Source organism: Cyprinodon tularosa, unplaced genomic scaffold (genome assembly GCF_016077235.1).
Source record: "Cyprinodon tularosa strain WSP-4 unplaced genomic scaffold, ASM1607723v1 ctg455, whole genome shotgun sequence".
Taxonomy (NCBI): domain Eukaryota; kingdom Metazoa; phylum Chordata; class Actinopteri; order Cyprinodontiformes; family Cyprinodontidae; genus Cyprinodon; species Cyprinodon tularosa.
Genome location: NW_024039180.1, coordinates 345169 through 489347, shown reverse-complemented (window position 1 = coordinate 489347; position 144179 = coordinate 345169). Strand labels below are relative to the sequence as shown.

At 41.0% G+C, this 144179-nt stretch overlaps 2 protein-coding genes across 2 annotated transcripts; one reads left to right on the top strand and one right to left on the bottom strand.

Annotated features, from left to right (window-relative positions):
• Positions 1 to 49368: 49368 nt before the first annotated feature.
• rims4 (regulating synaptic membrane exocytosis 4) lies at positions 49369 to 112679 on the top strand. The gene is made up of 6 exons (XM_038300745.1): positions 49369 to 50525; positions 82515 to 82659; positions 99570 to 99682; positions 103229 to 103330; positions 104794 to 104933; positions 111761 to 112679. The coding sequence occupies exons 1-6, from the start codon at positions 50429 to 50431 to the stop codon at positions 111977 to 111979; spliced, it is 816 nt and encodes a 271-aa protein (XP_038156673.1). The 5' UTR covers positions 49369 to 50428; the 3' UTR covers positions 111980 to 112679.
• A 15830-nt stretch (positions 112680 to 128509) lies between these two features.
• On the bottom strand, positions 128510 to 140997 carry abraa (actin binding Rho activating protein a). The gene is made up of 2 exons (XM_038300743.1): positions 140190 to 140997; positions 128510 to 129059 (listed from the first exon to the last, which is right to left on the bottom strand). Exons 1-2 carry the CDS (start codon positions 140814 to 140816, stop codon positions 128622 to 128624), a joined length of 1065 nt encoding a protein of 354 aa, XP_038156671.1. The 5' UTR covers positions 140817 to 140997; the 3' UTR covers positions 128510 to 128621.
• Positions 140998 to 144179: the final 3182 nt, after the last annotated feature.

Below are 144179 nucleotides of genomic sequence, written 5' to 3'. Positions count from 1 at the left end.
CCGGGCCAACTAATATCTAACAGAATAAACATTATAAATAAGTAAAAGTAAAAATGTATCTCTGCAGAGTTTGCAAGATCAGGGATTAGTTTCATTTAGAAATCAGACTTTACACAAATAAGATGAAAAGTTAAACATAATTTCAGTCTCCAATACGAAACGCAGATTGTCACACATGTTCTTAATACATTTCAAACAGTAGAATACTGAATAAAAACAGGCTTTACAACTGGAAAAGCACCTTAAGAATCGAATTCAGGAATATTATGTAAATGTGAGATTATGTGATCCAAGTGCATAAACTGTCCAATAAATCCTAGATCTAGATGTCTTTACAAATGTTGCTATAAAGCACAGAAAGTCAGAATGTAGATTGTCTTTACAAATAATGCAGGATGGCACTCAACTTGCTTCCAGAGGAAAAAGGATTTTTGCTTATATTCTCATTATTACTATGCTGCTATAATCTTTAGTACTTCTTACTACCCCTGTGCACGAAAACCCTGGTTAACAAAATTGGAACAGAAGGCTAAGATAATAAGAGAAAATATTTTCAGTGTGTACATTTTTAGGGCAAAGAACACCAAATTGCCCCCAGATGATGCCTCCACCCCTTGACAAAATGGCTGAGTCTCGGTACGCTATGGAGCCTGAGAAAAACACCTGAGAGCTGAGAGTGGTTTGACTATATTATTTCTTGTTTTTTCTTTCATAATCTAATTCCCATGTAAGAGGAACCTGTTTAAGGGTCGCATTGTAAATTGAAATTATTATTTTACTCATGTTTTTTTTTCTTACCTTGTGTCATTAACATATAATGGGGGATTGATGCATTTCGAGGGAAAGGACCCAGGAACTCTGTGATGAGAAGGACCTTACAGAGGAATAGAAAAGGTGATGAAGTTTGACTGTATTCACCTCACACTTAGCTGTGTTAACAAGTATTTAAATTACAAGATTCCTGTAATAATTGTGGAGCATTTTTAAGCTGTAACACCGATTGCACAGTAGGATTGGACTGCCATTTTCTTTGAGTAAAGTTTTCTCCTGTTTTTGTTATCTTAGGAAGGTAAGATGATTGTAATTTATTTCATGTTTGTTTAAACAGGTAAGATGATTCCTACAAAAGATAGACTATTTTATTTGTTGTTTTGGCCTGAGGTCCAATCTGAAGTCCTACAATCGTGTTACATGATTTATTTTATTATTATCAGAAAGGTTAATTCTCTGAGATTTAAATTTTACAGATTATTGGAGGATATTTGGAAATATTAATAATGGCAGATAAGAGAGAAGATACACCAAGAGACAATGGGACATTACTGCAACAATCAAAAGTTCTCTTATTTTAATTTGAACATTAATTACAGAAAATGGACTCATGAAAAACAGGATGTGTTACATCTCTAGATTTCATTTCAAGATACTGGTCAGTTTTTCTTTCCTCTCAGGATCACATCTGATAGTGAGATTTAAGGACACTGGGACAAGGACTGCCCTCACTCTGGATCCGCATCAGCCATGGACACATGAACGATATGTGAGGCCCAGGGGACCAGGACAACCAAGGAGCAGACTGACTGAACTCAAATATTAAGGGAGGTACATCAAAGAGTAATGAAAGGACAAGAGGACCAGCGAACTCTAGCTACACGTCGAAAGAATGCAACACCAGTTAGCGACCAGCAGATGGATGACCGAGAGGACCAGATGTGATGAAAGCATCACAGGGGGAATGGGATCCCTCTCCAATTGAATTAGATAAGTCAAGCACTACGTACTACAATAGGATTGGAATAATATGAATATTATTATTTTCTATGATTAGTTGATATTTGCTGATAAGAACACTAATTGTGGTTTTTCTGTCTTACTCATTTTGAGGGGATGGATTTTAAAGACCGGTGACCCCAGGCATAAGACTGCAAACCTTCGACTTCTGCCTGCAAAATACTAAAGGCGGGAACCGTTGATCCTGTGTTCATGCCTTTAAAAGCCAAGGACAGAGCCCTGAAGTGAAATAACTATATTTTTGATTTTTTCAACAGGAAAGAAGACAACAAAATTATCGATTATTCTTGTATTCTGCAAATATAAACCTGATGATTGTAACATGCCATTGCTTTGCATTATAACCTGTATTACTGTTTTATTATTTCACATTGTAAACCATCCATAGCAGGCTGTTTAGAGGAGTACTGACTGACTGACTTCTGACTGACTTTTATTATTAATTATGATATTTAGTAATGGTTAGTTAATGGTTTCATTTAAAGGTTTGTATCCCCCAACTTCCATCCATATCAGGCTGTGTCCGTAACGTTAATATTTCTTTTTTTTCACTTAAACTTCACACACATGTAAGTGCACTTAGTCGCGTAGTATTCACATCACCATGTAACATCACAAAGTATTTCATCTGCAATGAACTACATGGGGGAATGTAGTAGCAGTTTTATTGTCTTATATCAGAAATCAGAATCAGAATATATCCTACAACGTGGCCCTATACTTACTTAGCAACAAAACAGTACATCTTGAAGTTCAAGTATGAGTCTTAGCAATAATAAAGTCTCTAATGCAGGACTACATAAGGTCAGAAACAGGACTACATAATGCAGTACAACTGCTTCCTTGTTTGGCAAGCCAGCCAGGCTTGCCAAACAAGGAAGCAGTTGTACTGCATTATGTAGTCCTGTTTCTGACCTTATGCCCACTTAGCAACACAGAGCAAGCAGGTTGGAAGTCATGCACCAATCTTGGCAATAACAACATGTTTACGAACTAGAAGTCACAAGTCTTTGCAAAACAGGGTCTTTAAGGCCCACGCGCATGCAATCGGGTCACAGGACAAGAACTTCCAGAAGGTTCTTCAGAGCGTCCAGTCGTGCGCGTGCATCCACACAGTGCGTTGTGGAGCCTATAAAAGGCCGCCCTCAATGGATTGAAGGTGGGGGAAAACTACAGATGTGAGGACATAGCGCTGAATGTATGAAGTGTTTAAGACAGCTGTATGAATTTGGTTTTGTAAATAAATGTTTCCCCCCTCCGGAGACAATCGAGTGAATCGTCAGCCTTCTTTCTGTCATAAGAGAATTCTACCAATGAGCTTCCACAATGCAACTCGTCAACAAATGGTCAGCATACTGGTCGCAGATATGATAGAATCTCATGGGTATAACTCTTTTGATGATCAAGAAAAGCCATGTTCATTGAACAGAGGAGTGATACTTTTTTTGTTTTCAAAAGGAGGATCCCACCCATAAGTGTTCGGACTAACTATGCCCTGGGGATTGCAACACCTTTTACATACCTTCAGCAGGGTTCGATGTTAACCATTGCCGATCGCAAGTAGTTTATATTGTCGGGAGAGTACAAATTTAATTGCATTTGCCCGCCGGGCAAGTTCAATGATTGCAAAAAAAATTATTTATCACTCAAAATTACTTTAAAATCACCGACATTCACTGAAAACGACCCACAAGCGTTGCCGGCGCAATTTTTGTTGTTTTATACACATTCTCGCGTGATTTTAAAAAGCCGCGAGATTTGAAAAGGCTGCGAGATTTTCCGCCAGATGGCGTGATTTTGATGGCGCACAGTGTAAATATGGCTATCATAAGGCAGTCTTCTGTAAAGTGATGCAGGTCATACATTAAAAAGTTTTCATTAAATTTTTTTCTCTCAGACATTGGAGAGGTGCATTTAAATGTTATAGAGCTAAACATGTTAAATTGGTGACCTGTTATGTTATTATTATTGCCTTGTAGCTGCTTTTATTTTGTCAGGGAAACTAATCTTGAGTCAGTTAAAAGTCAGGGAATTTTGAAATTATGTCAGACTGTGGAAACCCTGAATAAAATAACTATGTATAATGATTCTCTAGAAAAGTCACATTATATTATTTGTATTATCTTGTATAAACATACCGTGACTCTAAAATAAAAGTTATTCATTTGTGACATTGACTTCTGTCTTGTGATTTATCTTAAGTTCAATTCAATTCAATTCAGTTTATTTTTTTTTTAAGTTCTTTTTAGATTTTAACATAACAATTTATATTTTTCCAAGCAGTTTAACCAGTTTAAAGCAAAGTTTAGTTTGAAAAGAATGTGCAGGAAGGAATGAAAAGCATGTTAACACGGTAATGTAGGCTTGAGTTCATCATCTGATGCATGCATATACACACCAGGAACCTGGAAACTTAAAAAATACTGAATTACAACAATCTGGATGTCTTCCCTCGATTCCTTCATACACCTGGTTTTTTTTTAATGAATTTTCCACTTTCTTTTTAAATATTACAAAAGTATAAAGCTGACAAATAGCTTCTCCATTACTAAAATGAAACATTCTTTTTTTAGGTTTGTGACATCATATTGGACCATGTAAAAGCCAGATTTTCCCTTCACATAAGCCTCAGAAGGGCAAGATTTATGTAAAAAAAATAAACCTGTTCATGAAAATATGTTTTGTTTTTATAATGTTTTCGGTTGTTGGCATTCATATAAATATAATGGTGTGATAACTTAGTATACGTTTGGCTGGTTTTTGGTATACGTCCATTTTGAATGTACAGCCCCCCCTGGAGAAAACTCCACCAGCCGCCACTGGTCGAGACACTACCGTTAAAAAAATGAACATCCAGGTCTCCCATCTTTCTGGCCATGATATACACACCTTCTAGGATCATCACCATCACTTCATCATAGGATGGGCCCAAATAGAAATGATAAACACAGACATGGATGTATGTAGAGCTGTCTTGTTTTTCCTTTACAGTGCCTATTTCAAGTTTTCAGTTTTCAAGTTCATGTTTGCTGACAGCTATTTGATGAAGATAAGTTTTGCCTTCATCAGTTGTGGAGTAGAGATATAGAGTTAAGTTCACAAGACTGTCATGATTGGTTCTGAGAGGCCCAATATGCAGAACACCACGGGAAACAGAGAAAAGGTTTAAATGAGTTTATTGACAAAGCACATGGAAATGAGTCTGGTACTGGTTCACGTCTGGAGGACAGGTTCACAGGAGATTGTAGGGGAGACAGTTCAGTTAGCCACGTAGCAGATGAATGTGGAATTGTTATCTTCTGAGATCTACCTTGAAGAGTCCGGGTTTGGCTTTGAGAGAGGCACTGTTGGGTCCAGAGACTGTTTGAATCAGCAGAGTTCAATGTCAGCTTCAGCGTCTTGCATCTAGCGTTTGGACAGACCTTGGTTTTCCAGCTCTTAGTCCAGAGCAGCATGGGAATCCAAAGGAAGGTCTTCAGGTTTGGCTCAGAGGGCAGGCTCGGCAGGTTAAGCTCATCCTGAGCCTACAAGACAAAAACAGGTTTCCTGTAAGCAGAGACAAAAAGGGAATTAGTATCCAACTAATAAAGCAACAAGGATTTCACAGAGGTAGTGAGGCTCAGGTGCTAACCAAACTGGATAAACACTGCGGCGTAGATGCGAGGTCTGAGGGCTGCTTATATAGTGGAGGATCCTCCTGATGATGAGATGGGCTTCAGGTGTGTCGAAGGCTCAGCTCAGGAGGATCCACAGCGAACTCTGCTGGAGACAGGTGGAACTTCTCCAGATCCCAACAAAGACGGCCAATTCAATTCAGTTTGGTTCAGGTAGATGTTTAAAGATGCAGAAAATAACAATCTGATTGTACAATTTATTTATGACGCTTTATAATAACAAATAAGTGCTATAAAATACACTCACCGGTCACTTTATTAGGTACACCTGTCCAACTGCTCGTTAACACTTAATTTCTAAGCAGCCAATCACATGGCGGCAACTCAGTGCATTTAGACATGTAGACATGGTCAAGACAATCTCCAGCAGTTCAAACCGAGCATCAGTATGGGGAAGAAAGGTGATTTGAGTGACTTTGAACGTGGCATGATTGTTGGTGCCAGAAGGGCTGGTCTGAGTATTTCAGAAACTGCTCATCTACTGGGATTTTCACGCACAACCATCTCTAGGGTTTACAGAGAATGGTCCGAAAAAGAAAAAACATCCAGTGAGCGGCAGTTCTGTGGGCGGAAATGCCTTGTTGATGCCAGAGGTCAGAGGAGAATGGCCAGACTGGTTTGAGCTGATAGAAGGGCAACAGTGACTCAAATAACCACCCGTTACAACCAAGGTGGGCAGAAGAGCATCTCTGAACGCACAGTACGTCGAACTTTGAGGCAGATGGGCTACAGCAGCAGAAGACCACACCGGGTGCCACTCCTTTCAGCTAAGAACAGGAAACTGAGGCTACAATTTGCACAAGCTCATCGAAATTGGACAATAGAAGATTGGAAAAACGTTGCCTGGTCTGATGAGTCTCGATTTCTGCTGCGACATTCGGATGGTAGGGTCAGAATTTGGCGTCTACAACATGAAAGCATGGATCCATCCTGCCTTGTATCAACGGTTCAGGCTGGTGGTGGTGGTGTCATGGTGTGGGGAATATTTTCTTGGCACTCTTTGGGCCCCTTGGTACCAATTGAGCATCGTTGCAACGCCACAGCCTACCTGAGTATTGTTGCTGACCATGTCCATCCCTTTATGACCACAATGTACCCAACTTCTGATGGCTACTTTCAGCAGGATAATGCGCCATGTCATAAAGCTGGAATCATCTCAGACTGGTTTCACATCTTTGGGATGTGGTGGAACGGCAGATTCGCATCATGGATGTGCAGCCGACAAATCCGCGGCAACTGTGTGATGCCATCATGTCAATATGGACCAAACTCCCTGAGGAATGCTTCCAGCACCTTGTTGAATGCCACCAAGAATTGAGGCAGTTCTGAAGGCAAAAGGGGGTCTAACCCGTTACTAGCATGGGGTACCTAATAAAGTGGCCGGTGAGTGTATTTGCTTGTGTGCTTGCATTAATTATCTGTGCCCATGCTTTTTAAAAATAAATAATTGCCAGAATTTTTTTTTGCTTGTGTGCTTTGCTCACTCGCATTTTATTTGGTGCCCTATTGTGCCCCTGTATAGTATAGGGTCAGCTGACACCCCTGATAGAATAGGCTACCAGTTTTTAGTGGTGGAATCTGGAAATGGAGGCACAATGAAGAAATCTACACTGAAACAAATTCAGCTTTGGAAAGACAACAGGTCAGGGGAGGAAAAAGAGGATTGAGTTCATTTCGCCAGTAAATATATCGTTCATGGCTAGGAATAAGATGCTCATCGTCCTAATAATGTAGCCTAGACCTAATCAGACAGCCTATGTGCAACATTATTTCAGAGGTTAGTTAGTTGTGTTGGTCGTGGTGCATTATGAAGAATAACGATTTCTGTTTCGGCTATTAGGATGTTTTTTTGTCAGATAGATAATAATAAATTCTTAATATTTTCATTTACTGGGGGGATAATAATGAACACAGTCAGATAAACTGTCGCGTTCCTAAAATGTAGGTTTTTGCAAAAGAAGAACTGAAATACACAGTAATGGAAACAATTTCTGCAGAAAGGAGAGACAGTTGAACCCCAGACTCAAACACACTGTCTCCCACTGGACCTCCTCTGCAGAGCATTTTATTAACAGAACATGACGCATGGTTACAAATAGAGTATAGTTCTAGGGGCGTCTCTAGGTTTAAGAGACAAGGGTGGCTCAGCCCCTAGAAGATAAAGCGCACGCGCAGCGCGCACCGAATTTTTTCAGTGCACCTGCTAAGGCGTTGTCTAAGACAAGGGTGTAACTTTGTGTTGAAAGTTGGTGGGGACGGCTCATAAGGAAAGGGAGGTCCCTGCGCGACGCCTTTTTTTTTTGTTGGAAAGGATAAAGCCAAAAAAATGCGAATAACATTTATCAATTTAATGCTTACAGTTGAAAACATAACTGTTACAATATTCACTTATATATTTTGTGCAAAAAATATCACATAAATCTAACAGACAGTACAAATCAAAGAAATCAAATAAATATATCAATTTTGTAGAACATTTATTGACAGTCAATTTTGGGTCACTTTTTAAAATGTATTTACTTTTAAACCAGGACTCGGACAAGATCTTATGGGACCTTAAGCAGAATATGATTAAGCAACTCCGTCTTTCTGTCAAGAACATCCACCAGCAGGGTATCCAGGGGGGATTTACCATTAGGCAATACTAGGCAGTTGCCTAGGGCCCCAAGTTCTGGGGGCCCCATAAAACTCTGTTTCCATGTATGGTTAATACAGCTAATCCTTATTTGTGCACATTAATTATGTTTTTGATAAAAATCCTTTGGCTAAAATGCCATCAGAACGCTGATAAATAGAGAGGAAAAAGGGACAAGAAGAGAGGGACAAAACCTAGAACAGATAATGGATGTCTATTCTATTAACATTTCTCTATCTGTAGATTGGGTCTGTTTTATGGGTTTACTTCTCAGGGGGCCCCCTGCCTGTCTTTGCCTAGGACCCCAAATTTCCTAAATCCGCCCCTGAGGGTATCAATACTGATTTGATAGAATCTGGGAGAGCGGACTATGTTCAACCATCCATTTTCTTTAACCTTATCCCTCAGTGGGATCAGGAGGTGCTGGTGCATATCTCCAGCCACGTTCTGGGTGAGAGGTGGGATCACCCTGGACAGGTCACCAGTCTGTCGCAGTATGTTCAACCAGCTTAAAAGTAATCGGTAATCAGATTTATTATTTGCACTTTTACTAAGTGAACTTTCTAACTCCCTTAAATCTGAAATTCCAATGCCAAAATTGTTTAAATCTTTTATCTTTAGACCCCCTGCAGAGTGACGTCACACCTGCAAGATCCTATCCTTACCTTCCTGCTAGATTGCAAAAAGCAGCTTGCTCATGAGTTGTCAACATAACACGCTAAATCTTAAATGTACGTGTACATGTAAAAGAAAAAGGGGCGCAGTGCTTGCTACTGAATGGCAACACTATCAAAGTCAGGAAAAAGTTTTAAGTAAAGCCGGGATTAAAACAGTAGCAACAAGAAGCTTCAAATAAAAGGTGTTCTTTATGTTCAACCTAAACACCAACTCCGATAGACCATCAGTAGAGCAGGTGTTTAAATTAATCAATCACTGCTGCGAAAGCTTATAGCAGTGAAAGCTAATATACCACAGCCATCACTTAATAAACGCAAAATAAACAACCCTCTAAAAACGGAAAACTGTAATGGACTGAAAGTCCTGTTTTTTATGTGGGAAATTATTTGCGTGTGTTTTAGTATAATTCTGATATATTGGCGCTGTTGTCTGTTTCTATGGCAACGATACTGAATGTAGTGTAGCTTAGAGACCTGCATGGGTCGAGTTTTACCAACCCGCACCCGCCCGAACCCGTTAGGATGACGACCGAACCCGACCCGTCACCCGCGGATATCTTCAATTCAAATGTTATGGGGAGAGGTTGGAGGGGGGTGATGGGGAGAAAGCGAGAGGCAACAGATTCTTTTTTCTGAGTTTTTTTGTCGGGGTTTGTGGACGGTGAGCAGCGGGGAGAACTGTTTTTTTATTTTCTTTCTGAGGAGCGGCATGAATGGGGTTTTAATCAGATATACACAGCACCGAAAGCAAAATACGTGTACAAAATATTGGTGGGGACATGTCCACACCAGTCCTTAAGGAAGTTACGCCTATGATTGTTCAGATTAACTTGTCTTCTTTATTGCTTTTATTCGGTGCTTTACTGCATTTGTTTTGGGAAAATATGAGGAAAAAATAAATACAGAAAAAAATATATATTTTTTTAAATCGCAAAATAATTATAGGGTGGCTAATGCCAAAGAAAGGGTGACTGAAGCCACCCTTAAATAGGTCTAACGACGCTTATGGTTCTGACAGAACAATTGATCAGTTCATGAAGACAGAATGCTCCATCAGAATGACAAGGCAGGATGGTCTCCTGGCTGGATCATGAGACAGAAGTGGAGCATCCCCTCGCACAAATGTTTCATAAACATACATTAATTTTATAATCATCATTGAATAAACCTAACATAAACACAAATCAAAAGAAATTTTTTTTCATAATAAAAAAATCTCCATCATAGCAAGCGGTACTTCACACACGGCTATGCAGAGAGAGGGCTGCTGCAGACGGGCGGCGGTTAGCCTCGGAGGTCCGCTGGTTGCAGCGGTCCTCTCAACTTTGGAATTTTTTTTAAAGCTACAGTGTGTAATTTTCAGCGACATCTAGCGGTCAGACTGCAGACTGCAGCAACATGAACGTCTCCCCCCCCACCGCTTCTCCCCCCCAACAGTACGGCGAGCGTTACGGGACAAAATGTCTTCCACGACGTCCACATCACCTACCTTCTCAAGTGATGAGGTTTGTTTACATAGATAATTTTACAGATAGTATTTCATTAGTCTGTGTAGGGTATAGATTTCATGTAGACTTAAGATAATAAATATACCCGTTATTTTTTCTATGTCGTTGTGACGTTTTGGTGAGCTGCTTTGCATGGTGATATAAACAGACGAAGTAATTGTAGTCATTAGTTTAACAGCGAGATTGTGTTCGCTGGAAGAATATATATTCCCCGTTTACAGAGTCCAAGTCTTGTTTGTGGCACGGGGGTTACAAGGCAAGGAAGAGGGAAAGGAAGAGGGCAGAGAGGCCGGGGTGAGCGTGCAGCTAGGGCCAGGCGAGAGAGGGGAGCCAGCGGGGTGAGAGCAGAGGAGGAAAGGCTTGAAGATCTCCAAAGGAGCTGGAGAGAAGTAACCGAGGTATATATCCAGAAAATTATTTTACAGAAAATTACTGAATCATTACCTGTGAAACGTCAGGGACGTTGCTGAATAAGTATACTGGAGAGTAACAGCATCATCACGCAGCATGTTATTGTTTTAGACAGGTCTGAGCATCCTGTACTCCAAAAACTGCAGTGATATTAGACAATTGTGTGTATAGGATTAATTACCTGTCCAAGAGAAAACTGGCAACTTGAGCGTCACTTTGAAAACCTTTTTCCTCCATCAGTGACTTCCATCGTGTAAATGCCGTGCCAATGTTGATCCGTGTTTTTTGTCGTTTCTTGTCACTCTTGCGTTTATTCTCGTCGTGTTTCCGCTTCTTAGATGACGGGGGTTCGGTGTCCGCCGCTTTTCGTTGTGATACAGAGTAGGCATGATCCTCCATTCGTCTGATGTTTGGCCACACAGTGCCAAACAGTTTGCAAAGTCACTCACGCCTGCCGCCTTGTTTACCTTTCTTGTTACCGAGGCGCAGTATACCTGCTTCTTCTTCTTCTTTGGTTTCAGGCAGACTAAACGCTTCTCAGGCATAATACTGCCATCTACTGTTCAGTACCGTCTCAGTTCATCTCTCTCAACTTGCCGTAGTTATTTTCGAGCGTCATGGGAGATCTCGCAATCGCTAGTTTGTTGCCTCTGCGCTGCCGTAGCGCAAAGATGTCAGCCTCCATGGCTGCGAGACCCGCTCCTATGTAATTATAAATAACGAATTCTAAGGCAACGCAAATGTTATGGTTAAAAGGCTGAGCTCATAGGTGATGATAAATAACATAGTTATGTATAATATATTACATTTCTGAATTTATATGCCTGTAATTATTACACACTGTAGCTTTAAATTACACATTAAATCAGTAAATATACTGACGCGTATAAGTATAATGTTCTCGCCTCAAATTATCTAAAAACACTTTTATTTGACAACAGGAACAGAAAAGAGAACTTTTGGAGCTCCGTTTGAAGCTGCTGCTGCCGCAGTGCATGCTAGGATCGCTGTAAATCTCAGGAATGGACAAGTCTGCTCTGATGCATGCTGGGTAAAGAGAGAGGGACGAGAACAAAGTCCAGGGACTTTGTCCATTCTCAGTCTTGTGTTCTTGTGAATTGGAACAGTATTAGGGCTGAAGCTGATAGCGTTTCACAAGCACAGGAGCACATGAGAAGGCACAAGTAAAGAGATTGAGAAACGGCACTTTTGTACATTATTATTTAATGATCTGCCTACCTTTTTTCGTGAAACGGACCCCTGGAGAGAAATATCAGCTGTGCTGCTGCCATCAACACCTTTGTTTATAGATGTTGGAGATCAGTCTGTTTTTCAGAGTAGTCCTGTTTCTCTGACTGTGACTAACTGGATGTGCTCTCTTCATCCTCTGACATGGGAGCTGCCTCGGAGCGCGTGTTTTTCTATCTCTGCTTCTGTCTCCTTGAACCTCAGTCGGCCTCAGCAGATGGCCGCTCACATTGAGCCTGGTTCTGCTGGAGGTCTATTCCTGTTAAAAGGGAGTTTTTCAACTCCACTGTCACTACAAGCATGCTTAGTGTGAGGGATTGCTTTCTAGTCAATGAGTCGATACAATCAACTGGTTTTCCTTAGATAGAAAACTTTGAATCAATTTGACTGGATGATCTGGTGAACTGGAAAGTGCCTTGAGATGACGTGTTGTGAATGTGTGCTATGATAATAAACTGCATTGAACTGAATTGAACCTAAACTCAATTCAAGCCTTATTCTTAATCATAGCTGTTGGTAAAATAAGAAGAGATGATCAGCTACATGCCCTACCTTTGGTACAGCACTCCCCATTTTAATAGACTATGAACAGGTGATTCAAAAATCAGTTCTAATCAGTAATGTTCAAGGGAACAGGTGTGTGGATAAAGGATAAAATCCTTATAAATCCTTTATAAATAAAGATACACCATCTCTAAATGTTTGATTTATCTTTGTTATACATTATGCATTGTATATTCTTTACATATACAGCCATGTGATAGTAACTGGTTTGTGTTTGCACATTAGACTTCAGACATATCAGGTTTTGATGTATTTTAACTGAACTCTCTTTCAATGTTTTGCCAAATTCAGAGTTAGATCAACAATGTTCTTAATTGAGCTGAAGTCGGAAGCATATTAATCTTCTGGATGGTTGCATCCAAAGTCAGTTGATCATGTATGAAGCAGATACATGGTAGAGTACAGTCTCAATTAGAACAAACCAAGGAGTTTTAAAGGTTACTCATTTTAGATGTGGCATATGGCCAAAATCTAATTATAAACTGTAAGATGGATGCAGTGTTTGCTCTGCTAAACTTCTAATAAAACAAATATACTTTTCATGGGAACTTTCAATTCATCAACCAAAACCATCATGGAGGGTAATATTCCAAAATTCAGCAACCTATGACCAACAATTAATCATTTATTTAACTAAAACATTAACTGGATTAATTAATTATTTATCAATCCTAGCATTAATAAATTAATATACCACATTTGATGTATTTATTATTACCTACAATAATTTTTTCATGTAAAAAGGTTTTCATGTTTCCGTGCTTAAGTTCATCATTAATTTATTTTCTGTCCATTAACCAGTTGCTTTTTCATGACTTTATATTATAAAGAAATAATTTGCAGCTGTTATCATTCAGGTTCATCTAAAAAAAAACAACAAAGATGCTGGAAATCACAGAATGTTATACAGGTTCTTTATATTTGTCTCTGAATCAGGCTCGGACTGGGAAAGATTTTTGGCCCTGACATTTTTCCATCTACACAGACCCCAGTGTTGGGCAAGCTACTTGTCCAGTGTAGTGAGCTAAGCTATCAGTTACTCAACAATAAATTAAGCTTCACTACACAAAAGCTACCACCTAAAGAATTATAGCAAGCTAAGTTACACTAATGTGTTAAAAGTAGCTTAACTACATCAGAAGCTACTTAACGTTGTACCAACCTAATATCAATTCAAAATGAGTCTGATACAATGGTTAAAATATTTATTAAAGATCAGCCAATGACATATCAGTGTAAAAATTGCTTTATGATCAGCATATTAAAATAAAAAGTGAAGTAATTACTAGTAGACAAACTAGTAAACAATCTGCTGTTATTAGAACCAAATGAAAGGTACTGTGTAGTGTTCTACATATCGAGACATGGCTATGAGTTTGCATTCAATGGACATCTCTAGGGAAAACAAAACCCTACAAAAGGCATCTTATTTCTTTAGGGTCTCCCTTAGAGAAAACTTCTTCAGACCTCAATTAAACAGTCGATTCAAGTAACAAATGAAGCTGTTTACAAAAAAGGTGAAAAAATAAAGAAGGTAATTAAGTTATATATATATTTATGTCTCACCATATACTTTAATTTTTACCTACATATTTATTCATTGTATTTTTGGGGGCAATTAATTGAATGCTTATTTATTTATTTATTGAGCATTTATTTTTTTATGTATTTATTTTTTATATACGGTAGAGCTGTTCCTCCATAAATAAAATATCTTATCTGTGCAAAGCCTAAAAACAGATTTATGTAAACATCCTGTCAGGTAAACTAGGCCATGAAAATACAATATTGAAGTTTCACTACTGCTCTCTAATTAGAGTATCTTAGTGGCACATATGGGAGAATTATCCTGCCATAATGCAAGAGCACATAATTTCAATTTGAGAAAAGAATTTCATCTTCTTGCACTCAAAACTTATAATGCTAACAATCCAAACATGCGCTCTCTCTCAAATCTTTTCTCTTCTCTCTCAAATCTTTGTTTCTTCTCTCAGATTTAATGCTTCTTGCACAGATATTCTCCTCTCGCTTGCCTCCTTCTCGTCGCGCACAAACCGCGTTCTTTTCGAGTCTCAGATACGCTCGCAAACCCGTAGGCTCTGCTTGCGGATTTGTTTTGCTCTCTCGGACTGCAGTTGGATCGTCGCCTAGCAACCATTCCAGCCAATAGAACGACAGCCTCGGAAAGGGTGCGCTTGTTTAACCCTACGGAGTGTGCCTGTGCTACTACGCCACTTATAGGAGCATCAGCTGAAACTGCTATTTACAGTAGTTTTGTGGCTGATTGTTGTTTCAAAATAGAAAACCTGGTTTCATTTCTTAGTTATGCCCTGGATTTTGTAGCGTTTGTGGACGCTACGTCGCTTCTTGATCAAAACAATAACGTCGCTACAGGAAAGTTACTTGATAAATAAAGCAGCGACGCTACGGCCAAGCTACTGGAAAATGTAGTTAAACTAATAGCTTCGCTACATGTAGCGGCGCTACTGCCCATCACTGACAGACCCACATCCCACTACCCCAACCCCCCCACCCCCAAAAAAACAAAATAGAAGCACAGTGAAATGTATGCGTCTCAAATGTGAAACAAAATACCAATACACATTGTAGATTAAACGATCTATCTTCAAGCATCACACAACAACCATCACCAAGACTTCTATAATGCAGTTTTACTGGCTTTGGTTATTAACATGGACGTGACATTGACTGCTACTGCGTGACGTCCAGCAGAGTTGCCAGATGTCACTGACTAATGTTTTCAAGCCCAAAAAATGTTGATGAACCGCCTGGATATATGAAATGTTGCCCAAATTGAACCAAAGTCTATTGATCTCTTAGGCCAATCTAAAGAAAAATATTTTTACCCCGAGACGGCCATCCTAAAATTGTCATGATGGGTTTAAGGTGCCTAACCCACATGCAGAAATCACTCAAGAGGCAGAGAAAAAGTTCAAAGGTTTATTAACAAGAAGCACAATATATATCATGAACTGGTCCTTGGTAGGTTGACTGTGCGAGAGCGGGCAGGCAGATTTCATGCAGAAATAACCCTCCAGGGTTGCCCTGAGAACAGACAGGCGGACTCCAGAAAGAGTATTCACTCCAGGTTTTCGGATTGTCAGGCAGGAATATCTGAGAGACAGAAAAAAGACTGGATCAGACAGGTTCACAAAATCTTGGTTCAGAAAAGCAGGCTGGTTCAGGCTTTGCTAACCATTACTGGCAAACACTCTGGCACTGGAGTGTCCGTCTCCGCCTCCTTAAGAAGGAGCCTCCTGATGAGCAGATTGAAGACAGGTGTTGCAGTCAGCTCCTGCCCTCAGGAGATCTCGTGTGCCCTCTGGTGGAGAAAGTGGACAAAACCTCCAGATCCCAACAAAAATGACAGACTGGGAAACATTCCAACCTGGCAACAATGCACGTAAGACGGGAAACGTTAGCCTTTAGATGCAAAACCCCATCATGCACCGCAACATATTTTTGCAAAATATTCAAATATAAATTCACCAAATATAAGAGGAACATTGTAGTTTGGTTTAAAGAAAGCATTTTAGTTTTATTATAATTTAGTCTGTTGCAAGAATTTTAGTTTGAAGAAATAGAAAATTACACCATATGCCAACCGTCACAACGATCTTCATTAGGGGAGTGGCGGTCTAGTGGTTATGGCATAGGACTTTGAATCCTCAGGTTGTGGGAGTGATCCCCCACTCCCACAGACTGTCACTCTGGGTCCCTGAGCAAGACTTAATCCCACATTGCTCCCCGGGTGCTGCACAATGGCAGCCCACTGCTCCCCAAGGGGATGGGTTAAATGCAGAGAAGTAATTTCCCTCTGCACGGATCACTTAGGTAGTTAACGTTGAATTACTTCTTGATCTCCTTGAGTTGTTTACTGTCACATGTAGGTTCTTCGGGCCGGAGAGAAAGTGTTGGGGCCGGTATGATTTTAGGAGGGCCAGACCTCGCACGATGAAATGAGGACCAGCCGGTATCACAGATTACCAGCCAGAGTCTGCCCTGAACCATCAACAGTCCGCCATGGTCTCTGCGAAGGATCAGAACTTTCTGAAACTTATCATTTGCTCCCAGTCAGAAAGAACCTAAATTAAAAGTGACAGCTTTAACTCCTCCAGGCCAGGGGGTGGCACACTTTTCCACAGCCACTTTCCAAGTTCACTAATGCCAATGCTAACCATTGGTTAGTGGGTAGTTTAACACAGTGCGTTTCACATGCCTTGTTTTCACTATGGACTTATGATTAGGGCATCGTTAGTCAGTTAACGTCATTTCTGTTCGTATTGATTCAGAGATAGTAGAGATTTTTTTTTTGTCATCTAGAGCCTCCTAGACTTTCTAAATTTGAGGTTATGCCTGGCGACCCCATAGCATTTCCTTTCACTGTCTCACTATGGGTTTTACAATAAAAGCGGCTGGTCAGGGTCTGTGCTGGAGGTCAGGGAGGATGACTACCAATGAAAACGGCTTTTTTAATGCCACCTTCAATACCTCTCCATAAGATCATTACTTTCACCCTTTGTCAACATTATTTCCTCTATTTTCTGGTCCCACTGACAAAAGCTGACGTTCTTCAAACTACGTCGCAACTAGTCCCTGATTGGCTTATTTTTCTTCTTCAGCGGTCTCCATGTGGTGTTGCTGTTTATCACCTCAGTTATTTGTACCTCTGCTTCTTTTTCTATCTCTGCTTCTGTCTCCTTGAACCCCAGTGGGCCTCAGCAGATGGCCGCTCACACTGAGCCTGGTTCTGCTGGAGGTTTCTTCCTGTTCAAAGGGAGTTTTTCCTCTCCACTGTTGCTACAAGCATGCTTAGTGTGAGGGATTGGCTTTGAGTCAATAAGTTGATGCAATTAACTAGTTTTTCCTTAGATGACAAAAACTTTGAATACAATACAACAAGCAAAAAGATAAATTACCAGCCTAAATACAGGACAAAGAGCTAATGGGTGTTAGGTAAACTCTGTTGTCAAACGTTTATCCCACTCATTTTTTCTGCTCTGCAGGAATCTGTGTGCTGCTGTTCCTTTTTGGTCTCCTTAGACATTTCGCTGTTTTATATTTCCTTGGTCAAGACAGACATTCATTCAGGTCCAAGAAAAAAACAACAACACACCTTTGGTAATTCTGGAGTTAAAGCTACAGTGTGTAATTTTCAGCGACATCTAACGTCCAGACTGCAGACCGCAGCAACATGAACGTCTCCCCCCCACCGCTTCTCCCCCCCCAACAGTACGGCGAGCGTTACGGGACAAAATGTCTTCCACGACGTCCGCATCACCTACCTTCTCAAGTGATGAGGTTTGTTTACATAGATAATTTTACAGATAGTATTTCATTAGTCTGTGCGTTCAGTACCGTCTCAGTTCATCTCTCTCAACTTGCCGTAGTTACTTTCGAGCATAATGGGCGATCTCGCAATCGCTAGTTTGTTGGCTCTGCGCTGCCGTAGCGCAAAGATGTCTGCCTCCATGGCTGCGAGACCCGCTCCTATGTAATTATAAATAACGAATTCTAAGGCAACGCAAATATTAAGGTTAAGAGGCTGAGCTCATAGATGATGATAAATAACATAGTTATGTATAATATATTACATTTCTGACTGTATATCCCTGTAATTATTACACACTGTAGCTTTAAAGGGGAGCTCAGGTCACAGGAGCTTTTAGAGCTCTACCATCTCAAGTTTCATAGGATAGTTTTTATTAGCTCAGATTAAGCTAATACTGGGATAGAACACCTCTGATGTCATCAGTCTAAGCACAGGCTCCCCTCAGGGCTGTGTCCTGAGCCCCCTGCTGTTCACCCTGATGACACATGACTGCGTCCACAGGTTCACAACCAGTCACATGGTGAAGTTTGCAGACGACACCACGGTGGTGGGCCTCATCAGAGACGACAACGACCTGGACTACAGAGAGGAGGTGGAGCAGCTGGTGGAGCAGAGATAACAGCCTGATCCTGAAGGTGGAGAAGACCAAGGAGATCATGGTGGACTTCCTACCATCCTAACCACGCTCCACTGGTCATGAACAGCTTAGATGTAGAGGTGGTCAGCAGCACCAAATTCCTGGGGGTGCACATCACAGACACCCTCACCTGGACTGGAAACACCCCCTCACTGGTCAAAAGGGCACAAAAGCGCATGTACTTCCTGTGGAGAATGAGGAGAGCCCATCTGCCCCCCCATCCTCCCCACCGTCTACAGAAGCACCATAGAGAGCGTTCTGAGCAGCTGTCTCACTGTGTGGTGTGGAGGCTGCAGCGCCTCAGACTGGAAGAAGGTGAGAACAGCAGAGAGGATCATGGGGGCTCCTCTTCCCTCCATAATAGACATTTCATCCCAGTCCTGCATGTCCTACGCCCCTGACATCATCAATGATGTCACCCCACCATAGACTGTTCTCCCTGCTGCCCTCTAGGAAGAGGCTCCGAAGCATCCGATGCAGGTCCAGCAGATTCCAGAACAGCTTCTTCCCCACCGCCATTAGACTGCTGAACTTAGAATCAAACTTGGGAAAAAAGCGCTGAATGTTGAAAAAACATGTAACTGAGGTTACATGCTGCTGCTTGCATCTACTTTCTGATTGTGATTGTCTTTCCATTTATTTTAAGGGGCACATTTGTTTGTTTAAAAAGTGAATTAACTATACTTCCTGACTAGACAAAACTTTCTGTTTTTGTCGCTACAGCTGGGAATGTTTCAGACCCCCTCTAGCAACAAATCTAGTGACTTCTTCTTGTTGTTGGAGATTTTGTTGCAGCACATGAAATCATCAAAGAATCTGAAGAGTTGATGACAACATGTCCCTCAGAGTTTCTCTCAGCAGTTAGATCATTTACGCTTGCCCTCAAGGTTCATGGCAGGAACTGAAGATCCGTCCATTTCTGGCCTCTGAAGTTGTGGTTGCTCTTGATTTGGGAACCTCAGTATTTTTACCTTTAGCAGATGATTCTTTTGGTGTCTTCAAACTATGAAGATGCTCGGAAAAATAAAAACATCATAAAGGGAGTATAAATCTTCTCTGACCAGGGAAGTCCTGCAACAGTCTGGTTTCTCAAAGGAAAACCCCATCCTGGCCATGCCCATGTTTCCATGCCGATGTTTCATGTGATGTGAAGAGACAATGGAAGACGACAAAAAAGAAAGAGAACAGAGTTGATAAATGGAGGAGAGACAAAAGGAAGCGAGAGACAACAGATAATCTGAAATCAGCAAAAATGGAAACAAAAAGAAGTATTTGCGTTTAACCTCAGACAAGAAGCTTAGAGAAGAGGAGGTAAAGGAACAAAGAAAGAGAGAATACCTAATCCTCAATGACTAATCAATGTCACCTTTACATCTGCATGCCCCCCCTCCCCCCCAAACCCCATCACATGTTGGAGCACAGCCAATCTCCCCCTGTTGTTTAACAATCCGTCAGACACAAACACAGAAAGACGACACAATTTATGGCTTCTCTGCATCTCCTTGTTTCCTTTCTGCTTTGTTCCTTTTTCTCTGAATCTTATGGTTACATAAAACTCCATAAGAGTTTATAAGATTTCTATAAGATTCCGGATATTTTTCATGGATTGAAGTATCTTTTTCTCTCTTATTTTACAACTAAAATGTGTTAACCATGCCTGATAAGTCAGATAATGTCTCAATGAGCTGCTTCTGGTGCTATGTACAGCTGTGATGTTAGGGTCAATTAATTAGAACATTACTGAACAGCTCGTTTACTTCATTAACCCAATTTGCTCATATAAATGAATCACGCACAGACTGGTGTTTTGATGGCTTGGAAAGTAAGTGATGTTTATTTATACAGCACCTTCCACAGAAACCAGAGTGTTTCAGAAGCAAAAGAACAGACAGCCTGTCTAAATAAGGTGCTCTTTGGTTATTATTTTAAAACAGTCAGTAGATACTGTGAAGCTTACACTGGCTTCAGCAAGTTTTAAAATATATTAAGAGGCTTGACTATGGCTTCTCAATGGTGGTGAGGTTGCTTAAGGGCCCAAATGCAGAGATGAGGGAGGCAGAGATTAGTTCTTGTAAGTTTAATAATGAAAACCTGAGGCAAACATCCAAAAACACAAATTTAACTATAATTGCAGAGAAACAGTGTACAGTGTAAAAAAAACCCTTACAAAATATTTTATTGTACACACCAATCATTTACAAATTCAAAAGAACATAAATGGGAAAAAGAAGAACAAAAAAAAAATTGGATTATATTACTAACTGTAGTTCTGCACTCCACCAGTAGGTGGTGACATGTTTAGATGAAGCTTCGTGAACCGTGGGGATCTTTGAAGCAGTTTGGCCAAGCTGTTCAATGCAGATATCCCAAGTTCCATCAACTAATCTCAGGAAGATGCGTACCGAACGCATCTTAGAGCGGAGGGAGCTCTCCTGCTGTGGGCCTGCCATGCTAAGCTGCTAAATTCTAGAAACAACTCAACCCGTTCCAAAATGGAGATCAGCAGAGGCTGCAGATCTGGCAGAAACTTAGGGAAATGTTTTTTTATCTAAATTATATGTTTTTTTATATATATATATATAATTTTTATTAGTCAAGCTTAACAGGTTAAACTGGATGGTATGCCATGCTAACAAGTTTGGAGTCATTGTTTATAAAACTAAAACAAGGCTTTTTTATTTCACCAAGGGTCGAAAATCTAATAAAATGTTGACATCCAAGTGTTTCCTCATATAAAATTCACATTCAATTACCAGATTGTTACCAAAGAGTCCTTTATGATAAATCGCCGATGTCTGCTAGACACTACCTTAATTAAAAAAGGTTATGAATCGATTAACTAAAAGTTATTGATTTCATTTGATGAAAAATTATTTTACCAGATGTTTTATTCACCTCTTGGATTTACATTGTGGAATGGTTTAAACAAATTCCAGCTGCTCCAAATTAGTTAAAAGCTAATTGGATCACATTCAAAATCCAGATAGGCTTTCATTCTGAAGCATAAAATCCATGCTGAACTATGATATCATTGCATTATTTAATGGATTATGACTTTGCACATAGTGTCTTGGTTAAGTTGAGTTTCACTAGTTTTAACCAAGAGTTATTAAGTGAAATATGCTTGACTTGGAGCTGATCTTTGTTAATAAACTCTTAAAAATTGAACAGACGTTCTGGTGAATTTATTCCATATACAGTATGTGCAGAATGATCTGTTTGAACATGAATACGCTTGATTTGTCGAACACACAGCCAGTTGGGCATGTGTTCACAGAACAATATATGACAGTCCCAATATTATCTGATTCAAATGAATTTATTAGTTTATTTCTATAGCGCTAATTCACAACGCGTGTCTTCTCACGGCACTTTATGGAGGCAATTCAACCAGATCATACAGTCAAACCAGCTGATCATTGCTTCGACTAACTGACTCGAAGGCAATCCCTCACACTAAGCATGCTTATAGGGACAGTGGAGAGGAAAAACTCCCTTTTAAGAGGAAGAAACCTCCAGCAGAACCAGGCAGTGTGAGTGACCATCTGCTGAGGCTGACTGGAGTTTAAAGAGACAGAAGCAGACATACAAAAAGAAGCAGAGATAGAAAGGAAATTGTCAACCAGCTCCACAGGCGACCCCGTCCAGGAAACACTCAGCCAGGCAGACGAGCTCCAAGCCAGCTCCCACATCAGAGTGTTGGGATCTGGAGGTCTGTCCACTTTCTCCACCAGAGGGCGTACTAGATCTCCTGGAGCCGGAGCTGATTGCTACCACCTGTCGCTCATCTGCTCATCAGGGGATCTGTACAGGTGCTGGTCATAAAATTAGAATATCATGAAAAAGTAGATTGATTTCAGTAATTCCATTTAAAAAGTGAAACTTGTATATTATATTCATACATTACATACAAACTCATATATTTCAGATGTTTATTTTGTTTAATTTTGATGATTACAAATGACAACAAATGAAAATCTCAAATTCATCATATCAGAAAATTAGAATATTACTGAAGACCAATAAAAACAAAGGATTTATAGAAATGTTGGCCAACTGAAAAGTATGAACATGAAAAGTATGAGCATGTACAGCACTCAGTATTTAGTTGGGCCTCCTTTGGCCTGTATTACTGCAGCAATGCGGCGTGGCATGGAGTCGATCAGTCTGTGGCACTGCTCAGGTGTTATGATAGCCCAGGTTGCTCTAATAGTGGCTTTTAGCTCTTCTGAATTGTTGGGTCTGGTGTATTGCATCTTCTTCTTCACAATACCCCATAGATTTTCTATGGGGTTAAGGTCAGGAGAGTTTGCTGGCCAATTAAGAACAGGGATACCATGGTCCTTCAACCAGGTACTGGTAGCTTTGGCACTGTGTGCAGGTGCCAAGTCCTGTTGGAAAATGAAATCTGCATCTCCAAAAAGTTGGTCAGCTGCAGGAAGCATGAAGTGCTCTAAAACTTCCTGGTATGTGGCTGCCGTTGACCCTGGACCTCAGAAAACACAATGGACCAACACCAGCAGATGACATGGCACCCCAAACCATCACTGACTGTGGAAACTTTACACTAGACTTCAAGCAACGTGGATGAAGTGCCTCTCTTCTTTTCCTCCAGACTCTGGGACCTTGATTTCCAAAGGAAATGCAAAATTTACTTTCATCAGAGAACATGACTTTGGACCACTCACCAGCAGTCCAGTCCTGTTTCTCTTTAGCCCAGGCAAGACGCTTCTGACGCTGTCTGTGGTTCAAGAGTGGCTTGACACAAGGAATGCGACAGCAGAAACCCGTGTCTTTCATACGTCTGTGTGTGGTGGTTCTTGAAGCACTCACTCCAGCTGCAGTCCACTCTTTGTGAATCTCCCCCACATTTTTGAATGGGTTTTGTTTCACAATCCTCTCCAGGGTGCGGTTATCTCTCTTGCTTGTACACTTTTTTCGACCACATCTTTTCCTTCCCTTCGCCTCTCTATTAATGTGCTTGGACACTGAGCTCTGTGAACAGCCAGCCTCTTTAGCGATGACCTTTTGTGTCTTGCCCTCCTTGTGCAAGGTGTCGATGGTCGTCTTTTGGACAACTGTCAAGTCAGCAGTCTTCCCCATGATTGTGTAGCCTATAGAACTAGACTGAAAGACCATTTAAAGGCTTTTGCAGGTGATTTGAGTTAATTAGCTGATTAGAGTGTGGTACCAGGGGCCATCAATTTTGAACCTTTTCACAATATTCTAATTTTCTGATATGATGAATTTGAGATTTTCATTTGTTGTCATTTGTAATCATCAAAATTAAACAAAATAAACATCTGAAATATATGAGTTTGTATGTAATGTATGAATATAATATACAAGTTTCACTTTTTAAATGGAATTACTGAAATCAATCTACTTTTTCATGATATTCTAATTTTATGACCAGCACCTGTACTTAAGGAGGCAGAGGACGTCCAGTGTCAGAGTGTCTGCCAGTTACGGCTAGCAAGCCTGAGCCAACCTGCCTGTCTGAATCTCTGACACCCTTGAAACCTGAACCTGATCTGTTTTCTCCTCTCTGCTTCCTAGGTTGAACCTGCCTGAAAACCTGAAAACCCTGGAGAGTTTCTCTGTTGGAAATCTGCCTGTCTGATCTCCAGAGATGGGAAGTAACAAAGTACAAATACTTTGTTACTGTACTCAAGTAGATTTTTCTGATATTTTTACTTTACTTTACTATTTATTTTTATGGCGACTTTTTACTTCTACTCCTTACATTTTACACAAATATCTGTACTTTCTACTCCTTACATTTTAAAAAATTGGCTCGTTACTTTAGTTTTGAATCATTTCAATGGAGTTACCGTTATTATTTTTCACGTCATCAATACCAACTTCAATCTAATTGGATGGGAATCTACGTTGCATTTGACGCACCACTACAAGATGAATCGACAGATTCGGCGGTATTCATTCGCGGCAAATCATTGCAGCTTGGTGGCGGTGGCGTTAGCATAGTAGCATGGACGACGAGATGATTGAAAATGAACACAACGGAGATCTAGTCCTATTGGCAGACATCCATTTAAAATGTAGGCAACGGCATGAAAAAAGTGGTTTCTACTTTTACTTTTATACTTTAAGTAAATTTACAAGCCTGTACTTTACTTTTACTTGAGTAAAGAAGTTTAATCAGTACTTCCACTTTTACCAGAGTATTTTTTAACACAAGTATATGTACTTTTACTCAAGTACGGAAAGTGAGTACTTTTGCCATCTCTGCTGATCTCTGAAGAACCCTGGAGAATCTTTCCTGCCAAAGACCTGCCTGCCTGCTATCTGAAGAATCTAGAAGGGAAACTCAAACCAGTAATCTGCAAACACTCAAACCAAGCTCTGCCTCAGCAAGCCCTCAGCCTGCCGACAGCCTCTGGACCCTCAAGGTCGCCCCCCTCAGCCGCTAAGCTCAAACTCCAGAAAAGGTACAGTCCTGCTCAATCACATCCTGCCTATTATCTGGACATCTGCTAACATCTCTGTCCCCCTCTGCAGTAAACCCGCTCGTGACCAGTCCCGGCTCTGATTAACCCCCTGGATCTGTTTATTCTCTTTACAGAAACATCTTAATAAACCGTTGAACTTTTCTCCTGTTTCTGTGTGTTCTGCATGTGGGTTAGGAACCTTAAGCCAAACAAGACACAGAGGATGAAGAGAGCACGTCCCGCCAGTCACAGCCAGAGAAACAGGACTACACTGGAAAAACAGTCCGATCTCTAATATCTATAAACAAAGGTGTTAATGGCAGCAGCACAGCTGATATTTCTCTCCATAATGGAATCACAGCTAAACAGGAAGAAACTCTAAGAGTCTGTGATTTTTCTCCATAGATATGACTGTAATGATTTGTTTATTACTTGACTAAAATGCAGTGATAATCAGAAATCTGCTAGAATATTTTGTGCAAAACTTACAAAAAAAAGGCCTTCCACAAGAAACAGATAAAGCAGGTGGAGCAGGTGAAACAGAAATGGAAGCTCAGAGATGGGAATCATGAAGCCAACAGGATGAACCTACGATATATGTCTGTCCCCCCCCAGATTAAACATACTGAAATAAACAAACAAAACTAACTTCAAACTCACTGACAGAATAAATATTAGCCTTAGATGGAAAACTTGGAACCCATCTGACTGATTTGACTAAATTGTCTCTGTAAAATAAAACTGGATTTAATTGAAAGCAACTGACATCTTCCTTTCATAAAACTTCATAAAATCTGATCTCAGTCATATTTGTAATATTTGTAAATTAACTCAGGAAAGGGTTCCAGTCATCGGATAGAGATCTTCCTGTCATCTTGGTCTTTATTGTCTGCCCAGATCTATTTGCTTTTACTGAGCTGGCAAAGCCACAGGCGCACTGAGCACCAGGGCTACTTGGTGATCCTTCACGGCACGGTTATGTAACATCTTTATCTGCAATCTCTCGCTCTGTCTGCACATGACCACACAAACACAGCCACACAGACAGAGGAGCATCCTGCTGCACAGGGCTGTCTCTTTGCACTCCCCCATCTACTATAAACACATATTAAGACACTCATGCATGATTATATGCTGACCGGAGATGCTGCTGGCTTCTGTCTGTTCTGGATGGACCCCAGAGGCACAGCATGACTGATAAGCTTAGGTCGCCATCAGAGTTTTGCGTGACATAAGCGTTATCTGAAAAGCCTTGGCAATCATTTAAAAGCATTAAATCCTTTTCAGACAGATATGGAAATAACTGATTTCCAATCCTGTGCTTGATCTAAGCCATCTCAAAGCACCTCCTGGCTCACCTTTATGAGTTCTGTTTTCACTGTAACCCTTCTTTGAGGTCACCTGTGCAGAATATTATAAGGTTTACGGGGTTATTAGAGAAGCAAAACAGGAAAAAAATGACTCTCATGAACGGGACCAAAAAGGAGATGAGGTAATAATGACGAAAGCACATATGGTCCCTTTTCTGGTCTAATTATTTCAATTTTAACAACAACACAGAAAATAAATTGTTTAAATGGAGAAATCTATGAGCTTTCCCGTGAAAATATTCCACTGCTTCATATGTTACACACATACTTCAGGGGATTATCCTGTGCGGAATGTGCTTTTATTTTATTTTATTTTATTTTATTACTTTTATTTATTTTAGTTATTTTATCTTTTTGTGCAGCACTTTGGAAACCTTGTGTTTATTTAAACCGTGCTATATAAATAAAGTGGATTGGATTGGATTGGGATTTAGTTTCATCATCGTTGTCATCGTTCTAAATGGACATAGGTGTGTATGCAGTCAGATCATATTCTACTGTTTCTTTGCTCTTAAGATGCAAATAACATGACTGGGGCGTTTTATCTACTTGTAGAGATGCGTTCAGGAGCGACTAAGCGGCCGGCGAAGGACGAATTTCAAGTAGAGAGAGACTGATACATCGACAGACCGATACTTGGGCTACGTTCAATGATTTGCCGCGAATGAATACCGCCGAATCTGTCGATTCATCTTGTAGTGGTGCGTCAAATGCAACGTAGATTCCCATCCAATTAGATTGAATTTGGTATTGATGACGTGAAAAATAATAACGGTAACTCCATTGAAATGATTCAAAACTAAAGTAACGAGCCAATTTTTTAAAATGTAAGGAGTAGAAAGTACAGATATTTGTGTAAAAATGTAAGGAGTAGAAGTAAAAAGTCGCCATAAAAATAAGTAGTAAAGTAAAGTAAAAATATCAGAAAAATCTACTTGAGTACAGTAACGAAGTATTTGTACTTCGTTACTTCCCATCTCTGCATATGGGCCAAAAAATCAGAGTTGGGTCACTTCAGGCTACGGTGTGAACGTAGCCTTTGGCCAATATTAGTGTTTTTGTTCTTTCTGGCCATATGTGCATGATTACTTTCTTTGTGTTAAGGTCGTAGCGAAGCGGCTGTTCCAACCGTTTCCAAATTCTATTGAGTGGTGCACAACTTTCAGAGATGGGAAGTAATGAAGTACAAATACTTCGTTACTGTACTCAAGTAGATTTTTCTGATATTTTTACTTTACTTTACTACTTATTTTTATGGCGACTTTTTACTTCTACTCCTAAATTTTTACACAAATATCTGTACTTTCTACTCCTTACATTTTAAAAAATTGGCTCGTTACTTTAGTTTTGAATAATTTCAATGGAGTTACCGTTATTATTTTTCACGTCATCAATACCAAATTCAATCTAATTGGATGGGAATCTACGTTGCATTTGACGCACCACTACAAGATGGATCGACAGATTCGGCGGTATTCATTAACGGGAAATCATTGCAGCTTGGTGGCGGTGGCGTTAGCATAGTAGCATGGACGACGAGATGATTGAAAATGAACACAACGGAGATCTAGTCCTATTGGCAGACATCCATTTAAAATGTAGGCAACGGCATGAAAAAAGTGGTTTCTACTTTTACTTTTATACTTTAAGTAAATTTACAAGCCTGTACTTTGTTACTTTTACTTGAGTGAAGAAGTTTAATCAGTACTTCCACTTTTACCAGAGTAGTTTTTAACACAAGTATCTTTACTTTTACTCAAGTATGGAAAGTGAGTACTTTTGCCATCTCTGACAACTTTACATGAGTGAATGAAGTTTATGTGATTAGTCGTTTATCAAGGGGGCAGGATTGTTGTGGTAGAAGGTTCACAAGCAAATTTTGTTGCGGCCAGTTTGTTGAAAGCATCTTGCTAACCAGTTAGCATCTTAGTGCTAGTAGGTTCCCAATGGGAAATTCCATTGAGACCAAGTAGCACTAAATTGGTGACTTAGAAACGACGCTGTCAAGGAACGCTATGGACAGCAGAAACATGCAAGAGGAGGAGAGTTTAGTGTCGGAGGTCGTGGATGAGTCTCCTCCGTCATCCATTTTTTATTTAGAGGAGGAAAGCGGGGACGAAGATGTTGTGGAAGAGGACGCCAGGGCGGCAGAAGCTTGGTTTGGTGTAGAAGGCTTCCAGCCGTACATGTTTGAGCCCTTGCCTCGCAACGCTGCCAGTTCTGTTAGCTCTACGCCTGCTGAAGACACAGACGTCCATCCCCGTGAACACTGGGACGCAACTCAATGGGAAAGGAAATTATTCTGATTTCTTATTTCAACCGTTGCGTATATTAGCTGTAACATATGAATCAAGATGCTATGACGAAAACATTTGATTGACAGATGACCGTTAATTGATGATTGGCCAAATTTAGTTGTTCAGGCTGACATAGAACTAACTGGCCTGCAGAAGATAACGAAAAAAACAAACAAATTTTAAGACAGGATTTTTTTTAAATAGAAATTTTCTACATTTTAGGGACAATATAGTCTGATAAAGAGTACATTTATATGCATGTTTAAGCCAGAATGATTTAACATTTAAATATGACTTCCCTATGACTTTAATGATGGTATTTTACAGATATTCTAACTTTTCTCGAAACAAACTGGTTGTAGAAAGAAAAATTCAAGCATAAATGTACTTTATGCTGCTTTGAAAGTTCCAGTTCTAATACAGAGGGAAGGATTATGATGGAATGACACACATCCAGTTGCATAATCTCTGATTTACATGGATGTATGTATGAAAGCAGAGATGGAAGGATTTTAAAATTAATCAGACAAAATTGTTTCTCTATTTTTAGTCTATCTGCTGTTTCCTTATTTTGTTCTTTTTTCAACTTGATCTGCACAAAAAAGCCTCCTCAGTCTGTTTCTTAATTTCCTTCCCTTTTCATCCTGTCTCCCAATCCTCTACGGGTGATCCTGTCATCTCACATTACTGTCAGCTGATCCTGACGTGCAGGCTGGGACTTGCAGTTGCCTTGGCAACATGTGGGTTTGGCTGAAGCTGGCACCCAAACATAGGCTGGATGTGACCTTTATATCACATATTTATCACAGCGTTAAGGTCAGGGTTAGCTCTGTTTTAGCTAGCTCATTGTGTCTGACATGTTAGGACAACAAAATGTTGACATTCGCTGTCGGTTTTTTTGCATGCCAACATCTAAAATGAGGGCTTTACATGATATTCCAATGTAGAGGTGCGTCACAGAGCAAAGCGATGCAAAGGACGCGTTTCTATCAATGTAAACAGTGTGAATCCAGATCTAGCCTCCACAGGCCTTTTACTCTTATCTCCAGCTGCTCTAGTCTGTACTCCAGAGGTGCTCCTCTCTTTACATCTATTATAATATCTGTTATAATGTTTCCATTTTCACATGAAGTTTTGCTGTTATCTTCTCCATTTTATACACATTCTTCACCCTTTCTTGCCATTGTTGAAGGGTTGGTGGCAGAGGTTTAAGCCATAACAGAGTTATCCTTTTCCATGCTACTAATTGCAGAATCTGTAGTAATTGGGCTTCCCTTTTCCCAATATTTTCTTTTGGGATCAAACCTAATATATAGTACAGCGGGTTCAGTGGTAAAGCAAACTTAAGTGTTCTTTTAATTTCTGTCTGGATCCCTTGCCAAAATGGAATCAGTACTGGACAGTCCCAAAAAATGTGAGTGTGATCCCCAATCTGATTACAGTTCCTCCAGCATAAATTTGAGACATTTCTGTCATATTTTGAGATACTAAAAGGAGTTTTTTTTTTAAAAATCTCATTCTTAATTTCCGCAGGCAGACTTTTAAGACAGATCTTCACTACTTCTCACTCCCCGTTGGTCACGTGACTCCGCCTCCCCGCACATCTTTGCTCTTCCCGCCCGCTTTACTGGAAAACGTTTTTACAATATAAATACTTTGTTCTTGGAGAATAAATAACCAATGTACAGCTGTGTTTACACTATTTGATATGTGAAAATAGCAGCAACATGAGTGATGTGCAAAAAGCGAGCCGCATGTTATTTAACTGACTAAGCCAGAAACTGTGCAAAATCAGCATGTATATAACAACATATTGAGGTTGTTGGGATCAGTGGTGGTTATAAAGTCTTACAGCTGCTGGCAGGAAGGATCTGTGATAACGCTCCCTGATGCATTTAAGGTGCAGCAGTCTGTCACTGAAGGAGCTCTCCATTTCAGCACCAGCTTCATTCCATCTCCAACAGAGATGTTCATTTACATAGGATCCTTTTGTTTCCCACCTCCTGCACTGAGTCCATCCAATCACAGAGCTGGCCTTCCTGATCAGCTTATCCAGCCGCTTTCTTTCAGCTACAGATAAGCCACTGCTTCAACAGACAGCGCCATAAAAGATGGCTGATGCCACAGCAGAGTCATAGAAGATCTTTAGGAGCGCCCCCTGCACTCAGAAAGACCTCAGTCTCATCAGCAGGAAGACTCTGCTCTGACCTTTCTTATACAGAGCCTCAGTGTTGTGAGTCCAGTCCAGTTTGTTATTCAGATGAACACCCATGTCCTTATATCTCCACTATCTCAATCTCCCTTCCCTGGATGTTCACTGGTGTCAGGGGGGTTGATCTGCTTCTGCAAATGTCCAACTTGGTTCTCCCTGCATTAAACAGGAGGTGGGACAGCTGGCACTAGATCACATAGTTCTGGGTCCACTGTCTGTACTCTGAGTCGTCCCCACCTGAGATGAGGCCAACTATGGCAGAATCGTCAGAGAAATTTTGGAGGTGGCAGCGTGGGTAGTTGATGGAGAAGTCTGCAATGTAGATGGTGAAGAGGAACGGTGCCAGCACTGTTCCCTGTGGGACCCCCATCCTGCAAACCAACATATCTGAGAGACAGCCCTGTGCCATCACATACTATGGGCAGTGAGATAGTCCAAAATTCACTTGGACATGTGCTCGTCCACTCCAAACAGCTCCAGTTTGTTCCTTAGGCGTCCTGGCTGGCTGGTGTTGTAAGCTCTGGAGAAATCAAAGGCCTAGGTGAGTCAAAACTTGGTGCAGGAGGAAGATGATGGCATCATCAGCCCCAATCCCAGAACGGTAGACAAACTGTAGTGGATCCAATGACGTCTTAACCAGGGTGCGTAGATGGTGTAAGATATACTGTTTGAGGGACTTCATCAGATGTGAAGTCAGCAGTACCGGCCTGTAGCTGCTGAGGTCCTTTGGATGTTTTGACTTTGGCACCGGTGCCACACAAGAGGTCTTCCACAGCTGTGTTACTTCTATCACCCTCAGGCTTAAGTTGAACATGTAGCACATGATGCCACACAGTTCATTTGCACATCATCTCAGAAGCCTGGAGCTGATGGCATCTTGCACCTTGATCTGTCAGCTCAGCTCATTCCTCACCTGTGTTGTTGAAGTGACAAGGTGGAGGTGGGCTGTGTGATGGAATTATTTGGAGTAGGAGGGATGGATGATGGTTGGGAGCTGAGAGGTGTGAAGTAATAGTAGTCGTTGAAGAAGGTGAACAGCAGGGGGATTCTATTAACATATAGGGTGAATGTTGGAATGGTGGAAGACAGGGAGACATGGTTGGAGTCCCCAGTGATCAGAAAAAGAGCCTGTGGGTGCTGTGTTTGGAGTAGCGTTGCATTAATGCCATTTTTGGCCATGATACCAATACCAGATACATGGCTGTGCAGTATTGGCTGATACCGAACCATACCGATACCATCTGTTTGAAATTGATGTGTGTATGTATATATGAAGAACTGCATACTTCTTGGATGTCAAGCTGCTGCCTACCTTTGTTAAGCAGGAAAAAGTAAATAGACTAATACAAAGTGAATCCAGTAGAACCTTTTGTCATACTTTTTGTTATCTACCTGGAATGGGTAGGGCTGGGTACCGAACATCGGTTCTTTTATGGTACTGACCGAAATGCTTCGGTTCTACAGAGTATCAAAACATGCCTTGTCTTTCGGTACCAAGTTTCGGTGATTGGCTGTAACACTTAACGTGATTGCGTCATCCAGGAAAAATACACAGGTGGTCCCGCCTACAGCCAGGGTTCATGTGTATCTGTTGTGAACTGGTTGCGAGTGTCAGGGAACCCCTTTAAAATGCCCCCCAGGTCAAAAGTGTGGCTTCACTTTATTAAGACTGATGCCAATAGTGCACGGAAACAATTTAAGAGCAGAAAGTTGCTCGGTGTTTGACTGCAAGAAGAGCGGACCGCAGCCGGCGTGACCATCCTCCTCTCAGCAGCCCGTGGGCGGAGCAAAGCCAGAGCGGAGTGAATAATGCTGCTTTCACACTGGACGCAGCAGGAGCAGCAAAATCATGTCTGCTGCTTCCTTTTTGCTGCTTGTACCAGCTTCTGACGCGCCACTGAAGCAGCTTTGCTGCTCTGGCTGCGCGGTCGAAAAGTGTGTCTGCGTTGGGCGGAGCTACTCTATCCTTTATTTGCCTTGCAGCTATATTTGCTGTGATCAGTGGGAATAAAGTAGTTTTATTATGTTTTTAAGTGGGAAAATCCACCTGACTGACTCAGTGCAGTCAGTTCATCCTGCCTTCCAATATTATTTCTGTCGGAGCCACTCAGACCCCGGCGGTGCGCTGTCAGTAGGATCCCATTCAACGGGCTTGTTTGTCTCCTGAGAAAGCAGACATGTTAATTTTTATAAAGGAAAACTGCTAAGTAAAAAGGTCCTCACAATGTAACAGTGAATATTAGACATAATTTTAAATGGAAAAATCAGACCTTAAAATAAAACTCAAGATTTGTACTTTTTTATGTTGTGTAATTTTCTTTTTCTTCAAATTGATATTATAAAACTGGTATCGAAAAAAGTATCGTTCAGGAACCGGTATCGAAGTGAAGGTATCGGTATTGGTACCGGCACCGAAAATTTTTGAACAATACCCCGCCCTAGGAATGGGTGACAATAGTTGCATAAACTTTTGGCTCTCAAAATGGTATCAGTGCCCTATTTCTTGGTACTCGATGATTCCGATACCACCATTTTAGTGCTGGATCGGGGCCCCACCTGATATTGGTATCGGTGCAGCACTAGTTTGGAGTCTGCTGGTGGTAGTGTGCAGGATATCGCGGACTGTTGCTGCATTAGCAGAGGGGGGGACATACACAGCTGTCACAATAACGTGTGTAAATTACAGAGGTCGATAATTTGGCCTCATGCTTACTGCTAGCAGCTCAATGTCCTTGCAGCAGAGTGTCTATTTAATAGCTAGGCGTCAGAGTTACACTATCTATTGTTCACAAACAAATCAAGACCTAGCCCTCTTTTCTTACCACTCTCCCTGGTTCTTTCGGCCCAAAGTAGAACTTTTGTCCCTTAAAGTTAGAAGCTAGCCTCTCTGTAGCGTTTTCCATGGTGCCTTAGAGCCGCCTTGTTAGAGAGAGATCTGAAATTGCCCATGATGATGGACGGGATGGTTGGTCTGTACCTCCTTCCCCTGTAGTATCGTCCGACTCCCGCCCGACTGCAACGTCTCTTCCTCCTCAGCTCGCTGGGGACATGGGCTTGGCAAATAAAAGAATGAAAAAGAAAAACAGAGCTTTCCAGAAAGACGTGAGCTCCATTATTAGATTGGATGAGCTTTATTGATCTCACAGCGGAGAAATTGACTGGTTAAATATCGGCATAGTAATTTAAGAAGATGCAAACAAGGAGGAAAAAGGTGCATTAAGAATAAACAATATATATACAGTATGTTAGGAACAGTATGAGAAAGATACGAAGTCACACCAAAAACGAAAATAATAAAAACATAGATTAAAGTAGGAAAACCTCAGTAAAATAAAGGGAGCTGCTGAAACTGGCTGCCTGCTCCCCACTGGCGCCAGTAGTAAATTATGCACCTGAAAGAGGTAAGAAGGTCAGACTGGGAGTGTCATCACTGGCACCCTTCAGAGGTGTAAGCTCTCCCCATTGCTCTTCCTCTTCATCACCAACTGTCGATCATCAGCACTGTCCAGAGCGGTACTGAGTTGCTCAATCAGATGGCTCTTACTAACAACAAAATCTATTTTTAACTAAGAAAGGCAAGTACAGACTGAGAAAAAGCTTAGAAATGTCAATGGAAACTAAAGTGGATGGATGGATGAAATTGGCTGTTAAACAACCATGATCTCCAATAATTACAGGGAGAGGGCCAGATGAAATGAGCTAGGTATATATATATATATATATATATATATATATATATATATATATATATATATATATATATATATATATATATATATATATATATATATATATATATATATATATTTATATATATATATATATATGAGAAAGATGCAGAAAGGAAGACAATGTCCGACAGAGAGACAGATGAATGAAAAAGGGCAGAAACAAGGAGAGAGAAAGGGGGACATAGAGACACAGAGGAAGAGACAGGACATTACATGAAAAGGCAAAGACAGAAGATGAGGCAGGTGTATAAAAGGTCAACGCTCCTGTGATAAGGCGTGCTTGAACAGCCTGCTCACAGCGAGCAGTCGAGTGCCTGTTGACACAATACTACTGCACTTCATTGGCCACGGCTCAGACAGAGCAGCACACAAAGACTGAGTCGTTCAAAGGGAAAGATCATTCTGAATAAAACCAATTTTTAAAAATCAGGAAATGTGTGAAATGTCTGTTCAAACTAAAACTAGAATAAAGAAGCGTATAGGTTGGGATAGCAGCGATGACAAGATGGTTTATAAACATAACAAAATGGTTATGTGATAAATTATGCAAGATGTCTCAGTCATAGAACATTGTGCATCAACAGCTTAGACTAAACCCAAAATAAATTCAAATGATCAGACAAAGAGGGATTACAAATGAACATTTCAGTTTGAACTTCATCAGAAGATGTCAGGATCCGGGGCTTTGCCCACCAGAGGGCGCCGTGGATCCAAGCCTGGGGAGCTTGGACTCATCATGACAGAACGATCCAGCCAACAGACTAGCCCAGCAGAATCTTTCTACGCGCTCCTGGAGAGCCCGCTCTGTGCCGTCTGGAGACTCCGGATGTGGAGCCACAATCGGTGGTTCTCTCCATTCCTGAGGTGGAGCCACAGTCGGTGGATCCCTCTGTTCGGGATACGGAGCCTCAGTCGGCGGCTTCCTCTGCTCTGGATGTGGAGCCGTAGTGGGCGGACCTGTTGCTGAGCAGCGGGAGCGGAGACGGCGTCCTTCCCGGGGCTTCTAGCTGAAGCGGAGACAGAGTTTCTCCCGGTGCTTCCTGCTGAAGCGGAGGTGATGCCCTCCTCCAAGGCCCCTGCAGCTTCTGAGACTCTGCTGTGCTGCCGGTTTCATGGCCGGCCACCTGAGACTCTTCCTGACACCCCTGGTTCGCCCTTCGCCCTCCATGGGCGAGCTGTTTTTTTGTTTTTGTTTTCTTTGGGGCGTCTGGAATCCGCCCTTGAGGGGGGGTACTGTCAGGATCCAGGGCTTTGCCCACCAGAGGGCGCCGTGGATCCAAGCCTGGGGAGCTTGGACTCAGCTTGATCAGCTGTTTTCTATCTGCTGATTAAGGAAGCTCCCTATATAAGCTGAGCGTGAACTTCCCTCTGTGCTGGATCGTGTGTCTTACCTGTGCCACCATGCCTGTCTGAGCCTTGAACCTGCAGCTTCTTCTGGTTTCCAATAAATATTGAACTTTTAATCCTCCCTCTGTGTCTGTGAGTCTGCATTTGAGCTAGTAAACCATCGCATCATGACAGAAGAATTACCATTTTAATTTCAGTTTGGTGACAACTGGATGAATTTTCCACATGCAGACATGGAAAACTTTGAAGCCACCCAAGGAAAATGTGTAAAAGCATTGAAATAAATCAGAACTTTAAGACCAGGTTAGTGACTCACACATTCATCATCATCATCCGTCAGATAGACGAGGTCACTATTCCGGGTTCGCCTCCTGCAGAGGTTCCTACCTTAGACACCTACGATGTTCTCTGAAGTTCTGTCTTAAGTAAACATTTCGTTAAACCTAAGATTCCTTTAGTTCTGAGGCTGGCATAAGGTTAGGTTATGGTTAGGTATGGTCTGGCAGGGCCGGCCTTGCTGATAATTGAAACAGCTACTGGGGGTGCCTTCTGCTAGCCTGACGTAGTCCTACTCAATTCTAGTCAGAATGAGTCTGATGCTGCTCCATAGAGCTGTGATTATGGGGCGTGTTTTGAACGAACCAGGAAAAAAAATGCCTCTGCACTCAATTGGACAGACCTACAACCAATAAGAGCAACGGAGTGCGTGACGGATGTTAAGCGACGCATAGCATAGCAAAAATCAAAGCGTGCAGTTGCACGCCTAGAATAAGAAGATGAGACTTGATCACGTTTCTCTGTTCCTCTTTTAAAATAAAGAACACAAACTCTCAGTCATCAGAACCTTACAACACCGGGCAGAACATGTCCCCACTAAAACAGATGGGAAGCAAAAAGAACAGAAACACATCAAAGATGCTCTCCGAAACTGTGGATATCCAAACTGGGCTTTTATCAAATCAGCAAGGAAATCCAAAAGACACGCAACAGAAGACAGCGATGGGAAAATTAAACGCAAAAACATCACAATCCCTTATGTTGCTGGAGTGTCTGAAAAGCTCAAGAGGATTTTCTCCAAACACAAGATCCCAGTACATTTCAAGCCAAACCAAACCCTTAAACAGAGGCTAGTGCATCCGAAAGATAAAACCCCCAGACCAAATATGAGCGGAGTGGTATATGCTGTTCAGTGCAGCGAGGAATGCTCTGATCTTTATATTGGAGAAACCAAACAACCTCTCCACAGACGCATGGCCCAACACAAAAGAGCGGCCACCTCTGGACAAGACTCCGCAGTACACCTACACCTTGTGGACAAAGGACATTCTTTTGAGGACCAGAATGTCCATATTCTGGATAAAGAAAATAGGTGGTTTGAGAGGGGCGTGAAGGAAGCCATCTATGTTAAGAGAGAAAAACCCAACTTTAAACAGAGGTGGTGGACTGAGATTCCAGCTTCCAAAAACATACAATTCAATCATAGACATGATCCCTTCCAGATATCACCAAACCCCCCACCCCATCACAGAGGAACGAGGGACTTACCCGCTCCAGCCGGTGAACAACACCTCCTTAACGACCAACCCTTAACAATCATAGACAGGTTTCAGGTATTACAGGAGACAATCCCCCCCCCTTAATGGCAATCCCCCCTTTAACGACCGACCCCTAGAATCATAGACAGTTTCAGATATTACAGGCTAACGATGGAACTAACTTCCCATTCTTCGGTTTCTATTGCATGTTTCCAAGCGATACAAGGCGTTGTCTATATAAGACTCAAACTCACTGCAGATCCAGACATTTGAATTGAGAAAGCTTCCTGGAGAGGTGGCGAAACGTCTTCAAATCTTGAAAACCAAGTCCAGTGGATATTTTTTGAATTTTTACGGAATCTTTTAAAATTAATTTGCTGTCGATATCTTCTAGAACAGACCTAATAGCAGAATCTACTCACCTCAACTCTCCTTCGGCAGCCATTGTTGTTGTCACCAAAGCGCGCTTTGGTCACGTGGTTGATTACGTTACTGTTGATCATCTGTCCATCATCGTATAAAGCCCGCCCTGACAATTTCATTGGATCGCCGGAGGGTGGGCGATCATACTCGCGCTACTATGGAGCAGAGCCAGACCGAACTTGCCAACCTCAAACCTTGTGGGCGGGACTAAGTTCGGAATGGCACCCAGGCTAGCCTTCTGCTGGAAAGGGGGCAAAATTGTAGAATGAAAAAAAAAAGTCCATCTATCCATTCTCAGCTGGAGATAGGCACCAGCATCCCTCGCGACCCCGTTTGGGATGGGGGATGGGATTGGACATCTCCAGCTATCTACAGGAAAGAGGCGGGGTACACCCTGGACAGGTCACCAGTCCATCACAGTCCAACACGGAGCCAAACAGGACAAACAACCATTCATGCACACACTCACACCTAAGGAGAATTTACCGAAGCCAATTAACCTAAAAGTCATGTTTTTGGACTATGGGAGGAAGCCAGAGTACCCGGAGAGAACCCACGCATGCTCAGGGAGAACATGCAAACTCCTACCCACTGCTCCACAGAGCAGCCCCATATATACTATATATCTATTTTAAAACTATTTTGCCTTTGCTGCTAGGAAGTCCAAATAAGTTAAAATTTAAACAACACAGGGAATGGTGTTTAAGATTATCTTTTTGTCTAAACAGCCATCAATCTTTCCTAACTGGACCCAAAAATAAAGGCCCTGAGGTCAGATCTTAGTGCTCCTCTATTGTTGAAAATGACTCTGGTTGCACATTGTAGTATAATGTGAACAATGTTGACCAAAATAGAAAGCGGGAATGTATCTACAATGACTCTTGTTTTGATTGAGTAATCACAACATAGAGCTGACATTGCGCAGCTCTATGTTTTAGATTTTGCACACATTGTATTTGCACACAATATTAAGTTGTAGGTTACTGTGATATCCTAATTTTATCCCTCATACTTATATTTATTCCACAGGTTTTGCCTTTAAAAAAGAGTTTGCATGAATATTTAAAAGAAAATTTTAATAATAATGCAATGACTGTGGAGTTGTTATTTAGGAAGAGTGCAAATTCATCGTTTCACTATTATATCTGGTAATTGTGAAGTTCGGGTTAGGTTTATTTTCAGGGTTTTTGGCATAGAAAACTTTGAAAACAACAGGAAATCGATACATGTCAACACATGGTCCTAGCTACATATAGGAAGATGAGTGTGTATGATTACTTGTGAAAAAATACATGAGTCACCACATTTCCTCTGTGCTCTTGTGAGGAGTTGCTCGTTTGTCTCAGTCAGTGCAGTATGTGTTTATTTGTCAGGGTGTTTGTGTGTGCATGAGTCGCCTATGGCTTCTATCTATGGAAGCAGAGAGATGAATGGAGCCCTGTGAAGCAATGTTGATTACACCAGCTCTTTCCTTCCTGCTTTGTCTTTCTGCTGCACAGAAATAAGGGAAACAAGAACACAGACAAAATCCTGCAGTTAGAGAGAGCCAAGATGGAGAAATGAAGAAAGGAATAAATTCCTTTAAATATGTAATGAAATGGGACGGATGAACCCAGTATTCAGGCGAGACAGACAGTGGGAAATTTCAAAATGTTTAATGACAAAAGAAAGAAACAAAACAGAAATGGAATGCAGGGCTGTGGATCTGCAGAGCTGCTGTGGCTGTGGGGGAAGGCGGAGCATCGCCCATCACTGGCACTCTGGATGGGAAGAAACAAAGTTAAGTGACCACAATAATCTGACAGAAGATGATTGTCCGTGTGAGTCACTTACCTGGTATAATAGTTCAGTTCATAGTCCAACCAGGGGTTCCGACCTGAACAGGAACAGACATATCCAGAGTTCCAGGTATCCACAGAGCGTTCAGGCATGTTCAGAGTTCCATGAGTCCAACAACAAGCTCAGACAGACACCCTCAGATGGAGAAAGGTGGGCCAAGTGGTTGAGAGGAGACAGAGACAAGACATGGTACAAGGAGAACTGCAGAACTTTAAACTGGCTCCAACTTAGAACCAGATATTCGGGACTTTAAACTGACTCCCGCACGCCGAGCCAAACAAGACCAGAACAGGCTCAGCAGAGAAGAGCCAGGACATGATCAGAAGACATGAGACAAACACCAAAAACCTTTCGACACAATGGTCTCCAAAAGCCATTACATGAACCACAGACATAACTTAAACCAACAAAATAGAATAATGATCTGACCCCAATAGCTGGGCTTAAGCGTATATAAAGCAGAAGGAGTAGGTGGATGAGATGGATGATAATTAGAGAGTGGGAAGGGTACAGCAGGTGAATTTAGTGAGAAATTAGATCAGCTACCAGAGCTGCGATCATGACAAATTTAGGAGATTTGGTAAACAGACGTAGACGATAAACATTTTTAACAGTAGTCTGCAGATTAAACTGTTAATAAGATAGAACCAGGCTTTCAATAAAATTTGCCCTTAAAGTCCTCTGAACAGATGCAGTGCATATGTAAAAGGTTTGTTGCCTATCTTTATGATAATTAATGCAGGTGGTTGACAGAGTGTCAGGCTCAGAACAGAAGGATCCAGTATTAGAGGCGGACAGACAGATTTTGCAAAGCATTTATAGCATCTGCGTTTAAAGTGGGAACCTCTGCGGGTGGGGTCAGCAGGTTAGTGACCATCTCTTTCTGGCAGGTGTGTAAAAATTAGTAAATAGATCAGACACCAGTGCCAAGATCATGACACAAAGCTGTTTTTTGTGTTTTTAGAGTCTTTGAGTTTGTAATCAGTTAAAACGTTTTAATGATAAAACTGTTTTGTTCTCTCCGCTCTCTCATGTTGCCACAGTACCTGTGACTTACAAAATAAGCTCATGTGCGAGGTATTCAACATGCTGGTTGAATACCTCGCACAGCGGATGTCTTAAACAAAGTGAGAACTAAAAATTTGAAAAAAAAAAACAGAGACACTACAAGCATAAACAAACTAATGTTTGTTTATCATTTCTTAACCTAATGAAGGTCCCTAATTTGGTTATCTTTAACATGACCTCATGACAATCCCATAAAGCTGTACAATATTCCCAGAGTGTCATTAGAGAACGTTACATCAGAGATCACATAGATCCCAAATGGTGCTCCCCAAGGCTCCATCTTAGGGCCCCTTCTTTTCACAATTGTCTTTCTACTCCCGAATCAGATCTTAATAAACATCAACATCAGTTAAAATAGTGATACAGACAACATCCAGCTGTACATATCCACTTCAGCAGTTGACTCATTCCAGCTCTGGATAAATGCAGAAAAAAAAACATCATCCCATGGATGAACAAAATGTTCTTTAACTGAATCAACCTAAACTGAAGTCATAGTTTTTGGACAAAAGGAAGAGTGGCCACAGAATATGTGTGAATATAAGTTTGGTGTTATAATGGACTCAAACCTTAACTTTTAGCGGCTCATAAACACAGGAACTAAGTCTGTCTTCTATCAGCTGAAGAACATTTCCAGGATTAAAGAACTAATGTCTCACCAGGACCTCACAAATCTGTCTAAAAAAGTGGATAAGAAAGCTGCAGCTGATCCAGAATGCTGCTACTTGCTTCCTCACTAGGACTAAGATAGTGACGAACATCAGCTCAAAGAATAGACTTTAGAATCTGGGCTACATGACTAAACTTCCCTTGCCTCTAAAATGTGTGTATCTCTTCTGTATTTAATAATAAAAGTGTAAGTTAAAAATCTGCCTACATTTTTATTAGGATCCCCAGTAGCTGCCAGATTGATGATAACCTCCCTAGGGTCCTCAAAATAAAAATCAAATTAAGCTACAAAAGTAAATTAACACTGCTAGTTCACTAAACACCTGCTGATCCAAGAAAAGAGGATTGTATAAAGTCAATGACTGGATGAAAGCAACTGGTTTTCTTGAAAAAACAGCGAACCTTTGATCTGACTTTGTGATGTGGTTGATCTGGATATATAAAGTGACCTGAGATGACATGAGTTCTAAAACTTACCTTATGAATCAATTTAAATAAATAAATAAACTTTTCTGTAGATGTTGTGCTTGACCTAGTTCTCTCCTTCAGCGGCTCAGTCTAGTATCTCTAGACTGAGCTGTTTATTTGTGGTATTTCATCTGAGTAGAGGATGTTCTTATGGATGAGTTGGAAGTATTTCTACTTTGTATTTCTGTGTTTTCTAGTTGGTTTTGAGTTGCTGCTGCTTAGCTGGCTGAGGGAGGCCTGCATTACTTGGTGGCTGTGTACTGCATTGTTTCAACACTTAGACTTAATGTTTCTCGGTTTGGTTAACAGCATATCTCTGAGCTAACATCCCCCATCTGGTAATCATCAGGTCTTCTTCTGGTCTTTATCAGGTCTTCATAAGGTCTCCATCAGGTCTTCATCAGTTCTCCATCAGGTCTTCTTCTGGTCTCCATCAGGTCTTCGACAGTTCTCTATTAGATCTTCATCAATTCTTAACCAGGTCTCTGTCAGGTCTTCATTAGTTCTCAATAGAGTCTTCAGCAGATCTCCATAAGTTCTCCATAAGGTCTCTATCAAGTCTATATCAGGTCTCCATCAGGTCTATATTAGTTCTCAATAAAGTCTATATCAGGTCTGCATCAGGTCTATATTAGTTCTAAATAAGGTCTATATCTGGTCTCCATCAATTCTCTATCAAGTCTTGACCAGGTCTCCATCAGGTTTTCATTAGGCCTTCAGCAAGTCTTCATCAGTTCTCTATCAGATGTCTATACCAGGTCTCCATCACGTGCATATCAGTTCTCAATTGGGTTTATATCTGGTCTGCATCAGTTATCTATCAGCTCTTCATCAGGCTTTCAGCAGGTCTCCATCAGGTCTCTATCAGGCCTTTATCTGGTCTCTATCAGGTCTCTATCAGGTCTCCATCAGGTCTCTATCAGGCCTTTATCTGGTCTCTATCAGGTCTCTATCAGGTCTCTATCAGGTCTCCATCAGGTCTCTATCAGGTCTCTATCAGGCCTTTATCTGGTCTCTATCAGGTCTCCATCAGGTCTCTATCAGGCCTTTATCTGGTCTCTATCAGGTCTCTATCAGGTCTCTATCAGGCCTTTATCTGGTCTCTATCAGGTCTCTATCAGGTCTCTATCAGGTCTCTATCAGGTCTCCATCAGGTCTCTATCAGGCCTTTATCTGGTCTCTATCAGGTCTCTATCAGGTCTCTATCAGGTCTCCATCAGGTCTCTATCAGGTCTCTATCAGGCCTTTATCTGGTCTCTATCAGGTCTCTATCAGGTCTCTATCAGGCCTTTATCTGGTCTCTATCAGGTCTCTATCAGGTCTCCATCAGGTCTGTATCAGGTCTCTATCAGGCCTTTATCTGGTCTCTATCAGGTCTCTATCAGGTCTCTATCAGGTCTCTATCAGGTCTCCATCAGGTCTCTATCAGGTCTCTATCAGGCCTTTATCTGGTCTCTATCAGGTCTCTATCAGGTCTCCATCAGGTCTCCATCAGTTCTCTATCAGGTCTCTATCAGGTCTCCATCAGGTCTCCATCAGGTCTCCATCAGTTCTCTATCAGGTCTCTATCAGGTCTCCATCAGTTCTCTATCAGGTCTCTATCAGGCCTTTATCTGTTCTCTATCAGGTCTCCATCAGGTCTCCATCAGTTCTCTATCAGGTCTCTATCAGGTCTCCATCAGGTCTCTATGAAGTCTATACCAGGTCTCCATCACGTGCATATCAGTTCTCAATTGGGTTTATATCTGGTCTGCATCAGTTCTCTATCAGCTCTTCATCAGGCTTTCAGCAGGTCTCCATCAGGTCTCTATCAGGCCTTTATCTGGTCTCTATCAGGTCCCTATCAGGTCTGTATCAGGCCTTTATCCGGTCTCTATCAGGTCTCTATCACGTCTCTATCAGGTCTCCATCAAGTCTCTATCAGGTCTCTATCAGGTCTCCATCAGGTCTCTATCAGGCCTCTATCAGGTCTCCATCAGGTCTCTATCAGGTCTCTATCAGCTCTCTATCAGGTCTCTATCAGGTCTCTATCAGGTCTCCATCAGGTCTCTATCAGGTCTCTATCAGGCCTTTATCTGGTCTCTATCAGGTCTCTATCAGGTCTCTATCAGGTCTCCATCAGGTCTCTATCAGGTATCTATCAGGTCTCTATCAGGCCTTTATCTGGTCTCTATCAGGTCTCTATCAGGCCTTTATCTGGTCTCTATCAGGTCTCTATCAGGTCTCCATCAGTTCTCTATCAGGTCTCTATCAGGTCTCCATCAGGTCTCCATCAGTTCTCTATTAGGTCTCTATCAGGTCTCCATCAGTTCTCTATCAGGTCTCTATCAGGCCTTTATCTGGTCTCTATCAGGTCTCTATCAGGTCTCCATCAGTTCTCTATCAGGTCTCTATCAGGTCTCTATCAGGTCTCTATCAGATCTCTATCAGGTCTCTATCAGGCCTTTATCTGGTCTCTATCAGGTCTCTATCAGGTCTCTATCAGGTCTCCATCAGGCCTTTATCTGGTCTCTATCAGGTCTCTATCAGGTCTCCATCAGTTCTCTATCAGGTCTCTATCAGGTCTCCATCAGGTCTCCATCAGTTCTCTATCAGGTCTCTATCAGGTCTCCATCAGTTCTCTATCAGGTCTCTCTCAGGCCTTTATCTGGTCTCTATCAGGCCTTTATCTGGTCTCTATCAGGTCTCTATCAGGTCTCCATCAGGTCTCCATCAGTTCTCTATCAGGTCTCTATCAGGTCTCCATCAGGTCTCTATGAAGTCTATACCAGGTCTCCATCACGTGCATATCAGTTCTCAATTGGGTTTATATCTGGTCTGCATCAGTTCTCTATCAGCTCTTCATCAGGCTTTCAGCAGGTCTCCATCAGGTCTCTATCAGGCCTTTATCTGGTCTCTATCAGGTCTCTATCAGGCCTTTATCTGGTCTCTATCAGGTCTCTATCAGGCCTTTATCTGGTCTCTATCAGGTCTCTATCAGGTCTCTATCAGGTCTCCATCAGGCCTTTATCTGGTCTCTATCAGGTCTCTATCAGGTCTCCATCAGTTCTCTATCAGGTCTCTATCAGGTCTCCATCAGGTCTCCATCAGTTCTCTATCAGGTCTCTATCAGGTCTCCATCAGTTCTCTATCAGGTCTCTCTCAGGCCTTTATCTGGTCTCTATCAGGCCTTTATCTGGTCTCTATCAGGTCTCTATCAGGTCTCCATCAGGTCTCCATCAGTTCTCTATCAGGTCTCTATCAGGTCTCCATCAGGTCTCTATGAAGTCTATACCAGGTCTCCATCACGTGCATATCAGTTCTCAATTGGGTTTATATCTGGTCTGCATCAGTTCTCTATCAGCTCTTCATCAGGCTTTCAGCAGGTCTCCATCAGGTCTCTATCAGGCCTTTATCTGGTCTCTATCAGGTCTCTATCAGGCCTTTATCTGGTCTCTATCAGGTCTCTATCAGGTCTCCATCAGGTCTCTATCAGGTCTCTATCAGGCCTTTATCTGGTCTCTATCAGGTCTCTATCAGGTCTCTATCAGGTCTCCATCAGGTCTCTATCAGGTCTCTATCAGGCCTTTATCTGGTCTCTATCAGGTCTCTATCAGGTCTCTATCAGGCCTTTATCTGGTCTCTATCAGGTCTCTATCAGGTCTCCATCAGGTCTCTATCAGGTCTCTATCAGGTCTCTATCAGGCCTTTATCTGGTCTCTATCAGGTCTCTATCAGGTCTCTATCAGGTCTCCATCAGGTCTCTATCAGGTCTCTATCAGGCCTTTATCTGGTCTCTATCAGGTCTCTATCAGGTCTCTATCAGGCCTTTATCTGGTCTCTATCAGGTCTCTATCAGGTCTCTATCAGGTCTCCATCAGGTCTCTATCAGGTCTCTATCAGGCCTTTATCTGGTCTCTATCAGGTCTCTATCAGGTCTCTATCAGGTCTCCATCAGGTCTCTATCAGGTCTCTATCAGGTCTCCATCAGTTCTCTATCAGGTCTCTATCAGGCCTTTATCTGGTCTCTATCAGGTCTCCATCAGTTCTCTATCTGGTCTCTATCAGGCCTTTATCAGGTCTCTATCAGGTCTCTATCAGGCCTTTATCTGGTCTCTATCAGGTCTCCATCAGTTCTCTATCAGGTCTCTATCAGGCCTTTATCTGGTCTCTATCAGGCCTTTATCTGGTCTCTATCAGGTCTCCATCAGTTCTCTATCAGGTCTCTCTCAGGCCTTTATCAGGTCTCTATCAGGTCTCTATCAGGTCTTCATCAGGTCTCCATCAGTTCTCTAGCAAGTCTTCAGCAGGTCTCTATCAGTTCTCTGTCAGGTATTCACCAGTTCTTTATCTTGTCTTCATCAGTTCTCTATAAGGTCTTCCTCGGGTCTCTATCAGGTCTTCAGTAGATCTTCAGCTGGTCTTAATCAGGTCTCCATCAGGCCTTAGACAACGCAGCTCCTTTGAAAATGAAAACCGTTAAAAATAGAAAGCTTGCTCCTTGGTTTAATGCAGAGCTGCGTACTTTGAAGCAAAATGCTAGGAAACTGGAGAGAAAATATCGCTCCACAGGCCTGCGAGAGTCCTTCCTAGTCTGGAAAAATGGTTTACTGCTGTATAAGAGGACCCTTTGTAAAGCAAGAGCAGCATACTTCTCCTCATTAATAGAGGAGAATAAGAATAATCCTAGATTTCTTTTTAATACAGTTGCCAAACTCACCCAGAGCCATAGCTCTGTTGAACCGTCCATTCCACCTGCTCTTAGCAGCAATGACTTTATGGGATTCTTTATAAATAAGATTGATCTTATTAAAAATAAGATCATAAGCACTCCTCTATCCGCGATTGTACCTGAGGTAGTCATGGAATCTGAACTGGGTTTAGACTGCTTTGATCCAGTTGAACTCTCTGAATTAGCAAAATTATTGTCTTCATCTAAGCCTTCAACTTGTATGTTAGATCCAGTTCCAACCAGGTTATTTAAGGAGGTATTCCCTTTGATCTCCTCCTCCATTTTAGATGTGATTAATCTATCTCTGTTACAGGGATATGTACCTAAAGCTTTTAAGGTTGCTGTAATTAAACCTCTGCTTAAGAAACCGTCTCTTGACCCAGATGACTTGGTCAATTATAGACCTATATCCAATCTTCCTTTCTTATCCAAAATTCTTGAGAAAGTAGTTGCCAAACAAGTTTGCGATCACTTCCACCATAATGAACTTTTTGAAGAGTTTCAGTCTGGCTTTAGAGCTCATCATAGCACTGAAACAGCTCTGGTGAAAGTCACTAATGATATTCTCATGGCCTCAGATAATGGACTTGTATCTGTGCTCGTCCTGTTGGATCTTAGTGCTGCATTTGATACAGTTGACCATAATATTCTTTTAGAAAGACTTGAATATTTTGTTGGAATTAAAGGAACAGCACTAGACTGGTTTAAATCTTATCTATCTGATCGAATTCAGTTTGTTCATGTTAATGATAGATCTTCAACACGCTCAAAGGTTACCTGTGGAGTACCACAGGGATCAGTGCTAGGACCAATTCTCTTTACTTTATACATGCTCCCAATTGGTAGAATTATTAGACAGCATGGGATTAATTTCCACTGTTATGCTGATGATACCCAGCTATATCTGTCTATAAATCCAGATGAAGCTAACCCATTACATAGATTACAGGCATGTCTTGAAGACATAAAAACCTGGATGACTCTTAACTTTCTGCTTCTGAATGCAGACAAAACAGAAGTTATAGTCTTTGGACCAGAGTCTCTGAAAAAGAAACTGATTAGCCAGTCACTTCATTTGGATGGGATTAAACTGATTTCAGATAATAAAGTAAAAAATCTTGGTGTTGTTTTTGATCAGGACCTGTCATTTAAATCCCACATCAAAGAGGTTTCTAGAATTTCCTTCTTTCATCTGAGGAACATTGCAAAAATTAGAAATATCCTGTCCAGGGGTGATGCTGAGAAACTAGTCCATGCATTTGTTACTTCAAGGCTGGACTATTGTAATTCTTTACTATCAGGAAGTCCACAAACTGTAGTTAAAAGCCTTCAGCTGATCCAAAATGCTGCAGCCAGAGTTCTAATGAAAATTAAAAAGAGAGATCATATCTCGCCTATCCTGGCTTCTCTTCATTGGCTTCCTGTTAAATGAAGAATAGAATTTAAAATCCTCCTTCTCACATATAAAGCCTTAAATGGCCAAGCTCCATCTTATATCAGAGATCTGATTGTTCCTTATGTTCCTAACAGAGCACTTCGCTCTCAATCTGCAGGTTTACTAGTGGTTCCTAGAATTTCTAAAAGTAGAATGGGAGGCAGATCTTTTAGTTATCAGGCTCCTCTCCTGTGGAACCAACTACCAGTTTTAGTCCGTGAGGCAGACACCCTGTCTACTTTTAAGGCTAGGCTTAAAACTTTCCTTTTTGATAAAGCTTATAGTTAGAGTGGCTCAGGTTATCCTGAGCTATCTCTATAGTTATGCTGCTATAGGCTTAGACTTTTGGAGGACATAGGGACCCCCATTTCATCATTCTGCTTCATTCTCTCTCTGTTCTCCTATTCTGCAGAATCTGTTAGTTCAATCTCTAACCTTCTGCTCTCTCTGCTTTTCCTCAGAGTAGCTTTGCCTCGTCTGTTCCTGTTTGGCTGTGACATCATCCTGGAAAGAAACATCAGCTGTGCTGCTTCTATCAACACCCTTGTTTATAGATGTTGGAGATCGGCCTGTTTTCCAGTGTGGTCCTGTTTCTCTGACCGTGACTGAGTGGATGTGCTTTCTTCGTCCTCTGGCATGGGAGCTGCCTTGGAGCTCGTCTGCCTGGCTGTGTGTTTCCTGGACGGGGCCGCCTTTTACAGCTGCTTTTTGTATCTCTGCTTCTGTCTCCTTGAACCCCAGTCGGCCTCGGCAGATGGCCGCTCACACTGAGCCTGGTTCTGCTGGAGGTTTCTTCCTGTTAAAAGGGAGTTTTTCCTCTCCACTGTCGCTACAAGCATGCTTAGTGTGGGGGATTGTATTTGAGTCAATGAGTCAATGCAATCAACTGGTTTTCCTTAGATAGAAAACTTTGTATCAATTTGATCTGGTTGAACTGTAAAGTGCCTTGAGATGACATGTGTTGTGAATTTGGCGCTATATAAATAAACTGAATTGAATTGAATTGAATTGAATTGAATTGTTCTTCACCCTCCCTCAGCTCTGGCTCCACAGACGGTATTTATTGTCATTGGTGGTTTTAGTTTTTTTTTATTATCTTTGCTTGAATGATGTGTTTGATCAGAGATGAAAAGAGGCACTGTGGGGGTGTTGGGGTGGGGGCACTCTGAACATGTATCGCCCATCACTGCCTTGACTGCCTCCTAGCCACACCTATATTCCCTCATCCACATTTTGATTGGTGCAGCTGCCGGCAGCAGTCTGCTAACTCTCTCCTCTGCTCAACCCCCACCCCCCACCCCCCTCATTCTCTGTCTATGCTGCTCACCAGTGAATTAGTCCGCTCAGACTCTCGCCTCTTCATCTCGTTCTCCTCCTCTATGTCCTTCTCTCCTTTGGAGCAGACGGAGAAGCATCGACACAGAAACAGAGCCACAGAGGAGCAAAGGAGAAGCCAGAAAACATAGCCTGCTGGGAGCACCACCAGCTTCTGAACATTTACAACGACAACAGATAAACCTACGCGTGAAACAGATGCAAAGCCAGACGGAAGCAACAGATTGCCCCTTAGGTACAACTGTTGCTGCAATTGATGGTGACCCAACGGATCTGAGACGAAGCTGCAATATCTGGATTTGAAGAGACAATTTCTCTGAATGAAAGGAAAGCAGTGGCTCTGCTCAGAGCAGAAGGAACTAACAATGCAAGGTGACAACAGGAGAGATTTTTGATTCATCTGGAAAAGCGACACAGTGAACATCACCTTTACCACAGTCTCCATCACCTCTTCATCCTTTTTCAGACACCAAAGACCACAAGTCGTTTATTTGCACTAAATATATGGAGGATGTGAGTTCAGAGGTATGTTGTGAACCAAAAACGTAAACATCAAGTCCAGGTGTTGTTAAGATGCAGGCAGGAGTCAGCAAGTGATGCCAGTAAATCCACCAGGGAGACCACTTGTGAAGACCAGACCCCAGAGGGTGAAAGATGCATGCAAGTATCTCACTGCAAGCAAAGGCTGGCACAGGTTCTTCTCAAGCAAACACGGCATGAACGTGAAGGAAGTGAGCATCCATTTCTTGCGCCTCTACTTTCCCTTGGATGCTTTTTGCACCTGTGTAGCACACTTCTCTAAAGTCTTCTCACAATTTCCTCTTCCTGAACTCCTGCTTAAAGTGCTATAACTGAATCCGTGCGAAGGTTCTGGTGGGTGTCGGGGTTATTGTCCAGACTCTTGTTTTCGGGGTGAAGTGAATCTGCCGTGGGGGCAGCAGACAGCCGTCCAAGACGCCGCGAGCCGTACTCCGCGTGAAGAATGCCCAGCCGCGCTTGGCCAAGCCGGCCGACCCGGGCCCGACGCCGGGCCTCTACATGGAGAGATCCCAGAGCCGCATCAGCCTCTCAGCGTCCTTTGAGGCCCTGGCCATCTACTTCCCCTGCATGAACTCCTTTGATGAAGACGATGGCGGTGAGTGGAGAAGAGCGCACAGTGAGGTGCTACTTGGTGGCATGAAGGGTAGATCCATTCAGAAAAGGTGGACAAGAGTTCGGCTTACTTTATCTGTGTTCTCAAGTCACATGACTTTAATTGGAGGTTTGATGCTAATATGCAGACATCAATCCAAAAGCTTTAAGGAGTTTGCATGCAACTGCTGCAGGAATTTAACTATTTAGTTAATAAATGCTCTGATCTGATCCTGATTTTATCATTTAAACCACTGCAGCATTTCTGCATCAGGCACACAACACAGTCATACGTCCAACTCTACAGATATACTAAAAGCTTCACATTGATTAAATAGAAATGATAGAATCCAAATATAAAAAAAAAACACAAATAATAATCTTCCTTAGTAACATTAATTTTAAGATATTTAGAAGAAGTTTTGAACTTAAAAAGCAGATGAAAAACCTGTTGATGCTGGATTTTACGGGGATGTAATGTGTTTAGATACGGGCTGGATATTATTACTCCTGATTTCCTGTCAGACTAATCTTGTCTGGAAAACTGCTGCAGTAGATAATCTTTTCAGTGCACTCTGATTGTAAAATATTAAAACATGTTTTATTTAGTGATACAATACACGGATCTTTGAAGTAAAGTTTAAGGTTATTCCGTATTCACATAACATTTCTGTCCAGACTACAGTCCTACCATAAATGCTTCAATATCAGCGAATTGTTTCATTAAAATCACAACTTTGATTGTATTTTATTGGAGTTTCCTTTTTAATCTAGAATCTAAATTGAAGTGGAAGAAAAATTAAGAAAACTTTTCAATGTATTTTTTCCTCCCAAATGGAAAATCTTGAAAATGAGATGTGAAATTTTCTTCAGATTTCCTAAGCTGTTGAAACAACTTCCGCTGCAGCTGCAAATGATCTGGTTCTTAGTAAGATAACAAGAATTAGATTTAGAGTAAAATTTTCTTATTTTAGGCCTCCAACCATAAATGATGTAGGACTTTGCCCTGCAACAGAAGGGTTGTCAGTTCAAGCCCCTGCTCTGGCTCTTAGTGTTGTTGTTTCCTTGAGCAACATGCTTCCCCTACATTTCCTGCATTGTCTGCTGATGGTGGTCAGTGTACGGCAGCCTTGCTTCTGTCGGTGAGCTCCAGGGCAGCTTTGGCTATAATGTAATTTGCCTCCATCAGTGTATGCTTCAATGACTGAATGTAGTGTAAAGCTGACTTGAAAAACTTTTTATTATTTCATTTAAGAAAGTCTTGTCACGGGAAGTTTTTTTCTTCATAGACAGACTTATTTTCGGGGACATTTACTTTTAGATTTGGTGTTTTTTTAGCTTGTTATCTGAGACCTATTTGAAGGTGGAGTCCAAATTATTGTTGACGTGAAAGCCCAGGTATTTGAAACTCTCCACAGTTTCTATGTCCTTTTCCTGGATGTTCACAGGGGAGTTAGGTGAGGGCTTTCTCCTGAAGGCGATTACCATCTCCTTGTTATTTCTGGTGTTAAGACACAAGCAGGCTCGGACTGGTAATCTGTGATACCGGGCATGTCCTAATTTCAGAGTGCAAGGGCCGGCCCGCCTTAAAATTATACCGCCCCAACACTTGATCTCCGTCCAAAGCACCTACCCGTGACAGTACAGTAAATAACTCAAGGAGCTCCATGAGTGGGCCGGTGATGGACACAAGAGAAAATGCACCTAAAAAAAAATTCAGCTTGCAATGAAGGTCAACTAAGCTAATCTGAGTTGCTCTTTAATCATTAGTTCTTTCAGGAATAAGAACCGTCATCCTTGCTCTACCTTTTTGCTCCCTTTAAGCAGAAGATGTCCTAAAACAACAAACACAAACCCGATGACTAAAGGAGGTCAACTTTCTGTAGAGATCTGAGGAAAACAAAAAGCTGCATCCAGTCACTACGGAGCATGCATATTATTTTACTGGTGATTTTCTCTGGTTCGGCTGCTCAGTGGGGCAATGGGTAGCACAGCTGCCTTGCAGCAAGAAGGATCCGGGTGCGGTTCGCGGCCTGGGGTCTTTCTGCATGGAGTTTGCATGTTCTCCCTGAGCATGCGTGGGTCCTCTCCGGTCACTGCAGCTTCCTCCCATAGCCCAAAAACATGACTGCTGGACAGCTGGAGATATGCACCAGCACCCCTTGTGACCCCAGCCATGATAAGCATGATGGAAAAAAGATGGATGAATGGATTTTCTCTTGTTATCGTTATATTCTGAGTTTTCCAGATAGTTTATCATGTTTTATTTTAAAGTTATTGTCTGTTTTCTTGCTGTGTTCCTTTATGGCAACTGAGGCGCATTGCTGCGGCTGATGTTCTCAATAGGGAGACTTATAAAGGTACCCCTCTGTCTCTGTGCTGTCCTCTGTCCAGGATATCTCTGCTGTCAGGAGCAGCATCAATCGGGAAGGGAAGAGTGAGGAAGCTAATTGGTTTTTGCTTTTCTTCTTCATGTGTTTATTGCTGGCAGCTAACAGCATCTGTTATTCCGGCAGATCATTAAACATGATCTTAATTGATTATGATAGGAGTCATGTTAAGGACTTTGTCCTAAAAGTTTTACTTGGAGAGTGATATTACCATGTCGGGAGAAGCATACCTTCCTCCATGCAGGTGACGCTCCATACAGATCTGACAGAAGAGCATGAGATAATCAGAGCGAAGCGGCAGGCCGTGGTTTGTGGCTGTCAGACTAATTAAATGCTAATATGGTGGCTGATTGTGGCTGACTGCAGCTAAATAGAGGCCTGATTGCAGGTTAATTCTCACTCTCCGCCTCTCTAAGTGTCTGTTTGTCAGACTTCAGCTCTCTCCAAGTCTTCTGTCCTCTCTGGTTTGAAAACTCGTTATGCAGGTTAATTCTGTCCTTCCTTCACAAATTGGCTTTAATTGTTTTACCACTTGTTTTCGCTCCACTCCCATTGCTCTCCGTGGTGCCGTTCACGCTTGCCTTAACACCCATCTGGTGTAATATTCAGAAAAAAACCAGACCAGAAGAAAGGCTTTAATGCATCAGACATGACATGAGATGAAGCACCTCTGCTGCCTCCCAGGGAAGCCTGGCAGCTCACAGCTCCATCTGAGCTAAATCTACCAGAAAGAAGCCTTAACCATGAATAAATGATCAAGCACTGCTTTGGAAACTACAAGTTTTAAACTCCCTTCTCTGAATGACCTAAGTAAGTTATTGTTAGGGTTTCTGTCTATTTCATTGTGAAATGTTTTGTATGACCTTCATATAGTGTAGACCTAAACCACACATTAGACCTTCACAGGAAAATGTCCTTTCAACATGCAACACTGAGAGTGGGGCAGGATTTAAATCACAGACATTATAGCCACATGTGATTTATTCCTGAACACATTAGAGCGTCTAACACATCAGTATCCAACCAAACTGTGCCATAAACGTTGCGAGCCTAGTGTTAATTAACTAATGTACAAAAAACATTGAAACCAAAGCAGGTTTTCCAAACTAAAGATATTACATGAGATCAATGGCATAAGACCGGACAGATGGACCCAGTATTCAAGGAGAGTCAGACAAGGGGAAGTTACAAACATTTAATGACAGAAAATAATAAAACAGAACGGGACGTAAGGCCGCAGAGGAAAAGCGGACCGCAGCGTCTGCAGGTGGGGGGTAGGGAACCGCCTAATCAGTGACACTCTCAAGGTAACACTCTCAAGAAGGTAAGATCCAGCCGATGGACTGCCAAACGGGCTGCGGCTCAAAGCCATCCAAAGTGTCCCTAATGCAGCAACCCCAGTGAGGAGGCAGGAGACCGATCCAGGTCAGAGAAACAGTCTAGAACCGGACAGTTCCAAGACCTGGGAGTCCTTAGCCCGAACAGGGGTTCCGATCCGAACAAGAACAGACAGAACCAGGGTTCCAGGAATCCACAGTGCCTTCAGGCAGGTTCAGAGATCTATGAGTCCAGCAGCGAGCTCAGACAGACATGCTCAGAGGAAGACAGGGAGGCTCAGTGGTAGAGAGGAACAAAGACAAGACATGGTACCAGGCTAAATGCAAAACTTTAAACTTGTCTCCCCTCAGCCAAAACCCTGAGGGCTCAGTGGAGAGGAGCCAGGCCGTGATCAGGAGACAGGAGTCAAACATTAAAACCTCTAAATCCACTGGCCACTGGAACATGAACCAGGGACTAAACTAAAACTCATAACAAGCATGAATAAAGGACATGACAACATAACACAAACAACCTAATACACAAATAAACTAAGAATTACAAGAGCAATGATCTGACCCTGATAGCTGGGCTGGGCTGTATATATAGCAGAGGGAGCAGCTGATAAAGATTAATGATAATTAGAAAATGAGGAGGGAACAACAGGTGAATTAATTGAGTAATCAGATCAGCTACCGGGGCTGCGATCAAGACAATCAGAAAAATTATCTCTGGAAGTTTGGAGGTTAAAATATGAGAGTTAACGTTATGTAAATCTTTAAGTACAAATCATAAAGTTATGAGTACGACTTAGAAATAAAAAAAAAAAACGTACCTGCACCTCCCCACAAAGCTGTTATACTCCTTACCTGTTGGTGGCAGTAATGCACCTAATGGTTGTTAAGAAAAGGAAAACAATCATCAAACTTATAGGCTATGTGCTTATTTCCGTCTTCTTCTCAATCAATGGTCGGTGAACAATTTTCATGTGGAAATTTCAAACAATGGGAAGCATAGAGCTATAAACTTGTGATTTGCACTTTTATTGTATTGTAACAAAGTTGTAACATTTTTAACTTCTAAACTGTATGAATGGACTGAAAAAAATAAAATAAAAAATAGGTTGAAATCCTGAAATGTATTTAGGGTAAATAAGTTATTCATATTTGTGAGCTTGCAGCCTTTTTTGATTCAGAGAACGCCTGTTCATAGAAGCCAGAAGTGGTTTGTATGGAGTCCCCATAGTGACAGACAGATAAATCGCTTTATAAGACCTTCTTAATTCAGGTCTCAGATCTTTGAACTGATTTTAAGGTGCCATTCTCCTCACTGTTCAGGCTGGTTTATGCTCAGACACCAGGTCGTCTGCGTGTGCCGCAGTTAACTCAGATATGCCCCCCACCCCCCACCCTTCAGTGTGAGCGGCCATCAGCTGAGGAGGACTGGGGTTCAAGGAAACAGAAGCAGAAATACAAAAAGCAACTGCAAAAAGTGTGTCCAGGAAACACATAGCCAGACAGATGAGCTTCGAGCCAGCTGCCCATGTGAGAGGAGAAAGAGAGCACATTTAGTTAGTCACAGTCAGAGAAACAGGACTACACTGAAAAAACAGGCCGATTTCCAACATCTATAAACAAAGGTGTTGATGTCAGCAGCACAGCTGATATTTCTCTCCAGGATGGAGTCACAGCCAAACAGGAACAGACCAGATGAAGCTACTATGAGAAAAAGCAGAGAGAGCAGAACGTTAGAGATTGAACTAACAGATTCTGCAGAGTGGGAGAATAGAGATAGAATGAAGCAGAATGATGAAATAGGGGTCCCTATGGTCTCCTGTGTATGATCCAGGCTCTTTCAAGGTTCCAGCATTGAATATCTGGACCCTCAGTGGTCTGCCAGCAGTGAACACGTGGCTGTGTCCTTGTTCTAAAAGCAGGAAGAGAGGGTCTAACAGAAAGCAGCACATTGAAGTAGTAGAAGAGGGAAACGAGCCTCTGCCTCTGGGTTGGATGGATGTGTGATTGTTCTCACTTTCTGATCCCTGGATTAAAGCCTCGTGTGGAGGGGCCCCTAAATTCCTTGTCCAGGGAGACGTCCAGACGTGGAGGAAAGAATATGCTATCAATCTGCTCTCATGATGCGTTTGGAAAGCAGAGAAAACCAAAAGGGATGAAGCATGAAAAAACCCAATAGACTACATTTATATTTACTTTACTTCTAAAGAGCAGAGATCAGACCAGCAGAAATCCCTTAAAGGAATAGTACACCCAAAACATGATTAGGCTTCCGTAGCGTCGTGAGCGCGCATGCGCGCGCTTTCAGGAAATCCTATACACTACTGTTTATGCTCTAAAAACATTCTAAATGACTTCGTTTCGAGTAAATTCTGGATGCTACCCACTCAGGACACTTGGAATACATTGGACGAGCAGTATGGAGGAATATTGACACGTTTTTTGTGGACTTTTATGGACCTTTCTGCCTCGGGCGCCATAGACCTCCATTATTTGAATGTCAGCAGACAGCAAGAAGCCTCCCAGATCTCCAGATGCATTTGAGATATCAAAAAAGTACTCCAGAGTGTTGTTCAGCACGGGGGTGAGTAGAAAATGAAGGCTAATCATGTTTTGGGTGTACTATTCCTTTAAGTGGTGAAATAAAAGCAAATAAGAATAACTGTAGAATATTAATGCAAACCTCTCTGATGATCAGTCTCACACGCTGCCTTCTGGATGTGCTATCTGCCACCTCAGGTGTTTGATTTCTTTGTCACAGAGTGACTGTTGAGATGAATCACCTGCATGAAGCCGTAAATACAAGACATGACAAATTAAATGCTCACTCAGCCGGTCAACGACCCCACTGGTTCCGGTCTCCAGCTCCATATCAGCATTCAGCTCCTGCTCATGTGAGGGACAGACGCCCCTGGAAGAGTAGGTGCTATCTTGGCTGTCTGGTGTCCTCCAGACTTTCTCATGTTCTGCTTCTCATTGTCAGTTTTCACACTTCCCTGTGAGTCTACGCTTGTTGCACTCAGCTGTGTTTTTGTGCATGAAAAGGGAGCAAAAAAGAGTGAGAAGCATGTTAATTTAACAGAGTGGAGTGTGCATGCCTTTTATTTCCCTCTGTCTCCTTCCTCAGTAGATCAAACATTTCAGCTCTGTGCATCTTCCCCTGTTTTTGGAGAAAAAACAAATATCTTTTCTGAAATCTGTATTGAGTTGATAGCTGCAACCTTAACTCCTTCAGGACAGTAGGGGGCAGGCTCACAGCGAGGCTCGTGGGAATTATCATGAGCTTATAAACAAGAACAACCCTGAGGTTGGGGGTTCGAACCCACTCCCACAGACTGCCACTCTGGGTCCCTGAGTAAAAAGACCCTTAATCCCACACTGCTCCCAGAGGCACCCCCTGATGGCAGCCCACTGCTCCCCAAGGAGTTGAATACAGAGAGTTCATTTTGTTCTGCTGTACTTGTCACAGTGTTACGACAATACAATGCTAAAAAATAAATTATAGATGATTTTGTAAATTGTCTTTATTTTAAAAAATACAGAAAGTTTATCCAAATTGTAGGACTAGATTAAGTTACATTTTTTTTATTGTAGTTATCATTGCTTTATGATTCTGCATATCCAATACTCCTTCAGCTCCCTCTTCACCTCCTGCTGCTAATGGCTGCTTCCTCTGTGCTGCTCTCCTCACAAATTCTCTCTGTGACCTCAGAGGGTTGATCCATCTCTGAATGACTCATGTGACCCATTGTTACATTCATGATTTTTTGCACAGTTTCTATTTGGGCTGGGCGATATAGAAAAAAAGCTTATTGATAAAAAAAAATGCATATTGATCGATATCGATAATTATTGAAAAGATTTCAAACCATATTTTATGTGCAGCCCTGCCTGGACATTTTATGATATTGCTAAATGATTTAATTTTAATAAAGAACACAAACACAGACTTCGAATTAAATCTTTATTTAAAACAATTTAACAGAATTGTTTTGAAGAAAAATAACTTAAGAGACCTGGGTTATGTTATTAAATACTGACAAAGAATAAACTAAAGTGACCAGAAAAGTGACCAAAATAAATATAACAAATAAATAAATGGACGCCCCCCCCCCCCCCCCCCCCTTTAACCTGAGTTATTACTTTGAAGTTTCTGGCCCCTCAGCATTTTTCTCTCAATCGTTAGAACTACGTGGGAAACTGCCCAGAACTGAATATATATATATATATATATACATATATATATATATATATATATTTTGTTTTTTTTTTTCCCGAAATTCCCGAAGATTCCTCGGAGGACGACGCAGATGCGCGCCGGGGCCTACACAGCTCGTACTCCTGTGGGTGTGAGCGGCCGAGATGATAAAAAAAAAGTTGGTTGTGTTATCAGACTTGGTTTCCACTGGTTCCCGACACATTTTATAGATGACTGTGGTTTGTTTTTTGTCCGACTTGCCATGACCGAAATACTGCCAAACTGGCGAACTACAAAAACCTTTCTTTGAAACAATTTCCTCCGCCTCTCCTTGCTGCGACATCTTCATGTTGTGGTTTGTGAGGGCGGTGCTTTGTGACGGCGTCTCTGGGTCCGCGATTGTGATTGGTTGGGAGGAAGTAGTGACTAGCATAAACCTACATGCTAGGCTACAATGAGAAGGAAGGAAAACTGCGTTTCTTTTTTATCGAACTTTTATCGACCCGCTTTTTTTCTATTGCACCACACGTCTATCGACCGATATATATCGTTAATGAATTATCGCCCAGCCCTAGTTTCTATCTTAGTCAGTTCAATAACATGCTGTTTTTCTTTTGCGCATCCCTGATGTTGCTGCTATTTTCAAATATCCATTGTTGTAAAAAAAAAAATGTCCACAGATGTATATCAGTTTTTTTTATTCTCCAGGAGCATTATTGTGTTATTTTTATACACTTTTCTATATATTTTTTTTGCTATAATCTTTTTTGCTGCTGTAACACCAGAATTTCCCCATAGTGGGACAATAAAGGGTTTTTCTATTCCATTCTAATTTTCCTCTATGTAACGTGATTCAAAGAGTTTCACTTGATTTGTTTTATTTCTGATAGTTAAAAATGTCTCTTCTGTTATTTTCAGTGACTATAATTTCTGGTGATTTTACTTATCGTATCTTTTTCCCCCACTGTTCTCACTTAAGGAAAGGAAGAAAAGCAGAAAAATATAAATAGAAAGCCACTGTAAGACTTCTACACACTGGGCTTCTATGAACGTGGTCATTGATGTATAGCAGCAGATAATGAGACAGAAATGTATATGAAGTTCCTGTATGTAGCGGAAAAGATGGCAGACTAAGAGGAAACAGATAAGCCTTCTGTGAGCTTTGGGGCAGAAGACATGACCCAGAAAAGTCAGGATTAAAAAATTGGACTGCTTGGAAAGGAGGTCTATTCTATAGGGAGGAGGAGGAGGAGGAGGAGAGAGTGATTTGTTGCACTGTGCAGCTATGGCTGCCAGGAGCCTCGGCCGCTAATTGGAGTTTAATCCAGAAATTGCAGCTCTCATTGTTTCCTACCATGAACTGCAGAAGCTGAAGAACGGTCAAGTATGATGGTTGACCGGATGGTGGAGGACCCATGGTGGTGGCACAGTGAGAAGAAGAAAGAGAAGAATAGAGATGAATGACAGTGAAAAGTTAAAAAACAAGTTCTGGAGACCTCATGGTGGTGGCCCCATGGCGGAGGCCCAATAATGGTGGCATCATGGTGGAGGAACCATGGTGGAGGCTCATAAGTGTGACCACATGGTGAAGGCCCATGGTGGTGGCCCATAATTGGGGCCACTTGGTGAAGGCACATGGTGGTGGCCCATAATTGGGGCCACTTGGTGAAGGCACATGGTGGTGGCCCATAATTGTGGCCACTTGGTGAAGGCCCATGGTGGTGGCCCATAATTGTGGCCACTTGGTGAAGGCCCATGGTGGTTGCCCATAATTGTGGCCACTAGGTGAACGCACATGGTGGTGGCCCATAATTGTGGCCACTAGGTGAACGCACATGGTGGTGGCCCATAATTGTGGCCACTAGGTGAACGCACATGGTGGTGGCCCATAATTGTGGCCACTAGGTGAAGGCCCATGGTGGTGGCCCATAATTGTGGCCACTAGGTGAAGGCCCATGGTGGTGGCCCATAATTGTGGCCACTAGGTGAAGGCCCATGGTGGTGGCCCATAATTGTGGCCACTTGGTGAAGGCACATGGTGGTGGCCCATAATTGTGGCCACTAGGTGAAGGCACATGGTGGTGGCCCATAATTGTGGCCACTTGGTGAAGGCACATGGTGAAGGCCCATGGTGGTGGCCACTAGGTGAAGGCACATGGTGGTGGCCCATAATTGTGGCTACTTGGTGAAGGCACATGGTGGTGGCCCATAATTGTGGCCACTAGGTGAAGGCACATGGTGGTGGCCCATAATTGTGGCCACTTGGTGAAGGCACATGGTGAAGGCCCATGGTGGTGGCCACTAGGTGAAGGCACATGGTGGTGGTCCATAATTGTGGCTACTTGGTGAAGGCACATGGTGGTGGTCCATAATTGTGGCCACTTGGTGAAGGCCCATGGTGGTGGCCCATAATTGTGGCCACTAGGTGAAGGCCCATGGTGGTGGCCCATAATTGTGGCCACTTGGTGAAGGCATATGGTGGTGGCCCATAATTGTGGCCACTTGGTGAAGGCACATGGTGGTGGCCCATAATTGTGGCCACTTGGTGAAGGCCCATTGTGGTGGCCCATAATTGTGGCCACTTGGTGAAGGCATATGGTGGTGGCCCATAATTGTGGCCACTTGGTGAAGGCACATGGTGGTGGCCCATAATTGTGGCCACTTGGTGAAGGCCCATTGTGGTGGCCAATAAATGTGGCTACTTGGTGAAGGCCCATGGTGGTGGCCCATAAATGTGGCTACTTGGTGAAGGCACATGGTAATAGCACATGATCGCTTTCCTCTAAAAGTCTACTAGTTAATGACTTGATTTGTGATAATCACATTGACTTGTTTTGCCTTACAGAAACCTGGCTGCAGCAAGAGGATTATGTGAGCATAAATGAGGCAACTCCTTCAAGCTATTTAAATTTTCACATCCCCAGAAGTTCTGGGCGAGGAGGAGGAGTAGCAACAATCTTCCAGTCTGACTTACTGATTACTCCCAAAACAGTTAATACCTACAACTCTTTTGAACATTTAACCCTTAATTTCCCTGATCCAAATTTCAAGGCAAGAAAACCTCTTCTTTTTGTAACTTTGTATCGTCCACCAGGTCCTTACTCTGAATTTTTAGATGAGTTTTCAGAGTTCCTTTCTGATTTGGTATTAAATACTGACAGGGTCATCATAGTGGGAGATTTTAACATCCATGCTGACATTGAAGGCGATAGCTTAAGAGCAGCCTTTAATGCTATCTTAGACACTATTGGCTTTGTTCAAAATGTGAATAGTCCCACGCATTCTCATCTTCATACTTTGGATCTTGTGCTGACATACGGCATAGAATGTGAAGAAATAACAGTATTTCCTCACAACCCTGTCCTCTCTGACCACTTTCTAATAACCTTCAGGATTACTTTAACAGAGTTCTCCTCCCCCAAAAGAAGGTTCAATTTTAGTAGATCTTTATCAGATAGTGCAGTTATAAATTTTAAAGAATCTGCTTCACTTTCTCTCTCCTCTGTGTCACTGAGCAGTGCTGCAGAGTGCAAAAGTTTAGCTTATTCCCCTTCACAGGTTGATGATTTTGTTGATGGGGTTGCTAGTTCTCTGCGTATTGCCTTAGACAACGCAGCTCCTTTGAAAATGAAAACCGTTAAAAATAGAAAGCTTGCTCCTTGGTTTAATGCAGAGCTGCGTACTTTGAAGCAAAATGCTAGGAAACTGGAGAGAAAATATCGCTCCACAGGCCTGCGAGAGTCCTTCCTAGTCTGGAAAAATGGTTTACTGCTGTATAAGAGGACCCTTTGTAAAGCAAGAGCAGCATACTTCTCCTCATTAATAGAGGAGAATAAGAATAATCCTAGATTTCTTTTTAATACAGTTGCCAAACTCACCCAGAGCCATAGCTCTGTTGAACCGTCCATTCCACCTGCTCTTAGCAGCAATGACTTTATGGGATTCTTTATAAATAAGATTGATCTTATTAAAAATAAGATCATAAGCACTCCTCTATCCGCGATTGTACCTGAGGTAGTCATGGAATCTGAACTGGGTTTAGACTGCTTTGATCCAGTTGAACTCTCTGAATTAGCAAAATTATTGTCTTCATCTAAGCCTTCAACTTGTATGTTAGATCCAGTTCCAACCAGGTTATTTAAGGAGGTATTCCCTTTGATCTCCTCCTCCATTTTAGATGTGATTAATCTATCTCTGTTACAGGGATATGTACCTAAAGCTTTTAAGGTTGCTGTAATTAAACCTCTGCTTAAGAAACCGTCTCTTGACCCAGATGACTTGGTCAATTATAGACCTATATCCAATCTTCCTTTCTTATCCAAAATTCTTGAGAAAGTAGTTGCCAAACAAGTTTGCGATCACTTCCACCATAATGAACTTTTTGAAGAGTTTCAGTCTGGCTTTAGAGCTCATCATAGCACTGAAACAGCTCTGGTGAAAGTCACTAATGATATTCTCATGGCCTCAGATAATGGACTTGTATCTGTGCTCGTCCTTTTGGATCTTAGTGCTGCATTTGATACAGTTGACCATAATATTCTTTTAGAAAGACTTGAATATTTTGTTGGAATTAAAGGAACAGCACTAGACTGGTTTAAATCTTATCTATCTGATCGAATTCAGTTTGTTCATGTTAATGATAGATCTTCAACACGCTCAAAGGTTACCTGTGGAGTACCACAGGGATCAGTGCTAGGACCAATTCTCTTTACTTTATACATGCTCCCAATTGGTAGAATTATTAGACAGCATGGGATTAATTTCCACTGTTATGCTGATGATACCCAGCTATATCTGTCTATAAATCCAGATGAAGCTAACCCATTACATAGATTACAGGCATGTCTTGAAGACATAAAAACCTGGATGACTCTTAACTTTCTGCTTCTGAATGCAGACAAAACAGAAGTTATAGTCTTTGGACCAGAGTCTCTGAAAAAGAAACTGATTAGCCAGTCACTTCATTTGGATGGGATTAAACTGATTTCAGATAATAAAGTAAAAAATCTTGGTGTTGTTTTTGATCAGGACCTGTCATTTAGGTCCCATATCAAGGAGGTTTCTAGAATTTCCTTCTTTCATCTGAGGAACATTGCAAAAATTAGAAATATCCTGTCCAGGGGTGATGCTGAGAAACTAGTCCATGCATTTGTTACTTCAAGGCTGGACTATTGTAATTCTTTACTATCAGGAAGTCCACAAACTGTAGTTAAAAGCCTTCAGCTGATCCAAAATGCTGCAGCCAGAGTTCTAATGAAAATTAAAAAGAGAGATCATATCTCGCCTATCCTGGCTTCTCTTCATTGGCTTCCTGTTAAATCAAGAATAGAATTTAAAATCCTCCTTCTCACATATAAAGCCTTAAATGGCCAAGCTCCATCTTATATCAGAGATCTGATTGTTCCTTATGTTCCTAACAGAGCACTTCGCTCTCAATCTGCAGGTTTACTAGTGGTTCCTAGAATTTCTAAAAGTAGAATGGGAGGCAGATCTTTTAGTTATCAGGCTCCTCTCCTGTGGAACCAACTACCAGTTTTAGTCCGTGAGGCAGACACCCTGTCTACTTTTAAGGCTAGGCTTAAAACTTTCCTTTTTGATAAAGCTTATAGTTAGAGTGGCTCAGGTTATCCTGAGCTATCTCTATAGTTATGCTGCTATAGGCTTAGACTTTTGGAGGACATAGGGACCCCCATTTCATCATTCTGCTTCATTCTCTCTCTGTTCTCCTATTCTGCAGAATCTGTTAGTTCAATCTCTAACCTTCTGCTCTCTCTGCTTTTCCTCAGAGTAGCTTTGCCTCGTCTGTTCCTGTTTGGCTGTGACGTCATCCTGGAAAGAAACATCAGCTGTGCTGCTTCTATCAACACCCTTGTTTATAGATGTTGGAGATCGGCCTGTTTTCCAGTGTGGTCCTGTTTCTCTGACCGTGACTGAGTGGATGTGCTTTCTTCGTCCTCTGGCATGGGAGCTGCCTTGGAGCTCGTCTGCCTGGCTGTGTGTTTCCTGGACGGGGCCGCCTTTTACAGCTGCTTTTTGTATCTCTGCTTCTGTCTCCTTGAACCCCAGTCGGCCTCGGCAGATGGCCGCTCACACTGAGCCTGGTTCTGCTGGAGGTTTCTTCCTGTTAAAAGGGAGTTTTTCCTCTCCACTGTCGCTACAAGCATGCTTAGTGTGGGGGATTGTATTTGAGTCAATGAGTCAATGCAATCAACTGGTTTTCCTTAGATAGAAAACTTTGTATCAATTTGATCTGGTTGAACTGTAAAGTGCCTTGAGATGACATGTGTTGTGAATTTGGCGCTATATAAATAAACTGAATTGAATTGAATTGAATTGGTGCTGGCCCCATGGCTATTACTGTACTGTAACAGAGAAGTGACATCCACTGGATGAGCTTTGATAAATATGGAGATTGTGTTTGAAAATCTTAACAGAAAAGACATTTGATTTGAAGTTTTACACTAAAACTTATTAAATTTAGTTTTCAAAGTAATATATAATTGAACTTTATTGATCTCACAATGGAGAAATTTACCTCTGCATTTAACCCATCCTCCATGGGCTGCCATTGTGTGGCGCCCAGGGAGCAGTGTGGGGTTAAGGGTCTTGCTCAGAGACCCAGAGTGGCAGTCTGTGGGAGTGGGGCTCGAATTCAGAACCTCAGGATTCCAAGCTCTATGCACTAACCACTAGGTCCCTACTCCGCTCAATTTTGTGCCTGAAGCAGTCACAAAAAACACCCATGATCCTCTATTTCTTCTGTTGTTAATTAGATCCACTGTCTGGGAGTAACAGAAGATAATCTTCCGTTATTATCAAGCCTAATTAACAAAGTTAATTGAATCTGATACTGCTGTAATTTGCTGACATCAAACCTCCCTTGGTTTCTGACAGGTCTTATGTCAGAGTATGCAGGTCTCCCTGTATTGCTTTGTCATTACGTTATTCGGTTGGAAGTTGATTAGTGCCACTAATCCCATTTGCTGCTGCAATCCTTCTGTGAATCTTACAGGAAACGAAAATAAGCATTAGCCCTTCTATAGAAGTATGATCCAAAGATTTTGCTGAAGTGGAGAGACATAAAGATATGTTGGTTGAGCCGTAAAACACACACTTTACTTCTCAGGCAGTATTCTATGGCTAACTGGAGTCTCTGCCAGTTGTTATTTAGCAGAATATTGTCTGTTCCTCACAAAGCTTTGCTTTCATTACACAGCTTTAAGATATACATTCTCATTTTGTCCAGGTTTATCTGAACAGTTTGGTTCTTTAAAACCCAGATTGTTTACATTTTCATTCTTATGGAGTATGGACAAAAATGAATGCCATCACAAAGTGAATTCAGGTTTTCCAGAGTGAGTTAGGTTCAATTGAGACTCTCTTCAATAATTCGAAATGGGACAAAAATAATATGACCTGAAACTGAACTGATTTGCTTTGAAACTGAATTTTATTGCATTGAAATTTAATTGGTCAAGGTTGAGTGCCTCCTCTCCCTGATGTGGAATGGCTTTCATTACCCGAGTGATGTTTAGGGCCTCAAACTTTCCGAATAAGTTTAGTTCATTTAGGAAGTCAGCATCGGCTGAATCAGCTGCATCCACCACGGGGGAGGATTCGTTGTAGTCTGTGATCGCTCGTATGACTAACCACATCCTCCTGGTATTGCTGGCATCAAGGAAGAGATCCTGGAACTTCCGGCTTTAGTTCTGCTTTGCTGATCTGATGGCACTATTCTTTTTCCTGACCCCTCCAGTCATCCACAGGCACTGGCGGTTGTAGATGTGAGATCTATGTCTGGTTTGTAGCGTTCTAGGCAGCAGGGAGGGTGAGAGAGTCTTCTGATTGAATGTGGTTTTGGAGAACTAAGAGGACCTGCCTGTGGTTTTGGAGAACTAAGAGGATCTGCCTGTGGTGAGTGAGAACTAAGAGGATCTGCCTGTGGTGAGGGAGAACTAAGAGGATCTGCCTGTGGTGAGGGAGAACTAAGAGGACCTGCCTGTGTTTTTGGAGAACTAAGAGGATCTGCCTGTGGTGAGTGAGAACTAAGAGGATCTGCCTGTGGTGAGGGAGAACTAAGAGGATCTGCCTGTGGTGAGGGAGAACTAAGAGGATCTGCCTGTGGTGAGGGAGAACTAAGAGTGTCAGACTGAAGAGAAAAGCTACAAGGATCTGACTGAGGAGAAACGAGAAGCTGATTGTGGAGAAAGGGGGAACTGGCCCCCTAAGCGGTTCTGGCTCAGGGACTGGCCCGCTGGCTCGGGGACTTAGCCTGACGTAGTCCTACTCAATTCTAGTCAGAATATGAGTCTGATGCTGCTCCATAGAGCTGCGATTATGGGGCGTGTTTTGAACGAACCAGGAAAAAAAATTCCTCTGCATTCAATTGGATAGACCTACAACCAATAAGAGCAAAGGAGTGCGTGACGTATGTTAAGCGACGCATAGTTGTTGTCAACAAAAATCAAAGCGTGCAGTTGCACGCCTAGAATAAGAAGATGAGCCTTGATCGCGTTTCTCTGTTCCTCTTTTAAAATTAATTTGCTGTCGATATCTTCTAGAACAGACCTAATAGCAGAATCTACGCACCTCAACTCTCCAGCGGCAGCCATTGTTGTTGTCACCCATGCGCGCTTTGGTGACGTGGTTGATTACGTTACTGTTGATCATTTGTCCATCATCGTATAAAGCCCGCCCTGACAATTTAATTGACCCGCCAGATATTGTGCTAGCATACTCGCGCTACTGTTGAGCAATACCAGACCGAACTTCCCGACCTCAAATGTTGTGGGCGGGACTAAGTTCGGAATGGCACCCAGGCTATCGGGGACTGGCCCATGCTGATACATTCTATTTATCAGCACTTTTAGCAAAACAAGCATACTTTACAGGGTTTTCAAAAACTTTAAAATGTGAAGAAGGATCATGGAAGTGGATGTGCTTCTTTATGGATCCAGTAAAGTTGTTTTAGAAGGGGTGTTACACAGTTCTTTGAATGTTACTTACACTTTGACTTTTAAAGAAATCCCTTATATCTATCTATATTTTTTTCAGAGACCCTGGCTGCGAGTGTATAATCAAACACATGCACGCACATGAAAGCAATTCAAATTGGTTTTTCTATATTATGTCACCCAATGAGAAGAAAAAATGCCTAATTTGCACAGCAGATTCCCTCACCAACTATTGTCTTTTGTAGACCCATGTTTTTCTACAAGACCGTAACACCTGGACTGTTTAAGATATTTAAAAAATCCAACCAAAACGTACCAGAAAGCAGACTAAAAGGCTTGTGACCCTACAGTTCTAATTATGGGGGCACGTAGGACTTCAGCAGCGCCGTGACCATCCATTGACAGACCACATTCAGTGGCGCATCAGATGTTTTAGGAGCTTGTGGGCGGCCTAAACTCAGGGAAGCGGGCTTCAGCTTGAGCTGCGGTTTTCCTCTTGGTCCTAGTGCTATAGTCTGTGTACTGACAATGGTCCCCCACAATTACGTCCGTGGCATGGGGGTGCAGTTAGCACCAAGATGATCCGGGGTTAAAAACCCAACGATAGCTCTTCCAGCATCCAATCTGCATGTTCTCAGTTATGCAGTACCTTTGGTTGCCAATGTGAATCATAAATGCTTATCTCATCATATATTTGTAGAAAGAAATCAAATCACAGATCATCTGACACAGACTGATCTGATTTTATCTAACAGTTGAAAGGTACTCTGCACATTTCTGACCGTGTTCATAAAGCTGCTGTGGCAGCCTTTGTTGAAGCCTTTTAAATGTAGTGCTGCATTTTCCAGCTAATTTTAATGATGCTTATCCTCTGGCAAAGCTGGAGGGTGTTTCTGGTGAGGTTATTTAAAATATAATATCAGTTGAAAGAAGATAAAGTAAATATAACCATCTGACAGCTTATGAGCCAAGAAGCATCTCTTTTTATTCACCCAAATCAGTCATAAAGAGCAGCATATTTTTTTCCCAAAAACGGCGCATCTCACAGATAGTAGAGAAGGTGTCATTATGAGCCGTTTAGCATCTGTGGAAACAAGCTCCATTAAAGCTCTTAATTGCCTATTGTATACAATAAGCATGTGTCAGTTAGTGGAAAACCCAGTATTTTATGTGTGTACATCCGATCTTTCCTTAGTTATGCTACGTTTATTTTACTGGAGGCACCGACAATCCAACCTGTGAAAGAGGTTTTTACTCTCCCTGCAGCAGGAATCAGAAAACAGTCTAATTATTAAGACTAGTTAAGGGAAAGATACAAAACGATGTCCGTTCACCAAAATAAGAGTGAACCAAATATTTAAGGAGATACATGTATGTGACATTTTACCTTTCCTGTTTTAGTCAAGCTCTGTTAGAAAAGGAAAGGAATTTACTGGATGTAAATAATGACAGGAGAAAATGTCATCGCTCCCTAAACTGCTGAAATTTAAAACAATTTTTAGTATCATTAAAGATAATGTATAGAATGCAGCAAAAATAATGTATTTTCACCCAATATTCCCCACTTGTCTTTGTGTTGAGGCTTGGGTAAGGGGGTTAGAAACATTCCTTATTGTTGTTCTCTACTTTAAAAAACACTTTAGATTTTAAAATGGAAAAATTTTCTATTTTTTTTAAATATTTCTTTATTTAAAAAGTCAGTGTATAACATGGATACATAAAAAACATTATTTTATTTCAGTGTTAAATTCTGTTTACAGATTATAATTACAAATGTCTCCGGACCTTTACTGGTTGTTGACTTTTTTTATTGCTGATTTTAATTGGTGACGCCTGCCAATCAAACGTATACTAAGTTAAGATTACGTTTATCACAACAGTATATTTATATGAATGCCAACAACAACTAACATTATAACACAAAACATACGTTCATTTACAGGTTTAGAGGAAAGAAGAATAAAACGTTAGCCTCGTTGCATGCAGTTAGTAAAACCTTGTAGCTAAACCAGGTCCTGGAAAAAGACCAAGTGTAGGGTCTCCATCTGTCTTTTAGACTGCTGATTAAACGTATATTGTATTTCCGAATGGATCATCTAAATAAATAGTCCTCCTAATTGTCAATCATTCTGGTAATATGTTTACGCAAGGCCGTCCTACGTCATCGTCCCCCGTTAGCTATCTTTTTCTGTGCATGAGCACTTTCAGGCGTATATCTGTGATGAGGTTTCTTACAAGAAGCATTGTGTTCCCTAAAATGAGAAATGCATGTGAAGTTATCATTTGGCATCGGTTTGACCAGTAAGGAAATCTTTTAGCACAGCAGCATTAAACTGGGCAAAGTGGACTCAGGTTGCTGTTTGGTGGAGCTGGTCGGCCATCAATGATGGTCAGAGCTCAAAGCTTTCTTTCAGAAACAGGTTGTGGTATGATGACTTAATTCTCGTAATATAATGACTTTACTCTTATAAATAACGACCTTATTCTCGTAAAGTTACAACTTTATTCTCGAAAAAAAAAAAAAATATATATATATATACACTCACCGGCCACTTTATTAGGTACACCTGTCCAACTGCTCGTTAACACTTAATTTCTAAGCAGCCAATCACATGGCGGCAACTCAGTGCATTTAGGCATGTAGACATGGTCAAGACAATCTCCTGCAGTTCAAACCGAGCATCAGTATGGGGAAGAAAGGTGATTTGAGTGACTTTGAACGTGGCATGATTGTTGGTGCCAGAAGGGCTGGTCTGAGTATTTCAGAAACTGCTGATCTACTGGGATTTTCACGCACAACCATCTCTAGGGTTTACAGAGAATGGTCCGAAAAAGAAAAAAACATCCAGTGAGCGGCAGTTCTGTGGGCGGAAATGCCTTGTTGATGCCAGAGGTCAGAGGAGAATGGCCAGACTGGTTGGAGCTGATAGAAGGGCAACAGTGACTCAAATAACCACCTGTTACAACCAAGGTGGGCAGAAGAGCATCTCTGAAAGCACAGTACGTGGAACTTTGAGGCAGATGGGCTACAGCAGCAGAAGACCACACCGGGTGCCAATCCTTTCAGCTAAGAACAGGAAACTGAGGCTACAATTTGCACAAGCTCATGGAAATTGGACAATAGAAGATTGGAAAAACGTTGCCTGGTCTGATGAGTCTCGATTTCTGCTGCGACATTCGGATGGTAGCATCAGAATTTGGCGTCTACAACATGAAAGCATGGATCCATCCTGCCTTGTATCAACGGTTCAGGCTGGTGGTGTCATGGTGTGGGGAATATTTTCTTGGCACCCTTTGGCCCCCTTGGTACTGATTGAGCATTGTTGCAACCATGTCCATCCCTTTATGACCACAATGTACCCAACTTCTGATGGCTACTTTCAGCAGGATAATGCGCCATGTCATAAAGCTGGAATCATCTCAGACTGGTTTCTTGAACATGACAATGAGTTCACTGTACTCAAATGGCCTCCACAGTCACCAGATTTCAATCAAATAGAGCATCTTTGGGATGTGGTGGAACGGGAGATTCGCATCATGGATGTGCAGCCGACAAATCTGCGGCAACTGTGTGATGCCATCATGTCAATATGGACCAAACTCCCTGAGGAATGCTTCCAGCACCTTGTTGAATCTATGCCACAATGAATTGAGACAGTGCTGAAGGCCAAAGGGGATCCAACCCGTTACTAGCATGGGGTACCTAATAAAGTGGCCGGTGAGTGTATATATAATTCCAGCCTGGCCCTAATACTCCGTCGTACTACTCTATATGTTATGTGGAAAGATTATTTTTGAAAAGTTAATCAGTATATAAAAACGGTGCAGATATGACCTATGAGGGTTAAAGCCACGCGGAGCCCTGGAGCAAAGAGGAGAAGATTTGGTTCAGATAATAAACGCGGAGCAGTAATTAGTTTATGAAAGTGCCTTCAGTGACAGAGCACTCCATTTGTCAGAAGAACAGAAACGTGTCATCGTTCTCTTGCTATGGATGCTGTCAACCCTTTATTTGATGTGGTTTCTTCTTCGCTTGTTTTTCTCTCTCTCTCGTCACTCAGACTCTTCCTTGTACTTATTTATTATGGCTCCATCTCTTTTGTGTTTAGCCATCCTGACAGACATTGGGTCCCTCCTTTTCTGCCTTTGTCTTTATCTGTCACCCTTAACCGTCTTCTTGCCAACTGTTTGCTTCCTCTCAGAGTATAGAGGGTAAATTAAAGCAGCCAGAAACATCTGTTTTCACATCATTCCATCTCCTGAACTTAATTCAGCTTTTCCAGGTAAATCATGGTGGGATATCTGTCATGTTGGGATTTAGGAACCTAACCCACATGCAGAACACACTCAGACACGGAGGAAAAGTTTAACTGTTTATTTGAAAACACAATGATTAATAAAAACTGATTTGGGGACTGGTCCAGGACTGGTCACGACCGGATTCTCTGCAGAGAGGGACAGTTCAGTTAGCTGGGTTTCAGGTTTGGTTGTTTGAAGGATAATGCAGGTCTGTACCTGTTCAGTAGTTGACTGAGCGGAAGAGGGAGGGAACCAGGAGGGTCCAGAGGCAGATGGTGAGCAGAGGGCTCGGCAGCGGCAGGGCTTGACTTCAGACTTCTCGGTGCTCAGATCAGAGGTTATCTCCAGTTCTCTTCTTGAGAGCGGGCAGGCAGGTTCAGACAGCTCGATCATCCAAGGATCTCTTGAGATCAGACAGGTAACGCAGAAAAGAGACTCTTCCAGAGTTTCAGGGTTAAGTTCAGATCTTCCTAGGAAGCAGAGAGGACAAAACTGATTAGGTTCATCTTCAGGTATCAGGGAGTCAGAGAATCAGACAGGTTGGTTGGCTCAGGCTTGCTAACCGTAACTGGCTTAACACTCTGGCACTGGAGTGTTGTCCTGCCGCTGCTTAAAGGCTGGTCTCCTGATGAGCCAATGAGCCGCAGGTGTGGTCGTCAGCTTCAGCTCCAGGAGACCTAGGGCACCCTCTGCTGGAGGAAGGTGGACAGACCTCCAGATCCCAACAATATCATGACGTTAGTGTCCTGGGAACCTCCCAGCCGCCACCAAACTGGACGTTGAGCAAAACAGAATCATTAAAAGCTAAAGATGAGCCAGTACTGAGAACATCGAATGTGTGTCGTTTCGAATATGAAGTTTGAAATGTGCTTCATGTGGGATAACATATTCCCCTGTGTTTTTCATCATGGAGATGTTGCTGTTCACGTCCATCAGGAAGAGAAATTTAATTCTCAAAAAGGACTAATCATGATTCACAAATTATTGAAATAATCCTGGACTAACTAACTGGATTATAGAGACTCTAACAAGGTGACCCGATTGCTGAAATCCAATCAGGGGACATTCCAACTTATAGATAAAAATAAATACATATCATAAAAATTAAATTAGGAAACCGGGACAGTGATGCTTTCATCCATTTTTACATATTTATTTATATTTAAACAACAAAAATAAAGCGTAAAATCCAGGAATGTGCCTCTCCTATTTCCAAATGAATCAATCGATGGTGTTTATTAGTGCCATCTGGTCATTCAGTCTTCTTTGTCTTTTTCTGCTCCATCTTCCTTTCTTTCTAGTTGACTTCTACCTGCTCTCTGTTTTACACTTCTAAGTAGATTTTCTTCCTTCTCTTCAACTTTTCCATCAGTCTTCCTATTTTCCCCCGCTCTCATTCATTCTTCTTTCTATCTGTCTTCTAATCTTCTTCCTCTCCTCTTCTATCAATCTTACAATAATCTAAAACAGCGTCACAATACAATCAAATCACTTCCGAACACATGTAGTCTCATATTATGATTATTATTATGATTATTAATATTATCACCTGGTTAACTACTAAAAAGGCTAATCACCACAATATTTGGAGCTACAAGTTAAAACATTATAAATGAACATTAAACAGGTGGTTATTTCTGTTCCTCTATCATTCACAGATCATGCAGATCTTGTCTCATTCAGTTTTCCTTTTACTGCCTCTTGTTTTTTATAATGAGGAACTTTCATATATCCAAATTGAGTGGTAGAGAAGTAGACCTAAATCTGGAAGTCTATGCTCATAAATCACAACCATAAAACAGCCAAACAACGTATAACTCTACTTACAAAAAATAACTATCTGAAGATATAAACTAAAGGTCACCAATCAGTTCTAAAAACATCTTTAGACCCTTGTTCATCCCTGGAGAACCAACAAAGCAAATTAGCTCCTTACAAGGAGTTTTCAATCATTCTGTTTAATTTTATTTTAAACAAAAGCTCATTTAGAATAAACCAAAATCGTATTTCTATTTATGATTCAACATTTTCTTAGTTTATGAAGATGATCTATCCAGACCTTTTAAAGTGGCGAAACTTTCTTACCTGTGATATTTAGTAAAATAAAGAAAACCTGCTATTAGGCACCTTTGGCTACTTGGTTATTAATCCATTAACCCAGCAAGTAGTAAACAGATTAAGGCTGGTAGGAACAAGTTTACGTCCTCCCAGTCAGTAAGTGGTGCACTCACGCTCAGCCAGTTAGCATTAGCATCCGACAATCCGACTGGAGCAGAATCCATCGTAATAACAGGTAAATATTTATATACTTTGGACCCATCTTAATCTAAAACACAATTATTCACATATTAAACTATCTACAGTTTTCTCCTGCACTATTATAGATTACCAGTGGTAGTTATTTTCTCAAAAATCTAACTGTTTTGTAAAAAAAATTTGATTTTTTTTCTTGTATTAGTTTGCTTTCCCTTAGTTTGAGGAAGTAAATATTATATTAGTATTTGCAATATCTAAAGTGGTAGATGAGACCATTTTTTCGCTCTGAGAGAAAAAAAAGGTCCATTTTAATTATAATACTCCCATGGTTCTCCCCTTTTTAGTTTAATTCTGTTTTGTCGATCTTACACTCACACCTGCTCCATATTCAGCTCATAAGCCCATTCTTTGTTCTGTTCCCCTTATATACACCAACTCTGCAGTCACTCAGTGCTGGTTCCTTGTTGTTGCTAGTTGCTTCCTCATCTCTGGCTCTCCATGTGAGTTTTCCACAATGTTTTCAGGTTGTTTTGTTCTTTGTATTTTTGGATGTCTGCTTCAGTTTTTTATCAAATAAAAAAGAACTCATCTCTGCATTTGGTTCCCCAAACGACTTCACCCCCAATGTTTACAAAAACTGTGTCTTCACCCTTATTTATTTAAACAAATTTTCAAAGCTCATTTCATAAGAGAGCTCTTTATCCTATAAGAATCGTAGGTATTTAAAGGTATACTATGCAACCGGTGTTGATTTTCCAGCGAGGCTCCCCCCAGAGGGCGAAAGTAAAAGTGCACTGTCGTAAATATGCTCAGCTGTTCTCCTGGTTTCTCCGTCAAGCCAGGCGCGGTTGTTTTGAGCTTAGCAGACAGTATGAACATGCACACAGAGAGAGAGAAACCATTCCAATGTTACTTACAATCGCATCAGCAGAAACGCGAGGTCGGCGTCACACTTGCAGCCCTCTTTTTCTTTTAGCTCCCGCCATTTGGAAAAAGCTTGCCCGAGGTTCACTCGTGTACGACTCCTCTCTCTGTCCGGAGCCCTTTTCCTCTTTCTTGCCTGCTCCGACATGGGCTTTCGCTGTTTCCTCGCTGGTTCCGCCATGATTACTGCACAAATATCGCCACTGTGCTAGCAACGAGCATGCTTTTAACTGGGGGCGTGTAGCAGTTCTCGCCGTAAAGCAAGACCGACTCTCGCGAGACTTCTGAGCCTGTGGGTGCGGGCCGAGGGCTCCTGCAATTGCAAGTGGGGTATTTCCCCCACAGACCACCAGGGCGGCCGAGAAAACCTTTGTTCAACCTGAAATGACTCATTTAATCATCCAAAACGTTATGGAACACATTAATTAACTGAAAAATGTTGCATAGTATGCCTTTAAAATTTACAGCAATCTCGATTTGTTTTCAAGTTGAAACAGTAGAATAAAGATGAATCTCTGACAGCCTTTGCTCATGTGTCCTTATTCAAAACCATTTTAAGAGTTTGTTACCATAACTGCAGTATACTATGAGCAGACATGACATGACCTCCAAAGATCAACAAGTTCTCTGCTAACAAAAGATAACAGATGAAAATAAACAGTAACACAAATGAGGCGTTTAAGAGAAAACAATAGAAACTCCTCTTTTGATTTTAGGAAGAGAGAAACGGAATCTGAAGACTTTGCACAGCAAAAATGTGCATCTAACAAAGTCTTATTTCTAGCTAAAATGTCCTTTTGATCTTGTATTGAGATTTGGATGCTGTACGAGAGCAGATTATGTTAGATTATTAATCTTCTGTTGAGAGGATTATATTAAAAATAGGAGCAATAATCTTCCTCTGCAGTAAAACAATTGCACATGGTAAGACATTTTGAAATCAATATAAGTCTTACCAAAGGGATTGTGTCACTGCGCTGGCAGATTATTGGACTTATTTTAAGTAGAAATTTCTATAAAGAAGATTAATAATCTTCCAGAATCTGCTCTCGCTTTGTATATTAATCTAAAACAAGATCAGAAGCACTGACTTGAAATGAGATCGTAAGACTTTGTTATAGATGGATGTTTTCGGCAGAGTGGGATTTTATTTCATCGTCTTACTTCCTGCTTAATTAAAGGAAAAATGTATTTTACTTCATTAAGTTGCGTTCTCTTGTCTCCATTTAGAGAACAAGGTTTAATGTTTTCTACCAGACTTCTGCTGATTTAGCCTGCAGCATAAACACCATGTTTGCTGTTAACCCTTAAACTGCCAGGTCAACCAAAGCTAGATGTAGACAGACTGAATTCATAGCACTTAAATATTTAGTTAAATCTCATTTCAGCCCAGGCAGTTCTTTGCATATTGCATAGAGTAATGCAGGGGCAGCAATAAATCTGTGCAGCTCCAGTAAGAAAAGCCCAGCAATGCTGCTCATTTTTGAAAAAAGACCTGAAAAATGTCTTCCAAGTCTTCCAGCCTGCGGAGTTCTGCTTCGTCAACCATTTCCGCTGCCAAGAGGTTTTAACAGGCAGCTTCCTGTTCATCTCAGGTCTTAGTCATCATCTGTGGCGCTTCAAAGTATTTTTTAGTGACACTGAGTGCCTCGCAGGATCCTGTCCCTCAGACAGCATCTTCTGCCAGATTTTCTCTTTCTGAAATGAATAAGCTGATGGGGAAAGAGCAAAGCGACTTGCTGCATAATGCAGCACATCCGTTTTCTCTCATCTCTCATTTGCAGGATACATTCACTTTCCTGGAATAATGCATTGCTGCCTCTGTTCACATCTTCTCGTTGCATTTCTGCAGAACTTGCAGAGATTTCTCTAACAGAGGGGGACCATGTGACGTAAGCAGGGGGTCTTTCTAATGGTATTTAGCTGAAAACAAATCTTCTCTGAAGCAGTTTTAGATGTCTGTGTCTTCTTTCTAAGTGCAGATGATAAATGAGGCCGAACTAAGCTTATCTGCTGCTTTTTTTGTGTAATGTGGCCTAAAGGAGGAGATTTACCCCAACTTCTTAAATCAGCCTTTTCACAAAAGGATTTATCTAAAGGAGGAAAAAAAGGCTTTAATCTCAGAATTCTGACTTTTTTCTCAGAATTCTGACTTTAGTCTCAGAATTGTGACTTTAATCTCTATTTTGACTTTAATCTCAGAATTCTGACTTTAATCTCAGAATTCTGACAGTTAACTTTTTTTTTTTTTCCAGTGGCCCTAATCCTCTTCCCTAGATTTCACCCCGTCCAAAAAAACAAAAATAATTATGCAAGGTTTAAATCTGCTATCAAGATGCTCTGAAGAGTATCATTTACATTTTCAATGTCATTTTTATTGTAAAATTTCTACAAAGGAAAATGATCGGAACACGAAAAAGTTAAATATATGTTAACATTTAATCTGCATAAACTGGTGGATAAAAAACTTGGATGGTCAATTTATTCTTGCTTTGTTTCACTGTTTAAGCTGAAAAATGAGACAAAAATTATCTATTTAACAACTCAAATTTCTTTTTATCTTTGAAATATCTATTGGCACATATTTTTTCTTCTTCTTTTGGGCCCCTCCTCAATCATCTGCCTTTGCAATCTTCCTCTATTTCCCCCCCAATACGCCATCCCTGTTTGTCTAACTGTGCTTCCCCTCGAATTGAGCAGGGGAGATAAACATCCATTTATGTTTAGAATAAGAAAAATGAAAATAATTTCTAGTTATATTTTAAGGGCAAAAATCCTCATCCCATTTACAGATTATCTTATCTAGCTGCTCAGATTAAGACAAGGAAATGTTCACTTATTTTTCTATTGTTTTTGTTCTGAATGTGCTGCGAAATCTGGAAGGTCCACATCATCGGGACAAATATCAATGCAAGATTTTGAAATGTGAAAAACTCTGAGGGAATAAATGGAAGTTTTAGAAGAAACAACTCCTGCTTAGAAAAAGTATGATGAAAAAAGCTGGGGACCACCAATAATTACATCTGATTACTTTACTTCATATTTATTTGTACATATAAAGTTAATATTATTTATATTCTGCTTAAAATTTGTTTATTTCCAAAATCTAAAGATTAAATGTATTATTTTAAATGAATGGTGATTTAATGAAACATTTAATAATTTAATGCTGATTTCATTTATTTGAATAATTTTTTAGATAATTATAGTTGTTACTCCTCCTTCAAAATTACCCCACTTGCCTTGGCTGGCCCCCTACAATTCCTTTTTAAAGTTGTAGAGAAGTCATATTTAAATGTCAAATCATTCCGGCTCAAACATTTATCTAAATGTACTCTTTATCAGACGATATTGTCCCCAAATTTAGAAAATTTCTGCTTAAAAAAAAAAGATCCTGTCTTAAAATCTATGTTGTTTATTTTCGGTATCTTCTGAAGGCCAGTTAGTTCTACGTCAGCCTGAACACCTAAATTCGGCCAATCGTATCTCAACGGTCTTCTGTCAATCAAAATTTTTTCGGTCATAGCATCTTGATTCATATGTTGCAGCTAATATACGCAACGGTTGAAATCAGAAATGAGAATCATTTACTTTTTCCATTGAGTTCCGTCCCAGTGTTCACGGGGATGGACGTCTGTGTCTTCAGCAGGCGTAGAGCTAACAGAACTGGCAGCGTTGCGAGGCAAGGGCTCAAATATGTACGGCTGGAAGCCTTCTACACCAAACCAAGCTTCTGCCGCCCTGGCGTCCTCTTCTACAACATCTTCGTCCCCGCTTTTCTCCTCTAAATAAAAAATGGATGACGGAGGAGACTCATCCACGACCTCCGACACTAAACTCTCCTCCTCTTGCATGTTTCCGCTGTCCATAGCGTTCCTTGACAGCGTCGTTTCTAAGTCACCAATTTAGTGCTACTTGGTCCCAATGGAATTTCCCATTGGGAACCTACTAGCAATAAGTTGCTAACAGGTTAGCAACGATGCTTCTGACAAACCAGCCACAACCAAACTTGCTTACGAACCTTCCCCCAGAACAATCCCGCCCCCTTGATGAACGACCAATAAAGTCGGGCACCTTTTGGGAGAATTCAGAAATGCAAAGCTTAAGACTTAAAACATCAGTCTTTGTGCTAAAATATTCATTCTTTCATTATTTGTGGACACCAAGATCTAAAGAGATGCGTCATCTCCTGGTCAGACACTGTAATTCAGTGAAAGGGTGGAGTGTGTAAGATGGGGGTCTCTCCAGTGGCTGGAAGTTGGAGGGGATTCTGCTGGGAGTTGGAGGGGAGTTGGCTGCCATTGGGCTGGTGTTTGACTGGGAAGGGCGATTTTGAATCGCTGGTACTTTAGGAAAATACATTTAAAATGCTTAATTTAATAATTACGTTGCATTCTAATAAATACAGCTATACGCATTTTCAGGGGGTAGTCGGTCCATTCCATCGTTCTTGATTGGAATTAGAATAAAGTAGGAAATCGAAATAAAACAGTGTGTTAATATTGATGGTTTTATTGCATCCCAGAGGGAAATAAAGCAGCAGACTGGCCGTCCATTTGTCTACTGTCTAATCTAGGCCTCAGTGTGTGACCTACCTACGAGACGAGGTGGGTCACACCTCGCCTCGCCGTCTTCCTGTCTGTCGCTGAGTTGGCGCCATGAATGGAGAGCAGTTATTTTAGTGTCTGTTCTGTTTTCATTACTGCGTCTCTGCTGGGAGACAAACTAATGAGTCCTAGCTCTCTGTCTGCTTCATCACAACTTTTCTGCGTCACCTTCAGACGTTTCTCCGTGCTCGATCACAGTGGGTGCTCCACATGCCGTCGCTCAGGAAGGAGCAGCTCTCAGGTGCTGCTTTCCTTCACAAAGTGGCGCTTGCTGCTATGGAAATAAGTTACATTTAGGACATTAGAGGAAATTGTGTTCACCATTAAAGCTGGGAACTAACTATGAAATCAGATCTTTGTCCAAAATCTCAACCTTTAGATAAATGGTTAGGATGAGAGGAATGTTTAGGGGAATCAGAGCCACAAAGCGGACATAAGAAACTAAACCATAATGAGACATTAAGCCCCTGAACATCTGGAACAAACAAACAACAGCAGCTGGCTGAATGCGCCACGTTCTCGGCTTTCCAAGCAGATGCTACGAAGGGAACATCTGCTTTCCTTGTATCTGTGTTTGGGTGATCGGTTGGTATGAAAGAAAAAACTCCTGTTAAGCAGATTCCCTAAGAACATCTTGATCACATTTTTATGAATAGACAGAAGTAAAGATCAGGGCTGTATATTCCTATCCAGTCGATGTGAACATAAACTGAAAATCTGCCGAAAATCTGTCTGGCAGGAAAACGATTCTGCTCTTTAGTGTCCATGATGCCTGAGACATGATGAGCATGGTATTAGCTTAATTCTTGGTGTTTAGTGACTGACTGAGCAACAGATCAGCGAGCGGGCCGCCTGCGACATGCTTACAGCTCCGAGGGTCTAATTTAGGGTCGGTGACAAACAGAATCAGCCCAGAAATGTTCTGAATCAGAAAGCTGTCATCCCTTTAACCATTAATCATTTGTCCCGATTGCCTTCTAAGATTGCCTTTTGCTCTGGTTCTGCTAAAGGATGCTGATTTGGATTAAGGTGAACAGAGTTAATGTCCCATCAGCATCCTGAACAAGTTGGTCAGAGGCTGCAATCATCAAGAGTTCTCCAGATCCTTGTCGGAGTCGGCAGTGGAGCCTAAAATTCCCAAAACATTTTCCTTTAAATGGATCCATGACTAGTTGAACATATTGGCTAAAATAAGTCGTCATTTTTCTATTACCTAAAACATTGATCTTTGTGATATATTAAAAAAAATTACTACCAAAATATATATATTTTTTGTTATATGTTTCACGCATGGAGGTCACCATTTTTTCCCTGTGCAATGCATGCTGGGTAGATGATGGGGTTTGGTGATACTGGACTGGAAAGCTAAGAATAGCACAGCTGATTTTTATCGTATCACACACCGACTGGTGTAAATTTAGACAATAACTTGTACGTGTTTTATACATGCTATACGTTTTTTTTTTATAAATGTTATACACGCTTTATACTTGTTATACATATTTCATGCATGTTATATGCATGCTATATATGTTTCATATATGTTATATGTATTTTAATCATTTTATATCCATTTTATACATGTTATACATGTTTTATGCATGTTATATGTGTTTTATATAAGTTAATCATGTTTTTATACATTTGATACATGTTTTTATTCATGTTATATATGTTTCATACATGTTATACCTGTTTTATCAATGTTGTACATGTTTCTATACATGTTATACGGATTTTATGCATATTATACGTATTTCATACATGTTATACATGTTGTACATGTTTTTTATACATCCTATACATGTTGTACATGTTTTTATACATGTTATACATGTTTTATACATGTATTTTACAAGTTATACGTGTTTTATACATGTATTTTACAAGTTATACATGTTTTATACATGTATTTTACAAGTTATACATGTTTTATACATGTATTTTACAAGTTATACGTGTTTTATACACGTTTATATGGGTTTTTATAAATTTTTATACAAGCTATACATGTTTTTATACATGTTATACGTTTTGTACATGTATTTTACAAGTTATACATGTTTTATACATGTTATACTTGCTTTTATACATTGTATGTGTCATATATAGGTGTTATGCATGTTTTATATATATTATATATGGCTTTGTATACATATGGGCATATAAAAAAATTTTACAACAGGAAAAAAAACAAGGAATCAATGTAGAAACGGGGCAACAGCTCGTCGTTTAGTATGTTCGGTGAACCACATAGCAAAGATGGCGGCCCCCCCGATTGAACAGAGGAGAACTTGTAGGATGTGATCTCTGCAACTTTAACATATTTCCCTGTGTGATGACCAAAGCAGCCCTCCAGGCTTCCGTTAAATTTCATTCACTTGAACATACACATTCCAGTCATGATGGTCGCCCCTCTGTTGTCTAATGCTGAGGATGACTGATGATGTAGAAAAAGTGAAAGAGCTGAAGCTCTAACCCAATTCTGCCAAAGTGCCGTCCCACCAGAACAGGATAGAAATAGCTCCATTCTGGGTCAGTCTTTAATAATTTCAGAACCGAGAGCTTCCTTCTCTGGACCTGTTGAAATGATTCTTTGTTTTCTAATTGGATCATCATTTTAATGTCATAGCTTATTTTTCTTTACCTTAACAAAGACTTTTAAAAACTTTGAGGTTTGTTTAAAAAATGTGTTATTTATGACACTACACTTCTGTTGAATTAAAATGGAGTCACTCTCACTTTTTCTGAACAAATTTGCCCATCAGAGTCCTTGAGGCCCCTGATATGCCCCGTAATGTGAGCTGCACATTAATTTGAGGCCTACTTACTGTAGCAACAAAATGTACCTCCTGACCTAAAGTTGTCCTTGCCCTTGTTAGAGTGATTTCTGGTCTCTTTCCACTAACAGACCAGGACGCAGCAGCAGATACCCAGAAATGGCTCCAATAGAAATATTTTATACATCCTAACCTTGTGAGTGGACATGTTGAGCTGCTTAATTCGGCACTGATTTGTGCCTGTTTCCCTGCAGTGGATACGGACGGAAGGAAGCTGAAAGGAGGCATCCAGAGGAGCACTGAGACGGGATTGGCTGTGGAGATGCCCAGCCGGACCGTCCGCCAGGCCAGCCACGAATCCATAGAGGACAGTATGAACAGCTACGGCTCTGAGGGCAAGTAAGTACCAAAGATAACAAAAACAGTAGCAGCCATTCAAAATGGCCCTTCCTTCTTCCAGCCATTAGAGTGACCCCCTCCTTCTCCTGGGCTTGCATATTTTTACTCTGACTCCACCCTTTCACTGAATTACAGGGTCTGACCAGGAGATGGCGCTTCTCTTTAGATCTTAATATCCACAAATCTTGACCGAAAAACATTTTAGTATAAAGACATGTTTGAAAAGGAATCTTAGGGGATGAGTAGTAGCTGTAGCTGAAAACTCAATCAATCAATCAATCAATCAATCAATCAATCAATCAATCAATCAATCAATCAATCAATCAATCAATCAATCAATCTCTATGCAACTGCAAAATAGTTTCATTTTTTGTTTCTTTTCTAAATTCAAGCGTAATGTTTTCCACTAGTGAACAGCCCTTGAAACAGATTTTTCACAGCCAATTTGCTTTATTTCCATAATAAACACGGCGCTCACTCTTTGATTGACATCCACAATGTCAAGTTAAAACAGGCCAAAATCAGGTAAGTGTAGCATATCTGTAAAAAACAGTATACTATATTTTAAATTAATGCAAATGGATCATAACACATAAGGTCAATAGGCTAGTTCTCAGAAGATAGGTACGACTCATGAAACAGCAGACAGAGACTAGAAGTTTGCAGTTGCGAGTGCCTTGTATTTATAGTGAGGAAAATTTTATACATATTTACAACATCAGTGAATCATCCTAATGGCCATATAAAATGTGCAGAAAAAAGAAAGAAAACAAAACAATAAAGAGGAAAAAGAAAAAGAAAATTAATCAATTTCACAATTAATGAAACCACATCCCTTCAGTCCATTCACCCCAAGCTGGGGTTGATTAAAGGTCCCAAGCAAATTCTTTCTAAAGTGCTTGGTGCCGTGCAGGTCGTGGACTGACAAAAGTCAGAGCAGAGTGGAAACTAAATTGTTCGTTGGCTGCAAGGAGCCTCCTACCAGCCTGGGAGGATATCCAAAGTCTTTGTGCACCCAAAGTGCAATCTTTCTTGGGCTCTAGGCCTGGACCTTCAGCTCGCCATCAACACCTGGCCTGAATAATAAAACAGGACCATTTTCTCAATATATATATATATATATATATATATATATATATATATATGTATATATATGATCAAAACATTCTAGTGTGCACACAAATTCAGTTAGTGGTACTCCTTGCACTACAAATAATTCCAAACAATAATTTTCAATCAATATGCATATTCAATAAATATAAAGTTCCATATAAATTACATTCATGAAAAATCCAATAAATATGCACTATATAAATTAGTCAACATGAAATGTTAAAACAACTAATACAAACAAGTGCTCAATAAATATTTAAGGCACCTCATAGTCCACATAGGGTTCTTCAAAGCTAGTCTGGGCATTTGTTTGTATAATCAGCAATTTAGCAGCTAGACAACAAACAAAGACATCAATGAGCTAAAATTAAGCCACACAAGAGAAACACTCACCAATTCCATAGTTTGTATGTAACACAAACAGGGTTTTTCATTTCATCTCGGTTAAGTAGTTAGCTCCTGCAGCTCTGCTTCTCCCAACATGCCATAGTCTTTCATACTTCCCCACTCCAACTAATATACCTAACTGATAGGCTGTTGCACATGTGACCCTGATACTCAACAGCAATTGGCTGTGTAGCAATGAGGGGATGGAAGTGAAAAAAAAACACACAGAATGATCACTGGAATCTTTCTCCATTATCCAAACATGTAAATGGAAAATCACTGGGATTTACATCCGGGTTACATAAGCTCCTCCTACGTGAATATGTCGTTAGCCATGCAGCAACAGCACCAGAAACACATTTGGTTCTAATGCACCAAATCAGATTCCTGTAGCGGTTGGCCAAAGACGCTAAAGTATCATAGCATGCTGCTGGTGTTACATTGTCTGACATGGTTATGGAATCTACCAAACTCATGAACGCTGCTCAGATTCAAATGGAAATGTGGTAAAAGGAGGTTTAACCTGAAGAGAAACATGGATCAGTTAATCGGTGGCTTCAGGGCCCAGAGGAGCTAGAAGATCCAGCTTTCTCTCCGGGATCTTTTAGTGGTGCTGGTGTTTTTTTATTTATTTTTTTATTTCATTATTCTCTGCTGCATGCAAATCATTTTTCTTGCCTACTAATTAAAGCAGCATGGAATAATCAATGGATCATTATTTATACCTAAAACTGATATGTTCGCGGTGATTTAATTGATATAGTGTTAATCAGTAAAAAAATTTAAATCATAATTTTTTGCCCAAATATAATAACACATCACTCCTACCAGCGCTAAGCTTACCGCACGGTGACATCACTGCCGGAAGATGGCAGGAGTGAGGTGTTACTACGTTTGGGAAAAAATGGCCGCTCCTGGACTCAGTTGTTGCGATGAAAATGATTGTTTTCATTTTTTCTGCTGATTAATGCAAAATTCATTAAATTAATGTGAACGTTGTAGGTATAAATAAGGATTCATTGATTATTCCTTGCTGACCGGACTTTTCCTTTAAGTCATCATGCCTAATTGTATTGTCACCATGTCTGAAAGCTGTCGTTTTCGGTTCTGCCATTTCCAAAGCTAATTAAATCAGCTTCATTTCCGTTACATTGATTTTCAAAGCCCTGTGTGAATTTCCAATTACATAAACATAGATTCAGTCAGAGAAAAGATAAATTCCCTACCTGATGGCTGCTGACCTTCTGAGTTCATCCTGATTAAATGAATGGATGTTTGCCGGTTTGACTTTGAGCTGAAGTGATACGGAAGGTCCACTGAAAGTTAGAAACTCAGAAATGTTTATTTAAAAGTCCCATGTTTGTGGCGTCCTTCTGGTGCCAGCTCATTAATGATAACATAGTACTACTACACATCCAAACACATGCAGCGCTCCATCAGCCTGCTTCCAGCCAAATATTAACAGTTATATAAGCAGACGAGGCAGGCAGACTGACTGATGCGTGCTCCGAGGGTGTTAATAGAAACAAGGGCTGCTGGGAAACAGAAGCAGAGAAAGACTCCATGTTCCCTTCCATAAATCTGGAATGAAACACTTCCATTTGAGCTACAAATGAATCAGCAAAATGTAATCTAAACCTGTTTACTGAGAGGGTATGATAACAAATGAAACAGATGTTATAGATTGTTTTATTTCGTTCTAACTGGCTGAATCTAGGCAAACGGATATAAAAAAAAAAACTGAAACAGAAGAAGAAGGAGACATCAGAGGACAGGAAGTATCCTGTATCAGTTTAGTTCTTCTGAGCTCATGGCTTCAAAACATCCTGAATTACCGATATCCATCACAGAAGGAGCAGAAAATCATCATCATCATCATTCAGCCTGTATTAAATCAGGAAAGTCACCATGAGATCAGCAATCTCTTCTTGAGGGACACCTGGGAAGTTCTACTTATTCTGTCAGATGCGACGGGATGAACAGAGTTTGCTTCTGTCCACACGAAGCCAGACGCCAAGGGCCACCACAAGCCTCCTCGAGGTGGGCCCCTCTTTACCTGCCAAAAATACACTCACCGGCCACTTTATTAGGTACCCCATGCTAGTAACGGGTTGGACCCCCTTTTGCCTTCAGAACTGCCTCAATTATTCGTGGCATAGATTCAACAAGGTGCTGGAAGCATTCCTCAGGGAGTTTGGTCCATATTGACATGATGGCATCACACAGTTGCCGCAGTTGGACATGGTCAGCAACAATACTCAGGTAGGCTATGGCGTTGCAACGATGCTCAATTGGTACCAAGGGGCCCAAAGAGTGCCAAGAAAATATTCCCCACACCATGACACCACCACCACCAGCCTGAACCGTTGATACAAGGCAGGATGGATCCATGCTTTCATGTTGTAGACGCCAAATTCTGACCCTACCATCCGAATGTCGCAGCAGAAATCGAGACTCATCAGACCAGGCAACGTTTTTCCAATCTTCTATTGTCCAATTTCCATGAGCTTGTGCAAATTGTAGCCTCAGTTTCCTGTTCTTGGCTGAAAGGAGTGGCACCCGGTGTGGTCTTCTGCTGCTGTAGCCCATCTAACTCAAAGTTCGACGTACTGTGCGTTCAGAGATGCTCTTCTGCCCACCTTGGTTGTAACGGGTGGTTATTTGAGTCACTGTTGCCCTTCTATCAGCTCCAACCAGTCTGGCCATTCTCCTCTGACCTCTGGCATCAACAAGGCATTTCCGCCCACAGAACTGCTGCTCACTGGATGTTTTTTCTTTTTCGGACCATTCTCTGTAAACCCTAGAGATGGTTGTGCGTGAAAATCCCAGTAGATCAGCAGTTTCTGAAATACTCAGACCAGCCCTTCTGGCACCAACAATCATGCTACGTTCAAAGTCACTCTAATCACCTTTCTTCCCCATACTGATGCTCGGTTTGAACTGCAGGAGATTGTCTTGACCATGTCTACATGTCTAAATGCACTGAGTTGCCGCCATGTGATTGGCTGCTTAGAAATTAAGTGTTAACGAGCAGTTGGACACTGCTCGTTAACACCTAACACCTAATAAGGTGGCCAGTGAGTGTAGATCATCATGGACTTCAGGAAGAACTGTCCTAACCACGCTCCACTGGTCATCAACAGTAGAGGTGGTCAACAGCACCAAAAGCACCAAAAAACAGTTAAAGCAAATGTATTTAGTTTCACATCATCAAATACAGTTTTAATTAACACCATGATTCAGTCTGGTCATTTCAAATTCAATTCCTGATATTTAAAGTAAGTCTTTGCCCATATGGAGTGGAGTAAACGTCACTATTTACCAGTAAAATCCTTTTGAAATGTTCCAATAGTTCTTTGTTAAACTACAACTAAAATGTTGAAACAGCAGAAGAAAATAGTAGTTTTACTAACATCGTTGTTCTGCCTTAATTTTTCCACAAAGGAACAACTGGTTGAAAACAGCAAATTAAACTTAAACAAAACCTTGTTTCATAAAAGCTACAGGTTAAAACAGCTGCCTTTTTTTAAGAAAAGTGATCATCTTAAGATGATGTAAAAGGCATTAGCTAGGGTACAGAAGATCTTTTATCTGTAAATATAAGGAGCTCATAACTTTACATACTCCAAGCTGCAGAAGCTCCAACAACAGATATACAAATAAACTGGCGCCCTCACTGCATCGTCACCTGTTGGCCCAGTCTACTGATTGGAAAGCTCTGTGCATAGACACTTCCTTACATTAACAAGCACTTTGTCATCTGACACCATCCAATCACACTTATGAGCTTATTGATTAATGATCGGGGCCATTTTACTGTGCGCAGCAATGGAGATTAATCTAAAAGGCTTTTCGGGGGTTTTGTGCATCGTTCCATTTCTATATGCAGGTCCAGAGGTTCTAAGACTGACTTGAAAAGCAACGTGAATGTCAGATAAATAAATAAACCTTTACTGAATGTGATCTGACCTGTTTGGCTGTGTCAAAATCCTGGAGAGAAATATCAACTGTGCTGCTGCCTTTGTTTATGCCTTCAAATCAATGAGTCAATGCAATCAACAGGTTTTCCCTAGATAGAAAACTTTGCTTTGTTTATGTTGGAGTTCGCCCTGTTTTTCGGTGTAGTCCTGTTTCTCTGACTGTGACTAACTGGATGTGCTCTCTTCATCCTCTGACATGGGAGCTGATTTGGAGCTTGTCTACCTGGCTGTGTGTTTCCTGGACAGGGCCGCCCTTTATAGTTGCCTTTTGTATCTCTGCTTCTGTCTCCTTAAACCCCAGTCGGCCTCAGCAGATGGCCGCTCACACTGAGCCTGGTTCTGCTGGAGGTTTTGTCCTGTTAGAAGGGAGTTTTTCCTCTCTACTGTCGCTATAAGGATGTTTGCCTTCGAGTCAATGATTCAATGCAATCAATTGGTTTTCCTTAGATAGAAAACTTCTGATCAATTTGACTGTATGATCTTGTGAACTGTAAAGTGCCTTGAGATGACAGGAGTTGTGAATTGGCGCTATAGAAATAAACTGAATTGAACTGATCTTAGAGACTCTAAATCTAGACTAGTTTAAACTGGATGACAGGATGTCTGAGATCATTCCCTGGATTATTTTGTGCCCTGTCATCTGTGATTTGCTCATTTGAATCCTTCTCCCATTTATTTTGGGAAAATTAAAGGCCTCATTTGGTGAGGATACAGTGAGACCTATATGGTCTTTGCTTCCTGACTAGTTTACAATCAAAAACTGAGTCCAACTGGTCAGTTGGATGACATAAGGGAGGAAAGACAGAAAATGACGAAGCTACAGGCATCAATAAGAATATTATTGTGTAATATGATATTTTTGTATCGACCGATCTAAGGAGGCAAAACTGCTTTAGTCGTTACTAGTGTTGCGCCGATGCCATTTTTTGGCCCCAATACCGATACCCGATACCTGGCTGTGCAGTATCGGCCGATACCGATACCATAATAATGTAAAATAATCACCATCATGGCTTTGTCAAGCTGCTGCCTACCTTTGTGAAGCAGGAAAAAATCTAATACAAAGTGAATCCAGTAGAACTTTTTATTGCCTATCTGGAATGGGTGACAATAGTTGAATAAACTTAGGGCTCGCAAAATGGCATCAGTCCCTATTTGTTGGTACTCGCCGATACCGATACCACCATTTTAGGGCAGTATCGGAGCCCCGTCCAATACTGGTATCGGTATCGGTGCAACACTAGTCGTTACATCAGTGCAAATAGTCAAAGGAGGAGAAGGTACCAAAGGAAGAAAAAGGTGCATGGAAATAGGCCGTATTTACTGTGCATCCATATATGACAGCTGTTTTTAATAGTAGGATCAGAATACAGGGTTATTGCTCAGGATGTTTAGATCAGACAGTGATATCAAACCTCCTCTAGACAACACGGCAATACTCCATCTATTAATGATGGGCAATCGGTGCAGCCAGAGATAGATCTGTCAGTACAAAGGATCTTCTACATCAGTTCCAGATCTTAGCTGAGTGTAAAACAGCTCGGTCACAGGTTGGGTTAGGAATGGGCTTTGTAGACTCCAATGATGAATGTCCCATCCACTGTCGCTGTTATCATTATTCACCCAATATAATAATACTGGAATATTCACTGCCCAATAGTAATACAGGCTCATCATTCATTACAACTTTTTATCTTTTTTTATGCTGTTTTGTACTATCCTTTACCTATCCTCTTTGAGGAGCAGTGGGCTGCCATTGTGCGGCGCCCAGGGAGCAATCAGGGATTAAGGGTCTTGCTCAGAGACTCAGAGTGGCAGTTTTGAAGCCCTCTGCCCTAACCACTGGGCTGCCACTCCCCCAATATACATGCCCACTTTCCTTAAAGGCCCTTTGCTGGTCCCTTTATATACCTTTTAAACAACAATGTTTGTACTAAAATATTATTTCGGTCATGATTTGTGGACATTAAGATCTAAAGAGAAGCACCATCTCCTGGTCAGACCCTGTAATTCAGTGAAAGGGTGGAGTCAGAGTATAAACGGGCTCACTACAGTGGCTGGAAGTCGGAGGGGTTTTCAGTGGGAGTTGCTGGGAAGCAAGCTGCCAATCGGCTGGCATTTGATTGGGATGGGCCATTTTGAATGGCTGCTACTCTATATTGTCTGTCATATTTTTTATCTTTAATTGCATCTTGCTTTAACTCTTTGTATTCTATATAAACTACTGGAACCTGAATTTCCTTGAAGGAGTTATCTCAAGGCATATATAAAGTTGAGTCTAAGTCTACTCTGCAGTTCTGTCTCAGCTGCTGTCTGCTTTGATACTGCTACCCCTAAGCGCTAACGCTAACTTTTGCGTAAAGTTCTGACGAATTCCGATGGAAAGTGACATCAGAGTTACATCTAATCCACTTTTGTTTTTCCCTCTGGAGACAGAATCCAAAAATAGGATTGAACCGGATCAGGATCGACTATGAATGTGGCTCAAATGTGTCTGTAAAAGGTCAGATCTGGGTTAGATCCGAGCTTTCACACCATCTCTGAAGAACTGGACCTAGTCAGTAGACCTAAAAGAAAAGAAAACTGATTTGAGCCAAATTTGTGAGGACAAATGATCGCATGATTAAGACTGGCAGAAAGACCTCAAGCAGGCGAGAAAGCAGGTACACAGGGTAGAGCTAATCAGGCTAATTCCTTAAAGGTTCTTGGTGAGGAAGGAACAGTAAAACACAACAGAATAAATATAAACTAAGAATAAATCCATCCCTTCTCCACCACGCTTATCCCAAGCCTTGTTGCAAAGAATGCTGGTGTCTATCTCCAGCTGTCTATGGGTGAGAGGCAGGGTCCACCCTGGACAGGTCACCAGTCCATCGCAGGGCAATACGGAGACAAACAGGACAAACAACCATTCACACTCACCTAAAGATATTTAGAGAGACCAATTAACTTAACAGTCTTTTTTTTTTTGGACTGTCCGAGGAAGCTAGAGTACCCGGAGAGAACCCACGCATGCTCAGGGAGAACAGGTAAACTCCATGTAGAAAAGCCCCAGGGTGCTACCCACTGCTCCACCTGAGCCAGGAATCAAACCCAGAACCTTCTTGCTGCAAGGCGGCAGTGCTACCCACTGCTCCACTTAGCAGCCCAGAATGAATCCAGCAATGCGGAATTAATGAATGAAGAAATTAAAAACAAAGCCTAGTTTAAGTGCTAAGAAAGCTGGCATATGGTGAACAAATCAAACTAAGGTGGAAAAAAACAGAATATGGCAAGACCCACAAATGAAAATCTTAATGTAAAACCCAACAAAGAAAAACTCCAAACAGGAAGAAAGGCGTTCAAATCTAACAAAAAACAAAACAAAAACACTTACACTTAAATAAAAGAGAAAACTAACATACAGTTAAAAAAACCATGAAAGAAAATAGAACCATGAATGATGAAAACTGGGCTGTTGAATAAAAATTAAACCTCAGGCAAATGTGAGTAAAATGCATGAAGACGAAGCTCCGTTTTTAGAAGTTGCTGTTTGTTTACAGCATGAGCTTAGCGTTGGACACCGGGCTGAACAGTAGCCTAATCCTCAAATGTGTCCCACGTAATAATCTGAAGCTCAGGATTTTATCACCCTGTAATACCCAGACGCCCAGTGATTCTTGACTTATTCGATGCTGAACCATAGTTTCAGGGCTTCCCTCCTTCAAAAACAATCTTAGACTTAGACTTCTTTATTTGTCATTTTGTATGCACAGGGTGCATACAGAACGAAATTGCGTTACATACAGCTTATGAGCGTTGCATTGATATTTCACAATGGCACGAGTTATAGAAAAATACAAAAAGTGCAGCAGTGGTCAAAGTGTGAACAGTGCAGAGGATAAGAGACAGTGTGCAAGTTGCAGTGGTTCAGTGCAAAATGGCATTTGTGCAAAAAATGCGTTATTGAAAAATACAATGAGATGAACAATTTAAAGGGCTAAAAGTTAAAAGTTCAGCAGCATTTGATGCCCGATAATGTGCAATAGGTGCAGAGTTCGGATTGTGGATCAAAGGTTCAACAGTCTGATGGCAGTGGGGAAGAAGCTGTTGCACAACCTGGTGGATCTGCAGCGGATGCTGCGGAACCTCTTTCCAGAGGGCAGCAGGGAGAACAGTCCATGGTGGGGGTGTGAGGGGTCTTTGATGATATTACGGGCTCGGGACACACAGCGCTGTGATGAAATGTCCTTAATGGAGGGAAGAGGAGCCCCAATGATTCCTTCCGCTGTCCTCACCACCCTCCTCACATTCTTCCAGTCAGAAGCTCTGCAGCCTCCACACCACAGAGAGAGACAGCTGGTCAGAACGCTCTCTATGGTGCTTCTGTAGAAGGTTGTGAGGATGGGCGGGGGCAGGCGGGCTCTCCTCATCCTCCGCAGAAAGTACAAGCGCTTCTGTGCCCTCTTCACTAGAGATGAAGTGTTTACAGTCCAGGTGAGGTTGTCCGTGATGTGCACCCCCAGGAACTTTGTGCTGCTGACCACCTCCACAGCTGAGCTGTTGATGAGCAGTGGAGCATGGTGGGGGCGGTTTTTCCTGAAGTCGACGATGATCTCCTTCGTCTTCTCCACGTTCAGGATCAGACTGTTTTCACTGCACCAGTCCACCAGCTGCTCCACCTCCTCTCTGTAGTCCCGGTCGTTGTCGTCCCTGATGAGGCCCACCACCGTGGTGTCGTCCGCAAACTTCACGATGTGATTGGTGGTGAACCTGGGGACGCAGTCATATGTCATCAGGGTGAACAGCAGGGGGCTCAGGACGCAGCCCTGAGGGGAGCCCGTGCTGAGGGTGATGACATCAGAGGTGTTCTGACCGACCCGGACTGACTGAGGTCTTTGGGTGGGGAAATCAGCAGCCAGTTTCAAAGGGGGTGGTTGAAGCCCAGTTGTTCCAGCTTTTCCACGGGTGCTGTGGGATGATGGTTTTAAACGCGAACTGAAGTCCGAACGCATCGACGTGGGTGTTCTTCTCCTCAAGGTGGGCCAGGCCTCAGGTGAAGAGAAGGAGATGGCGTCCTCAGTGGAGCGGTTTCGCCTGGTAGGAAACTGGCCAACGGGTGAGCTGTTGGGGGAGCCACTTTCTTAGAGGTTTGTTCCCTTTATATACCTTTTTCAAATGTTACTTCTTTTTCATGATGGGACTTAAGTCTAGGGCCCCCCGGTAGCCCCGTTTGTAAGGGGGACTTGAGGTTTCGTGGCCCCTGGGATGATGGAAAGGCAGTACTGAAGAAATGCTGCCAATCGGTGGCTTGCTTGGGAGGGCCGAAGGCTGATTATATTGTCGTCAGGATATCAAGACTTGCTTAAACCCTTTTTGTATCTATTAACTATGGAACCGCCTTAAGGAGTTGTGGACTCAAGGGCCTATCAAGTTGGGTTGACCCTCCTCAGTTCTTCCACACGTCGGCTTTGTCTCAAGGCAAGAAACTTCCTCAATTCCTTTGATGGGGACCGGGCCTTTTCCCACTGCCTTGGAGTGCGATTTAGTTGACCTCAGGATCCAATAGAATGTTAAATTGTGTCTGTTAGAAGGTCAGATCTTTAGATCGACTTCACACCATCTCGAAGAAGGGACGTGTTAGTCTGTAGCCCTAAGAAGTGTTTGAGCCATTTTGGGCAATGATGATGATTAGACTGGCAGAAAACTCGCAGGCGTGGAAAGCAGGTACAGGGAGACTTCAGGTTAATTCCTTAAGGCTTGGCTAACGATGGACGTAAAACAGATAGATTAACTAGATCAATCCATGCCCTCCACCACGTTATCCAAGCCTGTTGAAAGAGCTGGAGTCTTCTAGCTGTTATGGGTGGGCGGGACCCTGGACAGGTCAGTCCATCGCAGGGCAATCGGAGACACAGGACCACATTCAACGACTAAGATTTTGAGGGAAATTACTCTTTTTTTTTGGATGTCGAGGAAGCTAGTCCGGTAGAGACGATGCCAGGGGAACGGTAAATATGTAGAAAACAGGTCTACATGTGGCAGAATCAACCAGACCTTCTTGTGAAGGCCATTGTCCATGTCATTGAGCCGTGAATGATGGGAATTAATGTGAGAATTCAAGCAATTTATGCAAGAGCTGGTAGGGGAAAATTGTGGCAGAATTGGCAAGACCACCTTATCCAAAAAAAATCCCAGGGAAGGCGTCAAATCTACAAAACACAAACTACTTACACTTAAAAAAGAGAAAATTACGTACAGAAAAACCATGATAAACTAGCATGGGTCTGTATGAAGTATAAAATTAAACATCACGAGAAATGGTGAGTTCATGAGAGATCTCCGTTTTGGAGTTGCGGTCGAGCTGGCTGCTTGGGACATGCGTCTGTTTATGTTGTCATAAAACTGAAGCTCCAGATTGTTCCCCGAACCCAGTAGCAAATCCATCGGTTGTATGATTTTGAGTGTGGAACAGTTTTTTTTCATCTGCTCACTTTTAAATCTGGATACATCAAGTCTTTAATTGCAATATGCATCGTCCATCATCATGCCTGCTTCACATGGTCATCATCCCTCATCATCAATCCACTTCCATCACATCCAATCCATATCCTCACCCAAATCCATCCAACCACGTTTAACCATAAAATGCCATCCATCCCATTCATCCATCCATCCATCCATCTCATCCATCATCATGATCATGATTCCATTTCAATGACTTCATCCAGCAGTCAAATCCATCCATCCTCCCATGCATCTCCAGCCCTTGTTTATCCATACCATCCATCAATCATCCATCCATCTATTCCACTGGTATTATCCATACATCCATCCATCCATCCATCCATCCTTTGTTTATCCATCCATCCATCCATCCATTCATCCATCCTTCGTTTATCCATCCATCCATCCATCCATCCATCCCATCCATCCATCCTTTGTTTATCCATCCATCCATCCATCCATTCATCCATCCTTCGTTTATCCATCCATCCATCCATCCATCCATCCATCCCATCCATCCATCCTTCGTTTATCCATCCATCCATCCATCCATCCATCCATCCATCCATCCTTCGTTTATCCATCCATCCATCCATCCATCCATCCATCCTTCGTTTATCCATCCATCCTTTGTTTATCCATCCATCCATCCATCCATCCTTCGTTTATCCATCCATCCATCCATCCCATCCATCCATCCTTCGTTTATCCATCCATCCATCCATCCATCCATCATCCATCATGATTCCATCCTTCATTCATTCATCCAGCAGTCAATCCATCCATCCTTCCATCCATCCATCCGTCCTTCGTTTATCCATCCATCCATCCATCCATCCATCCTTCGTTTATCCATCCATCCATCCATCCATCCATCCTTCGTTTATCCATCCATCCATCCATCCATCCATCCTTCGTTTATCCATCCATCCATCCATCCATCCATCCTTCGTTTATCCATCCATCCATCCATCCATCCATCCATCCATCCATCCATCCTTCGTTTATCCATCCATCCATCCATCCATCCATCCATCCTTCGTTTATCCATCCATCAATCCATCCATCCATCCTTCGTTTATCCATCCATCCATCCATCCATCCATCCATCCATCCTTCATTTATCCATCCATCCATCCATCCATCCATCCTTCGTTTATCCATCCATCCATCCATCCATCCATCCTTCGTTTATCCATCCATCCATCCATCCATCCATCCTTCATTTATCCATCCATCCATCCATCCATCCTTTGTTTATCCATCCATCCATCCATCCATCCATCCATCCATCCATCCTTCGTTTATCCATCCATCCATCCATCCATCCTTCGTTTATCCATCCATCCATCCATCCATCCTTCGTTTATCCATCCATCCATCCATCCATCCTTCGTTTATCCATCCATCCATCCATCCATCCATCCATCCATCCATCGTTTATCCATCCATCCATCCATCCATCCATCCTTCATTTATCCATCCATCCATCCATCCATCCATCCATCCTTCGTTTATCCCTCCATCCATCCATCCATCCATCCATCCTTCGTTTATCCATCCATCCATCCATCCATCCATCCTTCGTTTATCCATCCATCCATCCATCCATCCATCCATCCTTCATTTATCCATCCATCCATCCTTCGTTTATCCATCCATCCATCCATCCATCCTTCGTTTATCCATCCATCCATCCATCCATCCATCCTTCATTTATCCATCCATCCATCCATCCATCCATCCTTCGTTTATCCATCCATCCATACATCCTTCATTTATCCATCCATCCATCCATCCATCCATCCTTCATTTATCCATCCATCCATCCATCCATCCATCCTTCGTTTATCCATCCATCCATCCATCCATCCATCCATCCTTCATTTATCCATCCATCCATCCATCCATCCTTCGTTTATCCATCCATCCATCCATCCATCCATCCTTCGTTTATCCATCCATCCATCCATCCATCCATCCATCCTTCGTTTATCCATCCATCCATCCATCCATCCATCCATCCATCCTTCATTTATCCATCCATCCATCCATCCATTCTTTGTTTATCCATCCATCCATCCATCCATCCATCCATCCATCCTTCGTTTATCCATCCATCCATCCATCCATCCATCCTTCGTTTATCCATCCATCCATCCATCCATCCTTCGTTTATCCATCCATCCATCCATCCATCCTTCGTTTATCCATCCATCATCCATCCATCCATCCATCCATCCATCCATCGTTTATCCATCCATCCATCCATCCATCCTTCATTTATCCATCCATCCATCCATCCATCCATCCATCCATCCTTCGTTTATCCCTCCATCCATCCATCCATCCATCCATCCTTCGTTTATCCATCCATCCATCCATCCATCCATCCATCCTTCGTTTATCCATCCATCCATCCATCCATCCATCCATCCTTCATTTATCCATCCATCCATCCTTCGTTTATCCATCCATCCATCCATCCATCCTTCGTTTATCCATCCATCCATCCATCCATCCATCCATCCTTCATTTATCCATCCATCCATCCATCCATCCTTCGTTTATCCATCCATCCATACATCCTTCATTTATCCATCCATCCATCCATCCATCCATCCTTCATTTATCCATCCATCCATCCATCCATCCATCCATCCATCCTTCGTTTATCCATCCATCCATCCATCCATCCATCCATCCATCCATCCATCCATCCATCCTTCGTTTATCCATCCATCCATCCATCCATCCTTCGTTTATCCATCCATCCATCCATCCATCCATCCATCCATCCTTCGTTTATCCATCCATCCATCCATCCATCCTTCATTTATCCATCCATCCATCCATCCATCCATCCTTCGTTTATCCATCCATCCATCCATCCATCCATCCATCCATCCATCCATCCATCCTTCGTTTATCCATCCATCCATCCATCCATATTCATTTATCCATCCATCCATCCATCCATCCATCCATCCATCCATCCATCCTTTGTTTATCCATCCATCCATCCATCCATCCTTCGTTTATCCATCCATCCATCCATCCATCCATCCATCCTTTGTTTATCCATCCATCCATCCATCCATCCTTCGTTTATCCATCCATCAATCCATCCATCCATCCTTCGTTTATCCATCCATCCATCCATCCATCCATCCATCCTTCGTTTATCCATCCTTCCATCCATCCATCCATCCATCCTTCATTTATCCATCCATCCATCCATCCATCCTTCGTTTATCCATCCATCCATCCATCCATCCATCCATCCTTCGTTTATCCATCCATCCATCCATCCATCCATCCTTCGTTTATCCATCCATCCATCCATCCATCCATCCATCCATCCTTCATTTATCCATCCATCCATCCATCCATCCATCCTTCGTTTATCCATCCATCCATCCATCCATCCATCCTTCGTTTATCCATCCATCCATCCATCCATCCATCCATCCTTCGTTTATCCATCCATCCATCCATCCATCCTTCGTTTATCCATCCATCCATCCATCCATCCATCCATCCATCCATCCTTCGTTTATCCATCCATCCATCCATCCATCCATCCTTCGTTTATCCATCCATCCATCCATCAATCCATCCTTCGTTTATCCATCCATCCATCCATCCATCCATCCTTCGTTTATCCATCCATCCATCCATCCATCCATCCTTCATTTATCCATCCATCCATCCATCCATCCATCCATCCATCCTTTGTTTATCCATCCATCCATCCATCCATCCATCCTTCGTTTATCCATCCATCCATCCATCCATCCATCCATCCATCCATCCTTCATTTATCCATCCATCCATCCATCCATCCTTTGTTTATCCATCCATCCATCCATCCATCCATCCTTCGTTTATCCATCCATCCATCCATCCATCCATCCATCCATCCTTCGTTTATCCATCCATCCATCCATCCATCCATCCATCCATCCATCCATCCATCCATCCATCCATCCTTCGTTTATCCATCCATCCATCCATCCATCCATCCATCCTTCGTTTATCCATCCATCCATCCATCCATCCATCCATCGTTTATCCATCCATCCATCCATCCATCCTTCGTTTATCCATCCATCCATCCATCCATCCTTCGTTTATCCATCCATCCATCCATCCATCCATCCATCCATCCTTCGTTTATCCATCCATCCATCCATCCATCCATCCATCCATCCATCCTTCATTTATCCATCCATCCATCCATCCATCCATCCATCCATCCATCCATCCTTCGTTTATCCATCCATCCATCCATCCATCCATCCTTCGTTTATCCATCCATCCATCCATCCATCCATCCTTCATTTATCCATCCATCCATCCATCCATCCATCCATCCATCCATCCATCCATCCATCCATCCATCCATCCATCCATCCATCCATCCATCCTTCGTTTATCCATCCATCCATCCATCCATCCATCCATTGTTCGTTGAGCATCATCAAGGGGAAAAGTTGATAATCTCCCTCAGAACTAGATCTTTGCCGCACTAATCACTGGAGCCGGTGGAAAACTTTTCCTCATGGGTTTTCCAGAAGCAGGTGTTCTGTTCATCATATTGTTTGCTTTTACTGCTACTCTCCTCTGCATTTTTTAAGGTAAAGATTAGCTAGAAATCCCGACACAGACACATTTATAGTTGCTGGCCGTCTGCCACCAAAGCACTCTGATCTGATTCTTCTAAGCACGAAGATAAAGCAGGCCCTGTGGGTTCAACTCTACATTCAACTGAGTTCAATTAGCACTATTTACTTTTACTAGTTTAGGGATTTTAATGTTTTTTATTTTATTTTTTATTGTTCGCTATTGATGTCATTTTCTTGCCTTTTTCTTCACTGCTGTTTCACTTTGTTTTCCACCGTTTTACGACTCAACTTTCCATCTCTTCTGATGTCTCCTCAGTCTGAACTACAGCGGAATGTGTCTCGCATCTGATGCCCAGTTCAGTGACTTCTTGGATGGGATGGGACCGGCCCAGTTTGTTGGGAGACAGACACTTGCAATGACATCAATGGGTGAGACAGCACTGACTACATCTTTCCTTTCAAATCATAGCTCAGAAATATTAGATTTCCAACGTTGAAGGAAGCAATCAAGAGAATCATTGAGTCTTTGTGAACGTTGAGCTCTTGGTGGATATGAGAGGTCTATACATCCCTGCTGAAACGTTGGCATTTGATACATGAAAAATGATTAATCAGTAAAAAAAAATACTATTTTAATGTTTTAATTCATCTTGACTATGTCAGAATATTGAAAAACAAATTAAGCAATAACACTTTTATATATAAAAAACGAAAAAACATCCAGACACTTTCTCGCTGACTCACAAAGGGTCAGATTGTGCAATGGACAAAATTGGAATCTAGATAAGTCATTTTAACTGCATTTGTTCTTGAATTGAGGATGTAAAAAAAAATTGCCAAAAGAACAAGACAAGTTACATAAAAAAAAAAACTATTACATTGTCTTATTTCCAATCCATATTATCTAATTATACACTCACCGGCCACTTTATTAGGCACACCTGTCCAACTGCTCGTTAACACTTAATTTCTAAGCAGCCAATCACATGGCGGCAACTCAGTGCATTTAGGCATGTAGACATGGTCAAGACAATCTCCTGCAGTTCAAACCGAGCATCAGTATGGGGAAGAAAGGTGATTTGAGTGACTTTGAACGTGGCATGATTGTTGGTGCCAGAAGGGCTGGTCTGAGTATTTCAGAAACTGCTGATCTACTGGGATTTTCACGCACAACCATCTCTAGGGTTTACAGAGAATGGTCCGAAAAAGAAAAAACATCCAGTGAGCGGCAGTTCTGTGGGCGGAAATGCCTTGTTGATGCCAGAGGTCAGAGGAGAATGGCCAGACTGGTTGGAGCTGATAGAAGGGCAACAGTGACTCAAATAACCACCCGTTACAACCAAGGTGGGCAGAAGAGCATCTCTGAACGCACAGTACGTGGAACTTTGAGGCAGATGGGCTACAGCAGCAGAAGACCACACCGGGTGCCACTCCTTTCAACTAAGAACAGGAAACTGAGGCTACAATTTGCACAAGCTCATCGAAATTGGACAATAGAAGATTGGAAAAACGTTGCCTGGTCTGATGAGTCTCGATTTCTGCTGCGACATTCGGATGGTAGTGTCAGAATTTGGCGTCTACAACATGAAAGCATGGATCCATCCTGCCTTGTATCAACGGTTCAGGCTGGTGGTGGTGGTGTCATGGTGTGGGGAATATTTTCTTGGCACTCTTTGGGCCCCTTGGTACCAATTGAGCATCGTTGCAACGCCACAGCCTACCTGAGTATTGTCGCTGACCATGTCCATCCCTTTATGACCACAATGTACCCAACTTCTGATGGCTACTTTCAGCAGGATAATGCGCCATGTCATAAAGCTGGAATCATCTCAGACTGGTTTCTTGAACATGACAATGAGTTCACTGTACTCAAATGGCCTCCACAGTCACCAGATCTCAATCCAATAGAGCATCTTTGGGATGTGGTGGAACGGGAGATTCTCATCATGGATGTGCAGCCGACAAATCTGCGGCAACTGTGTGATGCCATCATGTCAATATGGACCAAATTCCCTGAGGAATGCTTCCAGCACCTTGTTGGATCTATGCCACGAAGAATTGAGGCAGTTTTGAAGGCAAAAGGGGGTCCAACCTGTTACTAGCATGGGGTACCTAATAAAGTGGCCAGTGAGTGTATATTAAGAGTAAAAATACTCATTCCATTGGCAAATAATATCATTTACCTGCTCAAATTAAGGGTAAATACGCTTACTTATTTCTAGACCGTTTTTCCAGTGTTAAGTCCCCTCCAGCTGAACAAAGTTAGTTGTGGTGTGAGGGGGGCCACACAGGTCTCATCATATGAGCGCGAACCCAGTCCAGCGCAGCAGGAAGGGAAGGATTTAGGAAATTTTGGGCCCTATGCAAAAAAAAGACAAGGGGCCCCTTTGATTTGAGAAGACAACACATAAAACAGACCCATTGCACAGATACAAAAATGTTAATAAAATACAGATCCATTATTTTTTCTAGGTTTTGTCCCTCTCTTCTTGTCCCTTTTCTTGTTGTTTTCGTCTCTATGTTTTATACTCAGCTGACTTTTCATGAGTTAGGTGAACATTTTAATCAAATACAAGGAAAGTTTCTAGTCTAAAGAAATTAAAAATGACCTGAGCAAATTTAACTTTAAGTAGATTTTAGATGGTTAATTTTTTACTTAAAAAAAATCATTATTGTCCATTTTATAAAGAAAAGGAAATATTGTCTCTAAACTGTTCATTGATGATAAACAGTTGCAATAAATCAGAAAAGAAATTAAAATAGTGCAACTACATAATAAAAGGGGAAATGGTCTGTACTATAGCACTTCATTTTACATTGCCTGCCTGTACTTAGATATATTCCACATTTATAAAATCAAACCGCAAATGATTAAGAAAAAAAAAGTTTTTGTCTGTAGACACAAACAGCCTGGTCCCCCTCTGGCCCCCCAACAGAAAAGTCTTTCTCTGCCCCTGTTCCCCTTTGAAAACATTTTTTTTTTCGTCAACTTAATTCTATTTCTTTCAAAGTTTTAAACTCAAATTAAACCCATAAGGAGGAAATACGGAAGAGGATTAGGGCCACTGAAAAAAAAAAAAAAGTTAACTGATTTTTTTTTTTTTTCAGTTCAGTATGGGAAAAAAGTCAGAATTCTGACTTTTTTCTCAGAATTCTGACTTTAATCACAGAATTCTGAGAAAAAAGTCCGAATTCTGAGAATAAAGTCAGAATTCTGACTGAATTCTGACAATAAAAAAAGTAAGAATTCTGAGAAAAAAAGTCAGAATTCTGACTTTAATCTCAGAATTCTGAGAAAGAAAAGTCAGAATTATGAGATTAAAGTCCGAATTCTGAGAAAAAAGTCAGAATTCTGAGATTAAAGTCAGAATTCTTCATACTAAACTGAAAAAAAAATTAAAAAATCAGTTAACTTTTTTTTTTTTCAGTGGCCCTAATCCTCTTCCGTAAGGAAACCACCGTTTGACCTCTTAGTAAAAGATAATAAACTTTGACTCTGATTGTATAAAATCTATTGATATAAATCACATTCATGCTTCCCAAAAATTTCTGTTTGTTTTTTTCCTTTTCTGTTTCTCTCTTGCTTCTGTTTTGACAGCAAAGATGATTGTTGTGTATATGGGGGTATATTTGACGCAGCCTGTGTTCTATTGTAAGTGGGTCAGCTCCTCACTGGCAGCCAGACAGCGTCCTTGGAGCAACAACAGTTACACTCACTGGACCGGTTCCACTCCAAACCTTCTGTCCAGTCCTGCATTATGTAATGAGAGCGATGTCATCTGTGCTCAGTCACAAACAGGAGAATCTTTGTCCTTTTAAGGAATTCATGTTGGACGAACCGTTCTAGAATAAATAAAGAAACTTGATTTAAAAAAGGTCACATGGTGATTAAAGATCAGATCGAATGTCCAGATTTTTCTTCATCCATCAAGCTGGATGCTGCTGATGATAACCTAGGTGTTTTTATCCATTAAGGGGACGTAGAGATCGGCCTGACGGAGAGAAACGGAGGTCTGGAAGTAGAAGTTGTTCAGGCCAGAGGACTCACCATGAAACCCGGTTCAAAGGGACCTCCAGGTAAGTCAGTGATGTAGGATTAAAATAACAAAAAACTTTTGTTTGGAGTTTGTTACCATGAACTCAACTGCTTGTGTTTAACTTCTGCTATATTTAGAACAAGGACGATTCTGCAGAAATAAATCAAAAGCCAGAACACAGCACCAGCTGTGCACACAGCAGCCTGCAGGCTATGCTAAAAGGGGGAAACAATTTTTCATAGTTTAGGGAATTTGCACACAGAGCAGAGCGAGCTGAACGCACCAAGCATGAACAGAATGACTCACAGAGGTTTTTCACCCAAGAGAACTTCCTGCTTATTTTCTAAAATGAGCCGGAAAAAAGGCATCCATGCTTTTACTTCAGTTTATGTCTAATTACACAAAGAGGAACGATTTTGGTTTGAACTCGACCCTTTGACAAGCTGAACATGTTAAAGACCAACATGAGAAATATTTCATTGTTTTCATATAGCAGAAGCCATTAAAGTTGTAGGGAAATCATATTTAAATGTCAAATCATTCTGGCTTAAACATGTTTATAAACATACTCTTTATCAGACTATATTGTCCCTAAAGTTAGAACATTTATATCTAATAAAACAATCCTGTCTTAAAATCTGTGTTCTTTTATTAAAATACGAAACCAAGGAATCAGCACTATGTGACTGAAGAGTTGGTGTGTATATAAGGGAAACAGGACAAAGGATGAACTAATGAGCAGAATATGGAGCAGTTGTCAGTGGAACTAACTAGAAGGAAGCCAAGGGGAAATGAAACAAGCACAAGGGGGCAACAGAGAGTAACTAAAGACTGTTTGAATACAATGGAAAATAAACCAAAGACCAAAACACGGAATAACTAACCGAAAACTAAAAAACTCAGAGTCCCACAAGGGAAGAACCATCACAAGTTCAGGTTATTTCTACAGCCCTAATTAACACCATGTCATCTAACATCACTTTATAGATCCACATCAATCAGATCATCCAGTCAGATTAAAGGTCCAGATTTTCCAATCACTAACTTTTCAGGATTCTTTCCTCCTGGATGAGCAGGTAGAGACAGGAGGTATTGACTCTGCAGCAATCCCTCTATGAGAGCATACAGGTGTGATGGTGTTAATCTATGTAGATGTTAAATAAACAGGATTAAATTTCTACCCTCCCCACACTGTAAGACCATCATCTTTCCTATCAACATCCATGTTATTTCCCTAATTTCACCAGTTTTCCATATTTCTTCCAGCCTGAATCTTTCGGTTTGTTTCCTTCCTACGTATTATACCCAAAACTAAAGAAATATTTTCAGGACTTCCTTAACTTCTCTTTCCATGGCCTTAACACAGCCTACAACATGTTGGCTTTCTGAAATCCAGTCTTAGTTCCCATCAAGCCAGTTTAAAAGATTTAATCCTGCTAGTTTGAGCCATTAAAGTCTCTGCTAATTGAAAAGAACCAAACATTTTTTTTTTCCACTTTTCAGCTGCGTATATAAAAGTTTATCTCCTGGAGAACGGCATCTGTGTGGCAAAGAAGAAGACCAAAGCGGCGAGGAAGTCTCTGGATCCTCTCTACAATCAGGTCCTGGTCTTTTCTGAAAGCCCACAGGGGAAAGTGGTGCAGGTAAGTCAAGTCAAGTCAAGTCAGCTTTTATTGTCACTTTCTTCATATGTACAAGACATACAAGGGAAATGAAATTACATTTACTCTCTAGAAATATACAAATATACAAGAAATATACAAAACTGACATTTTCAGACTGAAATAAAGTGCGGGACATGACAGATAACAGTGATAAGATAAATATAAAGTATAGACATTACAATAAAAGCAATAAAATTCAAGAGACAACCATGGAAGCCAAAGAGAGGAAATTAATTTTTTACCTTTATTTGATTTGCTGTTTGCAAAAATTATGATTTAAGGAACTCACAGATCTTCCTTTTGTTGAACTTGATTAATTTAAATCTGAAGGTTTAGTTAAAATCGAGGATGGTGAAGAGAAGATAAGAGCCAGGAGAACTCTGGAAGCTTCTCCACTGGGGTTAATTGGGCTGAAAACTTGGATTCATTCCTGGTTGGAACTGGATCTACATACAAGTTGAAGGCTTAGATGAAGACAATAATTCTGCTAACTCTGAAAGTCCAACTGGATCAAAGCAGTCTAAACCCGGTTCTGATTCTATGGTTACCTCAGATGCTGCCTCACCTTCCAGAGATAAACTAATCGTAAATAGAGGAGTGCTAATTTTATTTTGTTTTTAATAAAATCAATCTTATTTATCAAGAATCCCTGAAAATCATTACTTCTAAGAGCAGGTGGAATGGATGGTTCAACTAAGCTATGGCTCTGGGTGAGTTTGGCAATTGTATTAAAAAGATATCTAGGATTATTCTTAATAATGAGGATAAATATGCTGCACTTGCTTTAGGCTCATCTTATACAGCAGTAAGCAGTAGTAATCTAAATTTCCAGACTAGGTAGGATTCCTGCAGGCTTGTGGAGCGTTATTTTCCCTCATATTTTCAGTTTCCTATTTTGCTTCAGAGTGCAAAGCTCTGCATTAACGCAAGGAGCCATCGTTCTATTTTTAACAGTTTTCATTTACAAAGGAGCTGCATTGTCTAAGGCAGTACGCAGAGAACTAGCAACCCCATCAACAAAATCATCAACCTGTGAAGGGGAATTAAATATGCTTTTGCACTCTGCAGCACTGCTCAGCGACACAGAGGAGAGAGAAAGTGAAGCAGATTCTTTAAAATTTATAACTGCACTATCTGATAAAGATCTACTAAAATTGAACCTTCTTCTGGGGGAGGAGAACTCTGTTAAAGTTATCCTGAAGGTTATTAGAAAGTGCTCAGAGAGGACAGGGTTGTAAGGAAATACTGTTATTTGTTCACATTCTATGCCGTATGTCAGCACAAGATCCAAAGTATGAAGATGAGAATGTGTGGGACTATTCACATTTTGAACAAAGCCAATAGTGTCTAAGATATCGCCATCAATGTCAGCATGGATGTTATAATCTCCCACTATGATGTCCCTGTCAGTATTTAATACCAAATCAGAAAGGAACTCTGAAAACTCATCTAAAAATTCAGAGTAAGGACCTGGGGGACGATGCAAAGTTACAAAAAGAAGAGGTTTTCTTGCTTTGCAATTTGGATCAGGGAAATTAAGGGTTAAATGTTCAAAAGAGCTGACTCTTAAATGGCATAAAGAGGGCTTGGATAAAGTTGTAAACAACTGTTTTCTACTTCATTGTTGAGTGTGGCATTGTCAACCTGCTCTTTGTGCTTCATTATCTGTATATATATATATATATATATATATATATATATATATATATATATATTTATTTTTTTATTTTTTTTTTCTCTTTTCTTTTGAGAGTCATTCATGGATCAGTAATGCTTTAACTTAGGCATCCCCAAAGTCGGTCCTCGAGGGCCACTGTCCTGCAGGTTTTAGATGTTGATGTTCCTGTAAACTATTATTAGATGTTTTGAGTTAGACTCCCTCACATGTCAATGTTTTAATTGAAATTTTATTGTAAGTGCATATTTGGCTTTTATGTGTGTGTCTTTGTACGTATGTAATGATGTGATGTAATTTTGATGCCTATCTTGGCCAGGTCTCCCTTGCAAAAGAGATTTTTAATCTCAATGGGTATTACCTGGTTAAATAAAGGATAAATAAAATAAATAAATAAAAATTCCAGCCACTTGGTTATGGCGCTCCATGTAAGCTGCAGTTATCTGCTCGACTGTCTCAGGGGCCTGTTGCATCTGGGGTTTCATCTGGTGAGGTGGATCTAGGCCTCTATTGCTCTGTTGCTCAGGGTCTGCTCCTGTGCAGCCGTGATGAGTGCCTCTGTGCTGCCCTTCAGTCCGGCTTTGTGTAGCCATTGGTGGGATTTCCTTATATCCGCCACTTCTATTATGTTTTGGTGGTACATCCCGTGTAGGGGCCTGTCCTCCCATGACGGAACCTCCAGCATCTCATCTTCTGTTCCCCATAGTCTGAGACATTCACTGAGCATGACATCTGTTAGAGCCTTGTCCTTAAAGGAATAGTACACCCAAAACATGATTAGCCTTCATTTTCTACTCACCCCCATGCTGAACAACACTCTGGAGTACTTTTTTGATATCTCAAATGCATCTGGAGATCTGGGAGGCTTCTTGCTGTCTGCTGACATTCAAATAATGGAGGTCTATGGCGCCCGAGGCAGAAAGGTCCATAAAAGTCCACAAAAAACGTGTCAATATTCCTCCATACTGCTCGTCCAATGTATTCCAAGTGTCCTGAGTGGGTAGCATCCAGAATTTACTCGAAACGAAGTCATTTAAAATGTTTTTAGAGCATAAACAGTAGTGTATAGGATTTCCTGAAAGCGCGCACCTGCGCGTTCACGAGTCTACGGAAGCCGGCAGACCAAACCAGATGAAAGTGCGCATTCAGCTCGGCAAAGAACTCATGCTCTTCCTCAACACTGAAGTCCTCAGACATTTTTATTTCGTTGTTTCTTTCTTTGCACAGGTAAACAGCACATTTCTTCTTCTACGCTTGCATTATTGGCAGAGCAGACGCTGAATGCGCACTTTCATCTGGTTTGGTCTGCCGGCTTCCGTAGACTCGTGAACGCGCATGTGCGCGCTTTCAGGAAATCCTATACACTACTGTTTATGCTCTAAAAACATTCTAAATGACTTCGTTTCGAGTAAATTATGGATGCTACCCACTCAGGACACTTGGAATACATTGGACGAGCAGTATGGAGGAATATTGACACGTTTTTTTGTGGACTTTTATGGACCTTTCTGCCTCGGGCGCCATAGACCTCCATTATTTGAATGTCAGCAGACAGCAAGAAGCCTCCCAGATCTCCAGATGCATTTGAGATATCAAAAAAGTACTCCAGAGTGTTGTTCAGCATGGGGGTGAGTAGAAAATGAAGGCTAATCATGTTTTGGGTGTACTATTCCTTTAAAGTACTTATGGGTCCTTCCTTACGGCTATAGTATTCTCTATGGTTAGGAGCTTTCGTGTCTATATATATATATATATATATATATATATATATATATATATATATATATATATATATATATATATATATACATATATATATATATATATATATATATGTATATATATATATATATATATATATATATACATATATATATATATATATATATATATATATATATATGTATATATATATATATATATATATATATATATATATGTGTGTGTGTGTGTGTGTGTGTGTCATAACCTGAACCTAGGTTTTGGCAAGACCATTTGTCTCAGGCCTGCAGAGGGCATCAGTGATGTGTTTGTTGGAAAGGCCTGCAGCTCTGCCTCCAGCTGCTCTCCTGCTCCTGTCACTTGGTAATTAGCCGCTAAACGCCTCCCTCTTAATTATCCGCTGTCTGTGCTGCTGTCCTCCAAGTTTCATCACACTCATTCACACTGGATAATGAAAATCTCTGAAATCAGCAGCACTTTTCTATTTGTCATTTCCCAATTTAGCAAAACGCAAAGCTGCTTAAGACACAGAAAATCTATTTCAAAAGCTGCTTTAATTGCCTCTGTGACAGTATCAGTTTTGTCCATCAGTTCTAAACAAACACATTGCATAACAAACAGACATGCTTGTATTTATTAAAATGGTTCAAACACATGTGGCCGTTTGTTTAAGTTTATGTTGCTTTTGCTTAGATTTGTTAATCAAAATTCAGTCCAGGACCAGCAGAGACCATTTTTCACATTTTAACCAAAGCTAATGTTTCACACATCACATATGAGATGTCAAAAATTAAAAACCCTGAGAGATTTTTACTGGCAGTTTAACCCCTCAAACTCTATGGTCTATTTTCTAAATAATTCATAGTCATACTTTATGAGGCATTTCTCAACTTCTTTAATTGCTAATCTTGGTATCAACATACAGGAGGGTCCTGTAGGATGATGCGGATATAGAAAGAATAATTTATACCAGAGCTGAATAAATTTAGTTTAAATGTAAAAAAATATATATCTTTCACCTTAGAAAAACTGAATAAAAAAACTCTGAGTCTTTATATAACGAAGGTAAACAAAACGCTCTTGATCCATATTGTTTGGCAGGTGGTCGATAGGTCCGTTTTTGCTAACCTTTGTTTAACGCTAAATTTGATCAATTTGGCCGATAATCCCAGGGTTCCTGTGTGTGTGTGTGAGTGATGCATCTTTTCCAGAAAGGATCTTTGTGGAGAACCTGGGTAGTCTACATAGGTGGAGCTCATTAGTCTCATAAGAGTTCTGGGCATTAAAGAGCAGCAGAGCCTTCACTCAGGGCTGGTCTTCTTTTTTGTTTTGTTGTTTCCTCGTCTCTTCCTTCGCCAAGCATTTTCCGGCTGTTTTGAGATTTTGTTTGGTTTTCAGAATTTTATTTTTTTCTGAATTCTATGTAATTAAAGATCAGCCGATCAACCTATTTCATTTGTATATTATGTAGAACCATTGATTCAGTTCAGTTCAATTCAGGCTCAGTGTGAGCAGCCATCTGCTCAGACCGACTGGGGTTGAAGGGGACAGAAGCAGACCATTCATTCAAACAGTACCGATGTACAAATAAGTGTGTAGCTTGTGTGTAGAGGGACTCATGAAAATCTGCTACACCGCCAGTGATTAATTTATGAAATACAGATGTGGGTTTATTGTGATCAGTATAAAGTGACCCTGAACTGATTTTGGTGCCTATTAGTTATTTTGTTCAACTTCATGCATCATTTCTAATTTATGGTTAGTTAAGACAAGCATTAGGAGGCCAAAGTTCAGTTAGAATTCAGTTAATCTACTATCTCTTGACGTCGAAATATGTGTGTTTATATATATATATAAAAAATATTTTCTCACCCCTCGTGGGGTGGTATGTCTCAAGCTCTGCGCAGTATCTTAGCTGTTCCTAGGACTGCACTCTTCTGGACAGAGACCTCTGATGTTTTACCTGGAATCTGCTGTAGCCACTCTCCCAGTTTGGGGGTCACAGCCCCCAGTGCTCCAATTACCACTGGCACCACTGCTGCTCTTACTTTCCACATCTTTTCTAGCTCCTCCTTCAGCCCTTGGTATTTCTCAAGCTTCCCGTGTTCTTTCTTCTTGATGTTGCTGTTGCTTGGGATTGCCACATCTATCACTACTGCCTTTTTCTGCTGTTTGTCGATCAACACAATGTATTTATATATATATATATATATATATATATATATATATATATATATATATATATATATATATATATATATATATATATATATTTATATATAGACTTAGGCCCCGTCCACACGAAGCCTGGCCTAAACGCACAAATTTTTCACCAAACCAGCCTCTCATCCACACGAAGTCGGCGTTTCGGGGGTCTGTAAATGATCTTTTTTTTATTCAGCCTTCAGAGTGGGAAGATTTTGAAACGCCGTTTTCGCGTTTCCATCTTTAAGCTCTAACCGCATTTTTTTTTTACACGCATGCGTCATAGCGTCGCCTCTAAACACGCATGCGCGACACAGTATCACAACAACAATGGCGCCGTACTGTGTTGAATGGTTGCTGCTCATGCTACTCACCCTGCTGTCGGGCTTCCAACAGAATCTTCTTCTTCTGGAATATCTCCAGGAAGAACAGAGCAATATCGACCACATAGTTCAGCACCTGAATTTGACTGAACCACGAAAATGGACCCGCAGGGCAACCATGTATAAATATTAGTGCGCATGCCCAACATTTCGTCGCCTATTTTTGCTTTGGCACCACAGCGCCACTTACAGGCCTGGCATACATTTTGCAGTGTTTTCATGCATTCGTGTGGACAATCACATTTATTTTACGTCTCCGTCTTTACGACAAACGTTCTGGAAAATATCAGCGTTTCGTGTTCGTTTTGACTTCGTGTGGACGGGGCCTTAGACTTAGACAAACTTAGACAGATTTATTTTTTGATTTTGTATACACAAGTGTAAAGAAAAAGATATTTGGTTTAGAACAGGATATATATATATATTTATACATATATATCTATCTGTATATATATTTTATATATAGATGTATATATCTATATCAATCCATATCTATATATCTATATCGATCTATATCTATCTTTCTATCTATCTATCTATCTATCTATCTATCTATCTATCTATCTATCTATCTATCTATCTATCTATCTATCTATCTATCTATCTATCTATATATATATATATATATATATATATATATATATATATATATATATATATATATATATATATATATATATATATATATATATATATATATATATGTATAGGAGCCAATCACAACGGAGTATTCTCCCAGACCATGGCCATAACAGCATTTCAATACTTTTAAGTAGTATAACGTCATGCAGCTGTCTTTATCCTCTTGTTTTCTTTTTTAGGTGATTGTTTGGGGAAACTACGGACGAATGGACCGCAAAAGCTTCATGGGCGTAGCCCGAATTCTGTTGGAGGAGCTTGACCTCAGCACAATGGTGATTGGCTGGTACAGGTTGTTCCCTACCTCCTCTATGGTGGATCCTACGATGGCGCCACTCATCCGCCACTCATCTCAGATGTCGCTGGAGAGCACCATCGGACCCTGTTGTGAGCGATCCTAAGTCTCGTGATGAAAACCATTAATTTGGATGTTGTTACTCAGATTCGACTGTTGAACTGAATCTTAAGATATAACATTTTCTTAAATGCCGTAGCTCTGTAAGTGGGTCAGCCACACAGTACTTCCATTGGATCAGGATTTACGCTCAAAAGCACTTTTACGAGTTTGTCCACATGTGGGAATAATCATACCTAAAATAAAAATGACTGTGCCAACCGAGCCGTTAAACCTGCGTCAAATGGAAATTTATGATTGTTTCTGAATCAGATCAGATTGTTTCCTGGGACTCATGGGAGCCACATTTCTTTTGTTGTTGTAACCGACCATCCCTCACAGTCACAGGGAAGTTTCACTCTCTTCAGATCTCTGATGGAAAAAAAACCTTAATGAGGACACTTCAAAGCAGAGCGATGTTGCCGACATTGATCGCATCCTATTGGGATGCTCCAGGCTCCGGTCGGCTTCATCTTCCCGCCTCCTTTGCAGCCTACATTCCACTTTCATTCCCAGGACTCCTTGTTGTCTTTCCATATCCTCATTAGCGACTGAGGAAAATCTGTCCATTCACCCAATGGAAGTCAGGATCGGTCCACAACATTGTTTAACCAACCAGTTCCTGTCAATAGCTGTGTATGCAACAGGACAAAAAAAAGGTCTTAGTTATGTGTTGCAACATACTAAAAACACTGGGTTCAGCCATGCAGCATTTTATTTTTCTTTCTGTGTACTGCTGATCAGTCGATTATTGTTCCACTCCTTAGCTGTCAGTTTAATACATGGATTAAAGCTGTTGTATGTTTTGAAAGGATCCAGATCTGAATCTAAAGCTGCTGCTGGCTGTGAACATGGTTCTATCAGAGCATTTAGCTGCAACTTCAGATTTCACTGCTTTATCTGTGGACCTGTTTGATAGGGCTTAATCGTTCAAATCCCCAAAAACGGTTTGAAATCTACTGATGTTGTCCTGAATTTTAAGCCACATGTTATCTGAAGTGCTTTTCAGTCTGTTAGGTTGATGTGTTTGAAATTAAGAGAAATATCAATCCTTGCTGGTAACAAATAGAGGCTTCGTTGTATTTCGCTCTTTTACAAACAGATTTGGTTTGGATTTATTTGGGTTTCAATGCCTATGCAGTCAAAGATAATTGCAGCAAAGAAAGATTCCCAGATTTGATTAAAATCAACGCTCTGTAATGACAGCCGTCATCCAGAATCTTTCCTCGTACAGAAACTGAACATGATAGGAACGATAAGAACACTGAATTAGATTTTAAGCATGAAATGTATTCTGTCAGAGTATGATTTAAATTTAAAGTAGCTCGTGTTAAATGCATGATATTAGCACATTTAAATCTTGTTGAGGCCTTAAAGGGAAGAAATTAACCCAGTGTAAAACGGGCAGATAGAGAGTTTGGGTTTAAGTTGATTTAGGTTGTTCATTTTCATATTTTGTTGTGTAGGGCACACTGAATGTAGAGGTCAGTGTTATGGAGAGACATTGCTAAGACCCCCCCCCCCAGTCAAAAGCTGAAGACAAGACCCATGCCCCCAGCTTCAGAACGCCCTTCAGCAGGATTGTAAACATTCCTCTCGATATTTGGTGAATAACAGTTTCTGTTGTGCCAAATTCTACCAGCATGTGTCTTCTTCGTCTTCCTCAGTTACCTTTGGGCACGGGCCATCATGAGTGGACAGCAGAAATATCCCCCATCATCTAACAGCAGGGTTCAGGCTGTGCAGAGCAGCGACCCTTTCATTTGAAATTAAAGCCTTGATCCAGTGAAAGCCAAGCCACCTGGTGATTAGCCATGCTTGAACTGAAAACCAGAGGGAGGAAAAGGAGAGCGAGAAAGAGAGCATGAAATGTTCTTTGCGGCATCAAACAAAGGATGTGTCTGGAATGACGTCAGGTGTTACAGACTTCGACAGAGGACGGAGAAAAAGGATGAACCTAAAGGGAGCATAAGGTGCAAGCTGTAGAGATATGTTATTAAACAGCAAATATCATATATTTAGGCACTTTAAGATCTGTAATGTTTTTTTATGTAGATATAATCACTGTTTGCGTCTTTTGGCATGAGCCAAAGTAAAGCTGTCTTGACTTTGTTCATAAATGTTGAAACACAAAGATGGAGGTTGGCGATTGAAACCCTCAGCAGTTTGTCTGGTTTTCTTCTCTGTGGCTGATGTTAGCTGGTAGCATCTGCATGATAAGGTTAGAAAAGCTGATGACATTTCAGAGCTATAAGCTGCCCAGGGGGGGATCGGAAGAGGAACCTAAAAGAAGAACCCTTTTGATTTGAGGAACATTTTTATGTAGCATCTTTATTTAGTTTCTCACTTCAGATGTTTAGGTTTCATCTGATTTTTGTTGATATAAAACAAAAGGAACAGAAGGCCATACATATAGACTTTAACTGTTATCATTTAATCATCACAAAATCACTAGCTGAATACCTCTAATACAAATTAGTTTTATTATACCTTGCAAAAGCGGCCTCTTTTTTGCCAGTAGCCATGTTTCAGAGATATAAGGGCGGTTTCAAGGCAGGTTTGTTGCATTTTTAAACAATAAAACATCCAGCTTTTGGGGTATTCACAGATAATACAAACAAATCAAACTAATGATATTAATTTCCAATTAATCAGTTTTATATATTTTAATGAACCATGTAAAGTTCTCCACTAGCTTATAAATGTATGGACTGCCTAAACATATTCAAAACAAAGCACACTGTGTACCAAAGCAAATTCTAGCTAACTGGTTTTGATGAGATTTAATAAGATATTTAACAGTGTTACAATTGATGTGACGCCGACAGTAAGATAACTCCACTCACATGCTTGTGGGAATGAATAAATATACTGTAAACATCTTTACAGGGAGAGTGTTGGCCTAGTGGGTTAGAGCAGTGTGCTTGTGACCTGAGAAAGTACCCGGTTCTGTCCCCACAGCCTGCATTTTGGGTTCCTGAACAAAAATCTTAACCCTGGGTGCCACACAATGGCTGCCCACTGCTCCCCAAGGGGACGGGTCAATATACAGAGAACGAATTTCCCCATTGTGAGACAATAAAGGGATTTTTATTTACATTTTACAGGAAATAACTTCCATATGACCCAGGGAATATGTTTGTCGTTTTGTGTGATTTATTGTTATTAAAGGAATAGTACACCCAAAACATGATTAGCCTTCATTTTCTACTCACCCCCATGCTGAACAACACTCTGGAGTACTTTTTTGATATCTCAAATGCATCTGGAGATCTGGGAGGCTTCTTGCTGTCTTATGACATTCAAATAATGGAGGTCTATGGTGCCCGAGGCAGAAAGATCCATAAAAGTCCACAAAAAACGTGTCAATATTCCTCCATACTGCTCGTCCAATGTATTCCAAGTGTCCTGAGTGGGTAGTTGGTAGGATTTTCTTAACATCCACTAAAATTCCTTTGTAGCAGGTCAACAGGTTGTGTATGGAAATGTTTCTGTGCTTTGAAGGAAACAAAATGTATGTTGGGGTTTCCCAGACTGAACTGAAGCCACTGTTTGTTAGAAATAATTGTGTACATTTGTTTGTCAAAGGCTCAATTATCTGCTACTTTAGGTTCATTTAAGAGGTTTTGTCACTTTAATGTTTATTGAATAAGCTACTGAAATGTAAATGTTAACACGGTTCTTACCAAAACTTGTTTGTTTCTGGTTTCCCTTTGATTCTGTCTGCAACTTGAATGTTAAAATATGTACTTTATTCATTGTAATGTAAGTAGAGGCCTTAAAACTTCACCTTTTGTCAGGGCTAAGGACAAGGAATTGTCATGTAATTGTATCCAAAAACAGAGGTTTTACCGTTTCAACCCAACGTATGGAAATTATGATGGAATAAGACCAATGACTCATTATTATTGGTCTGGGCACGAAAACATTGTAAATCTACATTTATTTTAATAATTCAAGTATGAAAACTGGAAAGATCTATGAAGAACACCACTGTCCTGTTGATGAGGTTTTTGTCTGGTTGCAATTTTACAAAAATACGTTTGAACTTCCAGTTGATAAATATACACTATTTCAGATCAGTTAAGTATTTCAGTTAAATGCATAAACTTTGATCAAACTAGCCTCAGCCTTTCCTGCCTAGATCACATTAAAACTTTATGAGATACATTTTCATTTCAACAGGCATAAAATCCAGATTATTACAACCATCATGTTCATTAGTTAGAACAAAGCTCTCTAGAGAATTTCAACAAATTTCTGAGCAGCAGAAGGAAAAGCAGAAATATTTACATTCAGTGACTGTAATGTTCTAACCTGACAACAGCCAGATGCATGTCTCGCTCCGCCCAGCTCCACTCACATACATCTGGGAACCCGCTCATTGAAAGTGATTTCCCCAACCGAATTTATGGTCTGGCCAATCAGGACGCAGGGCGGGTGTGTCCTGGAGTGGAGAAGCGACCGTGAGATTCCAACAACAATGGCGGCTCGCATCGAGGAAGCAAGCGTTAGCACTGATGCTGCTATTTCTTCTGTGTTGTCCAATCTATCTGATATTGTTTCATTAAAAGAACATCAGAGAACGGCTTTGAAGGCTTTTGTTGGTGGAAACGATGTTTTCGCCCTTCTCCCGACCGGATTTGGCAAGAGCTTGATCTACCCAATGGCTCCCCCTCTCACAGCGTCACGGGTTAGCTTCGGTGTGAGTGGTTGAAATAGCTCGTCAATAAAGATGACAGACAAGTGGCTTATCCAATCATATGCAAGGAGTTTTGATAAGGCCCAGCCTTCAGTAAAGGCAATTCCTTTGGCGGGTTCCCAGATGTATATGAGTGGAGCTAGGCGGAGTGAGACATGCATCTGGCTGTTGTCAGGTTAGTAATGTTCAGTTCTTAATCAACTAGTTTAACTCCTCTCAGCCAGTAGGTGGTGCACTTGAGCTCAATCACTGTTCCAAACTTTTGGCTGTACTGTTTGCCAGCTGGTTGTCTGGTCAGCAAAAAGTTAGCATTGGCATTTTGCTATCCCATTAGTCACTACCTGAACCATACCGGAAGCACGATCCGTACCATCGGTTCAGCAGCTCATGTACAAGCACATATTCATCCAGGTCGCAATAGGAAATGTAATAGGCTCTATGCACAACTCCACTACTTCCTGAATTTAAAGCAGCTCCTTTGTTTCCTGTCTTTCATGATTGGATTCACTGATTAATCCAGGTGTGTATGACCTAAGTAACTGGCCAGACACACCTGGATTAATCAGTTCGTCCAGTAATGAAAGACAGGAAACAAAGGAGCTGCTTTAAATTCAGGAAGTAGTGGAGCTGTGCATAGAGCCCATTATGCTACTAAAAGTACTTATTTCTTTCCTTAAATCACTAAGAAATGCTAATACAAATCTTTAAAACATCTCCGTTAAACAGCTTGTCTGACGTCATCATCGGACATGCTGAGAGAAGTTTGGCAAAATATGATTGAACCATGTTTATCTGCATTTTAGTTAGTTTTTTCTTTAGATTAGGCACTATATACCATAAGGTTTACACAAAAGGAAAAAATAAAACTCAAAAAGACTAGATTTCTGTTTAAATCCTAAGCCGAAAAAGTTAGCTACTGGAAGTAGCATAGGATCCTATTTCCGACACAGACGAGTAATAAAACAGAAAGGATTTAAATGCATTTATTTTATCAGGAAATACATTATCAACCTTTAACACTTTACAGTTTAGTATACTTAGAATTTTAAAGGAGGGAAAAATGTAATGATATAATGCAATGAAAAAATGTAACTGATGGTAAAGTCTTTTTAAAAATTTAAATCCAGGGTGGATGTATGTCTGGTTGCGCAAATGACATGATGTTCGGATCGTGCCACCGGTCGGCAAATGGTTAGCCTTACCATTTGGCTATCCCATGATCCCATCAGAGGCTCCACAGGCTAAGTGCTTCCGTTGGGACTTTCAGCTTCTCCTCGTTCTTGTCACTCTCAATACAGAAGACGTTCACTTTGACAAGCTTCTTGTAGCGACAGATTTAGACTCTAGAGAGAAGACAACCGCCCATGCATTAACTGGTCGAGCAAACTTTGATTTCAGCTGCTCTCTTGGCGATGCTAAACATATATCTTACTTGCCAGGAAAGACATTATATAAAATTCATCTCAAGGCACTCTACAGTTCACCAGGTCATACAGTCAAACTGATTCAAAGTTTTCTATTCAAGGAAAACCAGTTGATTGCATCGACTCATTGACTTGAAGGCAAACCCTCACACTAAGCATGCTTGTAGTGACAGTGGAGAAGAAAAACTCCCTTTGAACAGGAAGAAACCTCCAGCAGAACCAGGCTCAGAGTGAGCGGCCATCTGCCGAGGCTGACTGGGGTTCAAGGAGACAGAAGCAGAGCAACAAGCACCAACCTCTGCTGCTTGTGAGTCTTTTTGTTTCCTGTTGTCCAATTGGCTTCTTTGTTTTTTTGTAGCTTAAATTGTAGAAATATTATGCAGAGCAGAAGCCATTTTCTGCTCCATCATGGAGCCACTAGGATATGATAAAGCCTGAGCTGTGCCTCAGTGACTTCACCCAACCAGTCCTATTGGGTTGGATGCTGATTTTGGCAAAGTAATCAGAAGTAATTTTCAGATGCGTCCAACGTTTTCAAACAGTAATTTATATTAGTGCTGTCAATCGATTAAATTTTTTTAATCGCGATTAATCGCATCAATGCCTAAGTTAACTCACGATTAATCGCATTTTGATCACACATTTTTTTTCTGATTGAAAATCATTTAAATACTCTCGATGACATACAAAAAATACATACAGGCTAGGTTTGTGCCAATGTTCTTTTTTTAAAATGAAAACAGGTCACAGACACTGATTTATGCCATAGAAACATATGGCAAGAAGATGGGGAGGCATGTAGCAAAAAATAACAAATATGTAGCCAAAAAAAAAAGGCCCTGAAAACAGGCTGATGTAAAAGACAGTCTTTACAGTTAATACAGTCTTTTGAACAAAGACAAGCATTTTACCCTACTGCTATAAAATGTAGTACAGTTAACATTAGATGTTAATTAACCAAGATAATAATGAACAATTTTCAATCAATACATCAAAATCAATAGACCGACATCACTAGATGGAGGTAGTCTATGCTCTAGAAAGTTACTTTTCAGCCTCTTAACAAAAATGAGAACACACACACACACATACACATGCGACACCGACCTGTGGCGTACACAGACAGCAAGAGTGCCGTAGCAGATTCCATTTCACCTCAGTAATCTGTTTTCTCAGCGTATTTCAGGTTGCTACTAGTTACCAGACACTCAACTTGTTTGTTGGTGGTGGGGCTTAAAGAAAAGGCACTAGCGTCACCCAGTGTGAGCGTCTTTTTTCCTTGAGGAGCTCCGCTCTTGAAGCCTATGGAAAATGCATACACTGGGGGAAAATAGCCCCGCCTTCCCGCAGGCTGCAGCGGGATGTACTTGGAAAATTGTACCATAAAACCACATAGCGTTAATCTCACGTTAAAAAAATTATCGCCATTAAAATGGCCTCGCGTTAGCGTGATAATAACGCGATAATTTTGACAGCACTAATTTATATGCAATATATATTTGCATTAGAACTAATTCTTTTTTTTATTTGCACCACTCAACATTCTGTGGGTGTGTTATTTAAAAAAAAAGTTATTTATCCATCCACTGTCACGCTTATCCCTGCTAGGGTCACGAGGGATGCTGGTGCCTATCTCCAGCTGTGTTCTGCTGGACAGGTCAGAGACAAACAACCATTCACACACACACCTAAGGAGAATTTACAGAAGCCAATTAACCTAACAGTCATTTTTGGACCCAAAGAGAATTAACGCATGCTCAGGGAGAACATGCAAAAAGACCCTGGGTTTGGAATTCAACCCAGAGCTTTCTTGCTGTAAGGCAGCAGTGCTACCCACTGTTCCACTGAGCAGCCCCATATCTGTTATTGTTCGGATGAAAACACCTTTAAGTAGACAATAATATAGTTTATTTTAGCAATGATAAAGAAGTAGGTATAGTTTCTGGTTAAAACGCTAATTACAGTAGCAGCCGTTCAAAATGACCCTTCCCAGTTTAAAGGCAGCAAACTTCCAGCCACTGGAGTGACCCCCTCCTTCTCCTGGGCGTACATATTTTTTTACTCTCACTCCACTCTTTTACTGAATTACAGGGTCTGACCAGGAGAAGATGCTTCTCTTTAGATCTTAATGTCCACAAATCATGACAGAAAGAATATTTATTTAAAAAAGGAAAGGACCAGCCAAGGGCCAGTCAAAGAAAGAGGGGGTATTTCGAATGGCTACTACTGTAGATGTTGATGTAAAATGTTGAATGACGAGCACTAGTTTACCAAGACAATATGAGAAAAACATAAAAAGTGATATATATCGTCTCAATTCAGTATTTATTCCTGGTAACTGAAACACTCAGATGTCTTCAGCTGAGTTTCAGATGGACATCTTCAGGACACTCTGGAAATGAGACGTTTGTTTTGCAGAAAATGCATCTAAAAGGTGTCTGGCTTTAAAGTCCACTGAAAAAGCAACAGGAAGGTTTTTATTTTTCCAGAGTGAAGGAGTGGGAGGATAAAAGGGTCGATGCGACACCTCAGTGGCTGTTATGAAACATCCCAGTAGCATAAGATTCGCTCTCCTCTGCTGTAGTGCAGACACAGCGGTTATTAAACTGCACCGCTCTCCTTCCAAGATACCCACTGTCTTCTCTAAGCAATACTCATAAAAATGTTCCCCCACATGCCATCTGGATGATCCTCCCATCTGATGCGTTCCACATTAGCCTGAGCCAAAACATTTCAGGCTGTCTGACACTGGTGAGAATCAAAGTCCAATAATCTTTCATCTCATAGTTTATAGCTTCGCCATCATCTCTGTGATTCAGAGCCCAGAATCATTCAAACATCCTCTACGATACAAAGCCATATTATTTCTATTCACAGCCTTAAATTCTCATCAGAATGATTTCCATTTCTGAATATGTTTTGTTTATGCTGCAGATATAAACTACTGGCAGGAGATGTTTTGGTTTGGAAGGTGTTGCTGTTAAGAACACGTGTATGAATCTGTTTTCCTCCGTCTTTACCCAGGGATAGTCTGTGTTTCTGCTTCCAACTGTCTGTAGATCCTGTTAACTGCTGAAAAGGACATTCATCCTTTTACATTTAAGCAAAATAAGGTTTCCTTGTTAAACCCTGTTTTATTCACTGGATCAGCATCACCAAATGTTTGCATCACAGCGTTTTTAGCTGAGCTCTGAGCAGCGGCAGCATGTTTGCATTGCTTTTATTTATTGCTCCTGTTTCGGACCCTTGAAGACTTATTTTCTGTCAGGGGTGTTAAACAATGTTTCAACTTTCTTTTGGGTCACCGAGGTTTAGATTTTGTCTATATTTGCAGGTTATTTGACAAATTGTTCCGTTGTTGAGTAAATGCACAATTTGGTGTACTGTTATTCTATTTCAGCTGTCAATAAAATAGTTTCACTCCACGACTTTTTGCTGTATTTGCTGTTAAATGTAGATGAGGTCAAAATGCAAAAGGGAGCATGTTTTCTCTTTAGGTAAAGTGTCTCTATTTCTCTGTCGTCACGCACACTCAGAGCAGCAGCGTGACAGGAAGCCATGTTGCTTTAGAGGCTGAGCTGAATGAACACTTGCAGACGGACAAACTGACTGTATGTTCAGGAGCAGGCGTGAACTGCGCACATAAAACACAGAAAGATGAATCCACAAAGTGAAATTGGACAAAACAGCAGCCAGCCCTCTAATGGAGCAAAGGTAATATTGAGATATCAGTCATTTCCTCCTCAGAGAATTGGAGATGCTTTAACTAGGATGCTCCTCTGCCTCAGTCTATCATCTTCTACTTCATCAGTGTTTCATTTCCTTGTAGCCTGCTGTGCTTTGTTTAAAAAAATAAACATTTATCCAACATAAGGGAAGAGGGAATCAGAATTAATTATTTTACAAGTAAATGGATAAAAACACATTTAATGATGATACTTTTTTTTTTTTTATATATCTAAACATATTATTTTAACTCAAAACTCGAAAGTTCAGGACAACTTCTGCGTCATCCTGCTTCATCATCTAAATTCCAGCATCGATTTTAGTTTTCTCATTTTCTAATTTTGTTTTTCTTTGAACAGGGTGTTCCAAAAAAAATAAGAAGAAACAATCCACTGGAATTTGTGTCTAATTTTGAAGACATTTCGCTTCCCATCCAGGAAGCTTTTTCAATGCAAATAGGCAGAAAGAGCATTGAGTTCAAGGTTTTATACAGTAGCCCAACAAAATCTTGTTTTTCTTTAGAAAACATGCAAATTCAAACAGACAAACAGGTCCACCCCTTTGGAATGGGGGTCGTTTGGCTTCTTTTGTTAGCCTGCAATGCCCCATACCAATCTAAAGCCGGGCACACACTGTGTGATCTTTTATTTGTTGCACGCAGCTACTGCTCACACTGTACGACTAAACCGCAGGGTTTAATCGTGAGGTGTGAGTTCAAAGCTCACAATTTATGTTCTGCCCGACGCTCTGATGGGATCTACCTGCTCACACTGTATGACTAAAAACCACGTCGGACTTAGCTCCGCATTGAGATAGAGCTGCTCTGACTCGTCTATCTGGAAGCCAAGCAAACTTTTTCGGGATGACTATGACCTGGATGACTGAGATGGAGGACAGGAAGTACAGTAGCTATGGATCTACCGTGTTAAAAATGTCTGTTTGGTGCCGATTACTCCTGCTCCAGTTCTTCTAACAGAGAAAAGTTATCAAGTGTCAGACTTCTGTTTGTTGCAGTGAAAAAGGTAAAAAACCTCATAGATCAACTTGTAAGAATGGGATTTTACTTTTGCCAAGATCTGCAGGGGCTGAGACTTAAAACTGGAGAGCAGTTTTTAGTCCCGTAAGCCTGACTCCTTGGTGGAGACCAGTTTAAAGTTCTGCAGAATTCCTGGTACCATGTCTCATCTCTGTCCCTCAACCACTGAGCCTGCCTGTCATCATCTGTGCGTGTCTGCCTGGGCTCGCTGCTGGAGTCATGGAACTCTGTGTCAGGTTTATTCAATGATGATTATAAAGTTGATGTATGTGCATATGGAACATTGGAGAAATTAGATGCTTCACTCTGTTTACTGCAAACTGTCATGCAACGGTGGCAGAAAATTGCTGATGTTTGTGCAAGGCTAATCACAGTTATCAGGAGACCACTCTATTCTGTGATTCAATCAGAGGAGCATTTTGTCCTATGACCTGATCAATTGCCTTGTCAGAAGAAGACTCTATTTTGTAACCCACCCCATCTGTTATGATCTGCTAATAAAAAGGCTTTGCAGAAGAAGTCGGTCAGAGAGTAGATGTAGCTGAACGTAGCTCTCTCCTTCTGCAGAAGCCATTAAAAAATCCCTCTTCTGTGTGGATTCAGTTTCTCTTTTATGAACCTAAATTTTTTAACGTAACACTCTGAACCTGTCTTCACTCTCTGTGGATTCCTGGAACCCTGGATCATTCTGCACCTGTGTGGATCGGAACCCCTGACCGGGCTTCGGACTCCTGGATTCCAGACCTGTTCCTGCATGATCTGAATCCTTGACCTGGATCGGATTCCTACCTGCTCACTTAGCTTGCCACATCGGGGACCCTCTGGGAGGCTCTATGCTGCAAATCATTTGGCCGTTCTTTGGCTGGATCCTGCCTCCCTCTGAGTGGATGGACTGTTCTGTTATACGAGGTAAGTGACTCACACGGATAATCATCTCCCGTCAAATCACTTACCTATGTTTTTCCCTTCAGATTGTCAGTGAATGGGTGGTGCCCCACATCCCCCCTGCAGCCGCTGCGTTTCACAGATCCACAGCTCCACGCTTCTGTTCTGTTTTATGTTAATAACAGTTTTGAACAATCCTACTGACTGTCTCGCTTTGAATACTGGGTCCATCCGTCCCGTTCATGACACTATAAGCTTTATCATACAGGAAAGTGTTAAGCATAACCTTAAAAGTAGACAGGGTGTCTGCCTCACGGACTAAAACTGGTAGTTGCTTCCACAGGAGAGGAGCCTGATAACTAAAAGATCTGCCTCCCATTCTACTTTTAGAAATTCTAGGAACCACTAGTAAACCTGCAGATTGAGAGCGAAGTGCTCTGTTAGGAACATAAGGAACAATCAGATCTCTGATATCAGATGGAGCTTGGTTATTTAGGGATTTACATATGAGAAGGACGATTTTACACCCAAACACAAAACATCATTTAGACGTTAGTTTTTAGGCTAAATCGGGTCAGTTCATCATACTCTTGATTTAGTCCATAAATAGTTTTTAAAAATTGGGCTGTGTTTGTTTGACCTGATCACTTTAGCCCAATAATAAATTGGGTTTTCAACGTCTTTTCAACGATCTGACATTTACGGCTTCTCACCTTTCAACCAAATGTAGATGTCATTGGGACATAAATCATGTCTTTTCAATGTCATTTCATCCAATTTTTGCTGGGTGGGTAAATTCTATTCTAGATTTATCAGGAAGCCACTAAAGAGAAGCTTATAGGAGAGATATGAGCTCTGTTTTTAATTTTCATCAGAACTCTGGCTGCAGCATTTTAGATCAGCTGAAGGCTTTTAACTACAGTTTGTGGACTTCCTGATAGTAAAGAATTACAATAGTCCAGCCTTGAAGTAACAAATGCATGGACTAGTTTCTCAGCATCACCCCTGGACAGGAGATTTCTAGTTTTTGCAATATTCTGCAGATAAATGAAGGAAATTCTGCAAACCTCTTTGATATGTTATTTAAATGACAGGTCCTGATCAAAAATAACACCAAGATTTTTACTCTATTATCTGAGATCATTTTAATCCCATCCAGATGAAGTTATTTTTTCAAATACTCTGGACCAAAGACAGTAACTTTGTAAATAAATAATATGAACCAAAAAATATTGGCAAGTTATGATGTTTTATGTACATTTTGTAGATTTTTTTTTAGGGTCTGCATTGTATTTAAAGCTATATTGTTGATATTTTATAGGAATCTGTAACCAGAAATAATTTCATAAATAACGAAGAGTTACCAACAAAATGCTTGATGTCACGGAGGATGCAGTTTGCTGCTAACATCGGGGCTCATTGATCTGTTCCTTGACAGCATTTAGACATTTTTTTAATATCTACAATATTCTTCTCCACACAAATAGACCACATTTGGGTATCTAGGTTATTAGTGCAATAGCTAAGCTGTGTGTATATGGCACTGATATATTTTTATTTTCAGTACCGATGACAGTTTTCTTCTGCTGTATCTGCAGTGCTTCACGTGGCTGTACAGCTAAGCATCCACCTGATGCAAAACATGAACTCATGAGGTATAAAAAGGAGGAGATGACCTTGTTCGGGGCTCAATCTTTGCCGGACGCTCGCCGACGTTTTTTGAGCCCACAGCTGTGCGAACTCCAAGCAATTTCTCTGTCCTGTAACGACCTGGCCTGGAAAAAATGCTGTTACTTTTTTACTCCTGTTTTATAGTCCTTTTTTATATGGTTTTACCCAGTTTGACTTAAGAGTAGTAAATAACTTGCTCCCAGGAAAAGAACCGGTAGTTCCGAGGCGCAGCCGCTATCAGGGGGACCTAACTTCCATATTTAACAACATATACCAACTTATTTAAACCTAGCGAGACTCACACAGAGAAACGCAGCAATTAGAAAAGTTTTATTCGATTTATTTATGTAGGTAACACAGTCAGATTCTTCCAAACATTTTTATTTAAGCATAACCATGGCGAGGACTCGTTGACTCCAAAGCCATCCCTCACAGTGAGCATGCTTTTAGCGACAGTTTGAGATTTTTCCCTTTGAACAGGAAGAAACCTCCAACAGAACCAGAACCAGCCTCAGTATGATCAGCCATCTGCTGGGGCCGACTTATTAAAATACACTCACCGGCCACTTTATTAGGTACCCCATGCTAGTAACGGGTTGGACCCCCTTTGGCCTTCAGAACTGCCTCAACTCTTGGTGGCATAGATTCAACAAGGTGCTGGAAGCATTCCTCAGGGAGTTTGGTCCATATTGACATGATGGCATCACACAGTTGCCGCAGATTTGTCGGCTGCACATCCATGATGCGAATCTCCCGTTCCACCACATCCCAAAGATGCTCTATTGGATTGAGATCTGGTGACTGTGGAGGCCATTTGAGTACAGTGAACTCATTGTCATGTTCAAGAAACCAGTCTGAGATGATTCCAGCTTTATGACATGGCACATTATCCTGCTGAAAGTAGCCATCAGAAGTTGGGTACATTGTGGTCATAAAGGGATGGACATAGTTGCAACAATGCTCAATTGGTACCAAGGGGCCCAAAGAGTGCCAAGAAAATTTTCCCCACACCATGACACCACCACCACCAGCCTGAACCATTGATACAAGGCAGGATGGATCCATGCTTTCATGTTGTAGACACCAAATTCTGACCCTACCATCCGAATGTCGCAGCAGAAATCGAGACTCCTCAGACCAGGCAACGTTTTTCCAATCTTCTATTGTCCAATTTCGATGAGCTTGTGCAAAATGTAGCCTCAGTTTCCTGTTCTTAGCTGAAAGGAGTGGCACCCGGTGTGGTCTTCTGCTGCTGTAGCCCATCTGCCTCAAAGTTCGACATACTGTGCGTTCAGAGATGCTCTTCTGCCCACCTTGGTTGTAACGGGTGGTTATTTGAGTCACTGTTGCCCTTCTATCAGCTCGAACCAGTCTGGCCGTTCTCCTCTGACCTCTGGCATCAACAAGGCATTTCCGCCCACAGAACTGCCGCTCACTGGATGTTTTTTCTTTTTCGGACCATTCTCTGTAAACCCTAGAGATGGTTGTGCGTGAAAATCCCAGTAGATCAGCAGTTTCTGAAATACTCAGACCAGCCCTTCTGGCACCAACAATCATGCCACGTTCAAAGTCACTCAAATCACCTTTCTTCCCCATACTGATGCTCGGTTTGAACTGCAGGAGATTGTCTTGACCATGTCTACATGCCTAAATGCACTGAGTTGCCGCCATGTGATTGGCTGCTTAGAAATTAAGTGTTAACGAGCAGTTGGACAGGTGTACCTAATACAGTGGCCGGTGAGTGTACGTTCTGTGGCGCTCAGGCATCGGCAGAAGACTTTGATGCCGTGAGTCAACATTAGGTGTGATGGATAAGAGTAGTCTTCCCCCAGCCCCCGGATACTGGTGGGGGAATAAGTCAGAGGCTGAGTGGGACTGAGAATAGCCTGAGAAAGTGGGAGGAGATGTGCTGGGGGTGGGGGAAAGTTCACTTGCGTGCGGGAGAGTGAAGCTGGGCTAAATGAAGGGGATCTAGAAAGATGATTGGCTTCGGAGAAGGTGCGGCCCCCCGAGTTAATTGGCTGGTGCTCAACAAGGGACATTGCAAGTAATTCAGGTGACGCTGATAAGAGTCTTCCAGATTGATTTACAAATAATATAACATCATCTCCCTAACATTGATAATGTGAAACAAACATTTCTTCTTGTCTCATTATTAAACAAAAAAAAAAATAGCAGCAAATACTTGAATAAGAAAAGACAACCCAAAAATAAATGTGAGGCCAATCATTTCCAGAAAGTGTTTATTATCACATCACCTACGTTATCACTCTGATCTAAGCAAAGACATCTAAAAATGCGACTTCTACCTGTCACAACAATTAAGACATTTTTATAAACATTTTCCTTCTGTAAGAAGATTTTCAGGCTTTCACTTTGAAAGAAGAAAATTGTTCACACATTTAAGCAGTTCTGTTTTTCTTTACCTCTATTTCAAATCATTCTGAGAAAAGATGAACTAGATCTAAAAATCTAGTAAATATTTCTAGAAAACAACCATTTCACATCAGGATTGTTAAATATTTATGTTGCAGTTATGATGCATGCATGGACGCTTTTTTCAGAAAGCTCTGCTAAGTTCACACTGTGCCTTTTGTCACAAGGAAAGACCAAAACTTTTAAAGTAATACATGAATATAATGTTCAATGGAAGCCTGTTAAAACCACTGCAATCCTTTACCCTGAAGGTGTTTTCAAAATATTGAATGTTTCTCTAAGAAATATCATTTGCATACAAAGAACAATTTCTGACTTTAGAGGAACTTCTTACTTCAAATGTAGTTGTATTTTTTTATTTCTGTACATTCAGCTAAATTATACCATAAATGTAAAACTAAAACATTTCAGAGCTTAATCAGTTATACCTTTTAATCACAGTATTAACATTGTATCTACTGATATCTCTGCTCTAGCTGGCTGCTAAAGTCTGCTCTTTTTTTTTTTTTTTGGGCACAGTGTACTAAAACATTAACAGATATACGATTTCTTAACATTCCTTCTACAATATAGAACAATATAGATCAGTTAGACTGCATGTGAATAAATGAAAGGAGCTTCCAGCCACTTACATTTCTTTCATCTCTAGTCCAGCTATTTACTGTTAGAACTGTTTTGTTGCACTTTCATGTTTTTTTTCTACCTTCATTCATTCCTTTTGGGTTCATGATGTAACCAATAGCAAAGCTGAAGCTTTGGCTTCCTGTCTTTAGTCCCTGAGTGTGATAATTACATCGTCATCCTTTCCTTTCCACAGCATTTCCCCCTCAAAGTCCAGCATCTTGTGTTTCCGGCAGCGCAGAAGGATACCCACCACTTTGTCTGAAATCTTCACATAGCGGTCGAAGAGCCGCCCAAAGGTGATAAAAGTCCGACCCTCCTTGTCTTTGAGGCCCATGTCCTTGATAATCCAGACCATCTCCTCCATCTCCCTGTGGATGTGTTTGTGAGCCCTGTCCCCTCTCTCTGCTGTCTTGGAGCCGTCTTTGGGTCGACCGTAGCCAGAATCTCCTTTGCGGAGCCGCTGGGACATTGCAAAATCATAGTCAAACTCTTCGCTGAAGGGGTTGAGTTTCTGGCCTTGGATGTGCTGGTTAGACCACTGCTGCCAGCGGCTCTTAATGTCGTTCATGGAGGCGATCTTAATCTGCAGAGTAAAGTGAATTATGACTTTCAACTGCTTTGGTTGCTTTACCCAAAAAAAATTACATTTGAAATACTTTCAAGATTTTAATTTAAAGAATATTGGATTCAATTGTAGTTTTATTAATGAGTACAACAAAAGAAGTGGATGTAGACATGATTACATCCCAAAGTGAACAGTCTCTAGTTGTTTTATACAGAAATAAATGAAGTTTGATAAAGTTTTGCATAGGTACAGAAAGATCCTCTGTCTCAAGCCAAAGAACTTTCTGCGACCGTTCCCCGTGCAGAAAATCAGAAAGTATAATGACATCGGTAGTCAGAGATGACAAAAGTACTCACTTTCCATACTTGAGTAAAAGTACAGATACTTGTGTTAAAAAATACTCTGGTAAAAGTGGAAGTACTGATTAAACTTCTTTACTCAAGTAAAAGTAACAAAGTACAGGCTTATAAATTTACTTAAAGTATAAAAGTAAAAGTAGAAACCACTTTTTTCATGCCGTTGCCTACATTTTAAATGGATGTCTGCCAATAGGACTAGATCTCCGTTGTGTTCATTTTCAATCATCTCGTCGTCCATGCTACTATGCTAACACCACCGCCACCAAGCTGCAATGATTTGCCGCCAATGAATACCGCCGAATCTGTCGATTCATCTTGTAGTGGTGCGTCAAATGCAACGTAGATTCCCATCCAACTAGATTGAATTTGGTATTGATGACGTGAAAAATAATAACGGTAACTCCATTGAAATGATTCAAAACTAAAGTAACGAGCCAATTTTTTAAAATGTAAGGAGTAGAAAGTGCAGATATTTGTGTAAAAATGTAAGGAGTAGAAGTAAAAAGTCGCCATAAAAATAAGTAGTAAAGTAAAGTAAAAATATCAGAAAAATCTACTTGAGTACAGTAACGAAGTATTTGTACTTCGTTACTTCCCGTCTCTGTCGGTAGTCTATGTGTACCTAATCTATATTAGACTCATTCAGAGAATGAAGTTAGTACAATAATTTCTTTTTCGTCAATATACCAAGTTATTTGATAAGTATGTTTATGCTAATCCAGATACAGGTGAAAGTCTCTATATCTGCCATTCGAAATGGTCGTTCCCAGTCAAACACCAGCCGAATGGCAGCCCACCTTCCTCCAACTTCCAGCCACTGGACTGACCTCCTCTTGCATTTTTCTTTTCTTTACTCTGACTCCAACCTTTCACTGAATTACAGGGTCTGACCAGGAGATGACGCTTCTCTTTAGATCTTAACGTCCAGAAATCATGACAGAATATTTAAGTACAAAAATTGATGTTTAAAAAGAAATTGTAGGGGACCAGCCAAGGACCCACACTGGAAAAATCAAAATCTAGATAAGTCATTTTTTCTTAAAATAAGTGCATTTGTTCTTGGATTGAGGAGGTAAATCGCATTGTCTTAATTCAAGTGCATGTTGACTAGTTATCTTATTTCAGAAAATTTTTTACTAAGAAATTTTTACTTATCTCTAAATTGCTTTTCCTGTGCATCAAGTACAGTGGGGAAGTTTTGATTTCACTGGAAAAGCGTTCAAGAAAGAAGTTAAAAATTCTTAGATTAAGTGTATTTACCCTTAAGTTGAGTAGGTAAATGAGTTTGCCAACGGAATGAATATTTTTACTCCTAAAATTTGACAATTACACTTGAAATAAGACAATGCCATTGTGTTTTCTTATTTAAAATGTAAATTTTCATGTTCCATTGGCAAAATGTCTCTTTTACCTCCTCAATCCAAGAACAAATGCACTTATCTAGATTATTTTTTTTTTTTTTCCAGTCTGGCTACTACTGTATGACTTCTCGATGATCAATTTGCAGGACAGTTACTTTTTGTCTAAAGGCTTACAGATTTTAAGACTTTGCACACTTTAAATGACTATATTTCCCCCAAATATTATGGCTGTAATTGGAGATTAATGTCCTAGGTCTTGCAGCTGACTTTGTGAAATAGATCCCCAAGCTTGACATTTACTTTGCCCCTTCGCCTGCTCACTTATTGGAAATACTTTATTTCTAAACCAGCGTATTGAGAAGTACATTTTACAATCTTCAGGAAATTTTTTTGAAGAAGCTTTTTTACCTATATTGTTGTATAAGCAGGAAAAAAAATCACAAAATAAACATATGTCTGCAAAACATTGAAATTTCTCAATTAATGATTGAAATGATTGATTTCTGTCAACCAAGTATTCTCCTTCTCTTCTTCTCCTCTTGTATTTCCGTCTACTAGCTTTGCCTTCAGATCAATGACATTAGATATCTTGGTATTTGAACTATGAAAAGTGAGACCGTGCCATTGCACACAGGGTGTCTCTAAAACTATGCAGCCTATTTTCTTCAGAGATTGAAAACCTGTTTGTATAAACTGCCTGGCGTACAGGAGTTACTACTCTATTTTGTTACTAATATCCTTATTAATTATTCAGTAATAAAGTTGAGTTCTCAGCCTTGCTGTACGCAGAGCTTATAGTCAGGGGTTTATGAAAATCTTATATGTGTTTATACATCGTTTAAGGTCAAATTCTGCCTTTATTCTGCACCATCTATAACCAGAAGTGGTGCGTCCGCTGTGTTCTTAAACCTATTATTTTCAAGGGCTTACTCTGCTTAAGGGCATTTTGAGCACAGCACACCACCTTGTGCTTGTGAACCAACACGCTTAAAGTTTAGTTAAACTCTGACCGCAATGTGCAGTGGTGACTAAACCAGTCCATCCAGCCGCAAGCCAGAAATAATAGGACACAAAATAAAGGAAAAACCAATACTTTGTGTCCGTATTTGCCAAAGTGTCATATGATCAAAGTTTGCAATTGTGGTCGCTAGGCAGACAGAACTCTTTCATTTCATAAGCTCATATTTATCAGTCTGCTCTCTGGACGTAGCGGTTTCATACACCTACAGGCTTTTCTTCATTGCTGTCCTTCTTTCTCTAACTAGCGGTAGCCGTTTACTGCTGACACCAGCAGCAGCATTTCAGTTGAGCTTTGGCTTGTAAGAAGATGTTGAATTGTTTGGATTCTTGTAGCTTCTTTATGGAAACTGAGCCATAGTGGAACATTTGAACACCTTGTTCCTGTGAGTGCACATAAGCTCACTTACAAAAGGTATGTGTAAATAACAAACATCTGATATCCGGTAAGATCCTCTGTGGTGCATAGTTTCTGTTTCACTATCTCACTAATAAGGCACTAAAAAGAAGTGAGTATAGTTAGTTTCAAAGCTGGAGCATCCAATATAACAGGGTTCTTGGACTTTAGACCGGATGTGAGGTATTCATTTGTAAATGCCTTATACTGTGTTCACACCAAAAGTGCTGTGAGCAGCAGGAGCAGCTGGTTTGCATACAAAGGGCCGGATTTATCAAGATCCAATTTTGTGTGCAGTAATTTGCGCTCGCAAACTGGAATTTTGCGCGAGGGGCTGAACCATGGTTTGCGGGTGATTTAACAAGAGCGATTGCATAACTGGTGGCAGGCGCAAAACTGTTGCAGACACCCTATTTAAATGATGGTTTTGTGCGTTTGGTGGTTTGCGGCATGGCGAGTTTGGACAGCAGAAAGCGCAAAAGGAAATTCGACCCCATGGAAATGGAGGTATTGGTGGATGAAGCCAACAAACATTTAAGTGAGCTACAGCAAAGAAGTGTGACTGTCACACAGAGGAACGCTATATGTGAACAAATCTGTAATAAAGTAAACACTGTTGGTGAAACCTTGCGAACAGTGGATGAAGTAAAAAGAAGATACCAGGATATTAGAAGGCGAACCAAAGAAAAACTGGCATATAACAAAACATCTGCGAACAAAACAGGAGGGGGCACAGTAGATAAGATGCCTCTGACCAGCACTGAGGAACAAGTACAGCTGACGCTCTGTGAGGAGCAAATCACTGGAATGGGCTCTATGCACAGCTCCACTACTTCCTGAATTTAAGGCAGCTCCTTTGTTTCCTGTCTTTCATTACTGGACGAACTGATTAATCCAGGTGTGTCTGGCCAGTTACTTAGGTCATACACACCTGGATTAATCAGTGCATCCAATCATGAAAGACAAGAAACAAAGGAGCTGCCTTAAATTCAGGAAGTAGTGGAGCTTTGCATAGAGCCTATTGCAGCTTCAAAATGGCAATGCTGGATAAACAAAATGTTTTGATCGTTTCCTTGTTCATTCCAAAAATATTCACACGGAGTGAAAAACTGCGTTCTCTGCGTCTCCTTCCTTCATTTCCATGTCTCTTTCTTGCGGCAATAACCGCTGCCATGTGTGCGCAATTACGCATACAGACCATTTGCACCTTCTTTTGAAACGTGTTAAATATAGAGTCAGATACCGTTAGCAAAATTGCTTTCAGGTTTGATAAATCACTTTGCGAGTGCTAAATTAATATATTTACATGTTCTCCTCCCACAAGACGCACTTTTGCGTGTAAACGCCCCATATTGCATATTAATTGCAGAAAAAGTACTAAATGGATGAGAGGCGCTATTTAGCACGTTTTAAAGACCAAATCCTTTTAGCACGCTGTTGATAGATCAGTTTGTACATTTTTTAGCGTGTGCAGTGAAATAGCTCACGTTTTTATACACGCAAACCTTTGATAGATCCGGCCCAAAGTGTACGGTCAATGTGCATGAAGGTGGATCAAAAGGTCCTGCAGTGCGTTTCGAGCAGTGCAGAGCTAGTGAAGAGTCACAGTCATTCCAAAAAAGTTAAAAACATTCCACTAGACTTTGTTTCCAAGTTTGAAGACGTTTCGCTTCTCATCCAGGAAGCTTTTTCAATTCAAAATGTCAGGAATAGCGTTGAGTTTGAGGCTTTATAGGGTAGCCCAACAAAGCCTTGTTTTTGTTTAGAAAACATGCAAATTAAAAAGGTCGAACCGGTCCACCCCTTTTTTTAGCCTGCAATGCCCCATACCTGTCTATGTCTCTGAAAGGGGGGTTGTTAAAGGGACAGAGACATAGACAGGTATGGGGCATTGCAGGCTAACAAAAGAAGCCAAAAGACCCCCATTCCAAAGGGATGGACCCGTCAGTCTGTTTTAATTTGCATGTTTTCTAAACAAAAACAAGGCTTTGATAGGTTACTATATAAAGCAACTCAATGCTAATTCTCACATTTTAATTAAAAGCTTCCTGGATGGAAAGCGAAATGTCTTCAAACTAGGAAACAAAGTCCAGTTTTGGAATCTTGAAGCATCTTGCTGGGGACACATCATGAGCATTTCAGCATCTTAGCGTGACACACTACCACACTCACATGGAGCCATTAATGTAAAAAAAAAAATTATAAAAAAAATGAGCAGAACGAAGTAAAACTTTTAATATCTGCTCCCATTTATTAAAAAAGTTGAAGGAAAAATTTAATACACACGGTGCTGAGGAACCTGACGATTATGCTCTCTAGCTTAGTAAATAGTTCCAAGCCACTCTCTGAATTTCATCAGCCACCTTACAAGATCTCATTAAATAGAAGAAGCCCCACTTCAACATACATCAAACTCCTAATCAAACAGCTCTGATTCTGGAGCATTTTCTCTAACTTGTTCGATTTAAGTGCTAAATTCTAGCTCTATTTCCACATGGTTCTTATATGGTTTTAATGAGGATCCACTTTAGTAATCAAAGGACCAGGGCAGACAATAAGTGAATAAAGCGTGTAAAAAATCCAAAAGAACCAGCTACCCATCCAGGAACTGCAGTGCTGACCAGCCAGCACAGAGCAGTGCAACAGCTCCAAACTATGTTGTGCTTTCCAATCTAAATAAAAAAAAAAAAAGAAAGAAAATTAAAAACAATCCACTGGACTTTGTTTCCAAGTTTGAAGACGTTTCGCTTTCCATCCAGGAAGCTTTTTCAATTCATAATGTCAGGAATAGGATTGAGTTCAAGGTTTTATACAGTAACCTATTAAAGCCTTGTTTTTGCTTAGAAAACATGCAAATTGAAACAGACTAACGGGTCGCCCCCTTTGGTATGGGGGACGTTTAGCTTCTTTTGTTAGCCTGCAATGCGACATACCTGTCTATGTCTCTGAAAGAGGGGTCGTTAAAGGGAATTGTCGGCGTCGCTGACTAGGCAAGGTCCTCCGCTCTGCTGTACAGGGGTTGTGATGATAGCGGGAAGGAATCAACTCTATCGAGTCCACTCCCTCTGTTTAAAGGAATAGTACACCCAAAACATGTTTAGCCTTCATTTTCTACTCACCCCCATGCTGAACAACACTCTGGAGTACTTTTTTGATATCTCAAATGCATCTGGAGATCTGGGAGGCTTCTTTCTGTCTGCTGACATTCAAATAATGGAGGTCTATGGTGCCCGAGGCAGAAAGGTCCATAAAAGTCCACAAAAAACGTGTCAATATTCCTCCATACTGCTCGTCCAATGTATTCCAAGTGTCCTGAGTGGGTAGCTTCCAGAATTTACTCGAAACGAAGTCATTTAGAATGTTTTTAGAGCATAAACAGTAGTGTATAGGATTTCCTAAAAGCATGTTCACGGGTCTACGGAAACCGCGGCAGACTTAACCAGATGAAAGTGCGCATTCAGCGTCTGCTCTGCCGATAATGCAAGTGTAGAAGAAGAAATGTGCTGTTTACCTGCGCAAAGAAAGAAACAACGAAAGAAGAATGTCTGAGGACTTCAGTGTTGAGGAAGAGCATGAGTTCTTTGCTGAGCTGAATGCGCACTTTCATCTGGTTTGGTCTGCCGCGGTTTCCGTAGACTCGTGAACGCGCTTTTAGGAAATCCTATACACTACTGTTTATGCTCTAAAAACATTCTAAATGACTTTGTTTCGAGTAAATTCTGGATGCTACCCACTCAGGACACTTGGAATACATTGGACGAGCAGTATGGAGGAATATTGACACGTTTTTTGTGGACTTTTATGGACCTTTCTGCCTCGGGCGCCATAGACCTCCATTATTTGAATGTCAGCAGACAGCAAGAAGCCTCCCAGATCTCCAGATGCATTTGAGATATCAAAAAAGTACTCCAGAGTGTTGTTCAGCATGGGGGTGAGTAGAAAATGAAGGCTAATCATGTTTTGGGTGTACTATTCCTTTAAGGTTGGTTTTTCTTTCTTAACATAGATCACTTGCTTTCTTCATGTCCTTCTCAAACCACTTGTTTTCTTTTTCCAAAATGTGAACATTCTGGTCCTAAAAATAATGTCCTTTAGGTTTTATTGAAAAAGCTTCCTGGATGGGAAGCGAAACGTCTTCAGACTTGGAAACAAAGTCCAGTGGATGGAATGAACATGACCTGGATGACTGAGAATCTTCACCAGCATTTTCCAAGCTAAAGTTGGATATTAGTTCCGATCCCTGCAGACAGCGTGGTGGTTTTACTTTGGTAGTAGTTGCTTTTCTGGATTGTTTCATTAGTGCCATCCCCTCCACCAAACAATAAAATGTGACTTTCTCATCTATCTTTTTAAGGGCCTGTCTGCCTGTGGCTGTTTTTACACCCCTGCCCTTCATCGCCCTCTTCCTCCTGTGTTCCTGCAGCGGGCGTTCCGCCTGAAGGTCAGGGTGGAAAACACGTTGCAGAATGTGACTATATTTACTGACATATATTCCATTGCACATCAGATACAGCATGAGGGGTTTTTCACAAGCCAGACTTTCTCAGTACTGGCTCCTTCACTAAGATGGGGGCAGGGGGGGATCTTCAGCCTTTTATGGCAGAAATGTAGCACCACAGTTATGCAGCTGTTATGCTGGTTGCTGTCCATGCGGGACTTGAATTTCCTCAGGTGACTTTAAAGCCTGTAATCCTCTATTAGGAACCGGGTCTATTTTTATGTTTCTATCTGTCGCGTTTCATCGACATGCTTTGTTTGAGAAACTTTCCATTGCTTCTTATCAAAGGAGGTTTGAAAAAATATAACCAGAGATCTTATTAACTAGTTACAGTAACTTTTGACATCCAGATACTTTAAGAGGTTTAACTCCACCATACTTTCTTCTTAGCTGAGAAACAAACACGCTCGTTTTGAAATAAAGGGCTCCAGATAGTCAATTTTTAAGTCAAATTTTTGTACTCAAGCCTTTATACACATACCAGGACATCTGGCGATCAAGTTAATATGAAGGAAACAGTATGTTTTTGGAGTTATAGGTTTTGTTTGGTTTCAAAGTTTTTTCCTTTTTTTTTCTGCCTGAAAAATATTTTTTAACTGCATTATTTTTTTGTTATACTCATGCATGTGCTTCCTAGATTTCCTCTTCTCAGTGGTCAGGTCTAATATAATCATTTAAAATGAGCTTTTATCCCAAATAAGCCTCATGTTTGTCCTCATATTTTTTACATTTCTGGATTATCAGGATCATTTATGAAAGGGCTTTTTTTTCCCATTGATTGATAGATTGGTTTTATTGATCTCACAGTGGAGAAATGTACTCGTCACATCAGCTCAAATACTCAAAGAAGAAGGTGCCAAAGGAAGAAAACGGTGCATGGGATACATACAGTATATACAGTGCGTCCACATGTGCCATGAATCATTTATGTTCCCTTTGTTTTATCGACATCCCTGAAAACCGTCTCTCCAACAGATCAGAAATTAACTTAGATTGGAGTAATAGTTTGATATTTAGGTCTGGTTTATGACTGGTTATAATTCCCCATTGTCTGATGTCCCACTCGTATTGAGTCGTACAAAGAAATATACATAAGGTCAGAATTTGAGCTATAAGAGCTTGTCATAAAACGGTGATATTTAAGTAATAGCCTAGTTTAATAATATATTGTACATAAGATTAGGGCTGGTAATAATTCAATAACGATATATATCGATCGATAGACGTGTGGCGCAATTGAAAAAAAGAGGGTTGATAAAAGTTCGATAAAAGAAACGCAGTTTTCCTTCCTTCTCATTGTAGCCTAGCATGTAGGTTTATGCTAGTCACTACTTCCTCCCAACCAATCACAATCGTGGACCCAGGCACGCCGTCACAAAGCGCCGCCCTCTCAAACCACAACACAGAGCACATGAAGATGCAGCAAGGAGAGGCGGAGGAAATTGTTCCAAAGAAAGGTTTTTGTAGTTCGGCAGTCTGGCAGTATTTCGGTCATGGCAAGTCGGACAAAAAACAAACCACAGTCATCTGGAAAATGTGTAGAGAACCAGTGGAAACCAAGTCTGATAACACAACCGACTCTTTTTTTTTTTTATCATCTCAGCCGCTCACACCCGCAGGAGTACGAGCTGTGTAGGCCCCGACGCGGCTCTCCGGAATCTTCGGGAATTTCGGGAAAAAATATATATTAAGTTCTGGGCAGTTTCCCACGTAGTTCTAACGATTGAGAGAAAAATGCTGAGGGGCCAGAAACTTCAAAGTAATAACTCAGGTTAAAGCAGGAAACGGGGGCGGCGGTGGGGGGGCATTTATTTATTTGTTATATTTATTTTGGTCAATTTTCTGGTCACTTTAGTTTATTCTTTGTCAGTATTTAATAACATAACTCAGGTCTCTTAAGTTATTTTTCTTTAAAACAATGGTTAAAAAAGTTGGTTAAATAAATATTTAATTCGAAGTCTGTGTTTGTGTGCTTTATTAAAATTAAATTATTTAGCAATATTATAAAAAGTCCTGGCAGAGCTGCACATAAAATATGGTTTCAAATCTTTTCAATAATTATCAATATCGATCAACATGAATTTTTTTTTGTCGATAAGCTTTTTTTCTATATCGCCCAGCCCTACATAAGATACTGTATATATATGAGTCACCTTAAAGGAAAAGTCTGGTCACATTCAGAATAGAAACATCTGAAAGTTCTTTAAGTATGAATTTTATTAAATACTTTTCAATAAATGGTAAGTGATTTTAATTAAGAGTAATTTTCATTTGAATGTTCTTTACTGGAGGCATCCATGTTTGTCAAAGAACACTACTGCCACCTACTGGTTTGTGACGTCACGGTGCGGTATCGGCTGTTGATCAAGTCCCAGTGCTGTATCTGGTGTTTGTCACAACGCGCTATTATCCAAGTCATCTTGAAAGCATTCTTCTTCCAAATGTTGGCTACATATTACGGGTTTTTTCTCTGGCCAGAAGTTCGATTTCAAGTTGGCAATCCAACGACCAAGCCGTCCGTGGAGGATCAGGAATCAGGTGAAATAACTTTATTTTTCACTTTTACCCGATGTATTCCAGCTCTGGTGAATTTCAATGGTGAAGTCCTCTGGAAATCTTCAATAATTGTTGTTGATTGCAGATGTGTCTAGTAGTTCCCATTGATTTTGCTTGTAAAGCGGGGAGAATGGCGCTAGGCTTACCGCACCGTGACATCACTGCCGGAAGATTGCAGGAGGGAGGGGTTACTATATTCGGGCTAAAATGGCCGCTCCAAAACTCAGTGATCGCGAAGAAAATTATTATTTTCTTACTGATTACCGCTAAATTCAGTAAATCACTGCCAACTTATTAGTTTTATGTATAAATAATGATCCATTGATCATTCCTTACTGACCGGGCTTTATTCCTTTAAATCTCTCCTTGGTTTTTTACCATCCTCTGCATATATCTGCACTGCACATACTTCATGCACCTTTTCCTCCTTTGTGCACCTTAATTAATTAATTCCTCCATCATGATATCAATAAAGTTCTATTCTATTCTAGAAATCTCTGAAATCATTATTCAACTGAACAAAAGATGCCACTTAAAAACCAGCCTATTCCATTCATCTCTAGTAATGAAACTGACAAAGCAGCTAAACAGGCTAGTGTGACCATTGGTGTTTTCTGCAGGATCCTTTATAAAGATGCAGCTGTAACTAAATCATCCGTTTTAAGGCATTAAAGTGAATGTTTTTAACATGCTTTAAATAGGTTTTTTGTGTTAAACTGCTGGGTTTTCATATCTGTCAGTCACACAAAACAACTGACTTCACACCTTTAAGGTTAGTAGACAAACAGGAAGTTTTTTGGGAAACTGAAGTATGAAGGTGAAGATCGTTTTAATATCTGCTGATGGTTTGTTGATCTTTACACCTAAAATGAACTTTAGGTTCATTGTTTTTTTATTTCTTTTAGTGTTTTTTTTCTGAATATTTTTAAGCTCTTGTCTACAGTTTCCTTGGTGTTTTACCTTTGGTCTGTTGGCTTGTTTTTTACTTTGAGCTTGTTCAGCTTTTGAGTCGCTGTTGTCGCTTAGCCCCCCTTCTTCTCCAAGTCCGCTGTCCTCAGTGTCCACACTGCTGTCCCTGGAGGTCAGCTTCCTCTCCTGAAGCAACATCTTCTTGTTCTGGATGATGCCTACTCCTCCCGCTTCTGCACTCTGCAGCGCCCTCATCTGACGACGGCGTGTCGGCGACTCATTTCCCAAAAACGGCTTGCTGTCCTCCAGACCGGACTCCATCTTGTCGCGGATTTCGTTGACGACCTTGCTGCTGCTACACTCGCTTCGTTTCAGCTGAACAGTCTTGGTCACAGAGCCGGTCCGGATCTGATTTTCTCCGCCTTCGTTGGGATCGGCTTTAATAACCTTTGGAGTGACGCTTAGTTTAACCACATGGTCTTTTCTGTCTTCTTCTTCAACAGATGAAGGCATCCACCCACTTGGGATAGAGTCTTGTTTTCCTGCGTGTTCGTTGGCCCATCCTTGCCAACTCTTCGCCAGGTTTGCCACCATGGCAGCACATTTGATTTTACGTACAGCCCGTTTAAACAGCTGCGGCTCCTGAGAGGAAACGGTAGTTGTGTCGCCTCTACTCATCTTGACGAGAGGATTGCTGGCCTCTTTACTCTTTTTTACGTTTCCTGGCTACCAAGAAAAGCTGATTTAATGTGGACGCTCGCAAAGACCGAGGTGAAGTCTTGTAGGTGGTCTTTCTGCTTCTTGTGTTGTTGATAGTTGATAATATGAAAGAAATCTCAAAAAATATAAAACTGTTCTTTCAAATTGTTAAACAAAAAACGGATGATGCAGAAACTGCATGTGAAAAGAAACTTTGCTCTAAATATCCAGATCAGAGTTCCCAAAGTTTGAACTTTCCTGACAATCCTGCCAACACCTCAGCGTTTTTAAAAGCCTTAACGAAGCTTTACAGAAACATCCAGAGCCTTCCAGATGGTCCGGCGGGTCAGTGGGTGAGCTGCCGGCGTGAAGGGTGCACGGGTTTTGCTTTTAATCTCCTGCTGAAGCCCCTCTGGCACCGCAGTGGCCTTTAAATAGCGAATGGTCGTAAAGGAAGTGATGCTGCGCGGCGTCCATGTGAGACATAGGAGTCTGGTGACAACATTCCTGTTGGTGACAGACCAACACACACACACACAGTTACCGAGGAGTGGAATTTTTCCCAGTGGAGTTCAGCTAACAGGTGCCCGGTGGGTTTAGTAACCCCCCGTTTTCTGTCTTATGCATAAACAGGATGAATCACTGAGAAGTTTTCTCTATGAGTTCACCTGCTGTGCAGAGCAACACGACATAACCAAGAATGACTTTACTGTATTTATTTAGAGAAATGCTCTCACACAAACATACGTCACTTTTGTTGCATGAAAGGTATGTATGAATGTAGTAGCTGTACTCTGTGAGGATGGTCACAAACATAGAAAGCAAGAGGAATGTTTCTCTACATGTCTGTTCATGTAAAGCAGAAGTTGTATAATTCTCTGCCTTTGGTGTCCTGATGTGTCTGGTACAGGTAAGAGTTTTACGGATTCAGTCTTATGGTTTAATATGTGTTCGCTCTAAAGGCATGTTTGGAGGCTAAGGTAAAATATACTCATTTAAAAAAACTTTACCTTCAATACTGCTCCAATGTAATCTTGGTGGAAGAAAAGGAATCAGATTATTTCATGACCACTTCATGTTAGTGTTGTTGTCAATGTTCTTAGATGGGTTATTTCGGAAAATCTAAATTTAAGATAACTATTCAAAATACAAAAATATCTCTATTTCTGATTCTTTCCAGTTCAAGAACGAGACCAGACCTTCTCATGTGAAGACTGAATCATCCCAGACCAAGTCCAAGACTGCATCCTGTCATGTCGAGAACAAAACCAAGACTATCTCTACATTAAGGCCCCGTCCACACGAAGTCAAAACGAACACGAAACGCTGATATTTTCCAGAACGTTTGTCGTAAAGACGGAGACGTAAAATAAATGTGATCGTCCACACGAATGCATGAAAACGCTGCAAAATGTATGCCAGGCCTGTAAGTGGCGCTGTGGTGCCAAAGCAAAAATAGGCGACGAAATGTTGGGCATGCGCACTAATATTTATACATGGTTGCCCTGCGGGTCCATTTTCGTGGTTCAGTCAAATTAGAGCCATGACACATCACTGTGACCTGTACTCTCAGGTGGGATGGCCTTCCCCTGTCTATCAGAAGGCATTGGTACACGTTTATTTCCAAGGACCTTCTTGGATTACTGCCCTCTTACATTTGTACCTTACTCACACAGAAAAGCATGGCTTCTTATGCCCTGAAATCCAACAATCAGCTGTTGTTCACTGTTTCTTTTTGCCTTTAGTTATGCAGCTCCTTGTGTGTGGATTTTATTTATTTTTTTACAAAGAAAGTAGTAGTTGACTGAGTTTTTTTCCATAAATGCTTTTTAAGTTGAAAGTGAAATAATTTGAAGCAGCCTCAATTATCTGTAATTGTTTTACTTGATATGTTTTTTTTTATGTAACTGTCATTTAATTTAATGTATCTACATTAAATTAATGTCAGGACTCCCTTGAAAAAGAGGTTTTTAATCTATTGGTTTGGATGGGATTTTTTCCCCTAGTTAAATAAAGGTTAGATTTTAAAAAATGACCAAAATTGAAGCCCTCCAGGCCAAAGCTGAAGCCAAATTATTAGAATTAGAACAATATATTAGGAAATTGTTCTTTTTTCAAAAAAGAAATTCAAACCTAAATGAATAAATAAATACAAGGATTGTTAAATACTTAACAAAAGGGAATATTAAAGGAGACCAGTCACATACAGTAGTATAACTATAGGAATTTCTTCCCTTGTACAGTAGCAGCCATTCAAAATGGCTCTTCCCAGTGGCCAGCTGAATGGCAGCGTACTCCCCTGCGACTCCCAGCAAAATCCCCTCCAACTTCCAGCCACTGGCCTTGTCCTGGGCATGGGTGTTTTTTTTTAACTCTGACTCCACCCTTAAACTGAATTACAGGGTCTGACCAGGAGATGACGCTTCTCTTTAGATCTTAATGTCCAAAAATCATGACAGAAAGAATATTTTGGTACAAATACTGATGCTTAAAAAGGAATTTTAGGGGACCAGCCAAGGATCCATTGCGAAAATGGGGAAATTTTGACTGGCTACTACTGTAGCTCATTATGGTTACATACACTCACCGGCCACTTTATTAGGTACACCTGTCCAACTGCTCGTTAGCACTTAATTTCTAAGCAGCCAATCACATGGCGCCAACTCAGTGCATTTAGGCATGTAGACATGGTCAAGACAATCTCCTGCAGTTCAAACAGAGCATCAGTATGGGGAAGAAAGGTGATTAGAGTGACTTTGAACTTGGCATGATTGTTGGTGCCAGAAGGGCTGGTCTGAGTATTTCAGAAACTGCTGATCTACTGGGATTTTCACGCACAACCATCTCTAGGGTTTACAGAGAATGGTCCGAAAAAGGAAAAAAACATCCAGTGAGCGGCAGTTCTGTGGGCGGAAATGCCTTGTTGATGCCAGAGGTCAGAGGAGAACGGCCAGACTGGTTGGAGCTGATGGCTTGGGTAGTTCAGAGGCAGAACAAGGGCAAAAGTGACTCAAATAACCACCCGTTACAACCAAGGTGGGCAGAAGAGCATCTCTGAACGTACAGTACGTCGAACTTTGAGGCAGATGGGCTACAGCAGCAGAAGACCACACCGGGTGCCACTCCTTTCAGCTAAGAACAGGAAACTGAGGCTACAATTTGCACAAGCTCATCGAAATTGGACAATAGAAGATTGGAAAAACGTTGCCTGGTCTGATGAGTCTCGATTTCTGCTGCGACATTCGGATGGTAGGGTCAGAATTTGGCGTCTACAACATGAAAGCATGGATCCATCCTGCCTTGTATCAACGGTTCAGGCTGGTGGTGGTGGTGTCATGGTGT

Bases quoted from the DNA above. Each gene is read 5' to 3' on its own strand.
- rims4 (XM_038300745.1), top strand. From the start codon at position 50,429: ATGGAGAGATCCCAGAGCCGCATCAGCCTCTCAGCGTCCTTTGAGGCC. The intron at 50,526-82,514 runs GTGAGTGGAGAA...GTTTCCCTGCAG, and splicing joins CTTTGATGAAGACGATGGCG to TGGATACGGACGGAAGGAAG. The intron at 103,331-104,793 runs GTAAGTCAGTGA...TCCACTTTTCAG, and splicing joins CGGTTCAAAGGGACCTCCAG to CTGCGTATATAAAAGTTTAT.
- abraa (XM_038300743.1), bottom strand. From the start codon at position 140,816: ATGAGTAGAGGCGACACAACTACCGTTTCCTCTCAGGAGCCGCAGCTG. The intron at 129,060-140,189 runs GTAAAACACCAA...TTTACTCTGCAG, and splicing joins AACAAGCCAACAGACCAAAG to ATTAAGATCGCCTCCATGAA.